Source organism: Carettochelys insculpta, chromosome 1 (genome assembly GCF_033958435.1).
Source record: "Carettochelys insculpta isolate YL-2023 chromosome 1, ASM3395843v1, whole genome shotgun sequence".
NCBI classification, from domain to species: domain Eukaryota; kingdom Metazoa; phylum Chordata; order Testudines; family Carettochelyidae; genus Carettochelys; species Carettochelys insculpta.
Genome location: NC_134137.1, coordinates 14,434,815 through 14,578,539, shown reverse-complemented (window position 1 = coordinate 14,578,539; position 143,725 = coordinate 14,434,815). Strand labels below are relative to the sequence as shown.

Here is a 143,725-nt window from a genome sequence, read left to right as displayed (position 1 = left end):
TTTGTTCCCTAGTGAAGACTGGGGCTTTTCCAGCTCTTGCTGATGCCTCTTACTCCACACAGTAGCATGGAGTAGCAAGGTCGATGGCCAACCCAAGAGAGATTGATTTGGTTGCATCTTGAAAGAAGCAACAGGATTGATTGCGGTGTGACAAATGCTGGGTAAGTGCAGATGTACCCTGAGCTTTACTCCCTGCTGCTACTACGCATAGCAAACAATTTTACCCATCACCAAATGATGCTTGAAACACCAAACCCAAGGTTGAGCCACCTCTGTACACATTACTAGGATGGAAAAGAAGCTAGGCTTATAAATACCTGGGGCTGACTGTAACTGTACAAGGCTAAGGCTTGCTCTCACGTGCAGACTCAGGGACCACAAACAAGAGGTCTCTTGGTGGTCACCTGATAACATCTAGGATGTCTTCATGTCACCCTTCTATTTGTGCATAAGTTGATAGCTGATGAGTTAGATTCTGGAGCTGCAGGCCTTATCAGAGAAGAGGCATGTGTTGGCAGCTGTTGGGAGGGGTGCAAGGCAGCTGTTGATGCTCCTTCTCTGCTGCTCATCTGCATTGCAGCCGGACATCTCTAATTGCACCACCCGCTTCACAGATTACTGTTCTTCACTGCGGATGGTTTTGGGCAAGGTTCTCTCAAGCGTTGACACCAATGCTGCACTTTTTCATGTGTGCCTTCAGCATGTCCTTATATCGCTTCTGCTGGCCCCCAAAGCTCCTCTGTCCTTCCTCCAACTCGGGAAGCAGAATCTGTTTTGGGAGGTGGCTGATCAAACATCCCAGCCATGTGACCAGTCCAACAAAGTTGTTGATGAATGATAATGTCTTCAACGTTGGTCATGTTTGACTCTTCCAAGATGCTAGTGTTTGTGCACCTGTCCTCCCAAGAGATATTTAGGATTCTCTTGGGGCAGCATTGATTGTGTTGTTCAAGTGTTTTTAAATGATGCTTGTATGTTATCCAGGTTTCGCATGTGTACAGTGGCACTGGAACAACCCCTGCACCGTATACAAGGAGCGTTGTCTTGGGATACAGGTCCCAGTTCTCGAAGACCCATGAGAAACCAAAATGTAAATCCAAAGAAGTGAGCTGGGCACCCATGGGTGAGAGCAGCAATTGAAAGACAGTTTCTACTCCAGGGATGTGCAAAGTGGGGGGCAGGCCCTCTTGGGGGGTGGGGTGTGTGTGTGTGTGAGAGAGAGAGAGAGAAATTCCATAAGTGAGGGGTGCAGCATGATCAGCTGCTGGGTCTCAGGCTTGTCCATCTCATTACAAATTTTGAAATATGTTACTGGTTTTATATGTGTGTGTTCACATTTATATACCAATGAATAAAGATTTACATTCCACATATTTTGTTTTCTTACACATCTCAAAAGGTTGTTTTTTCATATGAGCATAACCAAAATTTCCTTTGCTTTTGATTACATTACACAGGTTGGGGGGCCCTGCCAGTTGCAGGGATGAAAAATGGGGCCCAACATAAATAGTTTGCTCACCTCTGCTCTACTTGCATGTTCAGAATAGGAGGAAACATGCAAAAAATTTGTCTCACAATAGCCAAAATGTGCAGGGACTTTCCATTAGTGTTTTTTAAAATGGAGATATGCATCTCACAGAGCTGGAAGGGACCTTGGGAGGTCATTGAGTCCAGGCCCCTGCACTCTTGGCAGGACTAAGCACCATCCTTTCCCTGCCCCCCCCAATCTGTTTGATCCAGATCCCTAAATGGCCCCCTCTGGATTAAGGTCTAACCCTGGGTTTAGCAGGCTATTGCTCAAGCCACTGAGCTGTCCTTCCCCCTCATAATTGATGATAAAAACAAAATATGGACGAATAAAGCTAGGGACATGGCCAGCCACCAAGTTGGGAATGGAGAGCAACAAAAACACATGCAGGATCACAATCTTCCCTGTGCAGATACCACAGAGAGATGCAGAGCATAAAGCTCTGTTGTTCTCAGCTAACCAGCTGCTTTAAATTCCCATGGCTTTTCTAGTTCCTTTAGAGCCTATTCTTGCTCTCATCTAGAATTCCGATGGCTCCCCTTTATCTATACAATACCATATAGCTCAGGCCTCTCCGACCACATGCCTGTTAACCCACAATAAACTTGAGCTACCCCAAAACTGATTTTTCACACAATCACTCTGACAAAGCCCATGTTTCCGTCTGTTTTAAAAGATGCCAGACAATCTTGTTAATAAGCCTTCATTTGCCAAGACTATTGTAGTTATTTACAACTTCTCTTTTTAGGATCCTATCCAGACGTTTCTTTTAAAACCCTAAAGTAGGAACAATTAAATATCATTCTGACAGAGCAAAATCAGACTTAACCTGCTTGTTTCTATAAAGTCAGGAAGGCTCCATGGGCAAGTTAACCAGGGTATCAACATTGTGTTGGGTTAACTGGCAAGGTAAGAAGGGCCAAATTGCAATCAAACCCTTTGATTTAATTCATGCTGGTCTTGATAAGAACATAAGAACATAAGAATGGCCATACTGGGTCAGACCAAAGGTCCATCAAGCCCAGCATCCCATCTGCCGACGGTGGCCAATTCCAGGTGCCCCAGAGAAGGAGAACAGAAGACAAGTGATTTATCTCCTGCCATCCATCTCCTGCCCTTGTTATGAAGGCTAGGGCACCATACTTTATCCCTGGCTAATAGCCATTTATGGACCTGACCTGCAAAAATTTATCAAGCTCTTTTTTAAACCCTAATAGAGTCCTGGCCTTCACAGCCTCCTCGGGCAAGGAGTTCCACAGGTTGACTGTGCGCTGTGTGAAGAAAAATTTCCTTTTATTAGTTTTGAACCTACTACCCATCAATTTCATTTTGTGTCTCCTAGTTCTTGTATTATGGGAAAAGGTAAATAATTTTTCTATATTCACTTTCTCCACACCATTCATGATTTTATATACCTCTATCATATCGCCCCTCAATCGCCTCTTTTCCAAACTGAAAAGTCCCAGTCTCTCTAGCCTCTCCCCATATGGGACCCTTTCCAAGCCCCTAATCATCTTAGTCGCCCTTTTCTGAACCTTTTCTAATGCCAATATATCTTTTTTGAGGTGAGGAGACCACATCTGCACGCAGTACTCGAGATGTGGGCGTACCATAGTTTTATATAGGGGAAGTATGATATCTTTTGTCTTATTATCTATCCCTTTTTTAATAATTCCTAACATCCTATTTGCCTTACTAACTGCCGCTGCACACTGCGTGGATGTCTTCAGAGAACTATCCACTATAACTCCAAGATCCCTTTCCTGATCTGTCGTAGCTAAATTTGACCCCATCATGTAGTACGTGTAATTTGGGTTATTTTTTCCAACATGCATTACCTTACACTTACCCACATTAAATTTCATTTGCCATTTTGCTGCCCAAACACTCAGGTTGCTGAGATCTTTTTGTAGTTCTTCACAATCCCTTTTGCTTTTGACTGTCCTGAACAACTTGGTGTCATCTGCAAACTTTGCCACCTCACTGCTTACCTCATTTTCTAGATCATTGATGAACAAGTTGAACAGGATCGGTCCCAGGACTGAGCCCTGGGGAACACCACTAGTTACCCCCCTCCATTGTGAAAATTTACCATTTATTCCAACCCTTTGTTTTCTGTCTTTTAACCAATTCCCGATCCATGAAAGGACCTTTCCTCCTATCCCATGACCACCTAATTTACATAAAAGCCTTTGGTGTGGGACCATGTCAAAGGCTTTCTGGAAATCTAGGTATATTATGTCCACTGGGTGCCCCTTGTCCGCATGTTTATTAACCCCTTCAAAGAATTCTAATAGATTAGACAGACACGACTTCCCTCTGCAGAAACCATGCTGACTTTTGCCCAACATATATAATTTTTTCCATTCTCATGGGTGGAATAAATTATGTTATGTGCCAAGACCTGTGAAGATGTGAACCACCAACAGAAATGCACCTGAATTGCTCATGGGCAGCTGCCCAAGCATCCAGCTTACAGGGAACAACAGCTGCCATACTGCAAAGGAGTTTAGGGCAACTGCTCTAAACTTCTGTGTCACAGCATCCCAACCCACCACAGTGCTTGGGCTACTCAGAGTTACAATCTCATAGTCCATCAAAACAAAAAGCAGTCAAGTAGCACTTTAAGACTGCTTTTTGTTTTGATAGTGTATAGACTAGCATGGCTTCCTCTCTGTTACTATAGTCCATCAAGTTCAGCATCTCCAGAAAGAGAGTGCTTTGCTCTTGATTTCATTCAAGGGTTCCCAATCTTTTCATACATCCCAGAACTTGCTTCACAGCCAGGACACAATATGGAAAAGAACACGGTTCAGAGATTAACTAGTTCAGAATCAAAAATCCAGGAGATGTGGGGTAGGGATTTTGTCATTCTACAAATACAAAGCAACAGACATGGTTATACCAAATTTAAGTCCCCAGCCGTGTAAGTGACTGAGAGTGCAATGCTATGCACTTCTTGAGATCAGTATTGAGTATTGGATGCTTAGTTGTATTGTATTAGTAATAATATGATAGTAATAGTTAATTGCTGTTCTTCAGATGTATAAGATTAATAATTCTTGCATGAATAATGCAAGCAAGAAACTAAAGCAAGCAAAGTAAAAAGAAAATATGGCAGGTGGGTCTTCCTTGCTTGTTGATTAAATACACAATAATGAGGGATAGCTTTTAAATATTTTAATTGTGGAAGGTGCAAAATCAAGAGGGAACAACTGGGGGTGAGGAATTCAAAATGCTTTTACAATACGTTTAAGTGAGGTTCGCAAATAATAGCTGATGAGCAGCATTTGTGCAAAGAATGTTTCTGCCTGCAGAACTCTTTCCACACTGCACGTGCCAGCTTGCTGGGCAGGGAAAAGCTCTCAGCCAGCCAATTGTTTTGAAAGTAAACAACTCAGGCCCAGGCATTTGGGAGCGGGTGTGTGCAGTAGGCACTGGCTGCTGAGACAAAAGGCAGACCTCTGGTGCATGCCCTGCTGCCAGACAAGCCTTTGACAGGGTTGCCACTGATTTCAGTTAACCATGGGCAGATCTTTGGAGTGGAAGTTTTTCTGTGCTGAGCAGGATTTGAAGAGGTTAAGAATGAGAGAATCAGGAACGTTTAGGCCTTGTTTCACTCTCTGGAGTAGTAACTGGGAGAAAAGAAGCTAGACAACTGGTTCTCTGGATTTGCACTGTATATAGCTTCAGATCCATGTGGCACAAAACACAAGCATGGTACAAGCAGACCCTGCCCAGCCACAACTCAGGGGCCAGCTGAGAACTGGCCTAATGATTTATGGGACCCAAAGCTATTGGAAGGGGAGGAAGTCTGCCTGTGAATTGCCTCCCCATCTGTCTTGTTAATGGAAGGGTTGGAAGAAACAGAATGTTCCCATTTCTCTCTGGTCCCACTGTGGAGTGATACAAGGTCAGCATGTGTGGGATACAGGGTACCCAAAAGAGCGAGGCCTCAAGAAACGGCTGCTTTCTGTTATGGCTGGCCGAATCTCCATGAAAGTGGGATTACAGAGCAAGACAAGTGTAACCCACACACCTATGTGCGGATAACTGTCCCATGTAGTGGTACCTAGACCACTTCACAGAATAAGTGTCCTCTACAGCCTAAACTGAGAGCCAGCTGGTGTTTAGCTACAGCTGTAGAAAGTGCCTGCACTAAGCTCCAGAGGTCCCAGATTTGAGTCTGCACTTTGCAACTGGAAGTGTCTGAAGCTCTCACACTGCAAAAGGAATTTAGTTAGGGGTGGGCTGTATGGGACAGCTTTCCTCTCCCTAGAGCCAGCTCGGAAGGCAAACCTGGGAACTCTTAGGGGATCAACTGATACAGACTTTGCCTTGGAAGCAGCCTGCCATGAAAATAAAATATTCCCCTTCAAACTATGCTCTTCTCAAGCTATAACATTAAAACCCACTGCTGCTTTTTATGGGCCTGTTCTGAGCGACTACAAGCCACACTCCCAGCTCTGCCAATGGTTAGAAATGAGACCTTGGCTGAGTCAGTTAATCTTTCTGTGTTTCATTTTCAAAGGAAACAACTATATTTTCAGGAGCACATACGAAGTGGAGCAAGCAGGAGCATCCCTCCCCTGCTCTCCCTTAATTGTCCAGAGCACAGAATGCCTCGGGCCATAGAGGCAGCAAAGAGTGAGCTCCTGCTGGAGGGTGGGGAGGAAAGGGAGTAGGGTAGAGTGAATTTCTGGGGGCCAGGGAAGAGCAAGCTTGTTCTAGGGAGGAAGCAAGGAGTGAGTCCTGCCTGGGCAAGGAAGAAGGAAAGAGCAAGGTCCTGCCAGGGCAATGGGGGCAGCAAGCTCCTCCTTGGGGCCAGATGGATAGAGTTTTGCAAGTACTGCATGGATACAAAATTTATATCCATCCCTGTATCTGCAAAAATGTGCTGCAGATATAAAGTGGATATCCAAAGATATTCAGGGTTCTAGATACAAAATTTGTATCCCCATCCATATCTGCAGAAATGAGCTTTGGATATTTGCATCCACTTCGCAGGTGTGGACACCCATGGATGTAAAGCGGATATCTGAAGATCTTCAGGGCTCTACAGATGGAGGGGAAATAGAGCAAGCTCTTGGGAGTCAGGGAGGGCAGAGAATGTGCCCTTCCAAAAGGGGTCAGATTTAAATTCCTGTGCACTCCCCTGATGCTTTGTAAAATACTTGGAGATCTCTATAGAAAAGCATCGGGAAAGTTCTGTCTTCTGTGCATTAATCCCAACAAACAGGGGCCCATCTACTCTCTATGCGAGTGCTGAGTATGGTCACTTACTCATTGATACTATGAGCTCTGTGGGGTGAGGCACGACCTTTTTGGTCTGTTTGCTCAGTGCCTAATACAATGGGAACCTGTTCCATTACTGGGATGTTTTAGCACCACAATAATACAGTAAATAAATAATAATAAACTTCAGAGGGATTTGCGTGTTCTCTGCCTCCCAGAGTCAGACACTAACAGTGGTGATGTGGGGAAAAGGATTCCAAGAACTCAATGCGATGATGGTAGGTAAGAAAAAAAATGATTGATTACAAATGCTGGTATGGTGTGGCTGTTAGGAAAATGTGATGGTCTGTGCTATAAGGCCTGAAGCAGCTCTTTTGAACAGAGCAACATGTGACATTTATCACAGAAATGTGAAATCCAGCTGTGACTCTCCATCAGTGAGGGCACAGCAGTTGCAGGTTGTGGTTCAATAATATTAATGCTATGACTATATTATGATTTGCCCTGGAGGATCTCAGACACTAGGTGGGAATAGTATCATTAGCCCTATATTACAGAAAAGGAAACTGAGTCACTGGGAGATTTATGTCACTCATAGGTTGATACACACAGTGGAGACCAATTAGTAGAACAGAGGAAGTCCTAATACACAGGCCTATGTTCTGAACTACTACACAGGCTGACTTACTCCCTGTTGTAACTGATACCAGTTCAGTGTAAACAAGTGTTTAGTTATTCAGTCCCAATGGTCAGCAGGGGCTAAAACTGCTCTGTGAAATGGAATCCATTCACCTGCTTCCCTCTTCCTGTACCTGAGACACAAGGTACGTCTACACTATGAAATTAGGTCAAATTTATTGAGGTTGACTTTTAACATCTGATTCTATAAAGGTAAAGATGCCTGTCTTCACTAGGCACGTGGGATCAATGGCGTGCAGTCCCACTCCCCTGGCTACCTTCAACTCTAACAGTGATGCACTGTGGGTGGCCATTCCACAGTTCTTGCTGCCCACTTGAATTCTAAGTTAGGCTTCCAATGCCGGATGGAAAAAAAAAACATTTTTGTGAGTGGTTCTGAGCAATGTCTCTCAACCTTTTTTAACAAAGTACCTCTCCTTGGTTTGCAGGAGCTGGGAAACTGTCCAGCCCACCAGAGCTTCACAGTTTCCTGGCTCCCAGAGTGTCGGGGAGTCATGAACCAGGCTGCTCAGTTTCCCAGGTCCTGTAAGCAGTGGGGTGCTGGGAACCAGGTAGCAGCCTGGCTCCCAGTTTCCCTCTGCTTGCAGAGAGGGAAAACTGATCAGGGTAGTAGCCTTGATCCGTTTCCTGGCTCCAGCCAGTGGTGGGAAGCCTGGAACCAGGGTAGCTTGGCTCCCGGTTCCCCTCCACTCCTTGGAACCAGGAAACTAACCAGGACTGCTGCCCTGCTCAGTTCCCCGGCTCTGCAAGCGGAGGGGAGCTGGTAGCCAGGCTGCCACTTGGTTCCCAGCCCACTGCCAGTCCAGAGATTGGGGAACTGCTTCCATCAGGGCTGGCAGCCTGACTGGTGCTACTCGCTTTTATTGTATGGATGACCCACGCAAACTTCTGCCACTAAGATGGACAGCCCTGCTTATGGGTTGTGACAGGACTTATACAGCGTTCAGGGCGGGAAACTCCTGAGGTGATCCGTACCATGTGACCCCATGACAGAAATCACTTCTGAGGTAATTAGAATGTTCCCAAGCAAAAAGGCAGGAAAATCCAGTCTGTGCCGGTTCTCAACCCACTCCTTGCTTTCCTTGCTCCCCAAGAGCCTAAAGTCACATGGTACACAGACTCCATCTTGTTTTGACATACTAAGCCCAAAAATACCATTTAACATTATACAATAAACATATAATTTTTATAATCAACATATTTACATAATTAGTCATTAATACTAAGATCAACCTTCAGCCCAAAGAATGCCCCCACCCCCTGCTCAGCCCAAACATCCCACCCCTGACTCTACCATACATCCCCCCCGCACACCCCAGCCCTACTTGGACTGAACCCCCTCACAAGGCCTCAGCATTCCCTCACCTCAAAACCACACCCCCCGCTTGGCCTGAACACCCCACCCCCATTCAGACTGACCCCCCTCCCACAAGACCCCAACATCCCCCCACTTGAACACAGTCCCCCAGTAAGCCCAAACACTGCACCCCACTCAGCCTGAAACCGCTCATCCTCCACTCGGCCCAAACACCCTGCCACTCCAGTTCAGCCCAAGGACCCCCTCACCCCACCCCAAATTGTCCCAAAGATGCTTCCCCACATTACCTGGTGCAGGCGCCAGGCAATGGATTCCCCATGACCTCCCCAGCACTCACCATGCAGCACTCTGCCTCGGCCTCCCGGCCTGCTGAGCCCCACTTTTCTGCGGGTGGCTGGGAAGCCTCCAGCCACTCAGTAGGGCTCAGCAGGGCTGGAAGATGTAGCAGAGTCCTGGGCAGTGAGTGCTGGCAGAGGGAGACCGTTCACTGCCCAGTCCCTACCTCAGGTAATACCTGGCCAGACTAGTTGGGAAAGGGGCAGGGCCAGGTGTCAGTGTGAGGCAGAGCAGGGAAGGAGCACAGCTGACCTAAACTTTTTTTTTCCCTTAGCAACATCCAGCACAGCAAACATCTTGAGAATTTATTTGTTAAATCACACCTATCCTAAAAGGCTTAGAGAAAGAGCCTTGAAGAATGATGCATCATAGAAGGTGTGTGTACACTAGCCCCCTCTTTTTGGAAGGGGCATGGTAATGAGTGATTTCGGCAGATGCTAATGCTTCCCATTTGGTTTTGGGAAGAAGGGGCTTTCGAAGTCAGGGGGATCCTTTCAAAAGGCTCCCATCTACATGGGCAGCACGAATTTTGAGAGTGGCACTTTCAAATTGCGTGCGGCTGCTGCTATGTGCAGCGCCTTATTAACATCTGCTGAAATCCCTCATTATCATGTCTCTTTGGAAAGGACGGGGCTAAAGCAGATGCAGCCAATGTGAATTATTTAAATGACTAACCTGTTGATCCACTCAGCAATATTTTTAATTTTTTAAAAAAATCATCTATTTTATCCATCTTTTGTCTTATTGACTAGGTTAGACTTCAGTGAAAGTTATGTTCATATTGTTGTGGTTGCTTGCTGTGTACTGCATAGTATATGTGAAAAGTATGGAGAAAAGTTTCTGGTGGGGTGGGGGACTGAGGCAGATAACCTAGTGGCTAATTATGAGCCGTGGGTCATCAGGGCAATAAGAAGAGCATATCAAGGCAACTGTGGATCAAAGCAGCTTTGAAAACTGACATTTTAAATGACCAGATAGCAGTTATCTCAATTATCTTATGCATGACAAGGAAAATTTCTCCACCGTTGATATTCACAGGGATGGCAGACATCCCACTTAATTTACACTCCCTCTCTCCTTCCTCTCCCTCCCCTTACTTTTTTATTTTTATATTTAATTCCTCAGTTTTCTCTCAGTTTTTCCTCTCAGTTCTGCTCCAGAATTTGAAGAAGTGGGTCTTTCCCATGAAAGCTTATCCAAAATATCTGATAGTCTATAAGGTGCCACAGGACTTCTTAGGTACGTCTACACGTGTATGCTACATTGAAATAGCTTATTTCGATGTAGCGACATCGAAATAAGCTATTTCGATGAATAACGTCTACACGTCCTCCGGGGCTGGTGCCGTCGACGTTCAACGTCAACGTTGGGCAGCACCACATCGAAGTAGGTGCTGCGAGGGAACATCTACATGCCAAAGTAGCACACATCGAAATAAGGGTGCCAGGAACAGCTGCAGACAGGGTCACAGGGCGGACTAGTGCTTCCGGGGCAACAGCTAGCCGCTCCCTTAAAGGGCCCCTCCCAGACACACTCAGCCTGCACAGCACGCGGTCTGCAGAGCCATAGGCACGCACACCTCGAGCGATGCAGTCATGGACCCCCAGCAGCAGCAGCAGCAGCAGCAGCAGCAGCCAGAGGTCCACACAGACACCCCTGCAGGAGCAGTGCTCGCCCTGCTCAATGCCATGCAGGAGGCAGCTGAGCACATCCTAGCCACAGAGGAGGAGCTGCCTGCAGGGGAGGAGGAAGCAACCGCCAACCCTGCAGCACCCCGTCCCCCCCGCCTCACATGCCGCCGGCTGTGGAGCTACCCCACGAGCACCGACTGGTGGGAGCGGCTGGCGCTCGGAGAGTGGGACGACGACCGCTGGCTCAGGAACTTTTGCATGAGCCAGCAGACATTTCTGGAGCTATGCCAGTGGCTCACCCCCGCACTGCGGCACCAGGACACCTTCATGCGGCGTGCCTTTCCTGTGGAGAAACGGGTTGGCATCGCTGTCTGGAAGCTGGCCACTCCAGACAGCTACCGATCCATGGGCCAGCAGTTTGGCGTCGGCAAGGCCACCGTCGGGGCTGTCCTCATGGAGGTAAGAGGACCCACGGGGGGAGGGGGAGGCAGCCCTGGCAGGGGAGGGGAGGGGAGGGGAGGGGAGCCCTGGCAGGGGAGGGCCACACACACCCTGCACACCCCTCACTGGTGCTCTCCCATGTGCTTCCCCTGCAGGTCGTCCACGCCATCAACGCCCTGCTCCTCCACAGGCTCGTGAGGCTTGGGGACCCGGATGCTGCCATCGTGGGCTTTGCCACCCTGGACTTCCCCAATTGCTTCGGGGCTCTGGATGGGACCCACATCCCCATCCGCACCCCGGAGCACAGTGGAGGACGCTACCTAAACCGGAAGGGCTACCACTCAGTAGTCCTCCAGGCCTTGGTGGACAGCCGGGGCCGCTTCATGGACATATATGTGGGCTGGCCTGGCAGCACCCACGACGCCCGGGTATTCCGGAACTCGGGCCTGTGCCGCCGGCTGGAGGCGGGGACCTACATCCCCCAGCAGGAGATCCCTGTGGGGGACACCACCATGCCCCTCTGCGTCATTGCAGATGCAGCATACCCCCTCTGTCCCTGGCTCATGCACCCTTACACGGGCCACCTGTCAGCCAGCCAGGAGCACTTCAACATGCACCTGAACCATGCGCGCCAGGTGGTGGAGCGCACATTTGGCCGCCTCAAGGGGCGCTGGAGGTGTCTCCTCACCCGCCTTGATGCGGGCCCCACCAACATCCCCCAGATTGTGGATGCGTCCAGCGCCCTCCACAACCTCGTCGAGAGCAAGGGGGAGGCCTTCTTTCAGGGCTGGGCTGTGGAGGCCGGCAGGGCTGATGTGCACCCACCTGCTGCCCCCAGTCGCCAGGTGGATCCCGAAGGGACCCGGGTCCGGGAGGCCCTGCGGGCCCAGTTCTACGAGGCCGCAGGGTGAATGCTGGCAGGCCCCCCACTGCACCCCCCCCATCCTCCACAACACTCCCTGCCCCTACACCCACACCACAGAGCACCCAAGAGCACACCACCCCCCACTTTTCTTGTAAATAAAAACAGACATGTGTGTCGTGAAACCAGAATATATATCTTGAACTTTTCTTCTTGTATTATAACTATGTACAGCCAAAATAAATATTATATATATATATACGTATTATAAGATGAAAGGAAAAAAAGGGGAAGACAAGGAAGGGGAGAACTATTTACATGGAGGGGCAGGTATCATCATAACATAACAGAACAGGGGTCTAATACAAACTATTTACAAAACATAGGTGAGGGGGATATATACAAAGGGGGGGGGCACGTCCTGGGCCCCACACCCCTAATGTCCAGCACTGGGGGTGGGCGGCTGCGACCCGCGCCTTGGCCGCAGCCCACGCCGGGGCTGGCTGGGGGCTGGGTGGACCGGGGGATAAGGCCGGCGGGTGTCAGCTGGCCCCAGGTCCCCCTTGGCGGATGGGCCCTCGGTGGCGGCCGGCGGTGCGACGGCGGGTGGAGCGGCGGGTGGAGTGGGCAGAGCGGCGGCCGGCGTGGCCTGGGGGGCCAGGTAGTCCGCTATGCACTCAAAAGTGCGCATAAAGGCCCCCCATGCCTCCTGGCGCCAGGCCAGTGCCCGCTCTTGGAGCTGGAAGTGCCGCTCCTCCACCCGCAGGCGCTGCTCGGAGACCTCCAGCTGCTGACGAAGGATGGCCAGCAGCTGGGGGTCCGTCACTGTCCGGTGGTGGTGCTGGCTCCGCCGTCTTCCCCACCCTGGGGCTGGTTGGTGCTCCACCGAGGGGCTGGCCTGCAGTGATGGCCCCGGTGGGCTCTCCGGGACCACTGGCGCCTCGCCGGCGCTCTCCGGTCCTTCCGATGGTGCAGCTGCGGAACACAGGGGGGGAAGAAGAGTGGAGACAGCCGTTAGTGTGGGCCCTGACCCGTGGCCCTTGTCCCCCGACCCCTCTGCTGCAGGTTCCCCATCCCCGTCCCTGGGAGATGCTGCTGCTGCTGATGATGGGTGTCCCATCCCCTCCCCCGGGGGACCCTAGGTTCCGCTCCCCCCATCTCCAGGGATGGGGCATGGCACTGTCGTGCTGGGGTGGCAGGGGCTGATACACTCCTGTGAGGGACATGCCACTGCTGTCCTTGGGGCCATGGTCATCTGGGCATGGGGAGGGCCCTGGTCATGTCTGTTACCCCCGCCCCTTAACCCTGAGGGTGTGCACCAGGGGGGTACATACCTGATGGTCCACTCCCACGGTCGGGGGACACCCGGTGGGCGGACGCCCTGCTGGAGCTCCGGGACAGGATGTGGATCCGGAGCCCTGCGTCGCTGGAGGAGGATCCCCCCTCCTCCTCCTCCTCCGGTGCCCCAGGGGTGGGCTCCTGGGGGGGGCCCTGGGGTGCAGGGCTTACCTCTGGGGCGGACTCCGCCTCCGGGGCCTGCTGGGGCTCGTCGGCCGAGGTATCAAGGGTGGCCGGAGGGGAGGAGGTGTGCCGGGGGCCCAGGATTTCCCTGAGCTCCCTGTAAAAGGGGCAAGTGACGGGGGCGGCCCCAGATCGGCCGGCCGCATCCTGGGCCTGGGCGTAACCCTGCCGCAGCTCCTTCACTTTACTCCTGACATGGTCAGGAGTGCGGGCAGGGTGACCCCAGGTGGCCAGGCCCTCGGCCAGCCGAGCGAACACATCCGCGTTCCACCTCTTGCTCCCCATTACCTGGAGCACCTCCTCCTCACTCCAGAGCCCCAGCAGGTCCCGAAGCTCGGCCTCCGTCCAGGAGGGGCCCCGCTGCCGCTTCCCAGCCTGGCTGCCGGGCTGGGAGCCCTGGCTCCCCTTGGGGGGGTGCCCTGGGGGCACTTAGGGGGCTGGGGGGCGGCCATCGCAGCGCTGGGGGGGTTCTTGTGGCTGCAGGGGAGCGTGCAGGCTGGCCGTGTGGCTGTGCTGCCGCCTGCACGCTCTCCCAGCTTCCTGCACAGGAAGGCGGGGGGCGGGGACCTTTAAGGGGCCGCTGCATGCTGCGACCATCGAGCTCAGGGGCTGGAGAGAGCGTCTCTCAACCCCTCAGCTGATGGCTGCCATGGCGGACCCCACTATTTCGATGTTGGGGACGCGCAATGACTACACGTTCCCTACTTCGACGTTGAACGTTGAAGCAGGGCGCTATTCCCATCTCCTGATGGGGATAGCGACTTTGTTGTCTCGCTGCCTTACGTCGATGTCAACTTCGAAATAGCGCCTGCCACGTGTAGCCGTGACGGGCGCTATTTCGAAGTTGGCACGGCTACTTTGAAGTAGCCGGCACGTGTAGACATGGCCCTTGTTGTTCATGTAGGCTGTGTTCTTCCAGCAATTCGTGCTCTTTAGGGTAAGGCAGAAACTAGTCATGTGAGCCACTCACCACAGGGTGGCACTGATGCTTTGCCTATGGTGAATTTCTCTCCTACTTCCCTTTGCTGCAGATCAGACGCTGTGTGGGCTCTGTACTATTGATCAATACCACCCTGTACTGTAAACCCACTGACCGCTACGCCTACCTTCATGCCTCCAGCTTCCATCCCAGACACACCACACGATCCATTGTCTACAGCCAAGCACTAAGATATAACCGCATTTGCTCCAACCCCTCCGACAGAGGCAAACACCTACAGGATCTCTACCAAGCATTCTTGAAACTGCAATACCCACCTGAGGAAGTGAAAAAACATATCAACAGAGCCAGACGTGTGCCACGAAGTCTCTTACTACAGGACAAGCCCAAGAGAGAAACCAACAGAACACCACTAGCCATCATCTACAGTCCTCAGCTAAAACCTCTACAGCGCATCATCAGGGATTTACAACCCATCCTGGACAATGATCCCCCACTTTCACAGGCCTTGGGAGGCAGACCAGTCCTTGCCCACAGACAACCTGCCAACCTGAAGCAACTCCTAACCAGCAACTATACACTGCACCACAGTCACTCTAACTCAGGGACCCATCCATGCAACAAACCTCGTTGCCAGCTCTGCCCACATATCTACACCAGCAACACCATTACAGGACCTAACCAGATCAGCCACACTATCGTGGGTTCATTCAGCTGCACATCTGCCAATATAATTTATGCCGTCATGTGCCAGCAATACCCCTCTGCTATATATATCGGACAAACTGGACAGTCTCCACGTAAAAGAATAAACACACACAAATCAGATATCAGAAATGGCAATATACAAAACCCCATAGGAGAGCACTTCAATCTCCCAGGCCACACAGTAGCAGACTTAAAAGTAGCTATCCTACAGCAAAGAAATTTCAGGACCAGACTCCAAAGAGAAATTTCTAACATAAGAACATAAGAATGGCCATACTGGGTCAGACCAAAGGTCCATCCAGCCCAGTATCCTGTCTGCCGACAGTGGCCAATGCCAGGTGCCCCAGAGAAGGAGAACAGAAGACAATGATCAAGTGATTTATCTCCTGCCATCCATCTCCTGCCCTTGTACTGAAGGCTAGGGCACCATACTTTACCCCTGGCTAATAGCCATTTATGGACCTAACCTGCAAAAATTTATCGAGCTCTTTTTTAAACCCTAATAGAGTCCTGGCCTTCACAGCCTCCTCCGGCAAGGAGTTCCACAGGTTGACTGTGCGCTGTGTGAAGAAAAATTTCCTTTTATTAGTTTTGAACCTACTACCCATCAATTTCATTTGGTGTCCCCTAGTTCTTGTATTATGGGAAAAGGTAAATAATTTTTCTATGTTCACTTTCTCCACACCATTCATGATTTTATATACCTCTATCATATCGCCCCTCAATCGCCTCTTTTCCAGACTGAAAAGTCCCAGTTTCTCTATCCTCTCCCCATATGGGACCCGTTACAAACTCCTAATCATCTTAGTCGCCCTTTTCTGAACCTTTTCTAATGCCAATATATCTTTTTTGAGGTGAGGAGACCACATCTGCACGCAGTACTCAAGATGTGGGCGTACCGTAGTTTTATATAGGGGAAGTATGATATCTTTTGTCTTATTATCTGTCCCTTTTTTAATAATTCCTAACATCCTATTTGCTTTACTAACTGCCGCTGCACACTGCGTGGATGTCTTCAGAGAACTATCCACTATAACTCCAAGATCCCTTTCCTGATCTGTCATATCTAGATTTGACCCCATCATGTTGTACGTGTAATTTGGGTTATTTTTTCCAATGTGCATTACCTTACACTTACCCACATTAAATTTCATTTGCCATTTTGCTGCCCAATCACTCAGTTTGCTGAGATCTTTTTGTAGTTCTTCACAATCCCTTTTGGTTTTGACTGTCCTGAACAACTTGGTGTCATCTGCAAACTTTGCCACCTCACTGCTTACCTCATTTTCTAGATCATTGATGAACAAGTTGAACAGGATCGGTCCCAGGACTGACCCCTGGGGAACACCACTAGTTACCCCCCTCCATTGTGAAAATTTACCATTTATTCCAACCCTTTGTTTTCTGTCTTTTAACCAATTCCCGATCCATGAAAGGATCTTTCCTCCTATCCCATGAGGAACTACAATTCATCTGCAAATTCGATGCCCTCAGCTCAGGCTTAAACAAAGACTGCAAATGACTGCTGACTGAGCTAACCTTGTTTTCCCCACCCTTGCTCTGGCTTATTTATACCTGGCCCTGCAGATTTCCAAGACCAGCATCTGATGAAGTGAGTCTGTGCTCACGAAAGCTCATGCTCAAAACTTTTCTGTTAGACTATAAGGTGCCGCAGGACCCTTCGTTGCAGTGTCAGAAGCTGAAGTGACATGGGCTGCCATGTTTGAATGCTTACTCCTTCCTCTCCCTGCTGCAGGCTGGCAGGGCTGTGGAGCTGTGCCAGGACTAGTGATGTATGCGCAGATGTGGGCTGAGCACTGAAACAACAGGTACACATCTGTAACCCTAGAGGGGCAGCAAACATGGGCCTTTCCAGTGGAAACAATGCTGAATTTAATGAATGCAGAGCGTTTCAAGACTGTGATGACAGGCGCAAGCTGGTTGGATGGAGACAGCTTGGAAGATCAACACGTAGCTGGTGTCCCTGGCCTCTGCTTGCCAGGAGCTGGGAAGGGGTGACAGGGACTGGATCATGCAATGTGTCCCTGTTCTGTTCATTCTCACTGGTGGCTGTCAGCAAACAGGGCAGAGGGCTTGCTGGACCTTTGGGCTGACCCAGTGAGGTCGTTTCCATAGCTGAAGACAATTGTTTTTTATGGTGTTTGGTTTCCCCTCTTGTAGGAGCCCTTCCAAGCATGTTCTAGAGCTAATATGGTGCAGGGTTGTCTGTTGCACAATAAAGCTGCTGCTTGTTTTCAAGTCTGCACAGTTGCTTTCCTCACTGCATACTGGGCTGTGAGCAAACACGTGACTGAGACATCATCCTTCTCTGTCCTGGGCAACACATTTATGATTAAAGGGATCCTCCTGGCTGCAAGCTGACCACGCACAGGTGGGTGGGTGGGGTGCGCAGAAGCAAAACCAGGCAGCCTACTGTAGTCGGAACACTGTCTGGAGCACAGTAGCACCTGTTGAACCCCAGCGGATCAAGTATAGCCTTTGCCGTCAGAAACTCAACATGGCATTTCAAAGGAAAATTTCCACTTTCTTCTTACTTTCCTGGAGGTGACTAAGGGCTTGTCTATACCTACTGGTAGCTCGATGTTGTGGAAGTTGACATTCTGGAGGTCAATTTAGTGGGTCTAGAAGGGACATAATTTGATCACTGATCATCCTCCCATCAACCCAAATACTCCATGGGGTGGCCAGGAGTAAGGGAAGTCAACGAGACAGTTTCTACCTTTGACCCCCACCCCTGGCTGGGACACAGCAGTAAGTCGAACTAAGTTACATTGAGTCCAGCTATGCTACTACAGTTATGTACCTAAGTTCACCTTTGCCCCTGGTGTGGTCCTGCCCTAACTCTAGCTCTTAAGGCTGTACATTTAAATGCCTGAAAATGTGAATGCTGAAGGCTCAAAAGCCAGAGAGCCTATCTTATATTGATTTATTAACCTCACGGTTTTGGGGGACGACTTATGAAGGGTGGCCAATTTCAGCTGGATATATCCCTGGAAGTTTCATCACATGACATAACCTTGAATTTCTGGAGTTTCCAGGGCAATCCTGAAGGGCTGTCAACACTACTTGCAGCATAAGTCTCTCAAGAAGCAGCCTGAACAAGCGGATGTTCCCCAGCTCTGCCCCACTCTGACTTCTTGCTCCATTTTATCATTGTGGCTTCATCACAAATCTCTCTTTCCCCTGCATCTTATCTTGCCTCTTCCCTGCATGTCTCTGCCCTCCATCCCTGGTCCTTGTTCTCTGGCCCCAACCGATTCTTCCCTCCTTCCTTCCCTTATCCTTTACCCCCTCTTCTGCTTGGCCCATCCAAGGATTCTTTCCCTGTCTTGACATTTGGCCCAGACAGTGACTCCACTGGTCCTGCAACGCAGAGTTTCTGGCCTTACATCTTGTCCAGTTCACATTTGTCATTTATGTTGATTTCGATAGGACTGAGCAGCCCTAATCCACCGTGCCAGGTGCTGTATATGTGTAGTTCTTTGTATTACTGTAGCAGGAAGGTCATCGACTTGGCCCCTTTGTGCTAGATGCAGCTCAAACATGGAACATGCTAGTTCTGCCTTGAAGATCTGGCAATCTACCAATGATGTCAGTCGCCACACAGTGCAGTGTCTTCACACAGCACACAGTAAACCTGTGGAACTCTTTGCCACAGGATATTGTAAGGGCCAGAACTATAACAGGAGTCAAAAAAGATCTAGCTAAATTGAGGCTAGCCCCATGAATGGCTCTTAGCTAGGATGGGCAATGCTGGTGTCCTTTGCCTCTGTTTGCCAGAAGATGGGACTGGGTGACAGGGGAGGGAGCATTTGATGATCACCTGTTCTGTTCATTCCCTTTGGGGCACTTGGCATTGGCCACTGTCCGAAGACAGGAGACTGGGCTAGATGGACATTTGGTCCGACCCAGTGTGGTTGTGTGACCCAGGGCCAGTCCCCTAACCTCTCTGGACATCTGTTTGCTGTCTGTACAAAGCTGCTAATAACCCTCCCCTCCCCCCAAGGCAGGGCCATGAGGCTAACACGTACAGATTTTTTCAAGCACTCTGAGGATGTTTGCTCACTATTCCCTAAGGAATACAAGTTTCCTTAGCTTAGTCATTCAGGAAAGTGTTTAGTGATACAGCAGCAAGACAGATGCTCCATTATGGCCTATTTATGACTGTCTCATGGTGCACAAGCACTGTCATGGGTGAAATCTGGGGAGGAAAAAAAGACACCCAATACACAAGCCATAAATGATATGGGTAAAATCTCACGTGATTAAACCCGACCTCATCCTTTGCCCCATCATAGTGAACACACCCTGTACCAGGGGCTGAGTAGGGGGTGCCAGCTTTCTCAGAGCAGCAAGAGAAGAGACAATGACTGCTACAAACCAGATCCACAAGTGAGATTGTATTTATTTGGAGCACTGGGGGCAAGAGGTCCAGGCTTTGAGGGTGCTCAAGGGGATAAATCAGGGGTTGGAGCAAGAAGTGCCATTTTTTTCAAATTTGGTAAAAAAAATTCAATAATTCAACAGCCACAATGTATGTGGGTACGACATGGTCCTTAATAAATAACGTCAAACCATACTTTCTGTAAGCCCTATTTTAAGAGCAGCCCACACACATAACCCGCAATGCATTGCATGTATAAAAGGGGGCGTTATCCACCATTTCGAGATCACATATCATTTGCTATTTAGATGTGAGTTGTTTACAGCTGGGTGTTCACTGAAAAACATTGGAAATAATCAGGAGAGGTTTTTTTCTTATTAACTTTGCAATTATTGCATCAGGAGCCACAAACAAGTCCTTAAAGAGCCACATGCGGCTCCCAGCCACAGGTTGCAGACCCTGAGCCTGACCTGAGACTGAATGTCTAAAAGCCAGAGCTGCTGTTCAAGCATTCAAAGAGAGTCTCCAGTGGGCTTTGCACTATCTATTACTACAGATGGTAACGTGTTCCGAAAAAGCTATACTTTCCCATTTACAAGGCCATGGTGGGCCAGATTTGGATCTGCTGTCCTAGTGGGAATCTGGAGTAACTCCACTGAAGTCGCTTTGACCTGGTCTCTATTTCAGCTAGAATTAGAAGGATGTTTCTATTGCTATGGCTCAGATTAAGAGCTTCTGTTTGCTGCAGTTTGGATAGCTTGCACGCTCTCCTCTTGTCTTTCCTTCCCCGACTCCTCTTTTTAAATGTTGCTGTGGGATCAGCGAGATCAGTGAGTTGAGGACGGGCACGGCGGTGCATTGCATTGAGGGTGTCCTGGTGAGTCAGTCACTGCTATCCATCAACTGTGCACATACAAGGGAAACACACATGCAGTTATTTAACCCGAATTGTTCCAGTAAATTGAGAACAGGGTTTTGTCGGCCTCTCCAATGTATACTGCCCAGACTCCATCTGTGGGACTGATTGGATCTTATTTCCCTGCACTTGGGCCGGAAGAATCCCAAGCATTGTTACAGGCTGGGGTCCGACTGGCTTGGTAGTAGTTTTGCAGAAAAGGAGCTGGGAGTTGAAGTGGATGAGAAGATGGACATGAGTCAACAGTGTGCCGTTGTAGCCAAGAAAGCTAATGGCATATTAGGTTACATCAAGAGGAGCATTGCCAGTAGATCCAGAGAAGTGATCATTCCTCTTTATTTGGCTTTGGTGAGGCCGCATCTGGAGTACTGTGTCCAGTTCTGGGCCCCCAATTATAGGAAGGATGTGGATACACTGGAGAGGGTCCAGCGGAGGGTGCCCAAATTAATTAGGGGGCTGGAGTATATGAGTTATGAAGAAAGGTTGAGGGAATTGGGACTGTTTAGTCTGTAGAAGAGAAGACTGAGGAGGGACTTGATAACAGCCTTCAACTTAGTGAAGGGAGATTGCAAAGAGCCTGGAGAGAGGCTGTTCCCAGTGGTCACGGATGCCAGAACACGGAACAATGGTCTCAAGTTGTGGATGGAAAGGTCCAGGTTGAACATTAGGAAAACCTTTTTTCACTAGGAGGGTGGTGAAGCACTGGAATGGTCTGCCCAGGGAAGTAGTGGAGTCTCCATCCCTGGAGGTGTTTAAGTCTCGGCTCAACAAAGCCCTGGCGGGGCTGATCTGATGGGTTTGGTCCTGCTTAGAGCAGGGGGCTGGACTCGATGGCTTTTTTAGGTCTCTTCCAGCTCTATTGTTCTATGATTCTATGATTCTATGATATAGATGTTTATAGATGATATAAATGGTGCTTGGTCCTGCTGTGAGGGCAGGGGACTGGATTTGATCTCTTGAGGTCCCTTCCAGTTCTAGTGTTCTATGAATATCACCCACACTACTGCTGCATAATCTCATTCATAGATATCCTATTACCTGGCATGAAGGAAGTTGTATAGCACAGCTCTGGACTACAGAGGGCATCCTAAGACTACAGAGTATTCCATACTGAACTCATGCAGCCCTATGCAGCCAGATAAAATGAACACTGTATTTGCCATGTTCCAGCACACGAGAGGTAAACTTCCAGCATCTCCCCCTCTCTGTAGAATGTAACATTATTTCAGTTCTGATGCTCTTCAACCTTCCCAGCAATATCTGCAGATCTAAACGGAGATCAAGAGCAGGATTACTGGGTCACAATATCCCCACGTTGGGGGCTTGTTTAGCTGCTTTATCGTAGTGCTTGGGTGTTTGACGTGAGCACTATATTGTACCAGGCATCAGTCCTACCCTGGTCCTCAACACCTCCATTTGCTTCTTTGTCCATAATGCTGGCATCCTCCTTGATGCCAACTTTTCTTCTTTCCACCTCTCCCGTGTCTGCCATCTGCCTATCCCCATCTCCCTGTCATTTCTCATGTAATGCCACCATATTGCTGTGATGCCTACAGAAACTCAACAGCTGCTGTGCTGTGGGCTCTACCTAGCTATGTCTACACGTGAAGCCTACATCGAAGTAGCTTATTTTGATGTAGCGACATTGAAATAGGCTATTTCGATGAATAACGTCTGCACATCCTCCAGGGCTGGCAACGTCGACGTTCAACATCGATGTTGCGCAGCACCACATTGAAATAGGCGCTGCGAGGGAACGTCTACACGCCAAAGTAGCACACATCGAAATAAGAGTGCCAGGCACAGCTGCAGACAGGGTCACAGGGTGGACTCAACAGCAAGCTGCTCCCTTAAAGGGCCCCTCCCAGACACAGTTGCACTAAACAACACAAGATCCACAGAGCCGACAACTGGTTGCAGACCCTGTGCATGCAGCATGGATCCCCAGCTGCAGCAGCAGCAGCCAGAAGCCCTGGGCTAAGGGCTGCTGCACACGGTGACCATAGAGCCCCGCAGGGGCTGGAGAGACAGCGTCTCTCAACCCCTCAGCTGATGGCCACCATGGCGGACCCCGTTATTTCGATGTTGCGGGATGTGGATCGTCTACACGTGCCCTACTTCGACGTTCAACTTCGAAGTAGGGCGCTATTCCCATCCCCTCATGGGGTTAGCGGCTTCGACGTCTCGCTGCCTAACATTGATGTTAACATCGAAATAGCGCCCATAACGTGTAGCCGTGATGGGCGCTGTTTCGAAGTTAGTGCCGCTACTTCGAAGTAGCGTGCATGTGTAGACACGGCTCCTGTCATGCTAACTATCATCATCAACTTGTTTCCTTGGGTCTATTTGTCTGGATTCACCTAAACTCTATACAGTAGACCCCTGAGTTAAGTTCCTCGCAACCCCTATGTAACTCAAATTTTGCACAAGTTGGGAGAGATGGGAACAAGGTGGCAGGAGCTGGGCTGGTCAGTTTCCTAACTCCCAGAGTGGTGGGGAGTGGGAATCAGGCAGCAGCTGGGGGAGCTGGGTGCTGGAGTGATTTCAATTTGCACTTGTGCAAATCGAAATCGTGCATACCAGGTGATTATTGTACTTACACTGTAAGCATCGCTGGAGCAGGGGCTGTCGTTTTATGATGTTGTGACACTATGGCCATGTCTACACATGCCCCAAACTTCGAAATGGCCACGCAAATGGCCATTTCAAAGTTTACTAATGAAGCGCTGAAATGCATATTCAGCGCTTCATTAGCATGCGGGCCGCCGCAGCGCTTCGAAATTGACGCGCCTTGCCACCGCGCGGTGCGTCCAGACGGGGCTCCTTTTTGAAAGGACCCCGCCTACTTCGAAGTCCCCTTATTCCCGTGAGCAGATGTAAACTAAATAAGCCCAAAACCCTCAGCCGCTCCTCATAGATCATGTGGTCCAGCTCTATAATAATTTTTGTTGCCCTCCGCTGAACCTGCTCCAGCACATCCACATCCTTTCTATACTGGGGGGTCCCAAAACTAGACACAATATTCCAGATGTGGCCTCCCCACTGCTGAATAGAGGGTAACAACCACTTCTCTAGATCTGCTTGCAATGCTCTTCCTATAGCACCCTAATAATCAGTTAGCCTTCTTGGCAACCAGGGCACACTGTTTACTCATATCCAACCTTTCATCCACCAAAACCCCTAAGTCCCTTTCAGCTGTACTGCTGCTTAAGCAGTTGGTCCCCAGATTATAACACTGCTTGGGATTCTTCCATCCCAAGTGCAGGACTCTACACTTCTCTTTGTTGAACCTCATCAAATTTCTTTTGGCCCAATCCTCCAATTTATCCAGGTCACTCTGGATCCTATCTCTACCCTCCAACGTACCTACCTCTCCCGCTAGCTTAGTGTCATCTGCAAACTTGCTGAGGGTGCAGCCCAGTCCCTCACTGTAAAGTGAGTTTTACTTGATTAGAGGGTGAGTTTAACCTCTAAATTAGATGTTTATCGCTGCATAGATTTTCATATTCTTGTTTTTTCTTATGTGTCTTCGTATATAATAACCACATCAGCTCAGCAGTAAGCCATCTATTTGTTCAGTTTTAGATTCACATTTAAAAGCTTTTTTTTGACAATAAACTTTTAATTCTGAGAGGGATGGTAACAGAACACATCGTTAAGGAGCATCTTGCTACCAGCACACTCCCTACAGATAACAGGGACATACTGACCCACATTCAGGACAGAGTCGGAAATGCTAGCACTATGGATAAAGATGTTTTGATTGAACCACCACGTACAAGGTAATGAGTGGCATATAGGTATGTCGGAGGGTGGCAATGTGATACAGCAGGAGGGAAATTTAATTTGTGTTTGTGCCCGTATATAAAGATGCATCTCAGCGGGACTGTCCTTGCCCAGCCCAGGGGGCAGTGGAGAATTGTACCACTGACTAAGCTGAGTCCATTGTTGGGAGCACACATGTGTACTGGTTCAGTAGAGTCTGGTGGCAGTTATTACTCTGCTTTGTTTGGCAATAAACCTGGCTGGATGCCTTCATCCTTTACATGATTTTGTGGTCTGTGGGTATTCTGTGAGAGTCTGCTGTGCTGGCTACCTATGCAGAGCAAGTGTAACGCAGAAGTAGAGAACATGCACGAACAGTTAGCATCAACACACAGAGCAAGATACTTCTCAGGACACCACACCAGTGACTGCTGACCACACCAGGATTATATCCTCAAATCTCTTTCCATCTCCCCTCCCTGCTCCTTCCATCCTGAGACCTCAACAAGTATCTATGGAAGTTCAAGTTCTGTGTGGTGTCCCTAGCCTCTAGCATTATCTCCCTGTATCCAGAAGACTGATATGCTGCTCTCAATCTGAAGGATTCCTACTTCCACACAATAATCTTTCCAGATCACAGGAGGTTTCTTTGCTTCACTACCAATGTGTGCTCCTCCCCTTCGGTCTGGCCACAGCACCGAGTGTTCACCAAATGCATGGCAGTAGTGATGGCCTACCTCAGGTGCTGGGGTGTCGAGATTTACCTCATCCCTGGCAACTGGTTGTCGACGAGCAGATCCAGGATCCACGTCTGTCACAACACAGTGGGCCTCCTAGACAGCTGCCTGTCTCTGGGTCTCCTGGTCAATGACAAAAAGTCCGCATTAATACCAGTTCAAAGATAAAGTTCGTTGGGACAGTACTCGACCTGCTTTACATGCGGCTGCTTGTGCAGGGGTCTGGTGTAGGTACACATGGTGGCGAAAGGCTCTGGTGGATAAGGTTTTCATGATCTCACTGCCAGTGCTTTCTGCCCTGCAATGGTGGAGTGCTCCAGAGAATTTTCTGGAGGGAGTTCAATACCCCTGCTCCCTCCCTTAAGTGTGTGTTGGAGCTGGGTGTGCACCTAGGCAATCTCTCAACCCAGGCTTATGGATCCCACAGGAGGTGAGGTGGCAGATAAATGTCAATTTAGAGTGGTGCGTCTGCCCATGTGGATTTTCCTGCCACACATGTTGGGCTAAGTGGTGTGAGGATTCACAGACAACCTGGCCTCTGTGTTCTACAGTATCAGGCAAGGGGGCCAGGAGCGCACCCCTCAACAAGGTGCCAGAAGTGCTCCTTTTCTGGAAGTTCTGCATCAGCTGTGACATCCACCTGGAGGGGGGTTACCTGCCGGGGTCAACATTGCCCTAGCATATCTTTTCAGCAGGGACTTCTCTTCTCACCACAAGTGGTTGCTCCATCTAGAAGTAGCCCGTGAGAGCTTCCGAAAGTGGAGGACTCCCCAAGTCGGCCTTTTTGTCAGCAGGCAGAACAGGAAGTAGCATTGCTTTTGCTCCAATGGGGTCTGAGCAGATGTTGTTGTCAGATGGCCTGCTGTACATTTCCTCCAATCCCTCTCTTCAGCTGGCTCCTAGTTCAGATCAAACAGAACAAGGCTCAGGCCTTCATGCTTGTCCCAGCCTGGCCTCTCCAGCATTGGTTTGTGATGTTGCTGAACCTTGCGATATACCCATCTGGTCCTTCCCCATCAGTCTGGAGTTGTTGTCACAGGGTCAGGGTTGGCTTCTACACCCCAGCCTTGTGTCCCTGCACCTGGCTGCCTGGGACTTCATGGCTGAGTGCAGCATAAGGTACCCGCTCTGCAGTAGACCAGCAGGTGCTGCTGGGAATCAGGAAACAGACCATGGGGCTGGCCTACCAAGCAATGTGGACAAGGTTCTCCCACTGGGGTGTTGGAACAAGGCATCTCCCTGAAATGCACTCCAGTGCACTCTGTTCTGGACGGCCTGTTGCAATTCAGAGGCCAAGGTCTGGTGTACACCTCCACGAAAGTGCATCCTTTGGCCATCTCTGCTTTCTGTGGACCAGTTCAGGAGCAGGCATTGTTCCAGCAGGACATGAAGATACAGTTTTGGCAGGATCCTGAGCAACTCAACCCACGGATGCAGGATCCTGTTCCTCAGTGGGCTCTCAATCTGGTCATCTCCCAGCTGTGAGCCTCTTGGATCCTGCTCCTTCTCTCACTTGTCCTGGAAGATGGCATTCCTGATTGCAGTGACATCAGCCAGAAATCATCTCTGACTTCAGAAACCTCCATACGCTTTTCTTCAAGAAGGTCTAGCTTCAGCCACGCCCCATGTTCTTGCCAAAGGGTTGTCACCTCCTTTCCCATGAACCAGGACATCTTCCGGCTTGTGTCACGCCCCAAACCTCACAAGATGGAGGAAGAGAGGCCACTGAACACCTTGGACATCCAGAGGCCCTTGGCTTTTTACGTGGAGCATACTAAGCCATTCTGCAAGTCGTCTTAGCTCCGTGTTTCTATGTTTGACATGATGAAGGGCCTGCCAGTGTCCACACCATGGCTGTCTACCTGGATTACCTTGTGTACCCGGATCTGTTAGAAGCTGCCAAAGGTTCCCCTGCCACAGATGATCTGGGCCCATTCAATCAGAACTCAAGAATCTCGGGTGTCCTTCCTGATACAGGTGCCAATCTAGGACACGTGGAGGGCCTTATCATGGTCATCAGTCCACACAGTTACATCTCATGACACCCTGCCTCAGCAAGCCAGAGAGGGCAGTGGGTTTGGCAGGGCTGTGTTGCAACCAGTATGGGCATGAGCGCTGATCCCCTCTCCCTGGATACTGCCTGGAGTTGTGGGAATAGAATGAGCAATCCCTCACAGAAGAAAGTTCAGCTACCGGTGCCATAACCGGTGTTCTTCGAGGTGTGCTGTTCATGTCCTTTCCATGACTCACCCTTCTTCCCCACTGTTGGAGTTTCAGGCAAGAAGGAACTGAGGGTGGGGGCCTCAGACACTGTGACAAGAAATACATCATTTTATTTGTTTTAAACCTGCTGCCTATTAATTTAATTGGGTGACTGCTAGTTCTTGTGTTATCGAAGGAATAAATAGCACTTCCTTATTTGCTTTCGCCTCACCAGTCATGATTTTACAGATCTCTATCATATCCCTTCTTAGTCATCTCTTTTCCAAGCGGAAAAGTTCCAGTCTTATTAATTTTTCCTTATATGGAAGCCACTCCATACCCCTAATCGTTGTTGTTGCCCTTTTCTGAACTTTTTCTAATATATATATATATATATATATGTAGACACAGAGAGAGAGAGATGGAGTGACCACATCTGCACACAACATTCAAGATGTGGGCATACCATGGATTTGAATAGAGGCAATATCATATTTTTGGTCTTATTAGCTATCTCTTTCTTAATGATTTTCAACATTCTTTTCACGTTTTTCACTCCCGCTGCGCAAGGAGTGGATGTTTGCAGAGAAAATGGATTATTTTTGACATTTCTGATCTCCACATTTCCTGTCAGATTTGTGAATTCTGGAGTCATCTCGTCCAGCAGTGTTATCAACTCTTGTGTTTTATCATGAGCCTCACAATTGTAGAGGTCTTGTTGGAAGTCCACCTGCTGGAATCAAGAGATTTCACGGGACTATAACTTTTTTGTTTTCTGGGAAAAAAATAGCTTCTAACCCCCATGATTGCAGAAAAAATGAGGACGACATGAAGCAAGTGTGACCTAAAGGTCAGAAATGGGAAATCAAATAAAAAGAACCTTAAAATTGTATTTTAAAAAAATACATGATGTAACCAACCAGGCTCGGGTTCCCCAGAAACGAGGCTGCACCCAGAAGGCGAGTGCTATATTTGGTTTATTGAAAGCATGTGACACCCGCGACGGGAGCCCCGGAGACACCGCAGTCACCAGTGGGGGAAAACCCGATGCGTCAGAGCTTCGCTCGGGGTGAGGCTCTGTAACAGACTATGCAAGGTATTACTGATGCACAAGGAAATGCCGTGGCAGCGCCGTCCCTGTACCTCTGGTTGACTACGGCGGTGGACCAGGTCTACGCCTCTCCAGGGGAACTGGAAGCCTTGGTGAGGCCCTGGCGTACAATCCCAGAAGGGGTGAGTGTGCTATGGCAGCTGGGCATGGCTTGGACTGTGGCTTTCATCGACATAGGACTGGATGATGTAGAGGTGCAGAAATCCACCAAAGCCGCTCTGTTACGCCTTGCCCCCCATCGAGCTGAAGGCCTCCCTTATGGCTGTGGTCATGGCGGCGAACGGGCACGTAGGTGACTTGGTTGGAACGTTGATGCAGCTGGGGACTGTCATAGGCATGAAAGCAGTCCGCACCGCTAAAGGAAAAGGTGGTCGGGCAGGAGCCCCCGGGCAGGAAAAAGGTCATGCTCGGGTGACCCGGAGAACCATGTGGATGGACTTGCTGAAGGCAGAAGTACCCCGTGAGGAGACCAATGGTTTGCCAACACCAGACTTGTACAAACGTTGGTTACAACTGCCGCCTACCCAGCGGAGTGAGGATGTGGGCGCCTCCAAGAGGGCGGGCGAGACCCAGGCACCACAGAAAGGTACAGGATCTGGGGGGAGGACAGAGCCCAGCGCCCCTGTCGACTGGACCCTTCCCCCTAGGAAGTGTTGGGGAGGCGGCTCCCCTGCAGTATGGGGTGTGGCTGTGCGACAGGTAGCAGGGGACCGGCGCCCATTCGTCCCAGTAACCATCAAGTGGCCCCGGGGAGGGGAGCAGCATGTGTTAGCTCTGTTAGACACTGGAGCTGAGGTGACCATTCTGCATTCTACCCAGACTGCGGGTCACGCAGTGGTTGTGCAGGGCCTCGGAGGAGCGGAAACCACCGCTTATTCGGTGGAGGTCACCCTAACGCTGGGGAAAGCCCCTCCCTTTCGGGCGACAGTGCTGGCTGCACCTTTGGGTGAATACATCATTGGAATGGATGTCTTGCATGGCCAGTGTGTGGATACACAGTATGGGCTGTTTGCCTTTGGGCACCCTTGCTACATTCAGGCAATCAGAACTGTGGAGCCCCTACTGCGGGGACATCCCAAATGGGACCTTGTGTGTCTGCCAGTCCCCCAGACCCCGGTGTCAGTCAAGCAGTACCGTATTCCTGGTGGAGAGCACGAGATTAGTGACACTATTGCTGCATTGCTACAGGCGGAGATTATTCGCCCCACGCTGAGCACCTTCAACAGCCCCATCTGGCCAGTGAAGAAGCCAGATGGATCGTGGCGCATGACAGTGGACTATCGGGAACTCAATAAGGTGACCCTGGAGCTTACAGCCGTAGTTCCGGACATGGTTACCATCCTGGAGCGCATCACTGTGGCGGCCTTGCCGTGGCATGCAGTCATAGACCTGGCCAATGCATTTTTCTCTATTGACATTCATCCTGAGAGTCAAGAGCACGCTTGCCAACACTTCAAGGCTACGCTGGCAGTAGGCCACAAGAGATAGTGATAAGGAATGCATAGGCAATTTTAGGCAATCTTATGTTAATGAGTTGAGCTTTATCAGCTAGCGTTAGGAGTCCTGTTACAGAGCCTCTCCCCGAGTGAAGCTCTGACGCGTCGGGTTTTCCCCCACTGGTGACTGCGGCGTCTCCGGGGCTCCTGTCGCGGGTGTCACGCACTTTCAATAAACCAAATATAGCACTCGCCTTCTGGGTGCAGCCTCGTTTATGGGGAACCCGAGCCTGGTTGGTTACACATGATTTTTTAGCTAGTCTCAGGCTACTGGGGAACTGACTTATGAGTTAGCAATGCTGGAGATTGTCAGTTATTATTATTAATAATATTTATACATTAATACATAAGAATCAACCAGGATCAGAGCTCCATTGTGCCTGGCACTGTGCAAACACAGAGCAGTAGATGGTCCCTACCCTAAAGACATTGCAATCTAAGGGTGTGTTTACACTGTGGAGCTATTTCAGGATACCGAGGTATCCCGAAATAGTAACTCTGAGTCTCGGAAATGTGCCTGGTATTTCAAAATATTTTTCAAAATACCAGGCACTCTATTTCGGCATTCCTTTGCCCCTTGTTGTGGGAGGAGTAAGGGATGCCTTGCAATAGCACAGTATTTTGAAATTTGGCGCTGCGTAGACAGCACCAAATCCCGAACTAGCCCACTTTGAAATTAACTCAAAATATGATATGCAATTTGCTTACAGCAATTGAGTATCTTTTTTGACTTAGATGCACAGAGTAAACATAGCCTAAATTATACCAAGTTCTCTGCCAAGCTCACTCTGGACTAAGATTTAAGTGACTTCATTTTGCCAAAGATTTAGTTTACTCCTTATCCAGTGTTCTCCTACCCCAGGCTTCCTACACCCTAAATCTGGATAATTGCTGATGTCCCTGAACTTTGCACTTAGAAATTTTATACCAAGTTACTCCTCACTCTGCCCTCTTATTCCAGTGCATGCTCTTCAAAGGCCACTGTCGGAAATCACAGTCTTTCTTTCTTTCTTTCAATCCCACGAACGAACTCATTTAGTCTTTCCCAAGCACAGGGAAGTCTTATTACAGATCCCAGTTCAGACGTTGCTCTCAGAAGATGCTGGGTCCTACATCCTCCAAACTGCATCTTACTACCTCTTACCCATATAGTTCCCAATGAGACTAGTTTATGGCGTCCATTCAAGGTTCCAGGGCCATCCTGAGGGGAGGGATGGCCCTGGAACCTCCCCCCAGTGCCCCAAGTGCAGGGCCCTGGGCAACCCCACTGAAGGCCCTACCCCTTCCCTGCTGTGCCTCCACCCTGCTGCCCTGCCCCCTTTCCAAGCAGCCTGGCTGGGGATTACTTTGAGCAGGATGCAGTGGCAGCAGGGGGTTGCCACCCCCCAGGCTCCCCTCCCCACACTCACCGCGTGGCACAAGCGACAAGAGTCTGCTCTGCTCTGTCATGCACTCCCAGCCCGCTGAGCTGCACTGCTGCTCAGGTGGCTGGGAGGCTGCCCAGTCACCTGCAGAGAAGTGGGGCTCAGAGGGCTGGGAGAGCATGGTGGAGGGAAGGAGGGGCAACCCCCTGCTGCTGCTGCCACCTGCACCACTGCTCCCTTCCCCGTGTAAACCTCCCCTGTCCTGTCAACAGGACAAATGAGGCAACTGGTACGCAGCCCTCAGTAGCATGGAGCCTGGGGTGGCCGCCCCACCTCATCCCATGGACAGGACAGCTCTGCTTGATTCCTTCAGCTACCTCCATCTGCTAAGTCTCAGCTGTCCCGCCACGGCTTGCCCAATGCTAGCCTTTGAACAAGAATCCCATGAAGGCACCTCACAATCAAATGGGTCTCACTGAGCCCTCAGAAGACACATCCCCATCTCATGTCCAAACGCAAGTTTCACCTCTCACATAAACTAACGTGAACTCAGCTCCCCACCTAACATTCTACCCACCGCGCGATCATGGGTGCAGGATGTGCCTCCTGCCTGCGTCACATGATGCCGTTACACCTATGTCACAAGGCCAGGGTCACTATCACTTGACGTCGGTGGCTCTTGTTGCTGTGGAGAGCCAGAATGACTGTATTGTCTCAGACATCACGTATGATCCGTTCTCTTCTCTCTGAGATATGTATTTTCACTGCCTTGTCAGCAAACCGACACATATTGCAGGAGTTTTCAAGCATCAGTGCTGCTTTCTTTAGGGAAAAAGGTCAGAGCATAAGGCCTGGGGTATCTCTTGTGACCCATCCAACAGCTACCAACATCTGTGACTTATCCAGAATTAGGCTGGTTTGACATCAATGGACTCGCAAAGAGGAAAGTGACAGGAAGACAGCCTACTCATTGTCATGTGACTGCCAAGAAGACCTCTTGTGGAATTCCCAACTTTTCTTGACCCACAGCTATTCAATGTCTTTCTCAATCATCTGGAAGAAAATCTTGAATCATTTCTGGGAAAGTTTAAGGATGACACAAAAATTGGTAGAGTGGTAAACAATAACGAGAGCTCAATACAATGTGATCTGGATCACTTGCACAATATATATTTTTACTGAGTCATTTGCAAAGCTGTGTGCCTACCAACAAAGAATGTTGTCATGCTTTCAGGAAAGAAGGGCTGTAGCTAGGAAAGCAGTGACTTTGAGAAAAGGCATAGGGTTTATGGCAAGGCAGGCGTGGGTGGGCCTGACTGGGGCCTGGCCAACCCACTTTTGGTCCAACCCACCCAGCACATGGTTTACCCTCCCACACACCCTTCCTATCACACTCACCTCCATTCTTGCCTGCCCCTTCTGGATACACCACTTGTCCATGGTGAATAACCAACTGAACATGAATTCCCAGTGCCATGCTGTGATGAAGATAACAAATGCTATCTTTGGACATATAAGCAAGAGATTATTGAGTAAGATTCCGAAGGTGGTATCACCTTGGGATTTGGCATTAATGAGTACAGCCGTGTAAATCTGTGGCTATCCACTTTATATCCCTGGGTATCCGCAGATCATTTTTGCGAATGTGGATTTCAATTCTATATCCACGCAGGGATCTATTAATGAGATGTTTAATTCTGCAGTTCTGATGTCTATACTTCAGAGAAGCTGTTGAAACATTGGAGAAGGTTCAGAAAAGACATACAAAACTTATTTGAGGGCTCTTAAATCTAGCCCAAAAAGGCATATGAAAAACCAGTGCTAAATACTGAAGAGAGACGAGTTCAAACCAGAAAGAAGGAGCATTATTTTAAGTGAATACTCTCACCGGCCCTGGGTGATTGGCCTGTCCTTTCCTCCAGACAGCCATCCACCCTCAAGAAAATTCTCACTAACATCCATACAGGATACTACAGAAATACTAACCCTGGAACCTTTCCTTGCAACAAACCCCGTTGCCAGCTTTGTCCACATATCTACACTAGAGACACCATCACTGGATCTAACCATGTCAGTCTCACCATGGGTACATCTACACTAGGAACTTACTTTGTCTGCACGAGGAATTTAACTTCAAAGTTAGGGGCTACTTCTAAGTAGCCTGCAGAGTGTCTACACGTGTTTTCCCTTACTTTGAAGTTAACTTTGAAGTAAGGGAACTCAACTTTGAAGTCCTTACTCCATTCCCAGGAGCGGAATAGTGCCCTACTTCAAAGTTTAATGTCGAAGTAGGGTGCGTGTAGATGCTCAACTTCGAAGTAAGCAACTTCAAAGTAATTTTGTAATATGGACACGGCCCATGAGGGGCTCATATTTCCGCACTTCCACCAATGTGATATATGCCAACATATGCCAGCCATGCCCCTCTGCTATGTACATTGGACAAACTGGACAGTCCCTTCTTCAAAGGATGAATGGACACAAATCAGACACTAGGAATCTGAATACACATAAACCGGTAAGTGAGCATTTAAACTTGGCAGGACACTCAATTAACGATTGAATTGTTTGTTCATAACAACAAAGAGATTTTAACACCAGATTACAAAGGGAGAAATATGAATTGGAATTCATATACAAGTTTTATACCTATCACCATGAGCTCAACAAAGATCTCAATTGTCTTATGCATCACAAGGACAATTTCCTCACCAAGTTTGATATACACAGAGACATCCCACTTAATTGACACTTCACAGAGTTTTTTCCCCTCTCTTTCCCTCTTACCTCTCCCCATCCCTCCCTCCTTTTTAATTGTTATATTTAGCTGATTTCTCAGTTTTCTTCTAAGTTCTGCTCCAGAACCTGAAGAAGTGGGTTTTTCCCATGAAAGTTCATTACCTAATAAATAATATTGTTAATCTTTAAAGTGCTACAGGACTGCTTGGAACAACTTAACCTGGCAACATGGTGGATTCTCCATCACTTGAAGGGTTGAAAGCAAGACTGGATGCCTTTCTAAAAGATGCTGTTACCTTTTTGGACCTGAGTGTTTAGCCAGTATTAGGAATCTTGCAGGGTTTGCTCTGGCTGTCCCTGTGGGATTTCTACTGCTTCTTGCTCACACACACAATCACACTGTTGCAGTGAAATCAATCCCGAACCCCAGCATTTGTTGACAGACTCCAGAGAAAACACTTGTATTGCATGGCAGAGACCCTGCCCTGGCTTGCACATGTTCTAGTCCTTGGGCGGTGGTTTTGCATTGTTTCACCTATTACTAAGCAAAGGGACATTTAATTGCTATGTCCTTTAGCATGAATGGAAGGCAGCTGTCTTGCCCATCTGTTCCAACAAGGTGGTGGTGTGGTTGTCCAGCATACCAACATGCTCTAGCTCAGCCAGAAGTTTTAAGCTTTATACAGGAACCACTGGGTAAAATTGTGGCCTGTATTATGGGAGACATCAGACTGGACATTCATGGTGGTCCCTTCTGGCTTTGAGTCCCTGAAACTTGGGCTACGTCTACACTAGCCCCAAACTTCGAAATGGCCACGCAAATGGCCATTTCGAAGTTTACTAACGAAGCGCTGAAATGCATATTCAGCGCTTCATTAGCGTGCGGGCGGCCGCGGCACTTCGAAATTGACGCGCCTCGCCGCCGCACGGCTCGTCCCGATGGGGCTCCTTTTCGAGAGGACCCTGCCGACTTCGAAGTCCCCTTATTCCCATCAGCTCATGGGAATAAGGGGACTTCGAAGTAGGCGGGGTCCTTTCGAAAAGGAGCCCCGTCTGGACAAGACGCCCAGCGGCGAGGAGCGTCAATTTCGAAGTGCCGCGGCTGCCCGCACGCTAATGAAGCGCTGAATATGCATTTCAGCGCTTCGTTAGTAAACTTCGAAATGGCCATTTGCGTGGCCATTTCGAAGTTTGGGGCTAGCGTAGACACGGCCTTAGACTGTAAACCCTTTGGAGTAAGGGTTGTGGTGCAGATCGTTTGGAATGGATGAGATACTGTCAGGGCAGCACACAGATGGTAGTGAATGAATGGTGGCTTTAAGATATCACTATTCTCGCTTCATAGGGAGTGGTCCTGGTTCTGGGCCTGGGCTGATCCCCAGCATAAGTCAGAGTAACATTTGGTGCCTGGCTGCCTATGGCCACAAGGAGCCAATCTAGTGACCAAGAGACAGAGATGCTCCTTCCATCCTCCCTTCACCTGGCTGCATTCCTTGTATTGGAAACTAGGGTACTGTAGAATGAGGGGCCTAGGAATGCCAACCAGCTGAAGTGCCCACCAGGTGCTCACCCTTTTTCTTCCTATATTCTTTTGTTCTGGTCGCACAGAGTATGTGGTAGCAATAACAGCATTAATTTCACAGCTATTGGCAACCCAAAGCATTCCAGCACCCAGGGGAGAAAGGACACCATTATCCATATTGTTTAAGAGAGAAACTGAGGCACAGAGTGGCTAAGTGACTGAGTAAAGGGCAAACAGGATATCTGTGACTAAGTCAGGAATAAAATCGACAACTCTGGACTTCCACTCTGAAGGACCCACATTTTGGATAGAGAATCACAGAATCAGAGAACACTGGAACTGGAAGGGACCTTGAGAGGTAATTGAGTCCAGTCCCCTGTCCTCATGGCAGGACCAAGCAACTTTTACATCCGGGTCTGCAACCTGCAGCTCCAGAGCCACATGCGGCTCATTAAGGACTTCCCTGTGGCTCCCAATGCTAAAATTGCAAAGTAAGAAAAAACTCTCCTGATTATTTTTAATAAACGGTGAAAGTCTAAATGCCCAACCATAAGCAACTCACAGCTAAATAGCAAACCATATATGATCTTGAAACTTTGGATAGCTCCCCCTTTAACGTGTGCAGTGCATTGTGGATTATGACACTGCATCTGTGTTTTAATTGTGTTGCTAATAAAGTCTTGATTTTGAAAAGGAAAAGGAAGCTTGTGGCATTCCTGCTGTGAAGGGCAACATACATTTTAAGAAAGAAAACTGAAATTAAATGCAAAGTAAAATTGGCATAATTAAAGTGGGTTTGGGAGTGAAGGTCGGAAGACAGTGGTACAAACACATGCATAAAGTTTGAGGAAATAAAATACGTAAAAAGTTTGTGAATGTCCTGCAGTAAAAATGTATCACATTACAAATCATTGTGTGTGTGCTGTTCTTAAAATAGGGGTTACCAAAAGTATGGTTTGATGTTTTTTTATTGAGCATCATCTTGTATTTCTATGCATTGCAGCTCTTGAATTATTAAGGTTGTTTTTCTACCAAATTAGAAAAAAATGGGTCTTCCTGCTATTTGGGTTGCCAACCCTTGAGCTGGACCACCCTGACCAATATTTATCTAACCTGGTCTTAAATATCTCCAATGACAGAGACTCCACAACCTCCCTAGGCAATTTATTCCAGTGCTTAACTACCCTGGCAGTTTGGAAGTTTTTTCCTAATGTCCAACCTAAACCTCCCTTGCTACAAGTTAAGCCCATTGATTCTTGTCCTACCCTCAGAGGGTCAGGAGAATAATTTTTCTCCCTCCTCCTTGCAACACCCTTTTAACAAAGCAGTTAGTGATGAAAAGATCCAGCAGAGCATTCGTTTCCTTTTGGTGTGGTGAACCACAAATACTTTAGTTTGTTGTGCGGGCAGGCTAAGACATCCACGCAGAGTCCTGGGAAAGATAGACAAGTTCTCCCCCAAGACACTGTGAAACAATTCCCAGAGTGTCACAGCTCAGTGCATCAGTAAGAACCATGGGCTATGCCCGAGAAAGCCTAGCACCTGACCCAGGTTTATGCAGGGCCAGCCTGGATGCAGCTACATGGGGGTGTGACCTGAGCTTGGTTTAGCAGTGGGGATGGTCACAGCCAGGACTGGTTCACCTGGGTGCCTGTACTTGGCTAAACAGCAGTGAAAACATACCCTGAGAGCAGAGTATGCTTCCCCCACTGGGGACATATCAGATGTGAAACTGACAATACAGCCCTTGGCGTGTTGTAAGAAACCGACCATATGTTTTCCCCCCTATAGACGGGATAAATAATAACCCTTGCGGGGGGGAGGGAGGGAGAAAACTGCACGGGTAGGGAAAGTATCCTAGGAATCAAGTATCGGAGGGGCAGCCGTGTTAGTCTGGATCTGTAACAGCAACGAAGGGTCCTGTGGCACCTTATAGACTAGCAGAAGAGTTTTGAGCATGAGCTTTCGTGAGCACAGACTCACTTCATCAGATGCCGGTCTTGGAAATCTGCAAGGCCGGGTATAAATAAGTCAGAGCAAGGGTGGGGATAACAAGGTTAGCTCAGTCAGCAAGGGTGAGGCTTACTCCCAGCAGTTGATCTGGAGGTGTGAACGCCAAGGGAGAGGAAGCTGCTTTTGTATTTAGCCAGCCATTCGCAGTCTTTGTTTAAGCCTGAGTTGAGGGCGTCGAATTTGCAGATGAATTGTAGCTCAGAAATTTCTCTTTGGAGTCTGGTCCTGAAATTTCTTTACTGTAGGATAGCAGACTTTAATATCCTAGGAATGTTATTCACCATGACCCAGGGGTGGGGGTGGGGGGAATATATCCCTGGGAAGGCTGCAGAAAGGGAGGGGTTAAAATGTTTCAACTCTTTCCAAATCCCCCTCCCTGTCGTCCCTCCCCTTATACAGCCAAGAAACAGGAATTCCACAAAACTTAAAAAAGTGGGAAAATTAAAAAAAAAAGGCTGATTTTTTTTTAAGTAAGAACTAACCAAGTTCCTCTCTTTCCCCAAAAGGAGGCGCCTTTGATGAGACTAAAACAAACTGCTTCTGGGAGCTCGGTGTAAAGAAGGAATTAGCTGTGTCCTGCGTGTGTCTCCTAGGCTGACTCTGTGGCCGCTGGCTGCTGCTCTCAAGTTGCTTTTTGGATCCTGAGTTCTTTTTAAACTCTCTGCAGGGAAAGTGTTTGGGGGTTTGGGGTTTTCCCCCCGAAAGGAAGAATGATTCCTGAAATCAGAGAGCTTTCCTGCTGCCTGGGATTTTTGCTGCTTTTTATTGCCTCTGAGATTGAAGCCAGAGCTCGTAAGTAAAGAGGGAATGAAAAAAAAAAAAAAAGATATCAAGGAGTGATTAAGGATGAGACGGCTGGGAAGGGAGGAATGGAATGGTGAGGACTAGGGCTGTACAGCTGTCTGCTGGGAGGGGATTTTTCACCACGCGAGTCTGTGTCTGGAAGGAATGACCCTAATGGATAATGAGTGATGCTTAGGAAAGGCTGCATTTGGCAGGAATAAGTGCAGAGACGCATGTATTTACTAGCATGTGGTCTCCCTTATGCTGACAACAGTGGATAGCAGTTATGAAAACAAGAGTCAGACACTAATCTGGGTCCCACCTGTGTAACTTCACCAGCTCTATTGCTGCTTTAGGTTGGTGTGGCTGAGATCAGAGCCGGTATCAGCTCAGTTGCTAGAGACAGCTTTGCTTTAAAGACTGATGCTCAAACACACCGGACATCCCTCACGAGGTGATAGTGTGCAGTGCCAGGAATGTGTCTTGCCCAGTTGCAGGGAGTTATGGGTTTTAAGCAGTCATCTTTTGCACAAGTGGTGTTCCAAAGAGAAAGAAGCAGTGCCACACCAGCCCTGCCTGTTGCAAGTTGGCAGTTAAGGAACTCAGAGCAGACAGATAAGTGGATCAAAGCTAGGCGGCTTGTCCTTATATTTAAGGATAAAAAGAGATGGTCTCCTGATTCTTTGGCTTTGCTAGACTACAGGAGACCTGACCTCTGTTCTCAGCACTGCTGCGGGCTTTCTGCATGTGGTCTTGGGCAAGTCTCTTAGCCTCTATTTTTCCCCATCTGTGAAATGGGGGCAATGACTCTGTGGTGTCTGCTATTGCAGGTATAGGTCATTACAGTCTCTACTGTGCTTAGAAAGCCCGTCAGACTTGTCTGTAAAATGCCTTGCACGCAGGCATCAGTGATCATATCTGAAGTGCTAACTTAGTGCAAAGAGCTGTTAATAAAGAGAGAGGAGCATTTGCACGGAAAACTCAAGTGGATGTAGTCTGTTCTGTTTCCCTCTTAAGGGAGCTGTTACCAGGCTCTCATTAAGTGCAGCAAGCAACTGAGGTTCCTTTACCAGAAGGTCTCATTTGCAGAATCCACGTGCTTCTGGTCCACCAGCAAGCAGCTCCGATAGCTCTCCTCCCAGTAACTCTACCTGTTTATGCTGAAGAGCCTCCACACCTGCATCTTCCTCTCAGGGCAGGGAGAGGGCTGTAAGAACAGTTTTCCAAGGCAAACCCAGGTAACTGAGTATCACTCCACTTACTGGCAGAGTGAATCAGCAGCTAAAGTATCACTAGCAGCTAAGAGAGTCCATTCCTTGCACTGTGAGAGATGATGCTAAACAAGGAGTTTGGGAAGGGATTGGAAGCCCCAGGCTTCTTACGATGCTCATGAGAGGCAGTCTCCCACCTCTGCCCACTGTGGGGTTTCTTGAGCTTGTCTCTGTCACCTCACTGGCTGGCCCTTGTTGCAAGCAGGATCTGGTCTAGCTAGACCTCAGAACCAACCCAGTCTGGCAATCCCTACCTTGCTCTTGCCTCTCAGTAACAGGTATGAGCTGCCCATTTCCACTGACTGGCAAATATCCTGTAAAAACCCTTGGCCAAATTCCTCCCTGGGGTAACACCACTGAAATCAGTTGTGAATGATGAGTTTGGTACCACCCAGGTACATATAAGAGTCTAATAATGACCTTGCAGAACTTCCTATCCACCACCTGGTCTCACAAGGAGATATTTTCTCAGAGCAATAGTTCTGCCTGGTCAATTGCTTCTCTGTTCTTTACTATTAATCACGTAATCTAGGAACCAGGGCATGGTGGAATTCTTTCTCAAGTTTGCATGTCTTCACCTTTCTTCTTTGTTCACTTTCTACACCAAGCCTTGCGGGTGTCTTCTTCTTAAACCCTTGAGGAAGGTCATTTTGTGGTGGGACATCAGGGTGGGCATCTCTCTGCTGGCCACGATGCAGGACTTGCTTTGACATGTTGCAGTTCAGAGATGTTCCTCTGACATATGAAAGCTCCACACTTCAGTCCCCGCTGCACCTCACTTTACCTCTGAGTTTCAGTGAGACGGGCTACATTGCTGGTAGGGCTTGTTTCAAGTTAAGGAGTGAGGAGATTGTTTCATTCACGGATATTTTCTGTCAGAAAACATCTTACCTGTGACTGCAATAACATCCCCACATGTAAATGACTGATAATGCAACGTACCATATTGAAACGAACACAGAGAGTTTTGCGGGCCAAAGTTTATGGCTTCCTCTGCTTCTTCTTCATACTATTTCCCAGCCTATAAAAGTGTTAGGGCTCAATCTTCGTCTGAGGTGTGTGAGTGGCTGTTACTCAGATCAGCCAGTGTTCTGGGCCACTTTACATGTGCCTTAGGCTTGGTCTACATTAGATCTCACAGGTGACTGCAGATATGCAATTCTCGCTGTGCAACTGCTGTAGTTTGAATCAGCGTATCTGCAGTCAACTGTAATGTCTGTCCTCACTGAGGGAGGTTGATGGGAGCGTTTCTCCCAACAACTTCCCTTACTCCTTGTGAGAGGAGGAGTACAGGCAGGGAGTTGACTGCCAGCTCCAGAGAGATTGATTTTGTACGTCTTTGCCAGATGTGCAAAATCAAACTCTGGAAGATCGACCCTGAATGACCGACCCTGAATGGGGAGATCAACCCTGAATGGGTCAATCTCCCAGTAAGTATAGACATACCCTTACACAGTTGGTTTTGCAAGGCTCCTAGCAAGTCTCTGAGATCTGTGCTAAGGCAGCTGAGAGCTGTCCCAAGCAGCAGTGACTTGCCAGGGTGGGGAAGATGGAGGGGCCAGGCTAGCTGGAGATCTCTGGGTAAATGCAGGAGCTCTTAGCTGATGGGCTAAAAGAAAGGCAGGATGATCTCTCTTCACAAACAACAAGAGGTCCTGTGGCACCTTATAGACTAACAGATATTTTAGAACATAAGCTTTCGTGGGCAAAGACCCGCTTCATCTGATGAAGCGGGTTTTTGCCCACAAAAGCTTATGTACCAAAATATCTGTTAGTCTATAAGGTGCCACAGGACCTCTTGTTGTTTTGGAAGATACAGACTAACTCAACAACCTCTCTGATACTTGTCTCCTCTCTTCGACCAGTAGAGGTCTCTCTTCTACGCAGCTAGACAGAGGCTACTCCAGCTTCTGCACCTGTTCACTAGTCTGCTTTCAGCTGTTGGGCAGCGAACAAGCTCCAAAAGCAACTTAGATCTCGCTCTAGCCAAGTGCATCGAAAATGATTCAGTGGCAGCGCAGGCTGGTAGGTTGTAGTCTGAGTGTGGACACGCTGTATATACCGGTGCTCATTTTATATATATATATGTATACATACATGGTGCTCATTTTTACATATATATATATATATATATATGTATGTATACAGTCAGACTACAATCTACCATGTATACAGCATGTCTACACTCAGACTACAGTCTACCAGCCTGTGCTGCCATTGAGTGTGTGTATATATATATATATATATATATATACACACACATACACATACACACACGGTAGGTTCACTTATGTTGATCAGATTCTGCTACCATTACTACCACTGAAATCGGTGGCTTAGATTGTTCCCTGCCAGGTTAAAAGCTGTAGGGATTCCTTGATTCCTTGGGCGGAACTCTACACAGGAATTTCCTAGCTGAGATTTTCCTGAATCACCCTCTCCTGGCATAGCAGACTTTGCTTTCCTGTGGAAAACTGGCCTGGGGTCTGCATGAAGCTTGTGCCTCGGCATCAGTTCTGTCCCCTTCTCCCTGCCCCTCAACATGGCACTGGTGGAGCTTTGCCGTCAGCTATTACTGAGAGCTCTTGAGGCTCTGCAGTGGGATCCATGATCAAACCAGGCAGTTTATTAACATTAGGTCTTAGATCCATGGGGTTAGAATGTAGACAATGGGCATCCTCTGTTCATTCTCTGCCTGGCCCACTTCTTCCCTCTCCAGCCCCCCTAACTCCACCTCCTCCCTGCAAGGATCCCAGTCAGCACAGAGAGGTTGCTGTATGTGGGGTACAGTGCATTGGAGGCCCTGAGCCCCTCTCCCGAGAAGGACGGTCGGGTGGTTAAAGGCACTAGAGTGATATCCAGGTCACCCAGCATCAATGCCATACAAGCACCATAGCTAGATTGATTCCATGTGAAGGAAGGAGGCTGAGTGCCTGGTTCTAGTAGGGATGATCTGCTGTGTCACTTAGCCTCTCAGGTCCTCATACGCACAGTGTGGTAACACCACCTCTCTGCTGGGACGAGAAATACCCAGAACATAGCTGCTTAAGGCAAGATGTGGACCAGCATATTCATTAGATATGAGGGTAGCAGGGGTGCAGAACGCAATTCCCCACAATGAAGTTAGACCAGCGTCCACATCCAGGCTGTTACAGAAAGTGCCACCAGATTCATAATGACCACAGGTGGCCACAATCACAACTGCAGTCCCACTTTGAGAGGTGACACCTGCCTGGTGCCCTTAACACCATACCAAAACATTGGATCACTGTAGACTTCAGAAGGGCGAGATGAGGATCAGGCAGCTAGCAGAGGAGAAGCGAGCGCACAGAAAGCACAATAAGGACTTGCCAGACACCCACTACATCTGCAAGAGATGCAGCAAGGACTGTCACTCTCGTGTGGGTCTTCATAGTCACAATAGATGCTGTAAATGAAGTCCTCAACTGAAACTTTAAAGGGCGCGATCCATAGTCTATGCAGACTGAAGGATGCCTACTAGACTCAAGGAGGAAAGCAACAAGGAATGAAAATCCAGCATTACTTCCTGCAGTGCTTTGGGTTTCTCTAGTCATCTTCCCATTGGGATAGATTCAGGCCAAACTACTGTAACTTATTAGAACTGACAAGATCACATATCCCTGTGCATTGTCATCACAGTATTGCTAACGCCTTTGTAGCTAACCATTGCATGGCATCAGAATGTTAATCTGTCCTGGCACAAAACTTTTCCGGAACACATAGCAAACCTAGGCACGGTTCAGTGAAAAGCAATACAAGATATGGAATGATTCCCGTGGCAGGGAGAGGTAATGCAGTTCAGGGCAGTTCAGAATAGCAAGACGATAAATAAAATCTGCTGTGAAAGAGGAATATGAAATGGAAGAGGCAGAGTGGTTCAGTGACAAGGTGCTAGATTGAAAGTTAGCAGGTCTGGGTTGCATGGTCTGCTTTATCACAGAACTGCAGGGTGACCGTGCAAATTACTTCCTCCCTGGTTCCCTTTATCTCGTCTAGTTACATTGTAAGGTACAGGCCAGGGACATCCAGTGGATGAGAAGGTGGACATAAGTCAACAATGTGCCCTTGTAGCCAAGAAGGCTAATGGCATATTGGGCTGCATTAGGAGAGGCATTGGCAGCAGATCTAGGGAAGTGAGTATTCCCCTTTATTTGACACTGGTGAAGCCACATCTGGAATATTGTGTCCAGTTCTGGGCCTGTTGTTACAAAAAGGATGTGGACACATTGGAGTACAGTGGAGGGCAACAAAAATGATTAGGCAGCTGGAGCACATGACTTATGAGGGGCGGCTGAGGGATTTAGGCTTATTTAGTCCACAGAAGAAAAGAGTGAGGGAGGAGCAACCTTCAACTTCCTAAAGGGGGATTGCAAAGAGGATGGAGAGAGGCTGTTTTCAGTGGTGACAGATGGCAGAACAAGGAGCAACGGCCTCAAGTTGCAGTGGGGGAGGTGTAGGTTGAATATTAGGAAAACCATTTCACCAGGAGGGTGAGGAAGTACTGGAATGCGTTGCCTAGAGAGGTGGTGGAATCTCCATCCCTAAAAATTTTTAAGTTCCTGCTTGACAAAGCCCTGGCCGGGATGATTTAGTTGGGATTGATCCTGCTTTGAGCAGGAGGCTGGACTTCATGACCGCCTGTGGTCTCTTCCAGCCCTAGGATTCTCTCACTCTGTGTGTCTACAGAACGTCTAGCACAGTGGGGCCTGGAATTCCACCAGGCCTTCTAGATACTACTGTAATAAAATAATGTTTGGCAGGGCATCAGCTGTAAGTGTGAACAACAGAAGGAGGGTAGAGATGAATGAACAGAGGGGGCAGAATCTTGGTGAAAGGATGCTGGGGAGGGGGCTTGCGAAGAATGGGCCACGTGGGGAATTGCTGGCCTGAGATCAGGGCCTTGAGGAGATGGGGTGTTATAGGGGAGCTAGAGCACCTGTCTCCCCTGCTAAATTTTAGGGTACTTCTACTGCTCCTGTCTGGTCTAGAGGTCAATGGGGAGCACTGACTTAGCCTTCTTGAGTCCACAAAAACAACGGGGCGCCCAGTGAAACTAGAAGTCAACACAGTAAAGTCTGATGAAAGGGCGTGATGTGTGCACAGTGTGCAATTAACCTGTGGAACTCACTGTCCGGGGATCTCGCTGAGGCCACACACTCAGCAAGAATGTTACGGAGGCCACAGGCACTTTGTTAAGGTAGAGGGAAACAGGGCCCGTTGGGCATCAGTGTAACTGGGCTGGAGAAGCCAGGGACTATTATTTTACCATGAGCCTTGCAGTCATCTTGGCAGGTTTTTTTTTGAGGCCCATAAGGCCTGATCCAGCTTCCACTGAAATCAGGGGCAAAATTCCTAGTGAGCGCCCAGGGTAGAGGGTCAGGCCATAAGCTGGGAATGCTCCTGGGTATGGGGCTGTCCATAGCAGTGCTCCAGCTAAGGAGATTTCACTTTACATGAACACCCCCATGTCTGGGGGAGCAGATCGTGAGACCTCATTAACATGCTTTGAGATCCTCCCAAGGTGAAGTGCTGTTGACAAGGGCAAATGGAAATTATTCCATTCTTGTGTAATTGCTGCAACCCACGAAAAGCCCAAGGGGCTGTTAAGCACTAAGACTTTGGTGCACGTGGAGAAGTCAGCACTGACGGGGGGAGTTAAGACACAACATGCCAAGAACCCAGGTTGTTTTAACAGCTCTCATTCATAGCTTTTTCTGTACTTTGCCTCTGAAGCCCTCCATAAACACATGGCCGTCAGATCAGCTCCTGGATTTCTGTACCAGATGTTGTTTGTTACTTCTTATTGACAACTGCGCTTGAAACACAATGCTGCTTAACACACACGGAATAATGTTAGCTGGTGAGGGTGTGACCCTGATCAGAGTCTAAACCCCCGCTTGTTTGTGCCTTCTTGGACAAGTGAAGATTGGTCTGGCTTGAATCCACAGCCTAGGGACACAACAAAGATTGAAAAGGCCCAGAGGACGAGGGATTCTCTGTGAATGTGTGACCGTTGAAATACACATGAATATAAGGTCAGTAGTCAGTGGAAATGAACCCACTGATTTCAATGAGAGTAGGATCTGGTCCATAACTGGTTAATCTGGATTTATCCCAGTGCATCGCCACTCAACTCACTCCATTGATTTCTGATTAACATTAATTAGATGGTCCTGAGAGATTCCATAGCATGCTTCATAGGAAAGTGAACCTCAGCTGAATTCTATTAGCCTGCTTACCTAGAATGCTTTTCCATTGGATACAGTATTTTTCTTCAATCCCTCTCCTAAACAGTGGGGTTGCTGCCCAGGAGGGTGGAGGGAGAGCAAACCTTGCAGCTATAGTAGCTTGTAAGTTGTAAAGCACTTCAGGATGAGCAGGGCAAGACAAACGTAAGGTATTATTACTACATTCTATTTCACGAGTTGGAGGTAGAGGTAAGGTAAGCCCTGAGATGTTTTGGATATGTGGAGGGGGAAACAGCTGCTCAGTGCAATATCTTCAGCCACCTGAATGGAAGAGCTGATCTTCATGCAGAACTCATGAGCCTCTTGACTAAAAGGAGCTTCCCCTCCCAGACAGGAGCTCTCTTGTGCTCCGATAGCTGGGAGGATTTACTTGGGGTTGATCCTGCTTTGGGCAGGCAGATGGAGTTGATGACCTCCTGAGGCCCCTTCCAGCCCTAGGATTCTCTGATTCTAAGAAAGTCTGTGCATTTGGTACCTCTTGTATGAATGACAGATTTAATGGGCACAATCCCTCCCCTCACACCAGTGTAACCCCACAGAGTCACACCAATGTGATCCTAGGGTGAAAGGAGAATCTTCGAGTGAACTTGAAAATTCTATGCCATCTGATACAGGAAAGGTTGGGAATGGAATATGGTATTTCATGTGGCCCAGCCAATCCTCTTGGAAGTGTTCAGAGGAAGCAGAGTCAAGGGGCTGTGCAAGTGAGTGGGTGACTGGGTGAGGGGTGACGTGGCCCTTTGGTAAATTTTACTGTTCATCATTTAATACGCCCAGACAGAAGTAAAATGAAAACACGGCTCCCCTGGACTAGGTTGACTCTTTTTATAGCCATAACATTATGTTTCAATAGCAGTTACACACTCTTTTTTTGTTAATAACCTGGCATGTCGGCTTGGGAACCTGCCCAACAGGGCCTCTCCCCTAACCGCCTGGCTGTGTCTAAGGACTTTCCCTCCAACCATGCCACTGTCAACTCAGCACTTACTACAATGACAGACAAGTACACAAGCTGAGCAATAAATGCACATTCTTAGACAGTCTCTTTCATTTGGCTAGCCCAGACCAGAACTCGCTGGAGCCGGCAGCAGTGTTGCAAATGGATACACTGCATTGGGTCCGTTGAAACCAATGGAGCTCTGCCATTTAAGCCAGCTGAAAGGCTGGTCCATTATGCAGGGCTGTTGGAAAGCTGCCCCACCATTAGCTGGGTCCTCACAGTACAAAATGTTGAGGTCTGATTGGCAGAGCAGAGAATCAGAGAAATGTAGAGCTGTGAAAGACCTCAGTACATCACCTGGTGCTGTCCCCTATTAGCTAGACCAGGGAGTTTCAAACTTCATTGCATATCAGTGCTCTTCAGGCACCAAAGATTACTATATGAGTCCATGAGGGGGATTAAAGCCTGAGCCTGCCCTCACCCCATGCCCCAGGATGGGGGACCAAGGCCAAAGCCCAATCCCCACTGCCTCATGCAGATGGGGGGGCAAAATGGGAGCCATCGAGTTCTGCATTTCTTTCCAGTGTGGGCAGAAAACCTACTGGGACAACAACGGTAGGAGCAACTACAAGATACGCTACTCGGATTTATTAAGTATGACAGAGAGGGCAGGACAGCGAAACATACGGCACAGGAACCAGACACCACAAAGCCAAGAATCTCACACGCTCGGAAGCTGGATGCAAACGCCCTTAGTCCAAAACCTGGCCCCGACCCACCCAGCCCACTCCTCTTCCTGGTTGGCCCCTGGTGAGAACTGACTGGTTGGGTGGTGGGAGATGCTGGTGGGCGTTGGTGGATGGTGGTGGGAGGGGCGGGGGGCAGGTTGTGGGGTGAAACCTGAAACCTGAGCCCCCTTTTGGGCTTTAGCTTCTGCCCTGGGCCTGAGCAAGTCTAAGCCAGCCCTGGAGACCCCATTAAAAAAGTCATGATGACCCACTTTGGAGTCCTGACCCAGAGTTTTGAGACACTCTGATCCAGATGATCCATAACAGGTGTTTGTCTAATCTAATCTTAAAACTGCCCAGTGTTGGTGATTCCACAGCTCCCTAGGAAATTTGTTCCAGTGTTTAACTATCCTGATGAGAACAAGAAGAAGTCCTGTGGCACCTTATAGACTAACAGATATTTTGGAGCATCAGCTTTCATGGGCAAAGACCCGCTTCTTCAGATGCGTGAGTGTGTGTGTAGGGAGTTTCAGAGAACTATTGAACTGACGAACCCACCCCCCCCAATTGTGCATCTGATGAAGTGGGTCTTTGCCCACAAAAGCTTATGCTCCAAAATATCTGTTAGTCTGTAAGGTGCTACAGGACTTCTTGTTGTTCTTGAAGATGCAGACTAACACGGCTACCTCTGCGATACTTATCCTGATAAAAACATTTTTTGTGCGTGTAACCTGAGTCTCCCTGGGTGCAGTTTAAGCCCATTACCTATTGTCCTATCTTCATTGATCAAGGAGAACAATTTATCTCCGTCATCTTTATAACAACCTTTTACTAGAAGACTTTTTATCATGTCCTACCTCAGTCTTCCCTTCTCTGGACTAAACAAACCCAATTGGCTGGGGCAGAGGGGTGGGGTGTGGGAGCAGCGAGAGCTCTGGCTGGGAGTTTGGGTACTGGGGTGGGATTGGGGAAGAGGGCTTTGTGAGGGGTGACAGAAGGCTCAGAGCTGGTGGTGTAGATTCTGGAGTGGGGTTGGGGATGAGGTGGTTGGGAGGGTGAGAGAGAGCTCAGAGCTGGGACAGAAGGTTGGGGTTGTGGGAAGGGTGAGAGCTCGGGTTGAGGGTGTGGCTTCTCAGGTGGGGTTGGGGATGTGTGGTTTGGGGTGAGAAGGCGCTCAGGGCTGGGGCAGAGGGTTGGGGCTGTGGGGGGGTGGAGGCTCAGGCTGCAGTCAGGGAACATTGTGTTCCGACGAAGAAGTCACCCTCTCTTGTAGCAGCTAAAATTCGGTCTAGAGAGCACCAAAGGCCTTTGCTGGAGTGAGATGCTCATCTCACAAGCTGCCACAGGACAATGATAAAGGGCCAGCTTGTGCGTGCTGCTCCTGAGATGAGCGCCACTGGGAGCCCTAACCTCCTCCCAGTAAAATTAGTGACAAAACTGCCACTGATGTCAGTGGGATCCCCCAGTGGGCAGGTAAAAGAGTGTACCACCCTTTAAGGGACAGGCTGGAGCATACCACCATGATTGCTTGGAGTGGAACACAGGATGCATAGGCCTGAGCTATAAAAGAGGCAGCTGAGTGAGAGAAGTAGAAGTTCTCTCTCAGGCTCCCAGAGACGAGGCTGATCCAACTCAGACTTTGTTTTCTGGGTGTTAAGTGGGGAGTTCTGAACCTGGGCCCTGAGGATAAGCCCTCATGAACCACATATTGGTAATTGCTCCTTAGGCTGTCCTGAGCCCTCATTAACAGGGGACATGCTGCTTTGTTGGTATTTGGCGGCTGATCCTTGCCTCCAGCTGTGAAAATGATCCCATTTCTGCCCAATCTAGGCAAATCAAGGTGGGTCATGCTCGCAGCTTCAAACCAGGACACAATGGAGTGTGCAGGGAGTGTACGTGACTTTACAAAGCCCCAATGGGTCACTCTCCAAAAACACACGACCCAATTAAGAAGATGGTTGAAGCGACCTCCTGCATCATAAAGTCTGACTTCTTTGTCAGGGAACAGGTACACATGACACCTTCACTCTTTTGTTACATTTCTACTGTTTGCAATAAGGAAGCTGCCTGTGGGGCTCTGGGGGAGAACCCGAATGCTACAGCTCTTCTTGAAGCCTCTCAGCTCCTTGTGTACGCTACCTTGAGCAGCCACAGTCACAGCCACTTTCTGTATTGGCTTTGACTGGTGTCTTGACTTTTCTATCTCTGATTTCCCCAGTAGTAAGGCACGGCAGCTGGTATTTATCTGCCTTGTAGGGCCATGACATTGCTTGTTTATGATACTATCCTTTCAATATGGACAGAAGAATGTTTTCTAGCTAACGGGGGCACACTGTCTACCGCGCATCCTGACAATAGTCAAAGAGAACCATCTGGCACAAATAGTAGGCTGCTCCGTCCATAGTAAGCAAACAGCTGCCACCACCTCCCCTCAAGATCCAACAGTGAACAAGCCATCCTCCATGCCCATAATACCCATTGCTTATAACATGAGTGGAAGATTGGAGATTTTGAAGAGCAGGTTAGACAAACACCCATCAGGGATGGTCTAGATCAGGGTTTCTCAACCTTTTTATTTTAAATAAATTACCTCTTTAAAAAAAAATTAAGTACCCCCAGACTTCTCTTGCATACCCCTAATGTACATGTACCACCAGTTGAGAAACATGGTCCTAAGGTAATCTGAGGTCTTCAAACAAGTGCCATTGAATTGGTCCAGATTACTGTCCCCTTTGCAGGAGGCAGGTCTATTTTGCAAACTGCCAAGTTACACCTCCCTTAAAAACGACTTACTCACAAAAACCAGGCAAAAACATCACAGAAGACTGCTCCTGAAAACTTGCTGACTTCCTACCTTCTCATTATCAAATACATGGGTTGGAATAGAAATATTGCACTTACATTTCAGCATCAGGCATATGAAGCAGTAGAAACAAGTCATTGTCTGAATGAACTTTTTGATTGTTCTGACTTTACTAGTGTTTTTATGCAGCCTGTTGTAAAACTAGGCAAATATTTTGATGAACTGATGTACCCCCGGAAGAGCGCAGTGTGCCCTCAAGGGTATGTGTACCCCTGGTTGAGAAACACTGGCCTAGATGACACATAGTCCTCCCATGAATACTGGGGACAGAACTAGATGACTTCCGGAAGTTCTTTCCAGTCTTAGGATTCTATAAGAAAGCTCACCTCTGATGGTGGTTTGGTGGGGAATCACTGCTGAGTTGTTCTCAGTCTGTGCAAGTTCCCTGGAGCCAATGGGAGCAGCAGTAGGGAAGGGATCTGTAACTGATAAGGCCCTGATTCTGCTGTCTCTTACAAGGCATGGAAATCTCGAGTAACTCCACTGAACAACGCCCTGTAACGCTGATGTGACTGAAAGGGGGAGAGTCAGCGGGACCGTTATCACCACTTGCAAAGACAAAGGGGCATGACAGCCATTGCGTTAAACGCTTTGGGGTTGTTCACACTGGCACAAAAGGGGGTTGCTCTGCGGCTATCGACGGAGCTGTTCAACGCGAGCACAGGGAGGAGAATCGGGCCCAAGCCATTTGTTTTTCACCCAGAGTTGTCAGCCTCCCAGCTCCATGTCTCCTGCTGCTGGATCCTAGCCTGCTGTCATAACCCTTCCTGGCCATATCAGCAAATGGACACTGATCTGGACATATCACAGATATGGCATTGGGACTTCCGTGCAGGAGGGTACAGGAGCAGGGCCTTCTCTAAACATTAGCTGTGCTGTGTTGGAATCTAAACATTAGCCATGCTATGCTAGAATCCCTTGGGGCACATGCTGCTCTCCTGTGGAAGTATAAAACAAGCACCCCAAATGCAGTAAGGGAGCTGGTATCATGCAAAGACCCAGGTTCTCCTTGTGGGTGAAGATGGAAGATTTTGTGCCATTAGGGGGACTAGGAATCATGAGACCTCAGTATGTGCGTTTGGGCAAGTTGCTTAATTCTTCTGAGTCTCAGCCTCCCCATCCATAAAATGGGCTTAGCAATGCTCCTTTGCCACGTGCTTTAAGATCTATGGAGAAGAAATACTAAGTATAATTCTTGTTCCCCTTGCTGCATGGTCCTGTTGGCTCCCAGGACCATACCGTTCTATCCTCTCTCCCAGCTGGGCTGTGAGCATAGAGTGAAGATGTCCTCATCTGCAAAAGGAGCTTGCCCCTCCAGCTATTGCTCTACAGCTCCAGATTTGAAGTGCCACCTCCAAACTTATGCAGCCCCAGTTCCACAGATCATCAGAGGGAGGCCTGTGGTCATGCTCTTACTTGTGCAGACTAAGGAGGTTAAAGCTGTTCTGTTTTCTCCTCCTTCAGTGGGAAACACATGGGCTGCCCAAAAGAAAACCAGTGAGAGACATTGGAATGAGAAGCCAGGTTACGGTTTTTCATTTGGTACTTAATATTTGAAAGTCTTCACCGTGAAAATCCTCTTTTTAGAAAACAACATGACTTTTGTGAGCATGTTTTTGCTGAAGACGGCAATAAATAAGGAGACTGGAGCTCAAGTGGCAATTTACAGCCACAAATGGCTTTTCGCTCAGAGCAAATTGGGAAGATGTCCAACATTGGACCTATGAAAATTAAATTATTATACTGGCATGGGAAAAAATGATCTGAACCCTGAAGCTTCTAAGCCTCCTCCTTCATTACATCTCTGGATCACCTTTAACCAAACATCCATGCGCTTTGTGCCAACTATGCACTGGAGTGCGGCTGAGATGCAGACAAGTGTCTATGGGTGCCTTAAACTACCAGTTCTTTGTAATTTTAATGGCAGGACATTCGCAGACATTAATCAGGCTTGCGTTCTAGGGCTGGATGCAAACCAGGGTTCCACTTGTGAAAGACAAGCGATTAAACGTTTAAACCACCCAGCCAACTGGCATTGAGCAGCCTGCTAGCTTAGCAAAGCTATGTCATGTTAAGGTAACTATATTTCTTCATCTTCAGCATAATTCATTAAGATGCTGCAAGCTGGGAAAAATGAAATCATTATTCTCCCTTTTGAAATTTTTTATTTTTTCTTTCGTTCCCTGCAGTTGCGTAGATAAACACAGGCCTCGCGCCGTTGGCCGTTTGCTCTAAGCCCTCATCATGCCGAACCATTGGGGTGGGAAAGATGAGTTTGTTGATTTGTCTGCTTTGGCGTGACTTATGCGAGTGGTTTGGGGAACTGTACAACCACAGTCTTGGAGAGAATGGAGACCCCCATGGATCACCCAGAATGCAATGCGAACGTCTGCATCGACTCTGAATGCCATTCTGTTTGTAATGGAATTTTCTGCTGTAATTGACAATGCTGTCATTGTATCGCATTGACTCTGGAACGTAAAGCCTGGTTGTTGTGCAGCCACTTAAGGGACTAACAAAAGGTGGCCTTAACACAGAGGTGGGTTTAATCCTCAGGAAGCTCTAAAGCCCACCATGGCTCCTGCAGAGCTGCATTCATATGGAAATAGAGACAGAAGTGGGGTTTTAAAATGGAGCTACAAGCACAGCACAACCCTCTTTCGCATGTTGAATTGCAACTCTGTTTGGTTCTGCTCTTGCCTGGGTAATTACAGTGCTGTATAGAGCAGGTATCTCCATGGACCTGTTTAGTTCGAGGAATTGAGGGCAACTATAGCTCAGTATCTGCCTTTCTTTTTAAGGCACAGTGCAATGGATAGAGGTCATCCACTTTTACTCACTGTGGTTGCTTGGTATCTGGATGCCAAATGCTATAGTTAGAACAGCAGGATTTGGCCAGAGTGGCCACTTGCCACTTGAGCTCCAGTCTCCTTATTTATTGCTGCCTTCAGCAAAAACATGCTCACAAAAGTCATGTTGTTTTCTAAAAAGAGGATTTTCATGGAGAAGCCTTTCAAATATTAAGTATCGAATGAAAAACTGTAACCTGATTTCTCATTCCAACGTCTCTCACTGGTTTTCTTCAGGGTGACCCACCACATTACTAATAAGTCACTATTATGCTTCACAGCACTGTCTGCAGGCCCCATTCTGATGGCAGCCATCAAACACATGGGACAGACATGGGATAGAGAGACAGTTCCGGCCAGAAGAGCTTATGCTCCAAATAGATCAGAGAAAGGATGACAAGAGGTGCAGAAGTGAAGGGAGTTGGCCAAATTCATGGGAAGAGCTGGGACAAGAGTCACGTCCTTCCAAGTGTCAGACCAGCAACCTTGCCACTGTGTTACCTGGCTTTCCACTGCTGAAATGCAATTCATAGCCTCATAGAATCACAGGACTGAGTGGAACCTTGAGACATCATCAAATCCAGCACTTACGACAGGGTTAAGGCTACGTCTACACTTCTGGGAAGATCGACCCAGTCAGGGTTGATATTTCAGTTTGATTTCACATGCCTGGTAGAAATGCATGAAATCAAACTAGCTGGGGTTGGCAGTCGACCCCTGAACTCTTTGCAATAGGAGCAAGGGAGGTCGACCGGAGAGTTTCTTCTGTCGATCTCCCTCTGTGTGGATGACCAAGTAAATCGATTGCAGAGAAGTCAATTCTAGCTACCCAATTGCTGTAGCTAGAATTGCGTATCTGCAATCGACTTATTTGCTTAGTGTAGACCAAGCTTCAGTATTATCTAAACAAGTGATCCCCAAATTGCGGGGCATGTCCACCAGAGAGGCATGGAGGAATATTTGAGGGGCACTTAGTTGGGCCCAGGCCAGCCCCTGCAGGGGACAAGTAGGAAACACCAACCAGTCCTGCTCTGGCCCCATGCTCAGCCCTGCTCTGCCCCCAGGTCAGCTCTTCCTCTTGCCCCAGCTACTTCCTCAGCCTCTGTTCTGTCCCAAGCTTTGCCTTCAGGTCAAGGTCCCTTGCTGAGCCTACCATGCAGTTATGGAGGGGTGTGTGTGGACAGATTCTGTTACAGGGAGGGGGAGAAGAAAAGTTTGGGCACAACTGATCTGCACTCATGGCTCCCAACCTTTGCAGACTATTGTACCCCTCTTAGAAGTCTGGTTTGTCTTGTGCAGCCCTAAGATTCACCTCACTTAAAATTGACAAAATCATACATAAAAATACAGACGTGTCAAAGCACGCTAGTACTGAAAATTGGCTGCCTTTCTTATTTTTACCATATAATTATAAAACAAATCAATTGGAGCATAAGTATTGTACTTAGATTTCAGTCAAAAGCATGTAGCCCAGCGTGAGCAGGTCATTGTTGATATGAAATTTTAGCTTGTCCTGACTTCACTGGTGCTTTTTATACAGGCTGGTGTAAAACGAGGCAAATATCTAGATGAGTGAGCGTATCCCTTGGCAGATCTTTGTGTACCCCTGAGGTATGTACAGCCCTGGTTGAGAACTATGATCTACATCATCCCTGACAGGTCTTTATCTAACAAGTTCTTAAAAATCCTCAACGATGGGGATTCCACAACCTTCCTAGGCAACTTATTCCGGTGTTGAACCACCCTGACAGTTAGGAAGTTTTTCCAAAGTTCAGGTCGACTTCCCTTGTTCCCAGTGAGGGACAGGAATACCAGGGTTGAACGAGGGCACCCTGTAAATTTGGTTTGCTGCTTACCCAATAGGCGCGCTAAATTGAACCCTGGAAGATCGACCGCAGCAGGGTCAGTCTTCCCCATAGCGTAGATGGACCCTCAGTCTTCTCCAGACTAAACAAACTCCGTTTTTAACACCTTCTCTCTCATTATCCTCCCATCTGTAAGTGCTGCAGCTTCCCTTTCTCCAGACCCTGTTTTTCGGGGGAGGCCCAAGGAGAGAACAAGTATACATTTTATGCTGAAGGTGGCAAGACTGGAGCTTATCTTGCTCTCTGCTGGCAGGGAAATGTGCCTGTAAGATGTATGGGCAGTAATGCTGGCTCAGCTCCCTGGACTGGAGCAGTGGTGCTGATTATACAGAGAAGACGTAGGAGCAACTGGGGTATTAGGTCATCGTGTGGGTTGCGTGCTCTGGAGCAGAAGAACTTCCAGCAGATGGGGCACCTCCTGGCAAAAGAGATGCTAAGAGGTTTTAAGCAGCAGCCAGGAAGCTCACCTCTGTTAAAAAGAAGGCAGTCTGGCTTCTGAGCAGCTGAGTTTTGCAACCAGTCTGACATGGGATATGGTTTTGAACTACTGTAAATCTTAAGGTGGCATAAGTGTCAGAGGGATAGTGGTGTTAGTTTCAGCAAAAAGGGGGAGTCCTGTGGCACCTTAAAAGCTAACAAATTCCATTGGGCATAAGCTTTCATGGGCGGGAGCCCACTTTGTCAGATGCATGAAGTGGAAAATTCAGTTAGGCAGAGATAGATGTAGGTGTGGTACCTCACTAATAATGTGTACTTGTTGATAGAGCATACACCACTCTGTCCCTAGGCCTGCCTGCTGCCTCTTGGCAGGCATGAAAATGGGCATGCTTCGGGCCAGATTCTGATCTTCCTTACGCCAGTGCAATTCCAGAGCAGCTGCCCTGCTCCTGATGGAGATACGCCAGATTTACACAGGTGTGACTGGGATCAGTCTGACAGATTAAATGATCATATCAAAACCCATTTAACTACCTATATTATAAAATAGATCTATATGGTATCTAGGTTTAGTATCTATATGATACGGTAATGGATTGAATCACATTTTCTCTTGGAAAAACAACAAGAAGTCCTGTGGCACCTTATAGACTAACAGATATTTTGGAGCATAAGCTGTCATGAGCAAAGACCTGCTATGTCACACTGTATCTGATGTAGCGGGTCTTTGCCCACGAAAGCTTATGCTCCAAAATATCTGCTAGTCTATGAGGTATCACAGGACTTCTCGCTGTTTTTGTGGATATAGACTAACACAGCTACCCCTCTGACAATTTTCTCTTCAGCATATACAACAGTCAGTTTTCAAACATTCACATGCACTCTTATCCAACCAGTATGTTTGTCTTTGAGCAAAATTCCCACTCAAGCCAGAAAGAATTTTGCCATAGGCTTCAATGGAAGCTGATCTGGGTCCTAGCTTTCAGGCTTCCGAAATATAGAGGCCAGTGATTTTAATGCTAGTTGGACAAGGGCTTTCTTGCTATGGACAGTTCCAATTTTTGGTCAAAAACATACAAAGCTTTTGATTTTATGCTATTCACAATCAAAAATTGGTTGCTATTTCAGGAGGTTTTGACTGAAATTTTACAGCCAGAAATGGCCCCCGCTGAAAAATATTTGGCTGAAAACTGGACCATTTTTGATTTTTAGTTTAAAAAAGTTCCTGAAAAGCAGACATTTTCTGATCCAGATTTTTTTTTCAAAAAACCAATATTCTGTCAGCAAATTTTTCTGCAAATATTAATGCTCTGAATATTAATATTTCTGGGTGCATAGACATGGGCATTTCAGACACTGGCAGAAAAACAGTGTCGTTTTTGTAAAAAAAGAGGTACCAATACTCAGCCAGATTCCACCCCACCATCTGCCTCCCTCAGCCAATCCAATGGCTGGGACTGGAGTACCAGCAAAAACACCAAACCCCGCCCCCCAAAAACTGTAAAAAAGCATGTGACATTCCTGTGCTATGTTCCCTGTGAGATCCTGGGTGGAAAATAGCAGCATCCTTCACTCCACACCAGCATCTTGGGGAACTTCCAGGGGCAGGCGTGACACTGGCTGCCGGGACCCATGCGGTTGCCTTACTAAACCAGGAACTCCCTGGCTAATCCCAGAAGCTATTTCGAAAGAAAAATATTCAAATGAGGTGCCAGTTATGTACATCTGTGCCTCATTTGCATTTTCAATTTCCTTCATTTGCATGCTTCTTTCAACAGAGGAATGCTGGTGTAGATGTAGCCCTAGTGAAGGTGCAGCCTTAGCCAAGATCACTCGGGGATGTCTGCACAGCGAAGCTATTTTGAAATAGGTAAACCTCATTCCATGAGGAACAGTGCTTATTTTGAAATAGGGGCTGTGTAGACAGGGATGTAGTGCATCCAGTGGTTCTAATTTGGATGGTGTGCAGATGCTCTATTTCGAAACAGCTAAGTGCTGTTTTGAAATGCATTGTGCATGTACATCGCAGCGTTATTTTGAAATAAGCTCTTCCAGAATAATTTATTTCCAAATAATGCTGCTGTGTAGACAAACCCTCAGGAAGTCTTTGGCAGAGTTGGGAATTGCATGTGACCCCTTCTATGTCCTACTCCAGTGTCTAACCCCAAGGCAATCCTTAACTCTAGCTTACCGTATGACATTAGCATTGTATGTAAGATACAGGAGGTAAGTGTCCCGCTGTACTCAGCAATACTGAGACCTCAGCTAGCGCAGGGGGTGTACCAAACTTTTTACATTGGGCTCCATTTTTCCTCCCTGCAAGTAGCACCCCCCCAACCTGTGGGAGGACCACAGGAAGGGATATGGGGTGAAACTCAGGAAGAGGGTGGGATACTTGGGAAGGGGATGGGATGCTCAGGAAGGAGGTGCTGGGGGATTCCAGGAGGTGCCCCAAAGGGGGAGGGGTGCTTGGGGAGGAGGAACCCAGGAGGGTATATGGGGGATTCAAGGGGTGCCTAGAAAGGGGACCGGTGCTCAGGGGTGTCTCCAAGGGAGGACCCCAGGGGGCTCAACTGCATCACCTCCTCCACTTCGTAGGTGTTGCCCTTGCTGCACTGCTGGCCATGGAACTTGGCACTGCTGAAGAGTAGGGAGGTGGTGATCCTGGGCTGTGCCATGTTGACGAATGGTGGTAGCACCGGGCTGGCAGCATCCCTACACCCCCACAAGCAGCATCATTCACTCCACACCAGCATCCTGGGGAACTCCCAGGGGCAGGAGTGACACAGGTTGAAGGGACCCATGTGGTCACCTGACCAAGCTGGGAACTTGCTGGCTGCTCCCGCTGCTTGGCTCAGGGCTTCTAACCATTCTGATTGGCCCAGCAGCAGGTGTGTGTGTTCCCCTGGCAACAGCAGCGGCAGAGGCCATGGGGGAGGAAGCGGAGGGCTGGGGAGGCAGTGGAAGCTGCAGAGGTGGGGAGCCAGTTGAGCTGCGCCCCCGCTCACAAAATGTTGCACCCCCACTTTGCATAACCTGGAGCTAGAGTATTGGATCGCATTTTAGGCACCAGATTTTACGAAAGATGTCCAGAGGAAAGCAACACCAGTAATAGGTTTGAGAAAACCTGATCTGTAAAGAAAGGTTTAAAAAAACTGGACATATTAAGGCTTGAGAAAAGGAGATGGTGGAGAACTCTCATAACTTTTCTTCAGACTTGTTCAGGGCTGTATAAAATGGATGGTGATTGATTGTTCTCCAGGTGCACTGATGGTAGGACAAGAAGTAAGGGGCATAATGTGCAACCAGGGTGATTTTGAAGAGATGTCAGGAGAAACTTTCTAACTCTGAAGGTTCTGGCAACGGGTTTCCATGAGCAGTCGTGGAATCCCCTTCCCTGGAGGTTTGTATAAGCAGCTGTCAAGGCTGGTCTGTGCATGCTGCGGTCTGACTCAGTGTGGAGCGGATGGACTAGATGATCTAGAGAGGTGGTGGAATCTCCATCCCTAGAGGTTTTTAAGTCCCAGCTTGACAAAGTCCTGGCCAGGATGGTTTAGTTAGGGTTGTTCCTGCTTTAGGCCTGTGGCTGGACTTGTTGACCTCCCAGCCCAGGATTCTATAATTCTGTGACCTCTGAAGGTCCTTTGCGGTCCTATATGTCTATGGTTCCATGACTGTAGCATATCCAACTTCTTTGCAGTAAAGTAATTTATCTGTGCACATGTTGGACTTCATTCTGATCCCATTTACAACCATTTAGCTTCCTTCGCCTTAGTGGCATTACTCCTAGTACAGGTGCTTTCCATTTTCCCTTCTGTGTCCTTTCCATCTTTATTCTACCCCATTTCATTTCACTCATCACTTCCACATGTGCTCTTTTACAATCCAGCCTCCTCCCACGGAGCTCGGTGCTGAGTGATTTCCTGCAAGGGGACGAATCGCCTCAGCTGGAGTCAGTGAAGGCTGAAGGTGCAAAGCACCTTGCAGGATTGGGCCAACATGGTGCAACAGTGTCTCTTAGCTTGTCATCTCTCTTCTTATCCCAAGATCAGTCTTCATCTCTCATGTGGGTCTGCACTCAGTTTGTTTTGTAGCTCATTTCTCCTGTATACCTTGCTTGCAATCGGCCTGTGCAGTCTTAGCAGCCTGGCTGACTTCTTTTGAGAGCGAATGCTCCAGCCTGTTTCTTCAGCTGGGCTCTAACAGAGCTGTGGCTGAAGGTGCAAGAGAGGCAGTGAGATTTTATCCAAATGTAATCTGCAGTGCTGCCTTCCCAGAGGGGCCCCAGGTCTACACCAGCTTCCATCAGCCTCAGTCACGGCAAAGGACGCCGGTGGCAGAACAAACAGGAAAAGAAGTCTGTGGTGGCAACTTCCTTGCACTGAAGAGGGAGTGGGGATAGTAGGCAGCATACTCAGAAACAAGTGGTGCTGGCCAGGAAGGAGTCCTGGTCTGGCATTGTGTTCATTCTGGACTCTCCAGTAGTGGCTTCCTGCTGGAGAAGTCCAGTGGTGTTAGAATGGCCCCTCCGCATCCGGCACCGAGGGTAATAGTGAAAAGGGTGCAGGGAGACATGGTGCAGAGAGGCGCAATCGACTGTTAGTGAATGAGGCCCATTGCAGGGTTCCTTCAGGTTAGGTTCTCCCTTCCCAAGCAGCTGCTGTAACTGCAGACAGAGCTTCCCCAGAGGGAACTAGACTCCAGTCCTGTGGCTTTAGTGGCAGTGCTGAGCTCAGTCGAATGTCTGATTCCTTGGTCTTGGCTACTTCCTTCCCATACTGGCAGAGCCCAGGAGCATTGTGGGAGTGGGTCTCAGTGGGCTGCCCTGCTCCATGGTCATCCCGCTAGCCAATCACCGTAGCTCATCCCACTAGCCAATGCAGCTGATGTGTTATGTAGTGAGTCCTCTCCAGCACGTTCCCCCTGCCTGGGGTCAGCTGCAGTGCTGGGCCTAGAAGTTTGGTCTGAACCCAGAGAAACATACCAGTGGTCTTCTCAGGTTGGGTGTCCGACTGCATCAGGTGTGGAGCGCAGCTCCTTCTCCTCCACTGGCCGGTTCTCTGTGGCAGCTGGCAAGGGGTTAAACATGCATTCTGGATGCTCCGAAAGGATGCCACCTCTCTCTTCCTTCTCACCCGCAAAGAAGAGACCCAGGCTACGTCTACACGTGCACCCAACTTCAAAATAGCTTATTTCGATGTTGCGACATCGAAATAGGCTATTTCGATGAATAACGTCTACACGTCCTCCAGGGCTGGCAACGTCGATGTTCAACTTCGACGTTGCTCAGCCCAACATCGAACTAGGCGCAGCGAGGGAACGTCTACACGCCAAAGTAGCACACATCGAAATAAGGGAGCCAGGCACAGCTGCAGACAGGGTCACGGGGCGGACTCAACAGCAAGTCGCTCCCTTAAAGGGCCCCTCCCAGACACACTTTCATTAAACAGTGCAATATACACAGAGCCAACAACTAGTTGCAGACCCTGTATATGCAGCACGGACCCCCAGCTGCAGCAGCAGCAGCCAGAAACCCTGGGCTAAGGGCTGCTGCCCACGGTGACCACAGAGCCCCGCAAGGGCTGGAGAGAGAGTATCTCTCAACCCCCCAGCTGATGGCCGCCATGGAGGACCCCGCTATTTCGATGTTGCGGGACGCGGATCGTCTACACGTCCCTACTTCGATGTTGAACGTCGAAGTAGGGCGCTATTCCCATCCGCTCATGGGGTTAGCGACTTCGACGTCTCGCCGCCTAACGTCGATTTCAACTTCGAAATAGCGCCCGACGCGTGTAGCCGCGACGGGCGCTATTTCGAAGTTACTGCCGCTACTTCGGAGTAGCGTGCACGTGTAGACGCAGCTCCAGTGTCCTGAGCACAACCGGCAGGGCTCTGCACTGCGAGTGGGACTGTGTAGCCAAAGGACATAGAGAATGTGGGGTGGTGTGGGGGGCAGGGCTGGGATGGAGGAAGCTCTTGCTGGCCCTCTAAAGAGCAGTGGGAGCAGCTGCTGGTGTGGCCCCCTTCTCCCTGGAGCCCCTGGCAGCGTGGCTAGGCAGGAGATGCCTCCGTGAAGCCCTCAGCATGTAACAAAGGCAATGACAAGGTGGCCCTGGTGCCGCCTGCTCTGCGTTCCCAGCTCTGCCACTGACTCACCATCTCTTAAGCCAGCTGTCCCCGATTTCCCCTGGTACAGAGAGCTCCTGACTCAGCTTGCGGTCTGGGGCAGCAGCATGGGCTGTGTGCCTCTGCAAACCTGGCCCACAGAAACCAAGGAACACCGGGACTCAGGCCCCCACTGTTCAAAGGGGACCTCTGACTGTTTGCAGGGGTCCGGTTTGAGACCCTACAGCCACTCAAATAGGTTACCCTTTGCTGAAGTTCAACGGTGCCTGATACTTTGATAGCCCCCAGGAAATCTGCACAAGCTGGGGGTTGGAATCTAGCCCTTGTCTGAAAAGACACTGACAAGGGAAAATTCTGCACTGAAAAGGTGAGGGGCTGGTAAACGAACCGTAGCCACTTGCTGTGTGCTGTTCATCCTGCGTATTCTTACGATGGCTATTTCTATTTGAGCAGTAGGCAGAGGCCCTCGCTAAGTCCAGGGCCCCGTCGCGCTTGCTGCTGTATCAGTAAAGTGACCATCTGTCCTGTTTTCACTGGGATAGCCCCGTATTTTTGCCCTGTGTATCCACTCCACCTGCTGAGCTGCCTTTCCCCAAGTTAACACAGCTGCAGGTAAAATCAGTCAGGAGCTGGCTGGACAGTATGTGCAGCACGTACTGTCTGGCCAGTACAGGCAGCAGCAGGAGATGGAGCTGGGGCCCTGCCACAGGGGCAAGGCAGAGTATGTTGTGGGTAGGGTGGTGTGTTTTGTCCCCCCCCAGGAGTTTAAGGGAGACCTGCTGCCTCAGCAGTGCTGGGCAGCCCCTCAGTGGGGCAGCTGCCCCTCTAGCCAGGGAGACCACTGTGGGGAGGGGGCCCCATCTGTGCCACAGGACAGCCTCCTGTGTAGCCACCCCCCTCCCCTGCAGGGCAGCCACCTCTGCAGCTAGGGAGTCCCCACAGCTGGGGAGCTCTCCAGCAGGTTGGCAGCCCCATTCCTGTGCCCTGAGGCATGGGGCAGACAGGGAGGTCCCCCATGGGGCAGCAGCCCCATTCCCTGCTCCTGGGGTAGCCACCCATGTCACCATGGGACAGCCGGTGAAATCCCCCACCCCTTCTGCAGGGCAAATGTCCCTGAAACTGGGGAGCTCCCCCGTGGGGCGGCAGCCCAGTTCCTGCCCCCTGTGGCATGGGGCAGCCAGGGCACGGCTCTTGGTTGGCAGCTGCAGCCAGGGATCCACCCATCCCCTGGGTGTCCTGGATCTGATGTAGGGAAATACAGTCACCCTATGTCTGAGCTCACAGCCAGAGCTAGTCTAAGGGGTTTCCAGTAGCCCTGCTGACATGAGACAGTCATGAACTCAAGGGCTACGCTCACTAAAGACTGCACAAGCTGTGAGACTCCTTTCTCCAGTCAAACAACTCAGAATTCTCTTCACAGAGACAAGTGCAGGGCCAAATTCACTGCTGGCGTCACTCCAGGGAAGCTGGGGGGATGACCCAAGGGATGAATTTGGTCTGACTCCAGGGGAGTCAGTGGAGCGAGACCAGGGATGAATCCGCTCAATGACATTTAAAGCTACAGCACCTTCACATGGGATTAGCTGGTGTGAGAGCAGTTTCCCCAAGGACAGTGGTTCATGCTCCCCCACACACAACTGTGGCAGAGGCTGGGCGGCTCTGTCTGGAAACCTTGCTGGGATGGGACAAATCTCTTCTGACTCAAGGGCCAGTCTAATCCCTGTGTGATGGGGTTCAGGGGTCCCCAAGCACTGCACCCCGTCCGCAGGCAGGAGTGACTCTCACTCAGCAGGTAGAACAGGAAGTTTTTAGGCAACAGATACCTAGTTTCTCACAGAAGAGTCAGAGCAGCAGTCAGAGACAGTCATTCCAACCCATCCCAGGGAGAGGAGCCCGAGGGGGTGCCCCTCTGGGGGGTAGCTTCCCCCCACGCCAGGCTGGGTGCCTTCCAGCTCCCTCTTTTCCCAGCTTCCAACTGCTGCCTCCAATTCAAAAACCCCCTTTGGCTCCTCCCTCCTCTTTGTTCAGGGCAGAGGTGTTACCTGTCAGCCTAGGTTATAGCCCCAGGGTCATCCTTAGAGGCTGGGAGCTGCTCTGCTTGTCTCACACACATCCAGCCTGAGTCTCACACATGCACCCCCCACCTCCATCACACCCTGGTACAGCCTGTCTCTGTTGGGGGCACATATGGTGGAAAGGATCAGACTAAGGTCTGCCCTGCACACAGCACCGAGAAAGGCCCAGTGGTTTGTAACTGCTGCTGAAAAGGGCCTGGAAGCATTAGCTTAACTTTGGAGCAGTCCAGCGAGGACTCTCTTGTTTCCACTGTGTCACAGAGTACCTGGGAATTACACCCACCTACCTCGGAGAGGGAGCTCTGATTAGAGGCTGACGTTTTCCTTTTAAAAGGTGGCGCTTCTGAAGAAGTGAAAAAAAAAAATTGGAGAAACTTTGTTTTCTGGAAATTTTCTGATTTTTTTTTTAATCGCCATCTCAAACTAAACCACAAGCAGAAAAATAAAGAGCCCAAACCCGAGAAATGTTCAGAACCAAAAGAATGCAACGATACTAGATATGACTTTCTTTTCATTTGCTGTCTGCTTTTTCAACCTCCTGCGTGCATGACAGTCACGCTTTGAAGCATTGTCTGCAATGGCAAGGGCTAGGAACTTATTTTTTCTTTAAGAACAAAGGCTGAAATCATCACATAGCCACTTGACTCTGGAAGCTGGGGCTTTAAGGAAAGCAATGGCTACCATAAGTCTCATGAGAAAATCATGAGAGTTGACAATATTGTGTCTTGCCCACAGTCGGGTGAAAAAAAGACTGATGTTGCCTGGCTGGGTGGTTACGGCCCTGATCTGGGTTGTGGGTGAACCTAAGGTCCTGCTAGGCCTGATTTAGAGTGATCTGGGATGGAAACTCTGTTCTGAAGCAGACAGAGCAAGGAGCTGAATGTGGGAGTTCTACAGGTGAGTGAGTCTGGCCCATCAGGCCACACACCCTGAATCGAAAAGCTCAGATTTGGATCTTCACAACCAATCGACGGGGGAAGAAGAACACATGCCCAGGAGCGCTCCATTCTCCTCTATAACTTTCACTTGTCTGATTTGCAGGTCCTGATATGTTCTGTGATTTTAACGGCAAGAAGTACGGTCCAGGAGAGAGCTGGCATCCTTACCTGGAACCGCAGGGGCTGATGTACTGCATCCGATGCACCTGTTTGGAGGTAACTCATCCACGTTAACTCTGCAAAGGGGACACTCCCTTAGACTGTCTGTGCCAGGCAGTGAGACTGAGAGCCACCATGGTCCCCAGGGGAAGTGTGTGGGGGGACCTGGCTCTATGAAAGGGGTGGGGCCAAGGCCAGAAAGGGGCAGGGCTTTGGGCAGTAAGCTGTTAGCTCTGTTTAGATCACAGTGCTGGCCCCCTCCCTGCCCTTAGAGCAGAGCAGCCATGGCACTTCAAAGGGGCCAGAAGTTCTGGCCACTGACACGTTGATCAGTCACGTTGATCTGCAGCATGAGAAGTTAATGGGGATGTTAAGGGTGACCAGCTGCTAGATAAGCCTATTCCTTTTTGAGCCCTCATTCCATAACTTTATCTGCAGCTCTCACAGCCTCGCAGGCTACACTGGCCCAGAGATGGGGAGCCATGTTGATGGGTCACAGGACGGAGAGGTGGTCCTGACCCATTGATGGCTTTGGTGTTCAGGGACAGGGCTCTGGTTTAGAAATGGGTGTGGACTAGGAGGTAATGTGCAGACTGGAGCACAAGGGGTGATGGCACAGGGAGCTCCATTCATCCAGCCTAGAGTTACAAACATGTGGGCCTCTATGGCTGGGGCCAGGTGCAAAGGGTGACATTCCTGGGAAAAGACGCTATTGTGCTAGGCCCTGCATGAACACATGGTAAGACAGAGCCCCATAAATTTGACATTTCAGCTGGGCAAAAGATGAGAGGAAGCAGCGCCACAGAGAGAAGTGTCTTGCCCTAGGCTATGAGGGGTATGTCTACACTACAGAGTTATTCCAGAATAGCTCATTCCAGAGTTATTATTCCATAATAAGATGTTCCAGAATAACACATCCAAACTACAGGGAAGCCCCCAAAATAAGCAAAACTTCTTCCAAAATAGCGTGTCCACACACAGTAAGAGCCTATTTCCGATTACAGCCCCAGGAAGCAAAGCTTTCAGGAGCTCTAATCCAAAATACTGTCAACGCAGCAGCTTTATTTCAAAAAAAGGCTATTCCAGAATAGCTGATCAAAATCTGTGCGGCCCCTATTCTGAAATACCTATTTCAAAATGGGCACTATTCCTCATAGAATGAGGTTTATAAACTTTGAAATAAGCCGACTGCTATTTGGAAATTATTTCGAAACAGCAGTAGCGCTGTGTAGGGGCTCGCAGTGTTATTTTGAAATCGTGGCCGATATTGCTAAATAATTTGGCTGTGACCCACAGCAGTTCCCCAGACACAAGACCACAGAGCCTATTGGATAAGATCATCTTAGAAAAAAAGAAGCAGCAGCGCTGCAGGGTTTTTGTCTGGTGCAGGGAGGGGCAGGATATGATGAAGATCTATAGAATCATGACTGATGTGCAAAAAGTGAATAAAGAAGAATTATTTACTCCTTCCCATAACACAAGAATGAGGGGGGTCACTGAATAAAATTAATAGGCTGAAGGTTTAAAACAAACAAAGGGAAGTATTTCTTCACACCATGTACAGCCAGCTGGTGGAAGTGCTTGCCAGAGGGTATTGTGAAGGCCATGACTGTAACAGGGTTTAAAAAAAAAGAACTAAATATATTCCTGGAGGATGGGTCCGTGAATGGCTATTAGCCAGGCTCGGCAGGGATGGTTTGTCAGGCGCTAGGAATGGGCGACTTCAGGATGTCCTGTTCTGTTCATTCTCTCTGGGGCACCAGTGTCGGAAGAAGGCTCTGTGGACCTTTGGTCTGATCCAGTATGGCCATTCTTATGTCCCTGAACAGCCCTCTTCTGTCTCCCTGCAAACAGAATGGGAACGTGAGCTGTTACCAAATCCAGTGCCCAGCTTTGCCTTGTGTAAATCTTGTCACAGACCCTCAGCAGTGCTGTCCTCGCTGTGCAGGTAAGTGGGCGCCTGGAGCCGATCTCTGTTTACCGTTTCTGTCTCTCGGGAGGCTCAGAGTCTGTAACCAAGACTGATTTTGGACAGTCAGCACAGGAGGAAAACAGGAACTGTGGCCATGTTCCACACTTACATCCATGGCTCTTTGCTTCACCTAGTGATATGAGGAGAGGGTCCAAAAGCCCAGTCAGGAACGGGTCCCTATGTGCCGGGAGCTGTACAAACCCCAGAGACAGCACTCACCAGAGCCGGCTCACGGACTCCTGTCAGTCAGCACAGGGCTTTAATGGAGCTGTGCCAATTACACAAACAGCTGGGCTGGCCCACAGAGCCCCCTTTGTCCTCAGCAACATCAAAGCACTCGTTGAAAGCCCGCAAAGATTGCCGTCCCCTTTCACAGCAGCACAGGCTGGACCTGAGGCCTGTTCAGTGCCTCACGGAGAGGCAGGAGCAGGGCTGGAGAGAGTGCCCGGATCACATGATATTTTGAGGGGAGACGGTGGTGACACATTCACCCAGGTGACTGGGTGCCCGGACCCACATTCCAGTCACTCAGGTTAACTCTGCAATGGGGGACGCACGCTTAGGCTCTCCGTGCCAGGCAGTGAGACCGACAGCTGCCATGGGCCCCCTCCCTGCCCTTAGAGCAGCGCTGCCGTGGCACTTCAAAGGGGCCAGGAGCTCTGGCCACCACTGCTGCTACTTTGGCAGTGGCGGCGGCTAGAGCTCTGGGTCCCTTTGACAAGCCGGGCTCCGGGACAACTGCCCCCTTGTCCCCCTCCCCGCCCATTGGCAGGCCCGGTGCCAGGTATCGCAATGCAAACATGGAGGCCCCAACAGCAACCCACCTCATGGGGGCGCTGGTGCTCCTGTGCAGAAGGAGCTTTCGTCTCCTCGGCGGAAAGCCGTGGGAGCCGTGCAGGGTCGTATTATTCCTTCTTGCTGCTTGAAGCAGACCCCCTGCTCCCCAGCTGCTGTGTGAGAGGCTGGGAGAGCCTGGAAATCTGAGCCAAACCCCTCAGGCTCTGTCAGTTGTGGCGGGGGGGGGGGTGGGTCACCTCTGCCCCTCCCCCACACATGTGCTGCTGCCGTGTGGCTTGGCTGCCCTGGGGCAGGCAGACCTTCTCTGGAGCTTTGATGGGGGACAAGAGGCAGAACCAAAGCTCCCCTCAGGGACGTGCTGCTGGAGCAGGGCAGCTGCCACTCACTGCCCTCTGGAGCAAAGCAGAGAAATGCGGGTTCCTTACCCAGAAGTCCTTCCCTTTCACTATGCGCACGTCCTGGGCGCACCCACTCTGATTTGAAGATGTGTCCTCCCCTCACAGAAAGGCAGTGCGGTGTCACTCTATGGACACCCTTCCAGACAGAGCTGGCCCTGGCCAGGTTGGATCCAGGCCTGGGCAGCTGATGAAAGTGTTCCATGTTTACATTTCCCCTGGAAGATGGTCCCAGCATCCCACTAGTCAGAGCGGTGTCAGGAAAGTGGATCTGTTTAGCATCAGTGTCCCGGGCCCTGCGTGCTGGGCCTGGTAAGCACCGAGACTGAGCGGGGCTGTCGTTGTTCCTCCTCTCCCCCTGTAGAGCCGCACACGCCATCTGGTCTGCGGGCGCCTGTGAAGTCTTGCCAGTACAACGGGACAACCTACCAACCCGGGGAGATGTTTACCACCAGCGAACTCTTCCCCTCCCGGCAGCCCAATCAGTGTGTACAGTGCAGCTGCTCCGTAAGCTATTTTTGAATCCAAAGGAGTCAGAATGCTTTATCAGTCAGGTGTCTGGGCGTTTTCTGGGGAGGACTTGCTCAGGGACTGTCCATCTTTGTGGTTTAGCCTTTCTGACACTACAGCAGCATTACAGTGGTCCTAGTGCTGCAAATAATCTCACCAGCCTTATTCCAGTGCAGCTCTGCAAGGGTTGTCATGGCAATGTTATTCTCCATGCTGGCTTCTGGGAGCCAGCCCCCTGCCTGGCTCCATCAGTGGTCCCATTGGCTTCCGTAGGGCTATTCAGTGGCATTAGGCAGGGTGTCAGTGACAGTTCTTTTGGAGAACTTTCTGGTGTAAACTGATAGTCCCTCTATTGCAGTAAATGGAGTCACTCTGGAGTATAATCTGCCTAAGCGAGAAGAGAATCAGATCCTCCCCTGCTGTGTGAGAATGCTCAGACTCAAGGAAGGACAAGAGTTCTCTGGCCCACCAACTTCTAGGGCTGGATTCTGATCTCTTATGCTGGTGTCAATACAGAGTAATCCCACTGACTTTGGTTGAGTCACTCTAGGTTTACTACACTGTATTGAATACAAGTTTATGGTCCTTGTATTCAAGGCACTCAGTGGCCTGGGTCCATACTGCAGGGCTGGTACACCCAGTGACCCCTTGGGGAGAGCAGAGGGGCCATTTCAACACCACCACTGACACTGGTTGACCACCGTTGGCTTCTGAGCAGCACAGTCTAATGGTCAGGGTCAATAGAGTGCCCTCCCTTGCAGGGCTGTATGTCACAATGGCCAGAGTCAATATGGCTGCCCTCCTCACTGGGGCTACAAGGCATAGTGGCCAGAGTCAATAGATCAGCCCTCACTTGCGGGCTGTGTGACCTAATGGCCAGAGTCAATAGGGCTACCTTGGAGCAGCAGGGCCATGTGGCCTGGTGGCAGGAGTAGCTGGAGAGGTGCATTGATGCCTGGAGGGTGGAGAGCAGCCAGGGTAGGAGGACCTGGGCCCTGGCAGTGCCATGGTTGCCTGCCATCTGTTCAGGGAGGACCCCACTGAAACATGCTGAAGTAGGACCCTATGACCAGTTCCCCATTAAGTTCCCCTGGGTTACTGCCTACCTGTTCTTCCATGGCTATTCATCACGGGAGTCCCACAGGCTCTTCTCCATCTGTAGGGTCCCTGAGGGTCATTGGTCATCCCCATCAGGATAGCCTCCACCTTCTAAAGTGTCCAGCGTCCTTCTGCTGGAGCTAAGTTGCTCCAATTTATAGGTGGATTCCAGCTGGAGCATGCTCAGTAGAGTTGAGGGGTGTGGCATCCTCAGCCCACAGAATGTTGTTGACCCCCGCTGAACCAATGTGGGTCTGGCATGCCCCTTGGCAGCCCAGGATATCAAAAAGAGCCAAAAGCTCCAAGATGAAGACCATGGTTGACACCTTCACTGCTGCTCAGTGGAATTAACTGCAATAAGGCTAAAGCTCATCTGTTCAGAAGACAAAACTTTCTCAGGCCTTGAGGAGAACTTCCCCAGGATCTAAAAGTGACTGCAAACCTCACCACCATATATATGCTCTCAGTGCAAGATGCACTTCTTCCACTTGCCTTCTGACATAAACATAGAGCAGATGGACTTTCCAAAACATGCCCCTCAAACACACCCCAAACAAAACAGAACAGTGCACTGCACACACAAGTCTCCTGAAGGGGAGCAGCTGAGCACAGCACACATTGGAAGGCACTCAGAAACCAGTGTTCATGCTAATTTTTTTCCATCCTCGACAGGAGTAAATTTTGTTATGTGCATCAAGGCATGTGTTGATGTGCACCACCAACAGAAACACACGCTGCCAATTGTGGGCGCTCTGCTAACCAGCTGGGTGGCACCTGAATCTCTCTGGGGCAGTTGCCCAAGTGCTTGGCTTACAGGGAACGCTATCACACAATACAGAGATCAAAGAGGGGCAAGAATAGAAATAGAATAGCAACTGAGATCAGAACGTGCCCAGTGTGTTTGATGATACAATGTCTGTATTGGGAACAGATTCTAGTCACAGACTCTGCTGAGTAGTTCCTTCCACAAACAGCCAATGGGACTACTCATGGAGTAACGTGCCACTCAGAGTGAGTAAGGATGACAGAATGTTGGCAGTAGCACTTTTCACTTGGGAAAATGAAGGGCTCTTCAAATACTGCCCTTTAGAGCCAACTTGGTGGCTTCTGACCAAGTAAACTTCCTAGCAGATACAAAATATCCACCTGCTACCAGTGCAAGATTGCTCCCTACCATCTGTTTTCCAGTGCCTTACCCATCTAATTGTAAACGCCCAAAGTTAAGACCAGAAGAGGGGACAACCAACTGGAGTTGACTGCAGATACCTTTCTGGGGAAGATTTGCTGTTGAGGTGGAAGTCCCTGGAAGAGGAGGTTTGGCTGTACACAAATACCTTTGCAACACAGCACCTGCATGCACAGAAATCCATGGAAGCTGTTATATTGCTATGCTAAGGTGCAGATTTCAGCCAGAAGCAAGTTACAGAAGTCCAGAGCAGCACTGCATCCCTTAGTAAGTCACATTGCTACCTAGGGCATCCTTTACAGCTTGGGATCATTCCTGCCAGAAAAACCAGCCAGAGGCTATACCCTGGGCTTGCAAGTCAGATTCCGTAGTGCACTACTATGATCCTCCTCAACTGGTGACCCCAGTCTCATGCGTGTTATGACCCTTTGTCATTATAAGGCCTTGGCTTTGAACAGACTCCTCCCATGACAGAGGGGCACATGTACTCTGTAGGTAGTCTTTTTAGCTGTTGAGCAGCAAATCATGGGCAGTGGATCATCTTGTCTTTCAACCTGTTGGTGAACATGGCCCAGTGGATATCTGATGAATATTTTTCTTCCCAGAAAGGCTGAAAGCCTGGCAGTAGATTCAGAAAACGACTTGGCTTGACTCTGCCAGCTGTCTGTCACAGCCTCTTGCCCTGCTTTTGCAACAAATGTTGTTAACGGCCTGTTGAAAACCGTGTCCCACCTCCAGTTTGCTTTTTGAACTCTCTACTAGATTGGCGAACACACAGTTTGTCCATTGTAAGGGCCAATGATGGATGTCTAAGGTGTGATGATGACTCCAGAGTTCAAGATGCCAGGAAGCTGAGTGTCTGAGGATAGATTGAGTGGCTTCTTCTCATCTTTCCCATTTCTCCAGGTGTAAAACATAAAACTGCAGTGCTCCGACCACTCTAAATTTGGAAGGTGTGTAGTAACATTCCAAGCCTCAATAATTTCTCTCTGCATGCCTCAAAGACTTAAAAAGGAGAGTTCTGTCCAGAGATTGCTTTCATTCCTTTTATTATACAAAGATATTAAAGGGGGGGCAGATGGCTTAGGGGGTTCTAATGGAGGATGGAGCCTTTCAGCTCCACATCAAGTTCAGCATGAGAGCATCCAGAAGTCATTACTACCTGAATGTTCTTCGGAAGCCTACACGGAATGAGTTATTCGTTTCAGACCAATTCCTAATGGATGGGCATCTTCAGCATTGTGGACAATAGCAGCCTTGTTGGAAGTCTCTTTCGAGCAGCTAAGGATTGACTGACCCTTGGACAGCGAGATCTGCTTTTGGTCCTAGGCATGTCCATGGTGAATTATATTAATGAAGATGGAAGATGAGTGCTAATACTGCCTGTTGTGTTGATGTTCTAGAGATAAATAGAGAGAACCTTAGTCTTCAAGACTATTGGTTTCACATCTCTCAACTGCACTGAAGTCACTCAAAAATTAATTAGAAAATATATAAGGGTTTGATTTGTTGCCATCTTGTACCATGTGTAGTCACGTACCCCTGTGCCAAGAGGACCAGGTTTTTTGTCCTCACTTAGGTGTTCTGCGCTGACTTATTCGGTATGAATAAGGATGGCCAAATTTGGTACATAGAGGTAGATAGAGAGACATGAGACACTGCTAAATTAGGTAGAACTTACATAATGGATAGGGCTAGTTTTTCTCATATTTACACTGATTTTAGATCAGCATAGCTCCTGATGAGTGCCTGGGCTGGTGAGAGAACCAGACCCAAAGGCTGTGTGTACATTTGTTTGTGTGAAATAGGTACAGATGAAGAGGGGTGCTTCTGTGAACAATTATACATCCCCCAGAACTTGGTTTCACTATCTCATTAGCTTTATGACACAGCTGATCAAGAACTCCCAGGTTTGGGCATACTTGCTGGTTGTTTTATCCTGGTTCTCTATTTATTCAGTGGGATAATGCCTTGGACGCTAAGGGGAAAATAAAAGGGTCACAATGAAGCCAGGCACTGGTAGGCTTGTGATTGGTCATTTCTCAGGCTGCCAGTTGCTGAAACAGCTGCATGAACAGCTGGTCTAACTAACCTCTCTGAAGACTTCACCAAGTGCAAGGCCTTTGGCGTAAATTATGTTATTTGTGCCATTTGCCTCGCACCCTGACATTCTCAAGGGTAAATAAGGAAACAGTCATCCGTGACCTAAAAACAAGCAAGGGCCAAACTCCAGCATCACTAGTGGCAATGGAGATAGTCTGGATTTACACCCCTGCCACCAAGGGCAGCATTTGGCTAAAGCCTGTGTTTGCTGAGTGGAGTCCCATGCAAGGTTCCCTCTCTTTTTTTTTCATCCATGGGCAAAATAAATTTTGTTACATGCGTGTGCAGATGGGTACCAGTAATAGAAACACATGCTGCTGACTGTGGACGCTCTGCTCATGAGCTGGGAGGCACCTGAATCTCTCCTGGGTGGCCGCCCAAGCACTCAGCTTACAAGGAATGCTGGTCCCAGGATATTAGAGTGATAAGGTGGGGAAGGTCATACCTTTTATTGGATCAACTTCTGTTGGGAGGACAGATAAGCTTTTGCATCACAATGAGTTCTTCTTCAGGTCTGGGGAAGGTATTCTGAGTAGCACAGCTAAATGCAATCTGGAAGGAGTAGTCTAGCACATGGTGGTAGCACATATTCTAAGGGACCACGCAAGGTAGCATGGCCCATTAACATCTTGGCCGTTCTAAAATAAAAAACCGGGTTAGTGGGTTACAGGCAGCGTTCACTGTAAGCTGAGAGCTTGAGCATCTGCTCAGGAGAGTCAGCTGCCACCCAGCTGATTAGCAGAATGCCCACAGCTGCCAGTGTGTGTTTATCTTACCAAGAGGCATTCACAGTTAAAGTATCCTCAGTTGAGATGCTGTAGGTACAATATAAAACATCCCTGACCCAGTGCAAGTGGGAAAGGTCCCTTCCCCCCTTTGCACCTGGAAGGTGTAAGAATCTCATGACATCTCTGATTTCTATATCATGTGTTTTGTATAATGGACCAAATTCAGCCGTGGGACAAACAGATGTGAGTCCTTGTCTGCAATGGAATTGTGTTTGCTTACACCATCGTTCAGATTTATCCAAGGATCACTGATGTTTTCCAGTCCACCTGCCTACCAGCAATAAGCACTGGTGGGGCTAAATCAGAGAATCCATCTTTGGATCCAGATCATTGCTTGTTGGAGTGCTTGGTTCTGGGAGTTTGGATTGACCCAATACAGAGACAGAGCAGAGCTGTGACATTTGGGTCCAGATCTGGGCTTAGAGTCCAAACTCGATTTCCCATCTGGCTTCTCCATGAATTTGAGGGTGAATGGCTATGGAGAAGAATGTGGCTGGCTAGGAGGAGAACTTGGTTGTTAGCGGGATTCTAGCATGGTTTTTCAAGCCGACTGGGCAGAGGGGTTTTACCCTAAGACTCATACTGTGCTACTCAAAACTGTCTGTAACCAATTCCCTTCTGAACCCATAATGCACTTAACCCATAATGAGCCTAGTTCTCAAACCCAACCCCTGACCACACTCATCAGACAACTGTGCCAGGACCCTGCTAATGAAATCTATTTGTGCAGTTGCATTGTGGTTCATGTGATGGCAGCCCTAGCAGTGAAGTAGGCACTGTGCAGTGCCCCACCACTCACACATTTAAGCCTGGGCTACAGAATACAGTGCAATACTGCTTGAATCTGGACTGGTCGTGATTTCTTTCCCTCGTGGACAAAGACTGTGGAGCCTGATCTTCAAGTGGTGTCAATCGGTAAAGCTCCATTGAAGTCAATGGTGTGCTATCAGTTTACACCAGCTGAGGGTTTGGCCCAAGGACTGTACGCTTAAAGACAAAACTGGTGCAGCTGGGAAAGGGTGTCCCTATTATATTACAGTGATACCTACCTCTTCGGTAACACTTTTTAACCGGATTTCAAAATGTTTTATAAAGACATGGGGGAAAATGAGGCACGGAGCCGCTTGGCCAGGCTGATGGCAGAGATGAGAATAGAATGCTGGTCTTCTGAGTCTCAGTTCATTAGGCCACGTAGACTGAAACTGGACTGGCGTAATTGCAAATCATATCTCAGCTGCTATTATTGCTATCGCAAATTGAGGGCCCTATTCATCCACCCATTTTTAAGACCTCCCCACTGAAATCTGCTTAAAAAACAATGGCACAATTTGTCCCTGGCTATGAAACACCGAGGATCACTGTACTTGTCAGGACATTGTTAATGATGATGATGCATCAGGGCTTTTTGTTTGTTTGTTTGTTTGTTTGTTTTTGTTTTTCCTAGGAAGGCCAGATTTACTGCGGCTTGGTGACCTGCCCTGATCTGTTGTGCTCCTCTCCTCTAAAAGTGGCAGACTCCTGCTGCCCAGTCTGCCAAGGTAACATGGGAACCAGTCCCTGGTGCTAAATGAGGTCTGCTGGCAGGTCAGTGGCTGGCAATTGCAGGCCTGGCTATTAGCCAGGAAGGGGAATGTTGGGCTTATTAAATGTGACTTTGAAAATCCCTGCTGTAAATTGCACACATTTCTGCCTCTGTATCACCCACAACACTCAAAGAGTCTGAAGCACAAAAAGCCTCTTGGGACAAATCCTTCAGTCTTCCCACCACTGTGTATTTGTGTGGAGTGTATGTAAGATCAGTGTTACAGCCTGAGCTGTACTCCTTGTTTTATGGGCACTGTTATACTCTTTGAGTGACATGAGATTCTCAAGGGCAGTTAATCTTAAGTTACACACATACACATCTCATAGAATTGGAAGGGACCTCAGGAGATCATCAAGTCCAGTCCCCTGACCTCTTGGCAGGACCAAGCAGTGTCTTTTTTTTTTTTTTAAATCTATTAGCCACAGATCCCTACGTGACCCCCTCAAAAACTGAACTCACAGATTCTCCCCTGTGTAGCTCTGTTGATTCTAATCTACAGCAGGGTGATTGGAAAGACAATCAAGCCCTGTATATACTGTGTATGTAACATTTAGAGCTGGCAGCAGTTTCATTCAACCTGGCGCCTTATGCTCAAAGGCCATGAGAGTTTTGTTGATAAAACTTGCAGCGCATCCACATTAGAAATGCATTCTGTCAACTATAAAGTGACAGAACGTGGCACTTTTTTTGACAGTGTTCTGCTGTTCCCCAATGGCTATGTCTACACTAGCCCAAACCTGCTGCTAGGAATATGGGGGTTTCGAAGTTGGCAGGATCCTTTTGAAAAGGACCTGTCTGGATGAGCTGCGCGGCAGTGAAAAGCGGTAATTTCGAAGAGCCGTGGCTGGCGGCATGCTAATGAGGCGCTCAATATGCACGTCAGCGCCTCATTAGTAATCTTCAAAATGGCCATTTCAAAGATTTGGGCTAGTTTAGACACGGTCAATGAGGCAGAACACCTCTGCTGACAGGTTCTGTCAACAGAAAGCAAGTGTGGACACTCTGGGGGCCTTCTGTTGACAGAAAGGGCTTCCAGGACACCGGGCAGCCTGTTTGCTCAGCTTCCAGTTGGCCATTTTGTTGAGCAAGCAGCTGGGCAGTCTGGGCACACTCTGTCGACAGGAGTTTTGTTGGAAGATATCTTCTGACAGTAACTTCTGTCAACAGATTGCTCTAATGTAGACATAGATAAAGGCTAAACAGTTAAACTGTGTTTATATTTGCATTCCTCTTTCCAAAGAGGCTTGCAGATGAAGGAAATCAAAAATGCAGATGAGGCACTGATTTACAAATATGGCACCTGATTTGCATATTCTGCTTTTGAAAGAAAGAAGGCAGTGTAGACAGGGCTCTTTCGAAAGTAAACCCCATCTTTGAAAGAACCCTTCTTCCTGAAACAAAATAGGAAGAAGAGTTCTTTCAAGGACTGGGTTTACTTTCAAAAGAGCCCCATCTACACTTCTTTTTTTCTTTCAAAAGAAGCTCTTTTGAAAGGAGAATATGCAAATGAGGCACCAGATATGTAAATTGGTGCCTCATTTGTATTTTCAATTTCCTTCATTGGCATGCCTCTTTCGAAAGAGGAATGCAAGTGTAGACACCGCTTTAGGGTATGTCTACACAGTTCCCTAACCTCGAAATAGGTTTTGTTCTGCACATGGTGCTGTCTAAACGGCACCAGATGCTGAAATAAGGCCGTTTTGAGGCATATCTGAACTCTTTCTGTGATGAGGCGTACAGGGATGTCAGAAGAGTGCACTCATTACCTCGAAAACTGTCTCAAGACAAGGGGTGAGTTTCTTAGAGGCAGGCAGATATTTTGGGATACCGCTGTACCCCAAAATAGCACCTGGCCTGTATACATAGACTTAGAGCCCCAAATTTTGCTCTGTTGCACCAGGGTAAATGCAGAGTAACTCCAGAAATGTTGCCAGCCAGCCACCAAAAATGGTGCGACAAAAACAGGACTTTCGACAGAAAGTGCCACCCTCCCCTTTTCATATGTAATCACCAGGGTCCCTCTGTATCCCAATGCTTAAGGGGCCAGTCGCATTCCCAGTGTTTGTTCTGTCTTGGAGGCAAGCCCTGTAGGTGCTTCAGCTTGGCTGTGTAGGCACTTGGCCTGTGGTCCCTCCCCGTGACCACTCAGACACAGGGCTTAGGAGAGACTTCCAATGGGTAGGGCTGGCAGGGAGAAGGGTGTAGATACCCTCAGTGGACAGTTTTGCAGTTTCTGTTCCAAGTCAGCAGTAGCAGCTCCTGTTTGGGTCTCTGAGCTGTCCAACTGCATGAAGGTCTTCACCCTGGTGCTCAGGGAGACCTCTCCCATCCAGGCTCCATTCCAGCAGATGAGCGTTTGTGGGTTACCAAGCCAGAGTCCATCTGTCTCCCCCACTGGGACCCCTTTGCAGTGGCTCCCTCCCCAGCTGCTGCTGCTTCCCCATAATTCCCAGCCAGACCTGCCCCCAGCCGCGACGTTCAGCAACCACAGCCTGGTCCACTTGTGACTTTGTCCTCAGTCCCTGGGGTCTATCTCTAGCTCCCTGGTACAATACAGCTCCTACTCCCGGAGATAGGAGAGTCTGTCTGCTTCTTGCTTCAGGGCCTTTCCTGTCTCTGGCAAGGGAAAGGCCAGTGGTATGGGCAGAGGCCTAACGGTAACATAGCCTGCAGGAAGGGGAAGTACTCTGGGAAGGGGCTGCAATCCCTGCTTTGCACATCCATCACCCATGCTTCACTGCGCTCCAGTGATGTCTAGAGCACGCTGAGTGCATCGGTAGAACATTCACTTCAAGCAAACCTCCTAAGATAACATAAATAATAATTTGTTAATATTTAGCAGAAGAGGCTGTTCATGCTGTTCTATTGCTCAAAGTGCTGTTGATCCTTGGTTAGTGTTTCAAGAGAAATTAAATCAGCTCTTTTTTTCTTTTTTAACTTGAAATTCCATTCATCACATTGCAAACTCGTTCCTCTGAACTGTTTGTTCCTGGTAAACACCCAGCTAAGTTTATTCGCTATAGCAATACATTTGGAACCAGCTTTTATAGCTATAAAGGAAAAAAAAAATCACAACAACAAAAAGTTTGGGTTGATGATCTGACAGAACCAGGAGCTCCTGAGATGTGGTGACAAGGACTTACGCCATAAAACCAGGCTCTATGGGCACTTCCATGACAACTAGTAAGCCATCATACTGATGCTCACGTTGTATTTGCGCCACACCGCCTCTGTTAGTGATTGGACCCTGGTTCTCTTTTGGGGAACCTCCTACGTCAGCAGCCAGGTGTTCTTTAAAAGTTTCCATCTCAGTCTCCTAAGTTTACGATTGTAACTTCATGTTTTTCAGATGGTTCCTATGAGAAGTCAATGGAAGAGGAGCCGCTGCAGTTAAACAGAGGTGTTGTACGTGATGTTTGCATTTTAAACAGTCAGTGTCCCCTCTAAAATAAACCGCTTTGCCAGTTTGTGACAATCCATGTCCTTTCAACACTTGCTCTGGCAGGTGTTCTACCAAAAAAAACAAACCAACCCCTCACGCCAATTACAACAAAAACATTCACCCCAGGCAAAGACATTAGCCCAAAATGGGAGACGTACCATGAAATCTACCAGAGACCCCATTATGCTATTTATTTTACATGGAAGTTGGTCCCATTCTGTAGAGATGGGTGGCAGGACACAACTCAGGAATAAACAGTGGCCTTTTGTGCGGTCTACAGATTTTAAGAAAAGGCTGTAAGGGACCTTCTGACAAAAAAGATCCTCTAGCCTGTACCTACTCCATCCAGTATCTCTATCACCTGGTGATTATTGCCTATAATAAAGGAAAAGATTTGATTTATGTAAACCAAACAAATGGAAGTTTAAGTGTCGGGTAATTGTACAAATAAGGGAGATAAAAGTGGTAATTGCAAATATAAATTTATGAAATTAATATAATAGTCAGTCCTCATGGTATAAACCAAGACCCAGTATAAAATACTTAAGGTAAGTAAAAACAGTCTATAGAAACCTTCAAAGTTCCTGTTGGTTGCTCAGGACCTCAGATCAGTTAGCTCACATGGAGCCACAGAGAGGATCCCTTGGTGGCTGATGGAGTGTGTCAGGAGTGGCAGGCTGCTGGCTGGAATGGAGTCTTCTGGTGACAAACGGCTGGCTTGTCTGTTGATCGGAGTCTGTATATGTTTTGGAGTGAAGACCCACACAACTCTGCCATAGGGATGGGCAGCGTCGCACGGATACTTTTAAACTTGCCTTTAAACTTGCACTTGCCTTTTAAACATTCTAAGATGGGAAAACTCTGGCCAGGAACCCCGTGTATTTTGCCTCTGCAGGGGAAACCCTGTAGGATTTCTGACTAGAATTCCATTTTGACTGGAAGTTGTTTACCACAAGAAAAAGGTGGGAAAATCTAACAGTCAACCAGGAGATCACCTGACCAAACTACCATTTTGTGAAACAAAGTGGATTCCCTGCCATTAATACGATGGAAAGGGACCTAAGGGTCATGGTGGATGAAAGGCTGGATATGAGTAAACAGTGTGCCCTTGTAGCCAAGAAGGCTAACGGCATATTGGGGTGCATTCGGAGGAATATTTCGAGCAGATCTAGAGAAGTGGTTGTTCCCCTCTGTTCAGCACTGGTGAGGCCACATCTTGAATATTGTGTCCAGTTTTGGGCCCCCCAGTATAAAAAGGATGTGGATTTGCTGGAGAAGGTTCAGCGGAGGGCAACAAAAGTGATTAAGGGGATGGAGCACAAGACCTATGAGGAGAGGCTGTGTGGTTTGGGCTTGTTTAGTTTACAGAAGAGAAGACTTAGGGGTGATTTAGGAGCAGCCTTCAACTTCCTGAAGGGGAACTCTAAAGAGGAGGGTGAGAAACAGTTCTAAGTGGTGTCAGATGGCAGAACAAGGAGTAATGGTCTGAAGTTGAAGAGGGAGAGGTGTAGGTTAGATATTAGGAAAAACTACTTCACCAGGAGGGCGGCAAAGCATTGGAATGCATTACCTAGAGAGGTGGTGGATTCTCTATCCCTTGAGGTTTTTAAGTCCCGGCTTGACAAGGTTCTGGCTGGGATGACTTAGTGGGGGTTGATCCTACTTGAAGCATGGGGCTGGACTAGATGACCTCCTGAGGTCCCTTCCAGCCCTATGATTCTGTAATATATACCTGACTGACACTAACAAAAAAAAATCTAGGATTTTTCACCTTAACACTTTGCTCTTTAGTAATGTCAGGAAGTTCATCCTGAATAAAAAGCAGCATAGAGATGGTGGCTCAGTTTTTCCTCTGCTTAGCACTCCAGACCAACGGTCCATCTAACCACAAGAATGATTAAAAGTCTAGAGAATGTGACCTATGAAGAAAGGCTGAAAGAATTGGGCTTGTTTAGTTTGGAAAAGAGAAGATTGAGGGGAGACATGATAGTGGTTTTCAGGTATCTAAAAGGGTGTCATAAGGGGGAGGGAGAAAACTTGTTCTTCTTGGCCTCTGAGGATAGAACAAGAGACAATGGGCTTAAACTGCAGCAAGGGAGGTTTTGGTTGGACATTAGGAAAAAGTTCCTAACTGTCAGGGTGGTCAAACACTGGAGTAAATTGCCAAAGGAGGTTGTGGAATCTCCATTGCTGGAGACATTTAAGAACAGGTTAGATGTCTATCAGGGATGGTTTAGACAGTACTTGGTCCTGCCATTGGGGCAGGGGGCTGGACTCGATGGCCTCTCGAGGTCCCTTCCAGTCCTAGTGTTCTATGATTCTATGATCTAGCTCTCTATCCTGTCTTCTGGAATTGGCTGGTGCCAAATGCTTGAGAGAGAAAGAAGAGAACTGGGCAATTATTGAGTGATCCATCCTGGTTATCCACTCTGAGCAAACAGGGTTAAATAATACACATAATGGAGTCTTGTCTGTCTGAATTTAAGGGATACCTGGAGAATCTGATTATCGTGGCTAGTAGCCACTGATGGACACATCCTCCATGAGCTCATCTAATTCTTTTTTAAGCCCTGTCATGCTTTCAATATAAAGTGGGAGCAGAGAGGTGGGTCCCTCACAAAGCTGGGAGTAGAGGCCAGATCTCCTGACTTCCAGCTCAGTGCCTTAACCACTAGACCTCACTGCTGATGGAAAAAGTGCCGCCAGGTACTGATCCAGTCACTGCAGCTCTCAGTGGGTTTAACTTAAATGGTGGTTTAAATGCTAGCAGCAGTGGGAGCCTTGTCTACGTTAGTCCCTTCCTGTGGTGCTGCCCCTGGTGGAGTGGCTCTTGGGTTAGCAACAGACAGCAGCTGGGGCAGACACAAGCTGGGTGCTGTGCAGTGTTAGAAAGTACTTTTTCGCCAAATGCTCGTGTCTCCCTTTTCATTATTTAGCACATTCCTCCCCCACAGCACCTTTCTAGCATAGCAGCCGGAGCCTGTCCTGGCTGGGAGCATGTTAGGCCTCAGTTGGAGTATCGTGTCCAGTTCTGGGCACCATGTCTCAGAAAAGAGGTGGAGAAATTGGAGAAGGTCCAGAGAAGAGCAAGTAAAATGATTAGGGGTCTAGAGAACATGACCTGTGAGGGATGCAGAGGGTCTTTGCCCACAAAAGCTTATGCTCCAAAATATCTGTTAGCCTATAAGGTGCCACAGGACTTCTTGTTGTTCTTGAAGATACAGACTAACACAGCTCCCTCTCTGATACTTGAAAGAATTAGGTTTGTTGAGTTTGGAAAAGAGAAAACAGAGGGGACACAACAACAGCTTTCAAGTACCTTAAAGGTTGTTCCAAGGAGGGAGAAAAATTGTTCTCCTTAACCGCTAGGAGAAGCAGCAATGGGCTTAAACTGCTGCAAGGGAAGTTTAGGTTTGGCCATGGGAAAAGTCTTCCTTAACTGTCTGGGTGGTTGAGGACTGGAATCAATTGGCTAAGGAGGTTGTTGAATCTCCATCACTGGAGATATAAGAACAGGTTGGATAAATCTATCAGGGATGATCTAGATGGTGCTTGGTCCTGCCCTGAGTACAGGGGACTGGACCCAATGACCACTCAAGGTCCCTTCCCATTTTAATATTCTACGGTACGCTGTTTTCCAACTGCCTTGCTGGCCAGTCTTTGTATCCACACTGAGGGAGGAAAAAGTGAGCTCCTTGCTCCTTTTGATTGATTCATAGCTACACTGAGGCTGTGGCCACACCAGCCCCCTCCTTTCAAAAGGGTCATGTTAATTAGGGAGTTCAGAAGATGCTAATGAAGTACTAACATGAATATACAGTGCCTCATTAGCATAATAGTGGCCACGTGCAATTCAAAAATGCCACTTTCAGAATGCATATGCCCATGTACGCAGGGGCCTTTCGAAAGGACCCCCCTGATTTCAAAAGGCCCCCGTGTACATGGGCAGCGTGCATTTTGAAAGTGACACTTTTCAATTGCACATGACTGCCATTATGCTAATGAAGCACTGCATATTCATGTAATCTCCTCATTAGTATCTTCCGAACTCCCTCATTAACATGACCCTTTCAAAAGGAGGCAGCTAGTGTGGCCACAGCCTGACAGTTGGGTGGCCAATGCCAGGATTGCAGTACTAGGTCACTTACAGTTTCTTGTTCTTACTGTTTAAAAAGCCTTGTGGACAAAATGCCAGTACCAGGCCTTTTCAAATGAAAAAACTCCAGAAATTACCAGGAGGAGATCCTTTGAGCTATCTGCCTTGTCCCAGGTTTCTCTGTAAGTTCAGAGCCAGGACTTCCCATATGGTGCAAGAATTCCATTCTGGAGTGGAGCCTTTTCTGCTAGGCTACAGCATATGTTGACCTAAGGGATGTGGCAAGGGTTGTTTGGGCCACACTCTGTTTGCACCAGTTGACTATGTTCAGAAGCCATGTGTCATGCTTGGGGGATCTCAGACATGGTACTTGACATATGCCCTTCGGGTGTGGGAACAAGTGGCAGGAATGGAGGAAGGGTAGCAAACTACCATTATCGTGAGTATTGCAGTAGCACCTAGAGGCCCCGCTGCGATCAGGGATTTACTGTGGTAGGTGCTGCACATCCACAGTGAGAGAATGTCCCTACCCTAGAGGCCCTGGAAGCCAACCAGACAAGTCAGAAAACAAACCGGGAAACAGAGGCACAGAGAAGTGAAACAACTTGCACCATGTCACCCAGAAACAGAGGCAGGAGTAGCAGGCAGCTCCACTGGTCTCTACCCACTAGACTGGGCTGGCTCTTGGCTAAGCATTTTCCCCTCACGGCAAAGGTGGGGGGTGACTTGGATCTAGCATGTCCCCTAACATGCTTCATACAGAGCAGCTGAATTGCCTGGAACTCAGCAGTGTCCTTCTTTCTGGCCTTTTGCAGAGACACTCTCAAGACCAATGCTCTGGGGATCTGCTGAGCAAGAGATCACTTGGTGCGACTGCTTCCAGCCGGATCAGTTCCTCCCTGGAGTTCATTCCCAGGGGCTTCAAGCCAAAGGGAGGGGCAGGTGGCACCACCGTCAAAATTGTCGTGAAAGAAAAGCACAAGAAAGGTAATGGGCACTGGATTCCCACGGGCGAGGCTCCTGCATGGTCCAGGGAAGAGGGCACCTGACCCCAGCCAAATCTTTATAATCGGCCACGATATATACAGCAGATTAGGAGGTGGGGGTGTTGGTAAGGAACAAGCTCCTTGGAAAGTCTCAATAACGTGTCTGCCTGGGACAAGTCAGATCAAATGCTGTGCCTGGGGCAGTGATCTCATCATGTCTGTTGCCTCATTACTGGTCGCCAGTTCGTGCCTCCCAGGCACATGTGCAGAAAGCTTCTTCAGTTCAGGGAACGACCTCTTCCCAGGTGAAAGGAGCATGTGGGCAGAGGGTCAGCCTCTGTGGCCTTCTAGCCAGGGAGCCCTGCAGTGTGGATGAGCAAACAGGAAGCACAAGGTTCCCCCGCAGGCTTCCTGGGAAACCTGCAGAAACATTTACGCAGCCTGGACTGGCCCTGTAGTAACTTTTCTATGGAGCAGAAGGGGGCTAGTCCCTGTCAGCATAGCACTGCCTAGAAGGTCTCCTCCAGATGATCTCAAGGGTACTAGAAAATGGAGAGGCAGTAAGACAACACCAGCAGCCTGATGGAACTTTGGGGGAAAACTTGGGTAACTTGGTGGTGCTTTCTTCCTCTGGCTCCCTCCTGGGGATTTGATCCTAGGATGGACATTCTGGCCTTTGAATGGGAGGCCTCCAAGGAAAAGTCAGTGTCCACAGTGACTTACATTGCAATTCAGTAGGTGGTGCTCTTCCCCCGGAGTCATTGCAGAACAGATGCATGTTATTAAGGATTCTTGGAGAGGCCTTTTTTTGCCCGATACGGTCATGACAACTCATGCTCATTGAAGATCTCAGCGCAACTTATGAAGGAGCAGGACCACGAACCCTACTGTCCTGGCCATATCCCAGCTCTTGTAGCTACATTCTGCCACTTAAATCCCCCTGGTGGTTTCAAGTGGCTATAATTTTCACACTCCCCTTCTGTCCTGAAGTATCCTGTAATATTGTTGCTGCCGTACTGTGCCCACAGAGGGCTGCATTGAAATGATGATTGCGGCAATCCTTCTGACAGAGTTTGTCTGTTAGCTTGATAGTTTTGCCAGGTGCTTTGAGATCCATCAGGATGAAAGGCATAATAGGCATGTGTATGATTATTATTTATTCATTGTTGCCCTTCTCTTTGTCTTCAGCTTGCATTTACAGTGGGAAGACTTACTCCCATGGAGAAGTATGGCATCCTGTCTTACGAATGTATGGAGTCCTACCATGCATCCTCTGCACCTGCAAGGATGGGATCCAGGACTGCCAGAAGGTTACATGTCCCAAGGAATACCCCTGTGAATACCCTGAAAAAGTAGATGGGAAATGTTGTAAAATATGTCCAGGTAAGTGAAAGAACAGATAGACTCTACTCCTCAGCCTTCGCTACTCTCCCTGGCGTTTTGCCTTCATTCATTGCTGGGTTCACTTTCCTTTGTCTTGTCTTAACACCCCACCGCACTGGCTGAACATCAAAGAGAAGGTTAATGGGATGCAGACTCATCACTGAGGTGCCTCCTGCTGGTCAAACTGGCGAATTAGTTTATGAAGCGCACTACCTTCCGATTGGTACCTTGCTATTGTCCACTGTCCTGTCTCGACCCTCTGGCACTGGACCCACACTGCTCCCTTGGCCTCTGGCACCCATCTCATGACACCACCTTGCATCCATGCCCAACGCTCTGTTCTCCCCACTTGTGGGTGTATCAACGCCCCTTCATCCACGTATCTGCCATTGTGGACAACTGCAGTGCTAAAGTCTTGCCCTTTGTCTAAGGAGCAAGCCACAGTCTGTAAAGAACCATACTCCCCTAAAGCCAGGTGTGGAGCAAGGGGAAGAACCCCATCCTGACTACTGCTCTGGGTCTTGACCCAGGGACTATATGGTGGCAGCCATGTCTAGCCCTCCATCACTGCCCTCTACTGCTTCTGTTCCGTGGACCACTTCCCCATAACCCTTGTATGCACCCAGCCCCTATCTCAAGGCCTGAAGTCTGGCAGTGGTTAGCCAGAGCTTTCATTGCACTGCTACCCTGCCCACTGCTGCTGTCTCCCAGGCGCAGCCCTCCTTCTCAGAACCTGTCCTTCTTCCCTCCTGGTCAGAGCAAGAGTAAGCTCCCTTCAGGCCCTGCAGCCTTTATAGGTCCCAGTCTGCTCCTAACTGGCTGATTTCTCCCTTCCTCTGACTGGCCAGGTTTGGGCCGACTCCCTCCAGCCTGCTATTAACCCTTTCCCTGCCAGAGTGAGGCAGCAGCTACTATAATCCTGTGACCAGGCTCCCGCAGAGGTGCGGAGAGCCCTGGGTCACTTCCAGCTTTTGAAGCCCTTAGCCATAATAAAAATAAAAAATGACAACACAGGAAAACAAAATAGGGCACCAAAAAGTGTGAGAGAGAATTTGTTTTTGTTCTTTTATTTAACAAATGCTTTTCTAGCCTTTTTCTGTGAAAATGCACTCATCATTGAGGAAAACAATCTAGTTTGGAGGCCCCCTTTGAGCTTGAGACCAAGGCCAAATGGCCTCCTTGGGCTCCCGTCTGATTGGATCTGCATGTGACTTCAGTGGGTTAAGCACGCCTATGTGTTAGCAAGATTTGCTATATGAACAGCGACTTTTGTGTCTCCTGACTGGAGTCTGGTCTTTGTGTGAAACCATGGCTTGAATCCTAGGTATCAGAGATGAAAAAGACCCGTGAGGCCACCTGCTCTGCTATCCCCTTCCAATGAAGGACTGTTTCCTAAATTATGTCTCTCTGGACATCATTTAGCTTCAGGAGTTTAGACAATGAAACTTCTACCACGTCCTTAGGGATCTACTTGGCCTCAAGGGTCAGGAGTTGCTACATGAAGTTGTATGGGCTGTGTGCTACATGGAGCCGGAACAGATTATCCCAGTGGTCCCTTCTGACATTGACATCTAGAAATCTCACTGTAGGAACTTTTTCCTACCGGGCTATTAACACATCCCCTCCACTTTGTCATTGATTAGCCACGTCACATGGTTTTGTTACTGACTTCATTGCGGTAAGGAACTGGCTCAAATTCTTTTCCAAGCAGTTTCTAAGGCTGTTGTCCTCTCACCTTCTATGCACGGAGGCTTTCTGGACTCGGTAGCTCTTTGGACCTTGGTGGAAGAGCTAACTGATTGTAATCAGCACTGAGGTTGGGAGGAACTGTTAAGATCCAGATGTGCTTTTTAAAGTGCTATTGCTAATAACAGTGATACGTCTACTGCTACGAGAAGAGGCTGGAAGTTCAGGCTTGTGATGTCTAGTCCCAGCTCTGCTGCTGATTTGTTGCGTTATCTGGGGGAAAGTCATATAATTATTCTGTGCCCCATTGATGAAGTCCTTGCAGTACCACCAAGGAATGGGAGGCTTGCTTACTTGTTGGGCAAATGCTCTGAAAGATGCTACTGAGGTGCAATTTGCTCCTGCTAGAATCAGCCTAGTACGGATGGTGGTGCTATGCCTCATCTATTGGAGGATCGTGGTCCAACACGTGCTGACTTTAATGGGGTTTTGCCTGCTTTTGGGCTCTGGAGGCGGGTGTTGGCAATGGTGGAGAAGGGCAGATTGTGTACTCCTCTGTTAGCATCCTGCTAAACCCTAAATCCAAGCAGCTAATTGAATGTTCATGTTACAGGCATCACGAAACACCACTCTGCTCCTCTCTCTCAGGATCCTGATGTCATTTACATCAGTGTCAATCAGGAGGTGCTCCCCTGCAGTGGAGGGAGATCCACCCATGTAGAACTGGTGGGAAAGCAGTCTCAGACCCTGTGCTCTCACTCCTAAAATAAACTCCTGAGTTTATTTATAACCAGACTTTCTTTGGAGGAGCGTGGAAAGCTTACCAACCGCAAGGGCGAGAGAACAAGGCTAAATTCAGTGGTGCTAGGGAGCGTCTCTGAGTTCCAGGAACCTCAACCAAATGCAACAAAGCTGCTTCCAAAGCCGAAAGCTAAGTCTTAATTACTCCAGAAGCCAAAAAATCAACCACACATGTTCACTTGGGAGTGTTAAAAATTGCCCAGGGCTGTAAATATCCTTCCAGCATCATCCTCCCAACTGACTCAGCAGGCCACAGTCAGAGGTGACATGTAAGGAAGCACAGACGATATCTCAATAAGTGGGTGTCGCTATATCGGGGACCAGTTCTGATCTCGTGGTTGCTTGGGGCCTGATCCTGAAACTACATGGATGTGCAGTAGCCAAAGATCTAGCACCCATTTTACTTTGGTGCCATTCCATCGACTTAATGGAAACTATATCTGATTGGCTGGGGAAAGAGAGATCAGAAGCAGGTCCAGTGAGTCTGAACTGGTGTAAATGATATGCCAGGGGGCCAGAAGAGCAGGGTGCAGCCAGAAGGGCCCCTAAACAGTCAGACATTAGGAGGTGCCAGTTCAGAGTAGCTCTGCCCAGGTGGGATTTTCCATTCAGATTCAGCACTTTACATCAAGAGTCATCCCACTTAAGTCAATACAGTTGCCTATGTCAAGCCAGCCTAAGAAGCCCAGGAAAGGGTCAGGACTACAGCTGTTTCAATATACATCTTCTGATGCCTTTCTCTCATTCACAGCTTAGGACAGGAAGCTTTACGTTGTTTTCCTGGAGCCCATGCCCCGAAAGCATGAGTTGCACTGTGCAGCGCATTTGCCTACCAGAGTCTCAACAACTCTTTGCCTTCCCCTGCAGGGAGGTCCAGCCAGTGAAGCACAGGTGGGGCTGATCAATTTCATGTGGTAGGCCAGTGTGTTACAGACACCTCCAAATAAAAGGGCCCAAGTCTTAACTAGTGTAGACCAACCTTCCCTCTAATTTTTTCCATCCATGGAAAGAATAAATTTTGTTATGTGCACCACGGCAGATGCAGACATGCACCAACAATGCAAAACCATGCTGCCCCCTGTGGGCGCTCTGTTAATCAGCTGGGTGGCAACTGAATTTTCCTGGGCAGCCGCCCAAGTGCTCAGCTTACAGGGAACACTGGAGTAGACTGCCACAGCTTCAGTGGAGCTGTGCGGATCTACAGCAGGTGGGCATCTGACCCCATCATCCCCCAGATTCAAGAGTGTTCAGATCCAGGGATTGGGCCTTGGCTTAAGCCAAAGAGGGGCAATCTGGACAGTGTTTTAGAACAAGCCTCCCAGGCTCAGGTCGACAGACAAACTACTGGGACTTTTGCTAGTGTGTTAACAATAGCTGTGTAGACATGCTGTGTCTTCCACTTGGCATCAGTCACTAACGGGTAGGATGTCTTCATGTCACCCTCCTATTTGTGAATCTATTGACAGCTGATCAGCCTGATTCTGGAGCCACAGATCTTATCACAGAAGGGGCAGGTATTGGTAGCTGTTGGAAAGGCCTGGGGCAGTTTTTGATGCTTTTTTCTTTGCTGCCTCTCCTCGTCTGCACTGCACTGGGACCTCTTAAATTGTTCCACCTTCTCATGGATTACCGTTCTCCACTGGGGATGGTCTTGGGCAAGGTTCTCCCAAGTGTCAATGCTGCACTTTTTCATGCGTGCCTTCAGCATGTCCTTATATCGCTTCTGCTGGCCCCCAGTGCACCTCTGTCCTTCCTCCAACTCGGGAAACAGAATCTGGTTTGGAAGGCACTGATCGGACATCCGAAGCATGTGACCAGTCCAAGGAACTTGTTGGTGAATGATAATAGCTGCAATGTTGGTCAGGTGTGACTCTTCCAGAACGCTAGTGTTCATGCGCCTATCTTTCCCAGAGATATTTAGGATTTTCCTGAGGCAGCATTGATGATATTGTTCAAGTGCCATCATATGACACTTGTACATTATCCAGGTTTCACACGCGTACTGTAGCATTGGAACTGCCACTGCACGGCATACAAGGAGCTTTGTCTTGGGATAGAGGTCCTGGTTCTTGAACACCCTTTGTCTCAGGTGGGTGAAAGCAGAGCTTGCATGTCTCAGATGATGCTGGATTTCTGCATCAATGTTGATTTTAACAGAAAGATGACTTACAAGGCATGGCAAGTGCTCCACTTTTTCCAGCAGTTCTCCGGGGACTTCAATAGAAGGTGCATGAGATTGTCCCATCAGTGAGGGTTGGAGGAGCACCCTGATCTTTTTGATGTTCAGTGTGAGGCTGAGATTCTTGTATGCTTCAGTGAAGGCAGTTAAGATGGTCTGAAGGGCTGCGGGAGAAAGATCAGCAACCATGTTGTCGTCCGCGTCCTGGAGCTCTGTGATTGAGATTGTGGAGGTCTTGCTTTTAGCCTTCAGCCTCCTGTGATTGTAAAGCTTCCTGTTCATATGACAGACATTCTTCATGACATCTGGGAGCTTGCCATCCATGAGGTGAAGGGTTATGGCAATAAAGATGCAGAACAATGGCGGGGCAATGACGTAGCCTTGTTTGACTCCTGTTTTGACCTCAAAAGGGTCTCTTTGTGATCTGTTGTTGCTCACTACTGTGGCTGTCATGTTGTCATAAAGCAGCTTCAAGATGCTAATGGATTTTTGGGGCAGACGATCTTTGGGAGGATGGTCTGCAGGGAACTACGATTGACTGAGTCGAATGCTTTAGTCAGGTCGATGAAACTCATGTACAAGGCTTGTTTTTGTTCACAACATTTTTCTTGCAGTTGCTGGGTGGTGAAGATCACGTCCGCTGTTCCTTGGAATGGTCAGAAGCCACACTGGGATTCTGGGAGAATTTCTTGTGAGAGTGGCAGGAGTCAGTTTAAAAGGATTTGAGCTAAGATTTTCCCTGCCGTTGCCAGGAGGGAGATGCCACAATAGTTTCCACTGTCCGACTTGTCGCTCATCTTGGAGAGACTGACGACCACTGTCTCTCTGAAATCTTGTGGCATCTACTCCCTACCCCAGATCTTGAGAATCAGAAGGTACAGCTGTTTGTGAAGCTCTGGCCTGCTTTCTTTGAAGACTTCAGCAGGGAGTCCATCTAGTCCAGTGGCCTTGTTGGACTTCATGGCTTTGATGGCACCTTGGACCTCACTCAGGGCAGGAAGTGTTGCATGATTGTCCCTTGGTGGTTGCTGAGGGATTTGGTCAAGGGATTCTACGGCCATGGTGGTGGGGGCGGCTTGAGAGCTCATTATAGTGCTCCCTCCAGTGAGAAGCAATGGCTTCGTTGTCTTTCAAGAGTTGGGTACCATCCTTTGATCCTAAGGTACTGATTCCATGGTTTCTCGGTCCACAAACAGGTTTGGTGGCAATGAAGACACCGCTTGTATAGTTGATGTCTGCAAGATGCTGGAGTTCTCACACCTTCTCAGTCCACCACAGTTTTTTCAGACTCCTTGTTTTATGTTGGACATCTGCCTTGGCCTTGGCATGTGCTTCTCTCTTTATTGTCCAGTTGATGTCTCCTTGCCAGGCCCTAAGGGCTTTCCTTTTCACCTCAGTCAGGTGTTCAGTTTCCACATTGTTCTTATCAAACCAGTCCTGATGCTTTCTGGACTGGTAGCCAGTGGTTTCTCCACAAGCTTCAATAATGGCATTTTTCAGTTGACACCATTGTCCTGCCACATCTTCAGGGTGTACTGTTGGCAGCTTCCTTTGGAGCGCTATCTGGAAGTTACTTCATGTAATGGGGTCCTTCAAGCCTTGTACATTGGTCTTTCATCAGACCTGTTTCCTCTGACTTCTCCATTTGGTGACAATCCTAATTGCCATTGTGGATCGAATAAGGCATTAATCAGTCCAGCAGTCATCAGCACTAGTCATTGCATGTGTGAGCAGGACATCACACTGATTCCAAGCGCTGACGATGACATAGTCTAGGAAGTGCCAGTGCTTTGATGGGCGATATTGCCATGAGGTCTTAAATTTGTGTAAACAACACTTGGAAATCACAGCGCTGGCTCTGAAGTGTCACCCTCACCCCCTGCTTCCCCAGATATAACCTAGGAGACCCTCGTGTAGGGAGAGCAAATCACGTTGAAATCCACCAATAGGATCTGAGATAAGAATTTTTCCCGGTTTTGTTTTGGGAAGGTTGTCAGCTGGCTGCTACCTGAAGCCTTTCATTTTGGGTGTACAGCACAGAGACCATGAATAGGAAAAATATTTTTCCCATGATCCATATGAAAAATAACAAAGAACGTTAAAAAAAATCTACCTCCAGTGCTAACACTAGGTTATGTCACTCTCTCAGCATTCACTAGCAAAATGTAGTCATGTTCAGTGTTCTCTATAAGCTGTGTGCTTGTGTAGCCACACCAGAGAGATTCAGATATTGCCCTACTGATTAGCAGAGTGCCCACTGTGTCTATTAGTGGTGCACACTCACACATACCTAGGTGTGCATAACAAAATTTATTCTGTACATGGATGGTCATAGAAAAGCTTAGCGGGAACATTGATCATGTGCTCCATCCTCTTACAAACTCATCATAATAGTCAGAGCTCTTCCTTTTCAGATACAGTTTGAACTTCCCTAATCCAGCACCCTGAGGACCTGACCAGTGCGAGACGAGAGAATTGGCTGGACCAGAAGAGGTCAATATTGTGTAGCGCATTACCAACACTTCCACTGCTTACTGGGCTCTTAGAAGACATTGAGGGGTAAATTACAGACAAATAACAGCACAGAACACTGACAGCCAGGACTGGTGTCTGTAAACAAACATTATGGAAACACAGGAAACTTGGCCACAGCCATGATAAGTGGTCATCTGGCCAACTAAAATCATGCTGGATTAAGGATGTTGCTGGATGAGAGAGTTCTGGATTAGTGAGGTTCAACCTGTAATGCCTTTAGAGTCCATCAGAAACTAAAAAATTCCAGACTTTGCTCCTTATGTCCCCCTCTGAGCTCTGTTATGAGCAAGGTAAAGAGTTTGCTTCCTTTAAGAGCTGCCCTCAGCCCCCTCTGCCCCCACCTAGATATTATTCAGTGGAATCTGTGAGCGGAAACACTTTAAGGATCAGTTTGCATTATCACCAGAGGTGTGATTGGAACACAGGGAGCATACTTGTGCTAGCTTTACTCTAGCTAGCAAGGCTAAAATTAGCTGTGAAGACACAGGCATAGATCCTGGCATGGAGTAGGAACGCAAGGACATACTTGTGGTTCTGGGTGGTCTTGGACAGCCCAAATTGAAGCCTGTGCCATTACATCTTCACTGCTATTGGTACAGATGCTAACTAGGTCAAAGCTAGCTCAGGTATGCCTCCCTGAACATCCATTGCCCCTCTGATTTCCCCTGAGTCATCAACAAAAGGTCTGCTGTGCATTCTCTGTGCCACTCTTACTGGCTACCCACCTGCAAAACAACTAATTCTGACTTGGTTTGTGTCTAGATGTTGAAGTCAAGCCCACTGAAGAAATAAAGATCCCCCGATGTGTCAACAATCTGAACCGGGTACTGGTCTACATGTTTGTGCCACCTCTGTCTGAGAGCCCAAGGGAAAACCTGAGAAAAATTGCAATCATGAAAGACTCTTCTGAAGAGGCTGAAATTTACAGCTGGAAACTGGTAAAAGGTGAGACTGGCAAATGAAACCAGCAAAGGGTTTTAAGGTTTATTTGAAGGGTCATTGGACTTCTAAGCTACGTCTACACGTGAAGCCTACATCGAAGTAGCTTATTTCAATGTAGCAACATCGAAATAAGCTATTTCGATGAATAACGTCTACACGTCCTCCAGGGCTGGCAACGTCGACGTTCAACATCGACGTTGCGCAGCATCACATCGAAATAGGCACTGCGAGGGAACGTCTACACGCCAAAGTAGCACACATCGAAATAAGGGTGCCAGGCACAGCTGCAGACAGGGTCACAGGGCGGACTTAACAGCAAGCCGCTCCCTTAAAGGGCCCCTCCCAGACACACTTGCACTAAACAACACAAGATCCACAGAGCCGACAACTGGTTGCAGACCCTGTGCATGCAGCATGGATCCCCAGCTGCAGGAGCAGCAGCCAGAAGCCCTGGGCTAAGGGCTGCTGCACACGGTGACCATAGAGCCCCGCAGAGGCTGTAGAGAGAGTGTCTCTCAACCCCTCAGCTGATGGCCGCCATGGCGGACCCCGCTATTTCGATGTTGCGGGACGCGGATCGTCTACACGTGCCCTACTTCGACGTTCAGTGTCGAAGTAGGGCGCTATTCCCATCCCCTCATGGGGTTAGCGACTTCGACGTCTCGCCACCTAACGTCGATTTCAACTTCGAAATAGCGCCCAACATGTGTAGCCGTAACGGGCGCTATTTCAAAGTTAGTGCCGCTACTTCGAAGTAGCGTGCACATGTAGACACGGCTCTAGTCTCCTCTCCAGCTTTGGCAGGAGACTCACGTTTTTGGCTTCTTTCTGCTGTGCTTCTACCGAGGAACCTTAGTCTGAGGATTTGGAGAGCTGAGTGGATGGCTTGCCACGTCTCCATGGCTAGGGCTGGTTGTAAGGTGGTATAACCCATGAGTGATGCACAGTGGTTGAGTAAACCAATTTGGACATTGACAGTCTTTCAGCTGTTGCCCTTGAATTCATACAAAGCCCAAGCTGAACTCTTTCTGACCTTTGAAAGCATCCTATTGATCCCGTTTCAATTTTGCCTGTGCCTTGTCCTCTCCATCTTCCACCCCAAAGAGCAAAAGTTGCAGGATAGCAAATAAACTCCATATTGATCCTGTAAGAAACAGCAACAACTAGAAATCAAATCATAACGTCCCATTCCCCGAACTCAATGGATTTGGATGTAAAGTTTTGTATACTGATCTGATCCAAGTCTCCCAATTGTTGAGGTTGTAGTATAGATAGTTAATAAGCTGTACAATGAGATCTGAAATTAAATACAATAGTGCAGTACCATAGAGTTTTGTCAGCCAGTTATAGGTCATTGTCACTCCTTTGACTTTAAATGATCCAGTGTTCCTATTCACACCAGCTGAGGATCTGGCCCACTGGATTCCTTAGTTACTATCCACTTCCCATTGTTATTCAGATTCTTGATTTGGTAGATGACTGCTCTGAAGATCACCCATAATAAACTGCAATGGGCTAGAAACATGTGGGTGCTTGAAAATCATAGAATCATACATTCGGAAGAGACCTAGAAGATCATCTAGTCCAACTCCCCGCTAAAAGCAGGACCAACCCCAACTAAATTGTTCCAGCCAGGGCTTTGCCGAGCCACGAATTAAGGACCCATCGGGATGGAGATTCTACCACCTCCCCATTCCAGTGCTTCACCACCCTCCTTGGCTGTGTCTACAGTTGTATTTCTCTTTTGAAAGAGTCATGCAAATGAGGGAAATTGAAAATGCAAATAAGGTGCAGATTTACATATCTGGTGCCTCATTTGCATATTCTCCTTTCAAAAGAAGAAAAGCAGTGTAGACGGGGCTCTTTCGAAAGTAAACCCCATCTTCGAAAGAACCCTTCTTCCCATTTTTCATTTCTTCTAAAACTTGAGACCATTGTTCCTTGTTCTGTCATCTGCCACCACTCCAGATGTGACCTGACCTGTCCCGAATAAAGGGGAATAATCACCTAGATCTGCTATTAGTGCTCCTACTAATGCACCGCAGTATGCTGTTAGCCTTCTTGGCTAAAGGGAACACTGGTGACTCATATCCAGCTTCTCATGCACTGTAATTGCCAGGTCCTTTTCTGCAGATTTGTTGCTTAGCCAGTCAGTCCCCAGTCTGTGGTAGTGCTTGGGATTCCTCCATCCTAAATGCAGGACTCTGCACTTGTCCTTGTTGACCCTTATTACATTTCTTTTGGCCCAATCCTCCGATTTGTCCAGGTCAAGCTGGACCCAATCCCTACCCTCCAGTGTATCCATCAGAAGAGCTCAATTTTGGTTGTTCCTTATGGCTGCCTCAGCTCCTCACCTACACATATGCAAAATTGCCTTTTTTCTTCCATTGGCCTTGTTCTTCTTCCTCAGGTAACCTCTATAGTATATAATGCAATATGAAGGCTGTACCCATTTAGGTTTTAATAAGGACACCCAGAACCACAGTATCTGGGTTCCTTCACTAGGGTATCCATCCCTCTGAGGTCTGTCTCTGTCTCTGGCCATGGTTGCTGAGATTCATAGGCACTAAAGGACTGTCACAGTCTGAGACATTGGCTCAGGATATGGGGCCAAGTTCAGGAGCAGACACTGCTTGGCAGGGCCTGCTACCAAAACAGTGCACTAGGTAGGTCTTCCCAGCTACCTAGGCCAAATGCTTAATGCCTCCAGGGAGCTTCCAGCCCTGCCAGCCAAGACAGGGAAAGCCCTCATCCAAGCATCCAACTCTGCTCTTTTGCTTGGCAGCATGGAGCATTACTGCTGGGACACTGTGTGAGCCCAGTCACGTATAGATTCCACCCAACCCCGTATTTCACTTGAGTAACAGAAGAAGATTTGTGGGTGGAGGACATCTGGAAGCAGCTGGTTTGAACCCACCTACCTCCTCCTTGCAGGGTCTTTGCCCACAAAAGCTTATGAACCAAAAAAAATCTGTTAGTCTATAAGGTGCCGTGGGACTCTTTCTTGTGTGCAACCTATAGTGTTTCTCACTCCTCAGTGATATAATCTGTTCCTGCTTTGGTACAGTCTGTGTCTACCCTTCACTTCAATAATAATAATAATAATACTAATAAAAGTAGTAGTACAGGGGCTGATATCCTGGGTCTATGGAAATTTCTCTCTGTTACTATTCAATATGATTTCAGAGTGCGCATCTGGTTCACCTGAGGATCTCAAAGCAGGTTTTAAGTATAGAGCCAGAGAAAGGTAGAGGGAGAAGGGAAGGGACCATCTAATCCATCACCCTGTGCACTCAGATCTAACATATTCTTAGTTAGAATGGCAACACCTCTGTGTATTAGGCAAGTGCTGTTATTTCTTAAGGCATCATAAAGCACTGACATTGATTTTTAAATTGTTTCTATTTGGTGGGCACTGCCACAGGGCTCACAGCCGGGACCAGAGAGCAGAAGGAAGTCGACTTTGAGGAGACAGTTGTGGGATCAGCGGGAGGGAACACTCATGGTAGAGATATCCATGATTCCTTAGGCCCCTGCCCCTACTCTTGGGAAGCAGATAGATCAGCTGCACCCTGCGGTCACTTCACTGGGTGGAGTGCACATGCTGGTTTTTTCCTGTCCCAGGCTATTGTTAGTCAGGCACTCGATAAGACAGTTTTATGGAGCATTTTTCATGCTGGGCTTTAAAAAGAAGCACTCTAAATACTAACATTAAAACCTATTATTAATACTGACAGGAAAGAGGTGGCCAATTCTCTTTTTCGCTCTCTCACACACACAGAGAACACAGCAGGAATTACTGGGTGAGCTTCTCTGGCCTTTATGCAGGCCAGAGGAGCAGGTTGAAATGGCACGTTTTGTCTTTAAACGCTTTGATTCTGTGAAAAGTAGCTCTCCGCACTGTCTCTGAGTGGCCCAGACACATGTACTTTGTTGGCCAGGCCTGAGTGAGCTGACATTTTCTCTCTCTCTCTCTCTCTCACACACACACACATGTATCTGTGCTGCTGTCAGGAGTGGCCAGCACTCTATATAGACACATACTGGGGCTACATCAGTTCACACACAGCCCTGCGCGGGGTCAGGGCTTCCCTGAAGAGGTTTTCTCAGGTGGTGCTGACTGTTGCTGTCCTCAGAAGGACAGTGATGGGTCCTTTGTCCCTGAGGCAAGGTGTGTGTTATAGAACTGGGAAGGACCTCCAGAGGTCATCGAGTCCAGTCCCCTGCCTCACAATAGGGCCCATCACCACCCTGACTCTTTTTTTGTTTTTAAATCTAATCTGCCTCAGACCTTTGAAAGGCCCCCTTATGGACTGGCCTCACAACCCTGGGTTTACAAAGCCAATGCTTTAACCACTGAGCTAGCCCCTGAAGGAGGTGAGCAGTAATAGCCATGGAAACTGTGTGCCTTCAGAGGACAGGACATCTGTCTGCTAACCCTGCTAGATATTCCAGGCACTTCACAGAATCAGAGAATCACAGGGCTGGAAGGGACCTCAGGAGGTCATCGAGTCCAGCCCCTTGCTTCAAGCAGGATCAACCCCCACTAAGTCTTCCCAGCCAGGACCTTGTCAAGCCAGGACTTGAAAACCTCAAGGGGTGGAGAATCCACCACCACTTCAGACAGAAGATTGCCTTGTGGAGCTCCTATGGGTCCTACTGAAATGGATTCTCCACTGTGATCCACAATCTACTTTGATCTTTCTTAGCCAAGGAAATCAAATGTTTTCTCATCATCTACGGTACTTATACGGCCCCCATCACCAGAGTATCTGAACCCTTTCATTCTCCCAACATATGTCTCCACACAAGACCCTGGCTGTGGCCACACTTGGCCAAAATTTCGAAATGGCCATGCTAATTGCCAAATTGAAGAATACTAACGAGGCACTGAAATAAATATTCAGTGCCTCATTAGCATGCTGCCAGCTGCAGCACTTCGAAAGTGCCACGTTTTGATCGCGCACAGCTCGGCTACAATGGGGTCCTTTTCGAAAGGCCCCCACAGATTTCAGCTGATAGGAATAAGGGGATTTTGAAATCTGCGGGGGCCTTTCGGAAAGGACCCCCCGTGTAGCCGAGTCGCGCACGACCAAAAAGTGGCACTTTCGAAGCGCCTCATTAGTATTCTTCAATTTGGCCATTAGCATGGCCCTTTCAAAGTTTCTCCTAAGTGTGGATGTAGTCCCTGTGAAGTAAGATCAGGCTGTTATCCCTCTTCTACAGATGAGGAACTGAGGCCCATTTCTAAGTAACTTGCCCAGGGCCATATGAGATGTTTGTGTCAGAAGACAAATCATACACAGATGTCCCACAACCTTATTCACTGGACCATACATCAACCTTCCTGGCTAAGTCATTAAGGAAGTCTTGGCACCCCAGAGAGGGAGGAATTATATCGATTTATACAGTGGGCACACTGAGGCTGCCCCAAACCACAGATTGGCTCCTGGACAGAGTCAGGAATAGAGCCTGGGGTCAGGATTAAGGCAGAGTGACACTTTTTGGTGGATATGAAACTAACCAGAAAATGCATTTCTCTGGGTGCCAAAATGATTTCTGAAGTTGGGCCAAATTCAGGCAATAGCTTTGGCTGAAAAAACCCAGAAAACAAACATTTTACAAATGTTGATCTGAATTGACATTTAAAACAATGTTTGTTGGACCTGAAGGAACTTTTTCAGAGTTTTTTTTTTTTTTAATTTAATTGAGAAGAATGGAAAAAGCTTGATTTGAGCTTCAAATGAGCCACTTTTTTCAGATACTTCCATTTGGTCACCCAATCAGCAGATGAAGGATTCCCTCAGCTATAGTCCTCTGCTTTAACCAGTAGGTGATACTTCCTCTCGCCTCCCAAATCAGTGGATGCAGCGGCTGCCCTTGGCAGAAGTGAGGCTAAGTGGGAGGGTGAGTAAGGATGTTCCAGACATCTTGGCATTTCCCTACTCAATACAAATGTTAGAATACCTAATCCAGCTGAAAGGTCATCTCCATTGCTAAATACGGGGTCTGGTTTGCTTGAATTAAACAACTGACTGCAATGCCCCTGCTCTCATTCTGACTCTGGTACAGAAAAAGTATAAAGCTATGTAAAAATATTTCCTATTCCAGCTCTATTTCTAAACCGGGGAATTAAAAAAAAAGTTGTCTGTGGACTGTCTAGAAAAGTGACACATGCCTCAGCGCCAGCCAGCTCCATGGACGCAAGACAGAGGGGTGCTGAAAGGAAGGCTGCCCCAAGGAGATTGGAGGTCTTTGTCAAGAGGGCAGTGAGATAGCGAGGGTTGTCTTGTTGTTATTGTCCTTGCCTGTTGTTTGTCCCCAAGAGCCTCCATGGGCAAGGTGTGTGGGCATGTTTGGGGCAGTTCCGTGCTCCCAGATGGGGTGGGGCCTTGGACAGAAGGGGCAGGCCCAGGGCAGCCAGCCAACCACGCAGCCTGGAGTGCTGCAGCCCCTCCCACCAACCCTCAGAGCCACGCAGCGCATGCGGGAGGGCACTCCAGTGATAATTTAAAGGGCCCAGGGCTGCAGCCTCAATTGCTGCCAAAGTAGGAGCGGAGGCAGCCAGGAGCCCAGGCCCCTTTGAATGACTGGACCACAGGGCAACTGTCTCCTTTGTCATCCCCTTTGCCCCCACTGGGGCAGCCTCAGTGTGCCCACTGCCAGGGACCCATTGTGCTAGGTGCTGTACAGCACAATGGGGCCTGCAGGGCCATCCCTCTCGGTGCTGGTGCCCTATGCAGCCCAGCTCTGGCACTCAGCCCTACAGCCCAGAAGCCACACTGCACTGGGGGTGGGGACCAGGACTGACGATGTGGGGAAAGGGGTTACAGGGTGGGTCAACAAAGGAGTTCACACCCCCAGGCTAGGCCCTAGCACAGGGCAGCAAGTGGTTGGGCCTCCTGGGAGGGCAGAGGGCCAACAAACACAGGCGTCTTCCTACAATAGTGAGAAGAGGAGACTGCCACCCACAGATTAGGGTGACGGGGAAAGGCAGGAGGTGCAGGCCCAGTCAAGCCACTGCATCCCAGCCCAGGGCCCTACCAGTGGCATAGTGGTCTGTCACTGGGATGAGCAAGGACCCAGGCCACAACACACTGTCTCCACTGTCCCAGGACCACTTCCAAATGCCCTTTGGATCATACCTCCCTGGGCTGCAGGTTAGGTTCCTCTGTGTTTGGGTAGAGCAGGGTCTCTGTCCTGGCTGATAGCTCATCCTTGGTGAGGTCTAGCTGCAGGCACAGCAGTCTGGACCAGTTTTCAACTTCTTGCAAGGCTGCATCAGCTTCCCAGACTGGGAGCTCAGGACCACCATCTGGCTTCTCCAGTGCCTGGGGCTCAACGGGGTTCCTTGGCTCAGCTTTTATATTTCCTGTTCTGCCCCCTGGATTCCAGCCAGGTGACAGGCAGGTGTAAGGCTGTGCCCATGAGGGCTCGGGGAGGGATTCTTCCTCCTCCAGATCACTGAGGGGCCAAGCCACCTCACTACACTGTGATTCCAGAGATATTTTGAAAATAATGATAGCTTAATGCAAGGCTTTAGCCCTTCCTCTGAAGTCTCCAGGGCAGCCACTCTTGGAGACAGGATAACAAACTAGATAAAGGGGTTATATAGGAGTCTCTCCAAAAGAGAAGAGCGGGCAACAAAATGGCCAATGAAATGCGATGTGAAGTGTTGTACATTGGAACAAATAAGGTCAATGAGATGTATACAGTGATGGGTTCTAAATGAGCTGGTACCACCCCGCAAAGAGATCTTGGAGTCACCATTGATCATACTCTGAAAACTTCTGCAGTGCACAGCAGTGGTCAAACAGGCCAACAGTAAGCGTGGATCTCCTGGGAAAGGAAAGGATAGATCATAAACCCCAGAAAATAATATAACGCCCCAATACAAATTCATGGTGTGCCCACGTCTTGAATACGACATGCAGATCTGGTTGCCCTATCTCAATAAAAATAGAGTGGAAATGGGTGGTGTTTAGAGAAGGAAGGCCAAGAAAGATGATTAAGAGTATGGAGTCAAGTACCGGAGGGGTAGCCGTGTTAGTCTGGATCTGTAACAGCAACGAAGGGTCCTGTGGCACCTTATAGACTAACAGAAAAGTTTTGAGCATCAGCTTTCGTGAGCACAGACTCACTATATCTTCAGACCAGCATCTGACGAAGTGAGTCTGTGCTCACGAAAGCTCACGCTCAAAACGTTTCTGTTAGTCTATAAGGTGCCGCAGGACCCTTCGTTGCTGTTAAGAGTATGGAATAGCTTCCATATGAGGGGAGACTAGGAAGATTAGCAATATTCACCTTTAACAAGAGACAACCAAGGGGAGATATGATGGTGGTCTATAAAATCGTGACTGGTGCAGAGAAAGTGAACAGAGAAGTTTTATTTACTTTTTCCCCACAATATGCAAACAAATAAAATGAATAGTCCACGGGTTTAACACAAACACAAGGAAGTGCTTTTTCCCACAATGCACATCTAACCTGTGGAACTCATTGGCAGGGGATGTTGTGAAGGCGAAAGTATACCTAGGTTCAGAAACAATCTGGGTAAGTTCATGGAGACAGGTTCATCAATGGCAACTAGTAAATATTGTCAGGGATGCAATCCCATGCTTGTGGTGACCCTAAACCTCTGACTACCAGAAGCCACGGGTAGCAGACAGGGATGGATCTTTCCATAATTGCTCTGTTCTGTTTACTCCCCTTGAAGGCCACTGTTGGAGCAGGATGGTGGGAAAGATGGGCCAAGATCTGACTCAGGACAGCTGCTCCTATATTCTTATTCAATGGAAAATAGGTCTGATCCACCCCTGTAATGGCACCAGCATTCCCTGTAAGCTGAGCACTTGTGTGGCTGCCCAGGAAAGACAGAGGTGCCACACAGCTGATTAGTAGATCATAGACCACCCACAGAAACCCACAGGGGGCAGCATTTTTCTACTGGTGGTGCACAACCTCATTTGCCTTAGTGCATATAAAATTTATTCCACTCACATATGGAAAAAAATTATAGGGAACTCCGCCTGGCACTTCCACTGTTTCTATGTTTTTATTCTTCTAATTAGCTAACTAACGTGAATGTGTTTGTTTGTTTGTTTATTTGTTTCATTGATGGTGCAGTTATTTTGATTTTAAAACAGAACTAATCTGTGAACTATAACAGGTTATAAAAAGCTTATGCCGATTGTCTCTCTCCCCAGGAATATTTCACTTGATACAGATCAAGAGGATCAGGAAAGAGGAGTTCAATCCAGAAGCACAGAACTTCAGGCTGATCACCAGAACAAATGAAGGTACAAAGAAAAAGCAAATCTTTCCTCCTGTAATCTGGCGTCAGCAGCCTGGGTTCTACTGCTATTAGTCCTTGGTTTATTAATCTATTTTTATTTTTTATTTTTTTTCCCCACTGAGCAAAGGTGGGGAAATGAAATACCGGGCAAGCAAATGGACGTGTCCACATTTTAGCAAAGGGCACAGACGAAATGTCTTTAAACACATGTGCAGTCTGCTTCATTACCAGTCTCATTTTCACTTTATGCTATTTGAAAGGCCAGCCAAGTTCCTTAAAATGGACACATGATTGTGCAACCCAAAGGCTACATCTCTCCAGTGTCCAGAAAACTGTTTGATTTTTATATCTAATCCATCTGGCATTACTGGAAAAAGTGAAGTAATGGATTTGAAAAAAAAATACTCCCTGAAATATGAAAATCTTCCTGAATGTCCCTGGCCTTGTGTCAATGTTGGAATAACCTGGTGTCACCAGGCCGCGTATCGACAGAATGGTTGTGGAGGACTTGAGTGGCATAGTCATTCATCTCTAGGTAGCCTGGTCTAATTAAGACCATGCCAACACTGATCATGTGGTAGTTGTTCAGCAGCCTATGTAACATGAGAGTGAGGGTCTCAGCAAGGCCCACGGATGGGGGGAGGCAAAGGGGAGAATCCAAAGAGGCCCAGAGTACGGTAGCCGAAGCAGCCAGAGCCTCAGGCTCTTTAAATGGCTGTTGCTGTGCTGCACTCTTTGCACAGCATTAAGGGATGGGGGGATGCTGGTGTGGTTCACCCCAGGTGGTGTTGAGGGCTGGTTGCCCTCACCCCTGCTCCTGTCCTCAGTCCTGCCTTTTCTGGGAGCGCAGCCCTGCCCCTCCCCGCATGTTGCCTGGGGACCTACAGAGACTGTCAGCTCTCCTGGAGGGAGCCATGCCCCTTAATCGCCATCCCCGAGTTCTAGCACTCCTGAGTCTAGCTACATGGTTTGTGGCAGGACCTAGAAAACCCTGACAGCTCTGTGTCCAACCTTCTCTGAAAACTCTTCAATAATGCCAAGTTCAAAACCTCCCTTGCAAGCCAATTCCTGAGCAGAACTTTTGTCAGCAAAACCCTGGTTTTCTCAGCAAAACTCGTGCAATGTGCACGCACAAAATGGGATTTGTCGACAAAACCCAGCATAGTTGCCAGCAGCATTCTGCCTCTTGGCTGTAAGGTGTAACACTGTTGTCGATAGATTCTGTGAAAAAAGCTGTGGGGACACTCTGGGGGGCCTTCTCTCCACAGACGGGGCACCCACAGCAATGGGCAGTCCTGTCTGCTGTGCTTCCGGGTGCCTGTTTTGTCAAGAAAGCAGCTGGGCAGTCCGGCTGCTCTGTCAACAGATATCAGAGGGGTAGCTGTGTTAGTCTGCATCTGCAAAAACAAAAAGAAGTCCAGTGACTTCTGTGGACAGATCACGGTAGTGTAACCAGAGCATTGGAGTTAGAAAACTTTTCCTAAATATCCTAATTTCCACACCCCAAGTACTTCTGTCCCTGTTAGCACCGACTGGCACCTGTGTCAGCAAAGGGAGAGGGACTGAATGCACAATGCAGGTGAAAATTCCTGTGCTGTCTTGAGAGGGTCCATCTAGGAGAGGGAAATGTTTATCAGGTCTTACCCAAGGCCCATTAAGTAAATGGAACGACTAGGTGATTTATCAAATTTGACTCTATCAGCCAAGGATTGAACAGAGACTGGGAGTGTCTGGCCCATTACAAAAGCAGTTTCTCCGCTCTGGATGTTCACGCCTTCCCATTAGCTTCTGACAATGGCCACATCCCCCACTGAACTGACTTGATTTCTCCTCTGTTGATGTTCACAACTCCACATTAACTGCTGATAATGGGCCATTTCCACCCTGACTGAACAGACCTTGTCAGCTCTGGCCCTCCCCTTTGCTGAGACCTCCTCTTAACCCCCTCACCCGCTTTGGGTCTTTCCCCATGAAAGCTTACGCTCCAAAATAGCAGTTAGTTTACAAGGTGCCGTAGGACTTCTTGTTGTTTTCGGGGATTTCAGAGGGCTTTGAACCAGGGCTGTGTGGAATGACTTGCCAGTTGGTGGTGGATAACAAGAGGACTTTATGCTCTGAGCCCATCAGTCCACATTTCCCTTCCTGATCATTTCATGAATCCAGGGAGAGTTCCCTGAGGCAGTGGCCACTGACTCCATGACCTTAATTGCAGAGCCGTCCAGAGCGCTCATTTTAAACCTTTGAGCTTTTCTCCCGGCCCTAATTTTCATTCTTTGTTTCCTGTGTGCACTTATATCCTGGGTTATGTGGTTCCTCACTCACCTGAGGTAACAGGGGGTTTTGTTGTTCCGGTGGGATCTGCTCACAGTCTCTGGATTGAAATAGACTGGTGCCGTTTGTGAGCCCTCACATTCATGAGTCATACACAGCACAGCCCTGTTTAAAGTCATGTGCAGTGGAGATTTCAAGATTGAAAATTAATTGGGCTGAAAAATGTCCAAGACAGAAATACCTACACTGACTGTTTAAACTGCCTTTCATCCATTCTTATTTCGCCCCCGCGAGGATTAACACCAAGTCTCTGTGATCCTGTTTTTCCTGACGAAGCTTCCGATGACCTAAGCACCCGGCTCTCTGTGATTTCACAAAGGCACTGACTGCTTCGAAAGGGATGAGGCGGTGAGAAAAAATTGCCCCATTGTGCAATCTCAGAGTTACAGAGATTTCTAGGAAAGCCTTGGCCAGCAGTTGCTCAGTGACAGGAGACTAATTCAACTAGAAAACATTTCTTCCAGATATGACGACATCGGGGATGTACAATTCCTTCCTGGCATTAAAGAGGCCCAGCTCAGCTACGGTGAGAGTGAGGAAGGTTTCAAAGCACCATATAGAATATTGGAATCAGGAACTCACTAGCAGTACAAAAGGCGGCTTCTCAGTCTCCCACATATTCTGTGGCTGGTTTTGACGGGTGCACGAGGATTATTGTAACTATCGGAGAGGTCGCCGTATTAATCTGTATCTTCAAAAACAACAAGAAGTCCTGTGGCACCTTATAGATGAATGGATATTTCGGAGCATAAGCTTTTGTGGGCAAAGACCTGCTTCATCAGATGCATCTGACGAAGCAGGTCTTTGCCCATGGAAGCTTATGCTCCAAAATATCTGTTAGTCTCTAAGGTGCCACGGGACTTCTTGCTGTTTTTGAAGGATTATTGTGCTATTTCACAGGGTACATCTCAACTCCTCGGGAGAGTGACTCGGTCAGGGTCGACCTTCCAAGGTTCGATTTCACAGGCCGAGTAGGCATGCGCAAAATTGAACGACGGGGTCGGCAGTTGACCGAGGTACTCTGGGGAGTAAGAGAGTTTAACAGGAGAATTCCTGGAGCTCTGGCCCATAGCTCTGCTCCACCGCTCCACATGGCTGGAGGGATGGTAGTGCTGAGGTTCTGGCAGTGGTTAGGGCAGCTGACTAGGACCCTGCCCCTTCAACAGGCATGGAGCCTGCCGCCTCCCTCCACTTTGCCCTGGGTTTTGCAGTAGCTGTTGGCCCCGTTGTGGGCAGCAGCTGGCTAGCTATGTTTGAGTCAAGAGCCCTGGGATTTAGGCAGCCCAGTATAGGAGGAGTCTGTGCATACTCCATTGCTATACAGGTTGAAAACAGGAAGAAGAAGGTAACCACATAAGGATGCCTGGAGGGCTGGTTTTCTTATCTAACCATATGCCCTTTGCTTACTCAGGGCCTGTAGCTTTTGGACAGGGGGTGAAGGTTGTTTTCTATTTTGGGTTTGTGGGTGCAATTCAAAGTCATAACGGAAAACTGATGGGGAAGGCCCCTAAAACTGACCCCGCAGGGATGGTGTCAGCATCTCCCCCTCCAGCTGGAAACGCTCATGCGCTGTGGAAAACCAAGAGGCAGTCAGGGTTGACGGGGCACTCAGCTGATGCGAAGAAAAATAAGAAGACTAAACCAGCAGTCAGGTAGCACTTTAAAGACTAACAAAATAATTTTTTAGGTGATGAGCTTTCGTGGGACAGACCCAAGTGGGTCTGTCCCACGAAAGCTCATCACCTAAAAAATTATTTTGTTAGTCTTTAAAGTGCTACCTGACTCCTGGTTTATTTTGTTAGAACACAGACTAACATGGCTACCTCTCTTCTACTAATAATAAGAATGTAAGTTCACTATCAGCAGTGAGCTCATACAGATGTAAACACTCATATGCATGGAGTTACTTTAGCCATTTTTCTCCCAACTCTGTGTTCTGAGTGCCACTCTCTGCCCCATGGATGGCTGAATTTCAGAGGTGGTGTGATCCCTGGAAATATTTGTCTTTACTCAGACACCACTCCCATTGAAGTCTAGGAAGGGTGGCTTGAGCACAGACCGCAGGATCGAATCTGTAATATGATAGACTTCAGGACCAGCAGGGATCACTATGATCAACCTAGTCTGTCCTGCACAAAATGGTCCAGAGAAATTCACTTTTCAGGAGGATGAGCTTGGGCTTATGTAGTTTACAGAAGAGAAGACTGAGGGGTGATTTAATAGCAGCCTTCAACTTCCTGAAGAGGGGCTCTCAAGAGGATGGACAGAAACTGTTCACAGTGGTGACAGATGGCAGAACAAGGAGCAATGGTCTGAAGTTACAGAGGGAGAGGTGTAGGTTGGATATCAGGAAAATCTACTTCACCAGGAGGGTGGTGAAGCTCTGGAATGTGTTGCTGAGAGAGGTGGTGGATTCTCCATCCCTCGAGGTTTTTAAGTCCCACCTTGACAAGGTGCTGGCTGGGATGACTTAGCTGGGGTTGATCCTGCTTGAAGCAGGGGGCTGAACTAGATGACCTCCTGAGCTCCCTTCCAGCCCTAGGATTCTTTGATTCTATTCTATGATTCTATGAGCTGTTATTCTATAATGTATCCTTTGCAAAATCCTTTCCTTTAGAATCTTTCAGGATGAGAGGTTTTGTTATTAGTAATGTTTTCATTGTTTCATTGTAGTCCTCTAGCTGTCTCGTCTTATTCTTGTATCTGACAAAGTGGATCTTTGCCCACGAAAGCTTATGCTCCAAAAAATCTGTTAGTTTATAAGGTGCCACAGGACTTCTCTTTTTTTTTTTTGGATATAGACTAACACGGCTTCCCCTCTGCTGCTTGTCTTATACTTAGATTCTGAGTTTGCACTGCACCTAGCACATAGGTTCCTGGCCCACAGCAAGGGGTCCTGGCATCACGGTTAAAAGATAATCATTAATATTACATTCCCAATAGGGCAAGTTTCGGACCCTCATCTGTAGTGATTATCCATCTGTCTTCTTTTCTCATATAGGTCACTGGAATATCTTCAGAGCCCAAACATCAGGGCTTCAGATAGCAGAGAGTCCAGAGAAAGAAACAAAGAACTTGTAACACACCAAAACAAATACAAATATATATATATATATATATATGAAAAAGTTTCATTGTTAAATAAACTCGCACAGCAATGAAAAGAAAGAAAGACGGCTGTCAGCTAAAAACTCAAGCAATTGAACCAATGAGGACAACAGATCTGCACCTGAAACACAGCTACAACCATGAAGGTGACACCCTTTGGGATGATCCGAAAGATGGGTTGGGGGAGTCTGCCCCTGCTCTCCTGCTCATCAAAGATTTTACGTTTGGGAAAAAAAAGATGGGAGGGAGGTGTCAGACCTCATGCACTGTGAAGAGAGAAAACACAGGTATCATGGGCTAGCAGTCGGAACAGCACAGCAGTCTTGTGCCTTCTACCATCATCATCTTAAAGGAGACCTGCTAAGAGAGAAAAATGCCATTATTTCCTTTTGAAGCACTGTTGTGATGTACAGAGAACTTGTTTCGGCCGCAAACTCTATTACTTTAGAAATATCAGCTCTTGAATCTGTTTTAACGGGAAGACTCCTTGGAGGACTGGAGAGCTAGTGATATTAAAATTCCACCTGACATCATGATGACAAATCTCCAAGGGACGGCATCCCTCCACAGACTGACCTAGGCCCTAATTCAGCCAGGAGTTCAAGTACAGGCCAAAAGCTAATCCTATGAATAGTTCCACATTCTTCCATGGAACTATACATGTTCTTAAAGTTAGGTGAGGTGCTTAGGTTCCTGGCTGAATCAGGATCCTAAATAGGGACAACTACAAGAGAGGAGGATTGATTATTATTTCAACTATTTACAAAGCTTTATATTCCTCCTTATTCACTGACCATCTGTTTGACTCATATGCCAGACAAAGAGGAAGGAGAAAAACTCTCCTTGTGGAGGACTCAAACATCCTTCTTCCTGTCTACAACTGATAGGTAAATAAGCTCCCATTCCAGTTCTGTTGACCTTGAAGGAAGCCTCCAGTGACAAAACAGAGATGACAAGATGTGATATCCTCGATATTTCTAAGGTGGAAAAGGAGCACTTTTTTTAGGAGACACAAAGGGGGAGAAATGGCTAGGCCTCCTTTAAACATCACAAAAAATGCAGAACCAACAGATTATCGTCTTCTCTTTGCAGGTCCCATAAATTTACTGTTCAAGGCCATATGCTGAGGTACAGCTTCATGGTCCAAAAATTAAAAACCATTCACTACATGGCTTAGAAACTCTCATGGAATGAAAGAGCCTAGTGTAACTGAACCATCTTCAACACAGTTACCCCAGGGCTCAGTTTGGTCCAGGATGTAAATTTCCAACCCTCCAAATTTTGTCTTGCCCTACACTATCCCGATCAGTTTCAGCTCCTTCCAAATGTTAGGGAGATGGAGTTCTCTGGACATTCTGAAATCTGATTGCCCAACATGAAGTTGAAGTGAAGCTCCTCCCCGTAAAGCCAGAAACGTTCAGACTCAGGTGCCTAAAGTTGAGCGTGCAAATCTCTGGTGAGGTCTGTAAGTGGCCCGGTTTTCAGGAGTGCCCAGCACTGCTGCTTCCTATCCCACCCATGCAAGGGCCACAGGAGTTAGCACTGAGTCGTCCGTCGTAGCAGGCAGGCACCCGGGTGAGTGGGAGTGTCTGAAATCACCACATCCACCTCAGTGGAGTTCTGATCCCAGTTTCAAATTCTGGGGAACCCAAGTGCAACAAAACAAGCAACAACTGCGTCAGCCTCTACCAGCGAAGCCCTGCCATGTCCGCCAATCCTAGTGCTCGCTGCCGCTATTACCGCATTATGCTAAATTCTGGGGCAGGTCTGATACCTCTGTGTGGGCACCGGTGGCTTCTTACTGGGAACCACAATACCCACCTGAACGGGGGATGGCAATTTAGATGCCTTCTCTGGCTCTTTCTGGCAAAGGAGGTGATAGCCCAGCCTGGTGCCAGCCCCATCTTTCACCTTGTCCTAGTGAGAGAGTCTCTGGAAGACCCAGTCCCTACTTCCTTGTTGCTCCATGCTAGACCAACCTTTCTCCCAATGCAGTTACTTTTCTCCCTCCGGGCTGGCTCAGGTGTGCTGGCCATTGCCCTGGGGAGGGGCAGCTAAGGCTCTGCCCACCTGTGGAGATGGGGGATTGGGGCCCATCAGTAGCTATCCTCGCCTCTTGAAGGGTCTGGGGATACAGCTAGTTCCTGCGTAGGGGGTGTGGGGCTTCCTTATGCCCTGTTCCTCGCCTGCACAGGCTGGCAGCCAGGGTCATGCCTGAGCCTTAAGTCAGTTTGGAGGTGGAAGGAGATTGTGTTTCACCTGACACACATAAAACAGTCTTTCCTTGTGACCAGGAGAGGAGCTGCCTCTGATGGTAACTGCAGCCCCATGCTGGCAACCTCGGGCACCAAGAGTGTAGTCCTCCCTCTAGCTTGGAGTCAGTCGGAGCTGAGAGGCCCAGTGCATCATGGGGCAGGGCCAAACAGAACGAAAGGTTGCAGCTGTGAGCTTTTATAAGAGGCTCCGTTGCTCCCCACCCGCATCTCCCATCCCAGTCACAATGGCCTGGAGTTCCCTGCTGCTCTAGGTTATTTCTTCAGAACTGCCAGGAGACTAAATGAGACGATAATCCTTCCTGTCGATTAGGGGGCTGATGCAGCACACGGCACAAATAAAACGAGTCCCCCCCACCACCACGTTCTCCCTCTGGTGGCTGGGCAAGAACTAAACTGATTAACAGCAGGACTGCATTGCTGATCGCTCCAAGCAATGAGCAATGCCCGGTCCTTGATCCAGGCTGATGGGGGCAAACGCTACGGTTGCACTTATTTGCCACTAAAACTTTATGTTAATTTATAGGCAAATTAGGGGCTGATCCTGCTCTCACCAAAATCAGTGACAAAGTTTCCACTGAGTTCAAAGTGGCCAAGGGACTGAGCCCTAGGTGTGGCACCTGGGAGCCTTGTAAAATGACTCTAACCTCAGAGTCACACAGATTGGACACCCTCTCTTGGCTGATATTACAGGTCAATGGAAAGAAATATTTCCTTGCTAACATACCCTGCAAAGCTGTAACCTCTGGAGTTCTCAGCTCTTGCGGGGGCAGAGAGCTAAACAATGCAATAAGGCATCTCTTTAGCACATTATTACGCCGGCATCTATCTATCTATATATCATCTCTCTCTATATATACATATTTTACATACTATCTACTGACTATATTCACAGGAGGGATCATCTCCCAAAGGGAAAATGGAGCCATTTCTTCTATATGTATACAAGGATGGTACATGGTAGCACTGACATGTACATGGACCGGAAAGCGCTTTGGGGGATTTTCAGATTGTTTGATATAGGTATTTATCCCCAGTTTGGTTTTGTTAAATCTATTTATTTGGAGATCAGTATCTGTCTGATGAATCTAATTAAAGTGTTTCTGAATCCACATGTCTGGCACCTTCTTTTGTTTTCTGGGGTTGCTCTTGTATTTTTCGTACCTATGCATCACGGACCTCCCCCCACTGCTTCCGTTTAGCTAAGGCTACAATTACCATAATGTCGGAGCAGTTCACAATCTTTCATGTGTAATTGTCCCTGTGGTGGAGAGGAGCTGCACAGACAGCCTAAGGCCCAAAGCCTCAAAGGTGTGAAGGACCCTAAGTAGCCCTGAACTCAGTGCGAGAGAGGAGCCAAAATGACTTGCTTGAGGTCACATAGAGTGTTTATGGCAGAGTGGGCAACTGACCCCAGGTTGTCATGCCAGGTGAGCACCTGGCTCACCAACCACCTTCCTCTTCATAGAGATAATGGAGATGCCTTTGCTGCCCATTCTGGGGACTTGGTCCCGAAGATGGAGGGGCTCATTTTTCCTGCTGCTTTCACCAGGGAGTTCAGAATGGCCTGCATGTGACAGAGCAAAGTCAGTTGAGTTCTAGGGCACCTTGGCTTTGCTGCAGTGTTTTTAGAAAAGCACAAAGCATTCCCACCAGCCACTTGACCTCATCCCGGAGCTCAATCTTATGCTCCAGCCAACTCATAGCCAGCTGGGACCCTGGACAAGGGATCAGTTGTGCTACCATCAAAACTGGGGACAGCAGCTCTGCGTTCAATCCAGGGAGTGGTCCAGGTAAGCCTGGGAGATCCCCAGTATCAACCCTGCACAGCAAAGCTGACTTTATTTATCCCCATGATCTTTTCCAATACAACAGTGATCCTGGGTCGATGCTTGCTGCTGCCACGGCACAGGGGCGGGACTACTTGAGGTCTCTTCCAGCTCTACTGTGCTTTGATCCCACAATGTTTCCACATGCATGGGATCTGAATTCAGACCTAGCTTGGAATGCACCCAAAGTTACAGGGGTTTGGAGTTCCTTTCTGGAGACACCAAGCCCTGCAGATTCCTCAGCCTCTCAGCCAGTCTGAGAATTAGAGAGTCAGATTCTGTCTTCCCTGCAGAATTAGTAGCACCTGGGTCCAGGCGCTTAGATCCGCCTGGTCTGGTAGGAGCAGATAAAAAAGGTATCTAAAAGGGTGTCATAAGGCAGAGGGAGGGAACTTGTTCTTCCTGGCCTCTGAGGATAGAACAAGAGGCAATGGACTTAAATTGCAGCAGGGGCGGTTCAGGTTGGACATTAGGAAAAAGTTCCTAACTGTCAGGGTGATCAAACATTGGAATGAATTTCCAAGGGAGGTGGTAGAATATCCATCACTGGAGATATTTAAGAAGAGGTTAGATAGATGGCTTTCAGGGATGGTCTAGAAAGTGCTTGGTCCTGCCACGAGGGCAGGGGGCTGGACTCAATGGCCTCTCAAGGTCCCTTCCAGTCCTACTCTTCTATGATTCTATGAAACTGCAAAGACCTGCTGAAGCCTTCCTGGGCTGACCTCGTCCATGAGCTGTAACCCATCCTGCCACTGTCTCCAGCCTTGCCTCAGAGGGCTCTCTGTGTGAACAGGAGGGGGATTATGTGCAACACCTGAATCAGAGCCCAGGCTAACTCTTCAGTGAAGACAGACCCTCAGGCCTACCAGCTGGAGGGGACAATGGGGCCAGTTGCTCAGGGGGGCCTGGCTATTCTCAAAGGCCCAGTTCTCCTGCCTGCCACCGCTACTACCACAGAAGAGGCGTTGGCCAGAGCTCTGGGCCCTTTAAAGCCTGGATGGACCACTGCACAGCACGCTCCATGAGGCTCTTAGGGCCGGCTGGTGGGTGGGGGGGCATCACAGCACACTCCAGGTGGGGCTGGCTGGGAGGGCAGGGGGCCAGCACAGCATGCTCTGGGCATCCCTCAGGGCTGGCTGGGAGGGCCAGAGCAGTGCACTGTGAGTGGTGCTGAGGGCCGGTGTAGTGTGCTCTGGGTGGTGCTGAGGGCTGGCTGTTCTAGCCCTGCCCATTCTGCTTGACGGTCCATCTCTTCCTGGAACCCACAGCCCCTCCCTGCCCAGGTACCTAATAAGCCTGTTGCCCTCATGGGGAACAGCTGGATCCTTGGATTTCAAGGCCAGAAGGAGGCATGGTAATAACCTAGACAAACCTCCTCTGTAGCCCCAGCCCTCTTCCCTAGTGCTCATCCCTCGCATTCATTAAGCTAGAGCAGATCTTTTGGAAAGCCATGGAATCCTAGGGCTGGAAAGGACCTCAGGAGGTCATCTAGTCCAGCCCCCTGCTTCAAGCAGGATCAACCCAAACTAAGTTATCCCAGCCAGGATCTTGCCAAGCCAGAACTTAAAAACCTCAAGGGATGGAGAATGCACCACCTTTCTAGGCAATGCATTCCAGTGCTTCACCACCCTCCTGGGAAAGTAGTTTTTCCTAATATCTAACCTACACCTCTCCCTCTTCAACTTCAGACCATTACTCCTTGTTCTGCCACCTGACACCACTGAGAACAGTTTCTCACCCTCCTCTTTAGAGCTCCCCTTCAGGAAGCTGAAGGCTGCTATTAAATCACCCCTAAGTCTTCTCTTCTGTAAACTAAACAAGCCCAAATCCCTCAGCCTATCCTCATAGGTCTTGTGCTCCAGACCCTTAATCATTTTTGTTGCCCTTCACTGAACCTACTCCAGCAAATTCACATCCTTTTTATACTGGGGGGCCCAAAGCTGGACACAATATTCCAGATGTACCTCCCCAGTACCAAACAGGGGGGAACAACCTCTTCTCTAGATCTGCTCGAAACGTTCCTCCTAATGCACCATAGTATGCCATTAGCCTTCTTGGCTACAAGGGCACACTGTTTACTCATATCCAGCCTTTCATCCACCATAACCCCTAGGTCCCTTTCTGTCATACTGCTGCTTAGCCAATCAGTTCCCAGCCTATAACAATGCTGGGAATTCTTCCGCCCCAGGTGCAGGACTTCACACTTCTCTTTGTTGAACCACATCAACTTGAAACTGACCGCCATCCAGATATTGAGCCATTGACCACTACCCATTGGTCAAGCCAGCTTTCTATTCATCTTATAGTCCAAGGATGCAATCCATATTTCCTTAACTTATGGGCAAGAATGTTGTGGGAGACCGTATCCAAAGCTTTGCTGAAGTCAAGGTACATCACATCCACTGACTTCCCCATGTCCACAGAGCCTGTTGGCTCATCACAGAAGTTAATTAGATTGGTCAGGCACAACTCGCCCTTGGTGAATCCATGTTGGCTACTTTTGATCAGGTTCCTCTCTTCCAAGCGCTCCAGAGGAAGATCCCCTCCATTGTTTTCCCAGGGATCAGCTGTAAAGGCTTCAGAGTGACTGAGATTTCATTCCATTCCTAGGCAGTGCTCCCCAATGGTCAATTACCCCAGTGCCAAAACTGTAAGCTTTGGACCTGCACAGAGCAGGCTGAGGGCCGTGCACTCCTGGGTGATGGTGTTACACTGACGTAGATTTGCAGTGCAGACCAGGGCTAAGTGAAGAGCTTGTTTGCCAAGAGCTGCGTGTGAGGCTGGGGGCCCATGGCAGGAACCTCAGTAGCTATCTGGGCAAAGATGGCTTCTCTGTAGTAAATCCGAACCAGCTCTCAGCTTGGATGTTTCCATGATCGACGTGGAAGTAAATGCCAGTTTAGGTGCATTAAAAAAGAGGATGTACAGAAATACACATATTATAGAATTGGAAGGGCCCTTGGGAGGTCAACTAATCCAGTGCCACCCTCTTGGCAGGGATAAGCACCATCCTTGATGTCTATTTCCCCCATTCCCAAATGGCCTCCTCAGGAAAGGAGCTCATAACCCCAGGTTTAACCAGCCAATGCTCAAATCACTGAGCTATCTCACCCCCTGTACCATAGGGTCTGACTGTTGAAACCTGGGTTCTCCCTTTATCTCAGGGGTAGCCTCATTGCTAGTGGAACGTCACTATGAGTATTTCACTGTCTGATCTCAAGGCAATTTCCAGAGCTGCCGACGGAATCTAATCCAATCCCCTATTTGAGAAACAGAGTGCTCTTTCTGCCTGACCGCAGCAGCCTTCAATAGCTCAGCACACTACTGCATTTTACTCATGGCTTCCGAGGTCCCCTTGCAGGGCGCAGAGCACACAACACATGGTCAGAGCCTTGCAAAGGCCAGGTCATCCAAAAATCTAACCCACTCAGCAGAGCCAGACTAACTGCCCTCTGATCCAGGAGCCAGAATGTCTCAACGCATGCTCCGTTCTGTGGAACTACAATGCCACCATCTGGTGCATTCAACGGGAGATTACAACAGGAGCCTGGGAATGATCAGGTCAGACTAAACCAGTCATGCATCTGGTCTTGTGTCTCTAACTGGTGACTCACAGGAAGTTTGTACGAAACCCTGTAGTGAAAAGTTGAAGCCTGTGTCCATCAGAGTTCCCTATCAGCTGAGTGTGTGGGTGGCTGCCCAGGAGGGATTCAGGTGCCACTCTCAGCTGGTTGGCAGAGTGCCCACAGCTGCCCGCATGCAGCAGCATGCGTTTCCATTCGTAGTGCATGTATACACACGCCTCAGTGCACATAACAAAATTTATTCCACTCACGGATTGCACTATTAGAGAGAATTGGTGTCCATAGATGAAATTTCTTCATAATCTCCAACGTTTAGTGGCTAATTTATCCCCCACCCGTGTGGCTTTATAAGGCTTTTAAGTAAAAATGTTCTGTCCTGTTTAGTATAACGGCAGAATCTCACCATCCGTGTAAATGGCTGCTTTTCAGAATCCTGCTAACCTTCGGCCTTCATTGGCAGCATGCGGTGGTGAGTTCCCCTGGTTAATTTTCCATTGTGCAGCAAAATACTGCCTTCTGTCCATTTGAAATGTCCTGCCTTTCAATATCGTCTGGCACCTCGGTTGACTCGTATGATAAGAAAGGATAAAAAGGAACACACCATTTATTTTTCTTTAGCCCATTCATCAGCTTCTCTTGTTTATCTCTTGCTCTTCTCTTAACTAAACAGTCCTGTAGTAAAGCACAAAACTGTCCACCAGCACAGCAGGGGTTAAAGTGAGCCTTTAGGCCCAGCTGGCCCCGCTCTGTTATACCTGCAGCCAATGCCAGGCTGGGAGGGGGTAGGAAAGGACAGAGCAAGGCACAGTTTAGAGCAGGTGGGTGAAGAGGCAGGAGCTCCCTGTCTCCCTAGGTGAAGGGAAGGCATGCTAGTCTGCTGGCCAAGGCATCCCCTTCCGGCTGAGGAAGATTCAGTTGTCTCTGACACCAATTTGCAGCTGAAAAGAGCCTGGAAGGGTGGCAGGATGCTGGGAAGGATCCATGAGAGGGTGCTATGGGGACAAAACACCTAGAATATAGACCAGAGACACCACACCTCAAACTGAACGGATGCAGCTAGGAGCTAGCCCAGAGCAATGGATTTAGACTCCCTGCCGGAAGGACCACAATGAGTTGGGGGGTTGACAAAGGGCCTGGGGAAGGAGGATGGCCCGAGTCCACTTACCTTCCCCAGCTTTGAAGCCTGAGAGTCTGTGACCATGTGCTCTCACTGCCAGGCCCCCTGGCTCTCCAGTTTTCCTGTCACAAGCCCCAAACATTTCAGTCACTCATCATACGCCCTGCACCTGCGTGGAATGTTACACAGAAATTCACTGTCACTTCATGGAATGTTCCATGGAAACACAATGCCCGTTCGCGGTATGTGCCGTGGAATATACCATGTCCCAAGCATCGTTACAAGCTAGGGACCAACCGGCTAAGTAGCAGTGCAGCAGAAAAATACCTGGCAATTAAGGTGGATATGAGATAACAGTGTGCCCTTGTAGCCAAGAAGGCTAATGGCATATTGGGGTGCACTGGGAGGAGCATTTCCAGCAGATTTAGAGAAGTGATTATGCCCCTTTATTCCGCATTGTTGAGGCCACATCTGGACTATTGCATCCACCTCTGGGACCCCCAGTATAGAGAGGATGTGGATGTATTGAAGAGGTTCCAGCAGAGGGCAACCAAAATGATTAGAGAGCTGGAGCACATGACTTAGGAGGAGAAGCTGAGGCATTCGTGCTTATTTAGTTTGCAGAAAAGGAGAGAGAGGGGGGCTTTGATATCAGCCTTCAAGTTCCTGAAGGAGGGCTCTATGGAGGATGGAGAGAGGCTGTTCTCAGTGGTGACAGATGGCAGAACAAGGAGCAATGGCCTCAAGGTACAGTGGTGGAGGTGTAGGTTGGATATTAGGAAAAACTATTTCACCAGGAGAGTGGTGATGCACTGGACCATGTTATCTAGGCAGGTGGTGGAATCTCCATCCCTAGAGGTTATTAAGTCCTGGCTTGACAAATCCCTGGCTGGGATAATTTAGCGGGGGTTGATCCTGCTTGAAGCAGGGGGCTGGACTCGACCTTCTGAAGTTCCCTCCAGCCCTTGGATTCTATGAGTCTCTGAAATAGAGTGATTTGCCATTTATTATTATTACAGAACTATTTTTACTGCAGAGCCACCATAAGCCAGGACCCCCTGGTGCAGGACACTGCTCAAGCACCGAACAAAAGGCCAGTCTATGAAGTCTCTGACACTGTATCCAGCCCATGTTCCTTCATGGATACAGCTTCCTTTATTTCCTAGCTTCACTGCATGACCATTTGCTGACTATCCCATAATTGGATGCTGCTTTTTCAGCTGCCTGCGTGTCCCCTGCTATCAGAAAAATGCCTCTGGGCCTTTACAGCACGGCTGCCAGATCTCTGTGGCCTTTTCATCAGCCTCTGTGATGTGTTTTATGTATCCTTTTATTGCAGCCATACCTTGGGATGCTGTCATAAAAGGCACCCCATAAATTTTATAGTGAACAGTAAAACACTTTCCGTTTGGCTGCCGTCCCCACTGGTCTGCCATGGCAATGCAGGGCAGTGAGCCTGCGTGGTGGGGCATGCATTAATCACAGACCCGTCTTCGTCCTTGTAAAACATTATCAGTTTGCTTCTCGGGACCTGGCGTGTTGTCTTGTACGTCGCGTCACACAGCACGGGCACCCTTGAAAAACCCCCAAGGTGCAATCCAGAGCTGTGCATAGGGCTCACTGGTGTGGCCGTCCTCGGCCCTGTGTTTTGGGGGGTGCCCAGTGTCAAATGCCCCACGCGCCCAATGGCCAGGAGGGGGAGGATTACCTGGGGCAGGGTGGTCGCCTGCTCTGCTCTAGTGCATCACACCCTGCACTCTGGGCCCTGCTTCTTTGGGGCCTCAGCTCCCAGACGAGTGGGTCTCAGCAGGCGGGAGGGGGCTGTGTGGCAGAGTGGAGCAGCCCTGCGGCTCGCGCCACCTGCGTGGTGAGTGCAGGTGGGGGGAGGGGCTGTGACCCCTGCTGCCTCTGCCACCCTGGGGCCTGCCACAGGTAATCCCCAGCCTGGCTGGTTGGAGGGTGGCACAGGGGAGGTGCAGGGCCTGCAGCTCGCGGTTTGCCCTGAGCCCCACACCTGGGGTCCTGGGAGAGTTACTCCAGCCCCCTCTTGGGACGGCGCTGGCGACATCTCTGGCTTTTTAGGAGCACGTCTGACCGCTAACCACGCGGCCCCGGGCAGCTACAAGACAGACATCCCTGGCAGAGCATCACCTCGCCGCACCAGTTGGGTTACACACGGCCTCCGGAAGAGTACATGGGTCAGCCCTGCTTTCCCTTTGCACTGCCTGTTTCGCTGGTGCTTGTCCCTGTTACAATCGGGGGCCGGCTGTGCAGAGCCATCGGCCTGGGGTTCACTTGTCATCACAGCACTGGTAAGGGGTTAGGGCTATTTGGAGGAAAATCTGGCATTCAGTTAAACTGAATACGCTCAGGCCATGTGCAGGACCTTAGCCCCTGGGCTGTTGCCCAAGCTGGTAAAACAACTGGTAGCCTCTGAGCTCAGGAATGAAATAGTGCAATGGCCAGGAGAGAGACCCCTCTAGTGGGCGGGGGAGTCAGAACTGTTGGCTGTAGGCGCTTGTCCCAGGGTTGGTGCAGGGGTGGGGGGATTAATTTCTCATGGGGAAAGTCATGCCAAGATTTTGGTAAGTGGTCAAGGGCCGCACTTTTCTCTGGAGGTGCTGCAGAGTCTGGGCTGGTGGTTGTGTGCCAAAGGGACCTCCGGGTAGGGGGCTGGGGAGCAGGATAGGGGGTGGGGTCTGACAGGGAGGTGGGGTAAAGGAGGGAATTGTGACCTGCGGCAGGGGTGTGGGTGCAGGGGAGGCGTGTGACCTGGGGCAGGATCGTGGGGTGCAGGGTCCGGGGGGTGTGGGTGCAGGGGAGGATTCTAGCCTGGGGGACAGGCAATGGGGTGTAGTGTCTGTAAGGGAGTTGGGGTGTCAGAGGCAGACTCTGGCTGGGAGGCGCTTACCTGAGTAGCTCCCAGTCAGGAGCCCTCTAAGGAAGACTTCTCTCTCTGCCTGCAGCCCCACACCAGTGGCTGGTTCATGTGGCTCTCTGCACTGGCGATGTCAGAGGGTAGCAGGTGACGGTCTGCTCCCCCACAGCCTAGGGGTGGACCGTGGGCTGGATTAAAAGACTTGGTGGTCCAGATCCAGCCCATGGGCCATTTCTTGCCCCTCCTCTCTTCCTGGGCTAGTGGGGTCTCAGTTGTGCCCATGCGAAACCTTCTTTCACACTGGGACCCACCAACACATGGGATGGCCACACTGGCTGTGAGCCTCTGGCACGTGGTCCTGATTCCCAGAACAAGGATCCCTGTGGTAGACCATAGAGTGCTACCAGGGAACAGCCCTTCAACAGCAGCTCAAGTATTAGGGAGCCAGTGCTTTTACAGCAAGAGGGGGTGGGTGTTATCGCTGTGGGCCCAGTGATGCTCCAAGTCGCAAATGGGTTGGAGGTCTGGCACAATCTTTTGAAGCTAACAGGCAGTGTCACCTTGGACACTGACTGGTACTGGAGACCAGGGTTCCCTCTCGGTTTTTCGATCCATGCGCAGAATAAATGTTGTTATGTGCACCAAAGCATGTGCGGGATGTGCACCACCAACAGAAACACAAGCTGCCTGCAGTGGGAGGCAGTGGGTGCTCTGCTAGAGGCAGTGGGTGCTCTGCTAATCAGCTGGCACCTGACTCTCTCCTGGGTGTCGGCCCATGTGCTCAGCTTACAGGGAACACTGCTGGAGACCCTCCATTTCCTGCTTGGCTGCAAAAGTGAATTCAATGCTGCTCATCAGGTATGCAAACATCTGTGGCATGTCAAGCTTCCCATAGCTCTGCTAATCTGCCTTGGATCTTTCCCTACTGCCTGTAGGATGGGCTGCTTTCCATTGATCATAATAATTGCCCTAGTATGCAAAACACAGGAGCAGCCTCTTCCTTCCCAGTCCCTTGCATGGTGACGACCTAGCCTCAAATAACCTTGCTTATGCATAGGGTTGGCTTCTTAAAGGATTTTTTTTTCCCCAACATGTCCCTCTAGGGACTGGCCCTTTACATCTGGCATATATCAGCCTAGAGTTTTAAACTAACCATTTTGCAACCTGCGTCTCTCCTTCTCTTCTAATTGGTAGATACCTTTTTATGCCACTGTTACATTTTCTACTTCATGTTCCTTTCAAGAAGGGGTGCACACGCACAATGATTAGCCAGTAATTCATTTATTTTGATATACAGTTGGCACCCACTATTAAAAGGTCTTTGGTCGACTGAGCTTATAAAACATTTCGGACAGGTATAGTCTCTTTGTTTGTACAGCACCTGGCACAATGGAGGTCTAATCCATGAGTGGAGCTTGATCCCACAGTGTGAGTGATTATTAATAATGATCGCCTTATCCAAAACTACCCAAAACAGCATTTACAATCTGGGCAACTGGTGCTCTGAACCTGTCCCCACTCAGTCATCCCACAATTATCATGTATTGATTAGCATTGTTGTTTTATTTGGAGCAGAGCAAAATGGGAGGAAAAATCTTTCTTTCTCTGCCCATCTGACAACCCCTTCTCATTCAGGTCTTGGATGGCATGTATTTTGTGTACAAATGTCAGGGCAAATTTTGTCCTTAAAGCTCTATTTCTGGCCCTATTTCACCCAGCTTCTTATTCCTTTGGGGGCATAGGTAATATTTGTTCCCCATGGAGATACTTACAGACCGGGATTCAGCAATCTCTTAATGGTCTCTTTTTAACCGAAGTAGTTAGACTCAAGGAGCTCATTCACTGTCAGTCAGGTTTTCTCATCCTTGATTCTTTCTCGTGGCTCTTCTCTGAACCCTCTCCATTTCATCAACATCCTTGCTGAGTTGCACCAACACCAAACACGACGATAAATAGCCTCTTTTAGATTCCTGATTATGCAGCCAATGATCGCATTAGCCCTTTGGCTTCCAAAACTGCATTCAAGTGGTGATCCATTATGACCCACAAATCATTTCCTGAGTCACTGCTTCCCAGGATGAGTAGCCTGTCCTGTAAGCATGGCCTGGCTTCTTTCTTCCTTTCTGTACAGTTAGCCATATTACAACACATATTGTTTGTCCCAGTAACCTGTCCTCTCCCTTATTTAACATGCCCGCATGCTTTATCACTGATGACATTATGTTTTCTTTCAGCTCATTAAGTGGAAATATTAACTAGAGTAGCTCCAAGGGCCTGAGCAACTCCCTAAAGCATACTCAATCATTGATTCCCCATTTACAGATAATTTGGAGAACTATCATTTAACCAGTTTTAAATCCATTTTCATATGTACAGTGTTATTTTTGTATTCTTCCTTTTTAATCCATGAAGTGCCAAGTAAATGTCTTACAGGCATCTAATTATGTTTCATCAACCCCATTACCTTTACCAGTGAAATGAAATCTCATCCAAAAAGATATCAAGTTAATTCTGTTTTCCGTGGAGAAAAACAAATACCACAATAGATGGCTTTCATCAGGCTGGCGAAGGCCTGATAAAATTGACAGGGCCTTTATATTTTTTTGAAGATAGGGTGTTCCCTTAAAATATTAAACATCATTCATTTATTACAGCAAGGTATGAAGGTAGTTATATTATATGAAAACACGGACTCAAATGCCTTTGATATCACCAACAGGGTGAAAACAGGGTGTGTCTTATCCCCTGTGCTTGTTAACCTGTACTTTCTTTCCTGTGTTTTTTTGTGCATTTAAAGACAGCAGTGGTGGCATTTATCTGTAAACCAGACTAGAGGGCAGCTGATTCCACATGGCAAGTTTTGGAGTGAAAACCGAGGTGAAAACATTTGGAGACTGGTTCTGAGAGATTTCCTGTTTGTGGCCTCTCTTGGCCACTGAGAATCTTCCCTGGAAAATCTCTTAGATAAATTTTCTGCGTCGTGCAAGACCCTTAGGTTGATAATTAGTTTCAAGAAGACTGTGATCATGTACCAAAGTGTGCAAAAACCTATGCTCAATATCACTATAGAGAGTAAATCTCTTGGCATCAGTGCCAGCTTTTGCTACGTGGGTTTTACTATCACTAGTCTTGACTTTCAGGCTGCCCTGGCTAGCAAAATCAGAACAGCAGCTGAGAATTTCAGATGACAGGTTGAACCTCTCTAATCCACAACACTCTCATCTGGCAACATCTGTAATCTGGCAGGATTTTAGTTAGCCGGACAACTACTTATCATGGGTGTGGCCAAGTTTTCTGTGGTCCCCTAAAGTTTGTTTCCAGACACTAGTCCTGGCTGTCAGTGTTCTGGGCTGTTATTTTGCTGTAATTTACCCTTAAATGTGTCCTAAGAGCTCAGTAAGCAGTGGAAGTTTTGGTAATGCTGCAAGACAATATTGACCTCCCATGGGCTACGTCTACACGTGCACGTTACATTGAAATAGCTTATTTCGATGTAGTGACATCAAAATAGGCTATTTCGATGAATAACGTCTACACGTCCTCCAGGGCTGGCAACGTCGACGTTCAACTTCGACGTTGGGCAGCACCACATCGAAATAGGCGCTGCGAGGGAACGTCTACACACCAAAGTAGCACACATCGAAATAAGGGTGCCAGGAACAGCTGCAGACAGGGTCACAGGGCGGACTCAACAGCAAGCCGCTCCCTTAAAGGGCCCCTCCCAGACACAGTTGCACTAAACAACACAAGATCCACAGAGCCGACAACTGGTTGCAGACCCTGTGCATGCAGCATGGATCCCCAGCTGCCGCAGAAGCAGCCAGAAGCCCTGGGCTAAGGGCTGCTGCCCACGGTGACCATAGAGCCCCGCAGGGGCTGGAGAGAGAGCGTCTCTCAACCCCTCAGCTGATGGCCGCCATGGCGGACCCCGCTATTTCGATATTGCAGGATGCAGATCGGCTACACGTGCCCTACTTCGACGTTCAACTTCGAAGTAGGGCGCTATTCCCATCCCCTCATGGGGTTAGCGACTTCGACATCTCGCCGCCTAACGTCGATTTCAACTTCGAAATAGCGCCCAATACATGTAGCCGTAACGGGCACTATTTCGAAGTTGGCGCCACTACTTCGAAGTAGCGTGCACGTGTAGACGCAGCCATGGTCTGGCAAATCCTCTTGTCAGATAAGGTCCAGAGGGTGCTCGACGAGAGAGGTTCAACCTGTATTACAGACACATGCATGGCATAACAGCAAACCATTGCCTAAGGGGAAGAGGTGACTTTACAAGACTTGTCTGTTGTAACCTTGCTTTAGGGTTCCAAAATGGGCATTACATTAGCTCGGCACATCAGGAGACTGGGCAGCTTCACCATGAGTTGCCTGTGCAAGATCCTGAAAATAAAGTGGGAAGACAAAATACTAAACACACTGCAGGTGGCACCTGCAGGACTGGCACACTCGGAAGAGGAGGCTGTGATGGCTCAGTCATGCAGAGGAATGGAAGGAAGTTGGGCCCTCAGGAGTATTTTGTATCAAGAGATCTGCGATGGCTCTAGAAAGCAGGGCTGGCCTCTATGACAGTACTATGAGGCATGCAAAAATGATAGGAAATTGTTCAACATCAAGATCAGGAATGTGCAATATCCCATCCAGTCCAGAAGGAATATCTGGCACAGGGAGCAGCTCAACATGAAGCAGCTTGGATCCAGAGGATGGAAGCAAGCGAGGGAGAGGAAAGCAGCAGGCAGCCGACTCACACAACACAAGGACCTGTGAAATCTGTAACAAGCTGTGACGCTCCTGAATCTGGCTTGTCAGCCAAAAGTGGATTCATCTGTCAGCTGACTAGACCTTTTAGGCATAGCCCACGGTCCAGTGGATTCATGGTTGCCTGTATTTTCCATACGCCCACCTGGATAGGAAATAATTACATTTATTTATTTAAACCCATAGGTCATCTACAAGTCTCCCGACTCTGTCTATCCACCTTTAATTTTTTTAATTAATCAAGTCACACATAAACCTCTCCATCATCTTGCCTGGGATCAATGTCAGACCGAAAGGCCTGTAATTCCCTGGGTCCTTCCATGTATGGATGGGCCACCCTACTGCATTAGGTGTGCGGGAAATCTCTCAGTAGTGTGGGGCCCGGCACGTTCATTCGTACAGTTCTAATTCCATCCAGCAGAGGGTACACACTAGCCAGTGAAGTAGAATATTTATTTGAAAGTCGCAATGAAGTGGAAGGAAATACCTGTGTAACTTGCAGTGTTTTCTGCTAGGCTGAATGAGAATCCATCATGAGCGTTCTCTTTGTCAGGGATGCAATTTATATATACACACATAGAGAGAGAAATACACATCTCACAGCTGAAAGGGACCTTGGGAGGTCATCAAGTCCAGTCCCCTGCCCTTATGGCAGGACCAAGCAATATTCTCCTAATTTTTTTTTAAAATTTATTTGCCCCACATCCCTAAATGGCCCCCTCAAGGACTGAGCTCACAACCCTGGGTTCAGCAGGCCCATGCTCAGGCCACTGAGTGTTTTCTTGCTCTTGAAGACTCAGCCCTGCCTTTTGGGTGGTTGTGTGACCATGATTGCAGTAGGCCCTTAGCCTGGCGCTCTTCATTCTCAGAGGTCCCAAGGCATTTTGTGAACTCTAGAAGTGAACATCGCAGGGTTCTGGGTTGGGTGTGGTATAATGGGTCCCTATGTCCCCATATGGTATGTCTGAGGGATGAGAAGCAATCTATGTCTCACTGCCCTCAGTGTTACCTGGAGGAACAGGCCAGGCATGGTGCCGTGCCTCTGAGAAGGGTCAGGACTAGTGTTCCCTCGAAGCTGTACACTTATGTGGTGCTCAGGAGAGATTCAAATGCTGCCCCACTGATTACTAGAGGGTTATTGGTTTCTATTAGTGGTGCACATTGGCACATGCCTGGGTGCACACAAAAATTATTCTGCACAAGGGTGGAAAAGATGAGAAGGAAGATAGATCGGGGCAGCAGTAACTCCAGGGGACTTCCTTTCACCCACACTGCTGAGCAAGATCAACCCAGCAGGGGCTTGCCTACTGGGGCCCCAGAACACTTTGGGATTAGGTTAAAGGTGACAAAGCAATTACTTTCCCTCTTCAGGGACATTCCAGTTGCTGGTGAGAGTCCAGGACTGAGCCTGAACACTGGAGACTATGTCAAGGGAACCTTCCAAACCATCTTTCCCACCAACCATGGTAGCTCCTACCCAGTTGCTCCTCTCCCCTGCATCAGTTCTATGAGGCTGGTCCTGACCCTTCTCAGAGGCACAGAACCATTTTCCTCTGGGTGATGCTGGGGGCAGTGAGAGACAGATTGTGAGGATGGAAAAGTGCTTCATTTACACGCGGACATAGCTATGCTGGTATGGCCTCTCTAGTAAAGGCGGGTGTACCCGCGTTAGAAAGTATACTGCCACATGCAGTGTAGCCATACCCTGAGACAATCAAGGCAATCAAAGTGTGATTGTGATTCAGACCACCCACCCACTGGGAACTGTCTTTCAAATCACCCCACAGATCCCTCAGTAGCCATGAGATGGAGACTTTTTGTCTGAGCTGGGTATGAGCTAGATCTAAGATTAAAATATTTATTATCCTCTGAGCCACTTGCTCCAAAGTTTTTGTTGGAAGTTTGTCCTGCTTGAAAGCTGTTTGTCCAGGTTTGGCTTCCTCAAGACAGAAGCAAACAGCTGGTCATCTAGAAGGACCAACCAGCATTCACACTAAGTAACATCCTATTGTGCTACCATCACAAGCAAAATTCCAAGAAGGAGAAGTCAATGTCCTCCAGGATCCAACCTGAGATTACCAGGAGTGACAGCTCAGGAGCGAGGTAATTTGACTTGGTGATTTGAACAGCCCTTCTAACTCTTCCTGTACCCACAGTAGGCCAAGTTTGGTGCATAGCCGCTATACTGCACACAGGAATGTGACCATATTACAGGCAGTCATTTCTTTTACAACAGATTCATGCTGGTCCATGTTCTAATATGAGATTATTCACAGCATCTCTCCAACCCACCCTTTTTTTTGGCTAGATCCAGTAATCCCCCAAAATGTGCAACTTCCAGTTGCACTTAACTCGCTTTAATGCAACCTAAGTGCACCTCAAAATCCCACTTCCCACAGCCCTGGCTCAACCCCTGCAGCCCTGTGTGGCCCCAGGTCAACGCCCCCGCCCCTGGTTCAACTCATCCTCATTCAAACTCCCTGTGGCCTGGCTTACCCCTGCTTGTGGCTCCTCCTTAACCTCCTGTAGGGCTACACAGCCCTGGCTCAGCTCCACCCCCCCGTAGCCCTAACCCACCCCAGGCTTAATCCCCATTCCTATGGCCCCAACCCACCACCTCCCCAACCCCAGGACTTACTTTCAAAAGGAGCTCCAGGCGCACCAGCTGCAGAATACATGTTCTGCCCCCAATTTATGTGAGTTTCGACTTATGCGAGGGTGTGCGGGAACGCAACCCTCCCAGAACTTGGGGAACGACTGTACTCCTTTCTCCTTGGCTGCTTCTGTTGGACCAGTTTTGTAGGGATGAAAAATATCTAAGTGCACCTCTATCTACACGATGTTTTCATCTCCCATGAGCTTTCAGAGTTCACAGAAAGCCAGCCCAACTGAGCTAATCTCGTTCTGGAGCTACACAGACTGGTGATCTTTATGGTACAATTTCACAGCCCTCACTGGGTAGTGCCTTCTGCTCCAATCTCTCAGGGTTGGGCCAAGTCAACGTTTGAGCAGGAGACTTTGTATGTGTAGCCCACTAGGAGGTTATTCAACACAGGAGAAGCCTTAAGACTTTTCTTAGGGGAGTGACCATCTGTCCCGTTTCAGCCAGGACTGTCCCCTTTTTGAGCTCCCTAGAAAGTATCCCGACTTTTTAAAAAAAACCCAACAGGCTAATTGTCTCATATGTTGCAAAGCAGGGGCCTGAATTGTCAGGAGACGGCTCCTTTGGCGGGGGGTCTGTTTAAAGAGCTAGCTGGAGAGGCTGGAGGAGGTGAGCAGGCTCTTTAAACAGATTCTTTAAACACGCTGTTGCCAGCAGCCCCTGGGGCAATGAGTGTGTGGCGTGGGGGGTGGGGGTGGTGGAAGAGGAGCAACATTGTCAGAAGCCAGAGCTAGGCTGCTGCACTCTTTGCTCACACTGCCTGAGAAGACCAGAGCAGGATGTGGCTCAGATAATCTCCCCCCACCCCACGCACAGGTTGTGGCCACACTGATAACGTGGCACTTCAGGATATGCTAAGAAAGCACTGCCATGAATATGCTCCCTCCTCCCAGCCTCCGACTCCCGCCCTCCTTCACACACACCCAGCCCTGATTTCAGGCAGCTCACTCACATACCTCAGCCCCCCTCCCCATTCCCCCAGCCCCTTGTGCTCCAGGTCCTGTACTGCTCTCTTTCTCACTACCAGCTCAGGCACCACCAGCCCACACTCTAGAGTACGGCAAGATGAGGACAAGGCAGGCACTTCTCTAGAGCAATAACCACTTAATTGTAGGTCTATATTTTTAATATGTACCTATTTTTGTTGCAATAATGCAGTACATGGTTTAAATGGGGGCTCAGTCAACTTCATGTTATAGTGAATGTTTGTACTGCATAGTTCTAATGGATTGCCACTGAACTCACTTAACTCCAAGCAATTTTTCCAGAGTGTCCTGTATTTCACACAGGGAAGTGTGGTCAACCTACTTGTTACACAGCTTTGGGCAACTAGACCCCGGGCTCCTTTGTGTGCTCTGTGTTGTGTGTTAGTGTGTGCACACCTCTGACCAAACCCACTCTGACAACCACCAGATCACGCTTTATTCCGTAAAGAACAGAGAACAAGGTTACAGTTCAGGAGCCTCCTCTCTGCTTGCAGCCTACATGCTCTCAGCTCAGTCAGTGCTGAGGTCCTACTTGTGGGGCAGAGGGTACTTCCTGGCAGGAACCAGAAATTCTCCCAACATGCCACAGATTACAGGCCACAACTTGTGGTTCCCAGGGCTGCTCCTGAAGCACCCTGGACTGTGGGCTATATATGGCTGTCCTCCCTCACTCGGCAGTGACCTACTGCCCCAGGATGCCAGGGGAGGGATAGCTCAGTGGGTTGAGTATTGCCCTGCTAAACACAGCCTTGTGAGCTCAATCCTTGAGGGGCCATTTAGGAATCTGGGCTTAGAAAGAAAAAGTGGGGGTGGGAATGAGCCTTGGTCCTGCCAGGAGAACAAGGGACTGGACTTGATGATGTCCCAAGGTCCCTTCCAGCTCTAGGAGATGTGCATCTCCATCATATAACAGCTCTCAAAGGACAGAGGTGCCAGCAGTAAAAGACTAGTGCTGTGAAAGAGCTTCAGGGTTGGGAGACTCAAGAAAGGTGGTTTCTAGTCCATGAAGTCCAGAGACTACATCAGACATTTCAGTTTGGAGCCCCTAGTTGTAGTGTCTGCATAGGAGAGACAGAACTACTGGGCCATGAGAGATCAGCTCCATCTGCTCTACAGTCTTATCAGTGACAAATGCTTCAGTGCATAGAACAGTATATAGGGTGAACCTCTCTAGTCTGGCACTCTTTCATCCAGCAACATCAGTAATTCAGCACAATTTTAGTCAGCCAGATGCCCACTTATCATGAGGTGTGGCCAAGTTTCGCGCAGTCCCCTGAAGTTTTTCAGTCACCAGTCCTGGCTCTCAGTGGCCTGTGCTGTTATTTAGCTCTAATTTATCCCAAATGTCTTCTAAGAGCCCAGTCAGCAGTGGAAGTGCTGGTAATGCTGCTAGATAATATTGGTTTGGCAAATTCTCTGGTTCAGCACCAGACTAGAGAGGTTCAACCAGGCGTCACCATTAACAGAATAACTTATCCATAAGCAATACCCTCCTCATTCAGTGATTTATTTATGCCCTGAAGAGTTTTTTTGTTCTCAGTGTCCCTATAAATGGTGAATGCTTTTAAACCATACTCTTGGCTTCACTTGTGTCTTGTGGCCGTGAGTTCTACAGTCCATGTTTTGTATTGTTACTAGCAGAGGTACCCAGCATTGCTCGGCTCTTTCACTGAAGTCATTTTTTGAAAATAAATAAATGTGCGTGCTTTCTCCCAATGACAGTATTTTTCAAAAAGGAAAAAAAGTGAAGGCTGGAGTGAGGGCTCAGGGTAAGGAGGGGCTGTGGGTCGGGGTTTAGAGCAGAGGTCTGGTGATGGCTGATGGTGGGGACTCAAAGCAGGTGGAAGGTACAGAAGTTAGGACAGGGATCTCAGGACATCAAGAGGAGCATTGCCAGTAGATCCAGAAAAGTGATTGTTCCTCTTTATTTGGCTTTGGTGAGGCTGCATCTGGAGTACTGTGTCCAGTTCTGGGCCCCCAATTATGGGAAGGATGTGGACACACTGGAGAGGGCCCAGCAGAGGGCAACCAAAATAATTAGGGGGCTGGAGCATATGACTTATGAAGAAAGATTGAGGGAATTGGGACTGTTTAGTCTGCAGAACAGAAGGCTGAGGGGGGACTTGATAACAGCCTTCAACTTACTGAAGGGAGGTTGCAAAGAGGCTGAAGAGAGGCTGTTCACAATGGTCACGGATGGCAGAACATGGAACAATGGTCTCAAGTTGCAGTTGGGAAGATCCAGGTTGAACATTAGGAAAAACTTTTTCACTAGGAGGGTGGTGAAGCATTGGAATGGTCTACCAAGGGTAGAGTAGTGGAGTCTCCATCCATAGAGGTGTTTCAGTCTCGCCTCGACAAAGCCCTGGCGGGGCTGATCTGATGGGTTTGGTCCTGCTTAGAGCAGGGGGCTGGACTTGATGGCTTTTTTAGGTCTCTTCCAACTCTATTGTTCTACGATTCTAGGACATAGGAGGTGGGTGTGTGGGGGCGGTGGGACCGGACCACTCGTAGCAGTGAGGGTGATGTTGCTATGGGAGCATCTCCTCCCAGGGGGACAGGGCAGCAGTTCCCCACCCGTGACTCCTCCTGGGGGAGGGATCCAGTGCTGAGTGCTTGTCGGATGGGCTAGAGCTCTGTGGGCTGGCCGCAGCACCCAGCTACACAACCCCAGCCAGCAGCCTGGGAGGGACAGCATTCGTGGGGCAGCCCCCAGTCTGCTGCTGTGCTCCAGCCTGCAGCTTCTCCAGGGGCCTTTGCTTGGGGTAGTGATTGCCCCCTGCCTGGCTGATGGTACAGGGGGGCAGTGCTTTGGGGAGCTACCCTGAGCCGCCAGCAGCCCCTCCAATCTGCAGGCTGTTTGGTCGGGAGCTCCAGGGGCTGTCCCCAGTCTCCACTGCCCGCTGCAGCCTACAGTTTGCTGGGGGGGACCAGGCTCTGGGGGCTGTCCCCAGTCTCCTGTGGCCCCCATTCCGTCTGCAGACCATGTGTGGTGGCGTGTGTTAGCGCTGGCCCCAGACTCAGTGGGCTCCCCCTCCCATGCAGGCTGCCCCCCTCCAACTGCCCCCTGTGGCCTGCAGGCTGTCTAGGGTGGCAAGCCAAGCTCTCAGGGCTACCCCTTCCAGCAGCCCCCCTCCCTGGGCTGCAGACTATCTGGGGGGGAAGCAGGATCTAGGGCTGCCCCCTCCAGCTCTCCCTTCCTCCTGCAGCCTCCTCATGGCCTGAAGGCTGGCTGAGTGGGGCCAAGTTACGAGGGCTGCCCCCAGCCTCCAGTGCCCCTCCCCTGGCTTGTTGCAGGCTGTCTTGGGGCTGGTCCCTTCCATCTCTCCTGTCCTAAAAAACTCTCTGCAGGCTGTTGGTGGGGGGGGCGGGAACCAGGCTCTGGGAAGCCATCCTCTCTCCAGCTGCCCCCCACGGTCTGCAGACTGTCTGGGTGGGGTCAGACTGCAGAGACCTGCCCCTTCTCTAGCTGCCCCCTCCAGTTACCCGCCCCCCACAGTCTGCTGGCTGTCGGGGGGTGCTGGCTTTAGGAACTGCCCCCCACCCCGCAGCTGCGCCCATCTGCCTGCAGGTTGTCTGGGGAGGGCCAGGCTCTGGGGGGCTGCCCCCCCTGACTCCAGCTGTTTCCCCTCCAGCAGCCTCCCCTCCACCCGCAGACTGTCTGGGAGGGGCAAGGCTCCAGGGGCTGCCCATGTCCTCCAGCATCCCCTCCCAGGGCCTGCAGGCTGTCTGACGGCTGCCCCCCTCCAGCAGCCCCCTCTGTGGCCTGTACGCTGTCCATGGGGCAGGCTCTTCGGTAGGGGCAGGGGAACTAGTTACCTAGCCTTTGTAGCAGGCAAGATGGCAGAGCCCAGCCCAGCCCTGCCGGCCTTTCTGTTCATGCTGCAGCTGCCCCCCAGTGGCCACTCTCAATATTGCGTCCCTCCAGCCTGTACCCCTCCCCTTCACCTCCATCCTCCTTCTGCCCCCTCCCTTTCCATGTTCCTGGCAATCCTGGGATTTCCGGCATTTCCCACTTCCCAGGCACAACCACACCCAAGCCTTGGTTAAAGCCAGGGTAAGAGGAAGCACACACACACACACACACACACACACACACACACACACACACACACACACACACACACACACATATAGAGCAACAACAGTCCCTCCCCACCTCCACACACACACACCAAGCAACAACAGTCCCACCTAAAAATTTCTGAAAAACCCCAAACCCAAAACAGTTTCATCTGAAAAACTTTTGTGGGACAGACCTGCTTCTTCAGCCCATAGCCAGACCAGAACAGACTCAATATTTAGGGTACAGAGAACCAAAAACAGTAATCAAGGTTGACAATCAGAACATGGCTATGGTCTGAAGAAGTGGGTCTATCCCACAAAAGCTCACCTAATAAATTATTTTGTTAGTCTTTAAAGTGCTACTTTACTGCTTTTTTGATTTGATAGTATTAGTATATAGACTAACATGGCTTTCCCTCTGTTACTAATCTGAAAAACTGTCATAAAAACAAAATATTTTTTGTTTTCAGCTTTAACAATAATTAAAAGTAAGACAGCAGACACTATCCATGTGAAAAAATATTTTATTTGAAAATCCAGTTGTATAACTGAAAAAGGTTCGATGGAAAACTTTTTACCAGCTCTACTATCAAAACCCAGCACAGGCTGATTAACGTGAGCTAACGAGGTCTTCCTTTGCTAAATATTCTTCTTTTGCACTGTGTGCTCACCTCTAACACCAAAGCACACTCAAAGGCCTGGATACTCTTCTTGGACCTTTTGCTACCCACAGCAGGTTTGAAATGGGGTTATTGCTTCTGTGGGATGAATCGTGGGGCAGCTGAGATTTGGCAAGAGTCAGTTTCATGACAGAATTGAGACTCATGCCCTATGTATACCATAAATAGACTGTCTCACAAATAGTTAGAAAAGCCTCGGGTAGCACTGAAGCATGGCTATTGCCCATATGGATACCTCCTCCTTTCAATTTGTCGTGCATATGTTTACACATCCAGGAGGATATTGCACCTGTAAGGTCAGATCTTCCAGTTCAAATGGCCTAATTCTACAGGGCTGCGTAGACTTGCATCAGCTGTGAATGTGACACCACACGTGTGTGTTATAAACAAGTGAAGGACAAGAATAAGTTCAGAGTATTTGGGGATGAGGCAGCATCAGAGGATGAAACTGCCGAATTGATAATGGTGACACGTCCCAAGTTTTTCCCCTTGCTCTTGCACTTTTGCGTAGGTCACCTTGCAGGCCTGGGAGCTGGTACAAAATAATATTGCCCCTGAGATGTGAATGCTGCATGTATGCCTGGGATAAATCCAAACGAGGCAGAATGCAAATCCTTCTCACCAGCTTTGCCAAAAGACCATGATTCAGAATTTTTTTGTAGAAATGAATTAGTTCAGGGCCATCACAATTATCTAACTCAATGAGCACAACAAAAACCCACTGTTTAATAGTTGTTCATGGGCATTTAGTGCCATCTGGATCATCTCATCAGTGCCTTTGAAACTTCTGAAAATGAAGCAATAGAGATTGTTTGGCCTGTACTCCCCTCCCTACCTCCCAGCTGTACCAACACCAGCAGTCATTCTAATGGACACGTTCGACAGAGAAAGGAGAAACATGTTACAGGATGCAAACAAGCCTATTCTGCTGAATATGCTCCTCTGGAATCGAGAAGAGATGAAGATGAGAGGTGTCTTGCAGGACTGGACCCATACAATCTTAGCTGCAACTAAACCCTCTTGGGTTGACACCGGCAGGAGGACGGATTCAGCTACTCTGACAGAGCAACGAGGAGGTCCTGAGGAATTCCTTCCAAGGGACAACCGCTGACCATTTTGAAGCGCATATCTCTTCCTCTAAAACATCCGTCACCAAGTACACTCAGACTCCAAACCAGATGGGATCCCATCTTGTCCCATGTGACAAGTTGTATGTTACCTAAGCTGGATGCTGGTGTTGGAATTGCCCTGAGTTAATCAATCATCCAGTAAAGCCACCGGGGATGGCTGTGTAGAAACTGAAAACCAGCAAATACCAACAAGACACCAAACATGAAAAGATTGGTTGGTTCATTTATGCCACAAATTGTCCTGTTCACATTGTTAATGATAACCATCTTTGTTGACATAGTTAAGCCCTTGTTACCAGGCTATACTCCATGTGGTAGAGCGGACATTGGTGGAAGGCTGCCAGATACAGTGCCTGGGAAGGAACTTGAACAGTGAAGAAAAAACAGAAGAATGCTAATTAATAACGTACGGTGGCAGTGTCCATTTAATGCACTTTTTAGCCAGAGACTTAGGTGCATCTTCTCCAGTAATAAGAGAAAATGTCATTGAAGTAACAACCATTTTGCTTCAGCTTCACTGAAGAAAGCAGGAGGATCTAAACAAGTTCTTCAAAATATGCAATGGAATTCTGAGGCTGATGGTTTTGAACAAGGTATTAAGAAGTGGCAGATTCTCCTAAAACTTTGTCAAGAAAACTGTGTTGAAGTAGATGGAAGTATCTCGTCCAAGGTGTCTAACATTGGATTAAAGAAGAATGTAGAGGATGTGCTCAGTATATGGAAACTTATTATTTATTATTACGCCTTAAATAACTTCAGAGAAATTGCTGGTGTATTGCTGATGCTGTCAAAACGTGGACGGCACTTCAAGAGACATTGATGAAAGAAAGACCTCCCCAGAAAGAAACAACAATCCACCTCATTTTCTTGCAAACATTCTTAACCCCAGATATAGTGGTAGATGTCTAACTTCTGAAGATGATGCTGCTGCCATGGCAGGGGCATCTCAAAATCACTGCTCAGTTATGCCAGTCATAACAATTTTCAGGGCTGGAGTGAAACTGTGCAATCAGTGTCATGTTTACAGATGATGTTTTGAACAAAGTCACCGCCCCCCGCCAAATTGGTGGGACTCATAAGCCAGGCACCTTGAAACAGAATTCCTTCAGCTGCTAAGCCCACTTTTCACAGCAGTGCCTTCCCCGGCAGGCAGAGAAAAAATATTGTCAGCTTCGCTATTATTCACACAAATCTAAGAAATCGTCAGGGAAGTGAAAAAGCAGGAAAACTCAGATTTCTGTTGCAAGCTATGAATGAGAATGCCAGTCGGAGCGGGGAAGATGAGAACTAGCCATAGAAGTTTTAAGGACAATGTACATGTAGTGTTCTGAGGACTTGTCTGTCAGAGCAGTGGTTCTCAGCCGGAGGTACTTGTACCCCTGGGGGGATGCAGGGATCTTCCAGGGGCACATCAGCCCATCTAGATCAGAGTTCCTCAACCTGGGCTTGGAGGATGAAGTGATGGTGGTGGTGGGGAGGAGTTGTTGCAAATGCAGGGATGGCTTTAGGGTCTGGCAAGTAGAGGGAAGGCTAACTCAGTGGTTAGAGCATTGGCCTTGTAAACTCAGGATTGGGAGCTCCATCCACGAGGAGGCCACTTAAGGGCCTGGCGCAAATAGATTAAAAAAAAAAAAGTCAGGTATGGTGCTTGGTCCTGCTGAGAGGGCAGGGGGCTGGCCTCAATGACCTCTTAAGGTCCCTTCCAGCTCTAGGGCTGTGTCTAGACTAGCCCCGAACTTCAAAGGGGGCATGGTAATTTCGGTGTTGGGAGATTACTAATGAAGGGCTGCCGTGCATTAGCCAAAATCTCCCCCATGGCAACTTCAAAGCGCCAGCTTGCACGTAGCCGCAGGTCAGCTGTGGGTATTTTGAAGTGCTCGCACTACATCTAAGTCCCTTCACTTCTCAAAATTTCGAAGAGTAAAGGGACTTCGACGTACCCTCATTTACACACAAGCCGGCACTTCAACAATTCACACTTTGAAGTTGCTGTGGGGGAGATTTTGGCTAATGAAGTGCTGAAAATGCATGGCAGCCCTTCATTAGTAATCCCCCGACATCCTAATTACCATGCCCCCTTCGCAGTTTGGGGCTAGTCTAGACAGAGCCTATGAGCTATGTGTTTCATTACCAGGGGTTTCATGCAACAGGGGACACAAAGCTAAGTTACATGCTTCAGCTCCAGACTGTGGGCTTCAGACAAAGTTCACAAACAAAATGTAAATACCATATTTATATTCCATTTGATTAAAGTTATCATTGCAGAGTAAAAAATGAGAAACCGTATTTTGCAGTAATAATGTGCTGTGTCTGATTTTGGTGGGCAAGTAATTTTTAAGTGAGGTGGAAGTGGGAGTATGCAAGACAAATCAGATTCCTGAAAGGGGTAGTGTTGTCTGCAAAGATTGAGAACCACAGCTATACACTGAAATGTAAGTCCCATGTTTATATTCCAAATGAGAAAGTAAACAAATTTTCAGTACTAGTAGGCTATGACACGTTTGTATTTTTAGGTCTGATTTAAAGTAGTTTTTAAGAAGGGTGACATCAAGCTCTAGAAAGGGGTACAGTAGTTTGGAAAGGTTGTGTGCCACTATGTTAGAGTTAATCACATTTGAAAATTTAGAAAAAAAAAAAAGAGAGTTTAAGGACAGCTGTCAGCCGGCAACTCAGGAATCGGCTACGATTGCAAATGTGGAACATTTACATGACATTTAACGTGCAGTTTCATAAAATACAAGGGTTTGTGTGTCTGATTTAGGTCTTACCACTCCTAATGCCCTCCTGCTGCATCTGTGGCTTGAGACAGGTAATGAGTATTATGCACTATTTCCTAAATTAATAAAAATCAAGTTACCTTAAATATTCCACAAAGTATACCCTCTTGCATGCTATAAAATGCTGCACTGACTTGTAAATTCACCTTTTAGTGATGCAATTTGCACCATTGTTTAAGAAATATGCAAGAATTGTCAGTGGGAAACTTGATTCAAATAAATTGTTATTAATTATTAATTATTATTATTATTATTGTTATTATTAGTATGGTGATTTAAATCACCTTGATTTAAATGAATCCCCCCCAGTCATTCATTTCCTTTCCATGCCCCGAGCAATGTTTTATTGATAGATAAGTGCTGGTCTAGACCTGGCCTAAGCCCTTGTACTCCAGAATGTCCAGAAATATACCTGCTCAGCACCTTTGGAAATCAAGCCCTAATTTTAGACATCTAAGCTTGAAAATGCTGGCCCGAATTCCTCCTTGGTTGAACTGTGTTTTTAAAGAGCTTTGGCATTCTTGGATGTTGTTTTTACAACACCAAACTAAACCTTTGTCACCCAATGACGAGTTAAACCATTACATAGTCACCATCTCGACCCCAACAAACTATCCCAGAACTGTGCTGTAACAAGTGGTGGGGCCGACAGTCATGGCGGAGGCAAGGTGTGTGTTTGGGGGGGCAGCTCCAAGCTCCCAGAAGGGGCAGAGCCTTGGGCTGAAGAGGTGTGGCCAAGTGCAGCCAGGCTTTACCGCCACCTGGAGCATGGCGCTGACCCCCTCCAGCCCTTAGAAGCCACATGAAGTGGTGGAGTGATGCTCCCGCTATGATTCAAAGGGGCTTGGCGCAATGGCGGCGGATGGGTGGCCGGGCCCCTATGAAGTTGCCCCTGTTGCCTCCTATCACTGTCAGCGGGCCTGGGTGGTTGCCACATATGTCTAGGCCTATAAGCAAAACTGGCCAACATCATCAGAAGGATGCTAGACTATTAAGGTGCCCACAGCATGGAATCTGAAGCTACCCAGGGGAATGGATTCAGAACAGGAGCTCACTGAAGTCAAGCATGTGATCTTTGTGAGGGACTTGCAGTAAGTCTGTACACTATGACGGCTCATGGAGGCTCCAGCCGCAGGCCACTTTGTGTCAACCAATGGACACTCACAGGGCAAGAGAGCTTCCTAGACAAATAGACAAGCAAAGGGTTAGAGGAAAGGAACGTTATGCGGAAGTGAGACTTGGAGGTTAAGTGACTTGCCCAATGTCATGTAGGCACTAGTGCTGAAAATTTAACCGCAGCTCCCTTAAGTCCTGGTTTAGCACCTTGACCCACAGGGATATGTCCACACTTCACATTTAACCTGGACTCGGACAGAGGTTTGAGTCTAAGCCCAGTTTCCATCTAAATATAAATCAGTCGTACTCGGGCCAGCAAGCACTCAGGACATGGGTCCTAGGACAAGCCCAAATCCCACCATGACTTGGGGCCAAGACCTGTCATTTGGCAGTGCAGGGGCAACTCAAGCTGCAGATCCAAGTCAGGAGGTCTTCGCAGGCCTGTGTGGATGTGCTGGTCAGACTGTGAGACCCAGCTGCAGCCCCAGTAAGCCCAGGTTTACAATGCAGTGCAAGCTCCTGAAATGCAGGCTTGGAAACACAGGCAATGTCTCCGTTACAGCAAAAGACCCGTGGCACAGCCATTGCAGGCCCAAGATGGATGACTTGAGTTCACAGGTCTGGGGCTCTGGGGCTAAAAGTTGTCAGGTAGATGTAAGCGGGAGGATCTGAGAGTGCCAGGGCTCCAGCCCTAACCCAAACAGCTACGTTGCAAGTTTACAGCCTTGTGAGCTCCACTCGGCTGATCCAGGCTCTGAGACTCAGTGCTGTGGAGCATTTAGTGCCGTGTGGACAAAAAACACAAGTTCAGGTCCCACAGGCCCAGGTTTACAATAGGGCATGGGCATACCCCCATCCTACTCCTTTCAATGTATAAGTAGCAGTGCACCTATGGGGAAAGCTGCCTGGCATTTTGCATTAGAAGCCCGTTTTCTCATGTGTGTGTGTATGGAAAGATTGTTCACAGAATAAAGAATCCACCACGAGGCATCTCCACGGGGACGTGTCTTACAGCCGATTCTCTTTAGTTCAGCAAAGAGAGCCAACAGAGGCTGAAGCTAGATGCGCTCGCACTAGGAGTAAGGCACACTTTAAAAAAACCCAACCGAAGCAGTGAGGATGATCAGTCATTGGAAACACCTATCAAGGGCTGTGGTGGATTCTTCATCATTCAAGCTTGGACATATTGCTAAAAAATGGGGTGTAGTTCAGCCAGCAGGTAGGGCTCTTGCTGCAGGAATCACTGGCTGAAATCCTATGGCCTGGGTTATGCAGAAGGTCAGGGTAGATGCTCATCATGGTCCCAACTGGACTGAATCTATGAAACTTGTCATCGGCCCTCTTGGTCCAAAATGAGACTCTCCGGATGACGTCCCTTCAATGCCATTGTCTTGGAATAACAATTGTCACGTACGTAGGATAACTAGAAAATGCAACAGAAAGTCATTTTCTTGTGATCTTTTCCTGCCCAATCCTTCCCACTGACAACATTGAAGAAATTCGCTTCCTTAAAAGGTTAAAGCATTAAAAGGAGGGTACTCTCTCGCTCCTGCACAAGACGGGGAACAGCAGAAGTGAACGCGGCTTGTAAGGTAACAATAGCAATAATGGAACTTGCAATGGAGCATCGCAATAGCAAACTATGCCAGTTGTTATCCAGTGGCTGAAGTGGAACTAACTTGGTGGTCAGTCGCCGGGGGGGGGCCAACAATTAGCAGCCTGCTCCAAAGCCTGCTGAAGTCTATGGGAATTCTTCCACAGTTTCAATGGTGTTTGGATCAGACCCTGAAACAACATGGGAACTGGCCTCCCCTGGCCTTCTAGCGCCGGTTCTTGCAGAACAGAGCTGAAGCACATTGAAATGGACATTTCTTTTGCCACAGTGGGAAAGAAACCATTATTCTCTGGTCCTGGGGCGGGGGGGTGGTGGGAATGTCCTGGATGAAACATCAGGTATTTGAAACCTATTATTCCTTTTGTAAGCTGAAGTATTTTGTCTGGCAACAATGGGAGGTCTGGCAACACATCTTGTGCTCCAGATCTTACTGGCTCTCCTAGAGATTTGCCAGGGAGGTGAGAGTTCAGCAGTTTTGCTGCTCCAGCTTCAGCGTTAGCTCTTTTTGTGCCAGCTGGAGCAGAGACTGGGAGCCACGCAGTGCAGAGGCTGCGTGTTTTGGATCATCTTGGATGGTGCTCAGCAACCTTTATCACCTGGTGGCTCGAGTTATAATTTCATGGCACACCCAAGATCTATAACCTTATCCCCCTCTCCTCTTCCAGAGCCAGGCATTCCCTGCCCCCCCCGGCTCTAACCCAATCCCCCTCCCCTCCCACAAAGCTAGGCCCCCCGGTCCCCCGCCCCACTGTAACTCGATGGTGGTGACTCACCAACTTTGCTGCCACCACCATCACGTACTTCTCCCACCAAGCAGTGGGAAGCATGTGCAGAGTGGCGGATGCTGTTCCCAGAGCGAGGCTCTGAGGAACACAAAGCACTGCTTCGTGGTGTCGGACAGCACTGATCTAGGAGAAGGAGAAGGTAGAAAAGCCTGCTCTACAAGGGGCAAAAGTTGTCCGCGTTAGTAAACTATGCAGATGATCAGTTCCGGCAGTCACTGTGGCCATATCTGCATTAGGTGAAGGAAATGCGCCTGACACCTGCCATTAGGAATGGCTACACTTAGTGAGCCCGTCTGTATCCAAACACTCTCTTACCCTTCCTAGGTGGGTAAAACAAACCAGCAGTCGTGTAGCTCTTTAAAGACTAACAAAATAATTTATTAGGCGAAGAGTTTTCGTGGGGCAGACCCACTTCTTCAGATCTGAAAACAGCAAACTGGCATGACGAATATGGACCAGAGCGATAGAAAACAAAACAGTAAAATGAAAACTGATCAATCAGCTGGAGGGGGGAGGTGAAGGTTAAGGAGAAGGGGGAAGAAAATTATGTACTGCAATTGTCTGTTAAGTGACTTGCCTGCGATCACTACGAATATCAAAGATGGGGAAGCGCCTTTGTAATGCATAAACTAATTGCTATCGCTCTGAAGACAAAGGTGCAACATGTCGAATTTGAGAAGAAAGAATTAAGAATTTGAGAACCACAAAGAAACTTTGACACCAGGTTACAAAGGGAGACAGCTGAACTGGAATTTAGTCTCAAATTTGACCCTTTGAGCCTTGGTCCCAGCTGATTTGTCATTTTTTATTCCATTTTTTTTTGCTTCTTTTCTATCTCTCTATTATATATTCGTCATGCTAGTTCACGATTTGCAGATCTGAAGAAGTGGGTCTGCCCCACAAAAGCTCATCACCTAATCAACCATTTTGTTAGTCTTTAAAGTGCCACAAGACTGCTCTTTTGTTTTATGAAGGTACAGACTAACACAGCTACCTCTCCGTGACTATTTGCAGGTAGATGAATCCCCTCTTGGCTAAGTAGTCCTTCTTCCTGAAACAGCATCCCGTGGTCAAGGAAGCCAAAGCTTTCTTGGTAACACCATCTCTGAAGCAAAACATTCACCTCCAGGATGCACCTGTCTCTGCCTGAGCCCCTAGCTTGGACAGGAAGGATTGGAGAGAACACCACCTGTTCTCCAAACTCCCTCACCCATACTCTGAGAGCCTCAACAATCCCTCTGTATCAGAGAGGTGGCCGTGTTAGTCTGTAGCTTCAAGAACATAAGAACATAAGAACATAAGAATGGCCATACTGGGTCAGACCAAAGGTCCATCGAGCCCAGCATCCCATCTGCCGACGGTGGCCAATGCCAGGTGCCCCAGAGAAGGAGAACAGAAGACAATGATCAAGTGATTTATCTCCTGCCATCCATCTCCTGCCCTTGTTCTGAAGGCTAGGGCACCATACTTTATCCCTGGCTAATAGCCATTTATGGACCTAACCTGCAAAAATTTATCAAGCTCTTTTTTAAACCCTAATAGAGTCCTGGCCTTCACAGCCTCCTCGGGCAAGGAGTTCCACAGGTTGACTGTGCGCTGTGTGAAGAAAAATTTCCTTTTATTAGTTTTGAACCTACTACCCATCAATTTCATTTGGTGTCCCCTAGTTCTTGTATTATGGGAAAAGGTAAATAATTTTTCTATATTCACTTTCTCCACACCATTCATGATTTTATATACCTCTATCATATCGCCCCTCAATCGCCTTTTTTCCAAACTGAAAAGTCCCAGTCTCTCTAGCCTCTCCCCATATGAGACCCTTTCCAAGCCCCTAATCATCTTAGTCGCCCTTTTCTGAACCTTTTCTAATGCCAATATATCTTTTTTGAGGTGAGGAGACCACATCTGCACGCAGTACTCGAGATGTGGGCGTACCATAGTTTTATATAGGGGAAGTATGATATCTTTTGTCTTATTATCGATCCCTTTTTTAATAATTCCTAACATCCTATTTGCCTTACTAACTGCCGCTGCACACTGCGTGGATGTCTTCAGAGAACTATCCACTATAACTCCAAGATCCCTTTCCTGATCTGTCGTAGCTAAATTTGACCCCATCATGTAGTACGTGTAATTTGGGTTATTTTTTCCAACATGCATTACCTTACACTTACCCACATTAAATTTCATTTGCCATTTTGCTGCCCAATCACTCAGTTTGCTGAGATCTTTTTGTAGTTCTTCACAATCCCTTTTGCTTTTGACTGTCCTGAACAACTTTGTGTCATCTGCAAACTTTGCCACCTCACTGCTTACCTCATTTTCTAGATCATTGATGAACAAGTTGAACAGGATCGGTCCCAGGACTGACCCCTGGGGAACACCACTAGTTACCCTCCTCCATTGTGAAAATTTACCATTTATTCCCACCCTTTGTTTTCTGTCTTTTAACCAATTCCCGATCCATGAAAGGACCTTTCCTCCTATCCCATGACCACCTAATTTACATAAAAGCCTTTGGTGTGGGACCGTGTCAAAGGCTTTCTGGAAATCTAGGTATATTATGTCCACTGGGTGCCCCTTGTCCGCATGTTTATTAACCCCTTCAAAGAATTCTAATAGATTAGTTAGACACGACTTCCCTCTGCAGAAACCATGCTGACTTTTGCCCAACAATTCGTGCTCTTCTATGTGCCTTGCAATTTTACTCTTTACTAGCGTTTCTACTAATTTGCCTGGTACTGATGTTAAACTTATCGGTCTATAATTGCTTCGAGAACAACAGGAAGTCTTGTGGCACCTTATAGACTAGCAGATATTTTGGAGCATAAGCTTTTGTGGGTGGGCAAAGACCCGCTTCATCAAATGCATGAATAGCGGGGTGGTTTCAGAAGGGTATTTAAAGAGGGGGGTCCCAGTAAGAGGGAGGGTCAGAGCTGACAAGGTCTATTCAGCAAGGTGGAAATGGCCCATTATCAATAGTACGTATCAAAAGAGGAAAAAATAAGTCAGATCAGACAGGGGGATATGAGCCATTGTCAGAGTCTAATGGGGAGATCTTAACACTCAGGGCAGAGAAGCTGCCTTTGTAAACTGTGAGCCACTCCCAGTCTCTGTTTAATCCTTGGTTAATGGAGACAAATTTGCAAATAAATTGCAGCTCAGAGATTTCTCTCTCCATTTGCTTTCTGAAATTTCTTTGTTTCAGGACTGTCACCCTTAAATCTGCTACTGAGTGTCCAGGGAGATTGAAATTATCAGCTATAATAATTAGAAATTCCAAGGATGTTTCATTACCGGCAGCATGAGACCTCCAGCATATGTCAATCAAATTAAAGTCAAATAGCTTTTATTCCTATGCATTAGAGATGGGTGCATTAGGAAGCAGTTATCCTGATCCCTGGTTGGTTTGATGTCTGCTATGCTTTATGCGTAAGGATATTGATGCA

General features: G+C 48.4%; 1 protein-coding gene across 1 annotated transcript; it reads left to right on the top strand.

Annotated features, from left to right (window-relative positions):
- Nucleotides 1-38,088: 38,088 nt before the first annotated feature.
- CHRDL2 (chordin like 2) lies at nt 38,089-111,296 on the top strand. The gene is made up of 11 exons (XM_074981016.1): nt 38,089-38,281; nt 64,738-64,850; nt 66,648-66,741; nt 68,323-68,465; nt 75,088-75,181; nt 78,578-78,633; nt 83,582-83,753; nt 84,941-85,135; nt 93,099-93,281; nt 102,485-102,577; nt 107,906-111,296. The coding sequence occupies exons 1-11, from the start codon at nt 38,200-38,202 to the stop codon at nt 107,983-107,985; spliced, it is 1,305 nt and encodes a 434-aa protein (XP_074837117.1). The 5' UTR covers nt 38,089-38,199; the 3' UTR covers nt 107,986-111,296.
- Nucleotides 111,297-143,725: the final 32,429 nt, after the last annotated feature.

Coding starts and splice junctions, on each gene's coding strand:
- CHRDL2 (XM_074981016.1), top strand. CDS start 38,200: ATGATTCCTGAAATCAGAGAGCTTTCCTGCTGCCTGGGATTTTTGCTG. Junction 68,466..75,087: donor GTGTACAGTGCAGCTGCTCC/GTAAGCTATTTT, acceptor TGTTTTTCCTAG/GAAGGCCAGATTTACTGCGG. Junction 85,136..93,098: donor ATGTTGTAAAATATGTCCAG/GTAAGTGAAAGA, acceptor GTTTGTGTCTAG/ATGTTGAAGTCAAGCCCACT.